This window comes from Polypterus senegalus, chromosome 8 (assembly GCF_016835505.1).
Source record: "Polypterus senegalus isolate Bchr_013 chromosome 8, ASM1683550v1, whole genome shotgun sequence".
Taxonomy (NCBI): domain Eukaryota; kingdom Metazoa; phylum Chordata; class Cladistia; order Polypteriformes; family Polypteridae; genus Polypterus; species Polypterus senegalus.
Window position 1 is genome coordinate 130,386,711 of NC_053161.1, and position 103,641 is coordinate 130,490,351.

General features: G+C 37.5%; 1 protein-coding gene across 1 annotated transcript; it reads left to right on the forward strand.

Moving 5' to 3' along the window:
* The first annotated feature begins 22,548 nt into the window (after positions 1-22,548).
* On the forward strand, positions 22,549-102,555 carry nts (neurotensin). Its single transcript, XM_039761772.1, has 4 exons — positions 22,549-22,704; positions 58,017-58,078; positions 91,141-91,350; positions 98,081-102,555. The coding sequence occupies exons 1-4, from the start codon at positions 22,644-22,646 to the stop codon at positions 98,234-98,236; spliced, it is 489 nt and encodes a 162-aa protein (XP_039617706.1). The 5' UTR covers positions 22,549-22,643; the 3' UTR covers positions 98,237-102,555.
* Positions 102,556-103,641: the final 1,086 nt, after the last annotated feature.

Sequence of the window (103,641 nt, forward strand, 5' to 3'; positions counted from 1 at the left end):
CGCTAATTCTAAGTTAGAGGTTTTATTGATTGCCTGTTAGATCAGCAAATCAAATTAATAAAGTTTACCACAAGCAGCTGAAGGTTATAGCAGTCTACCGAATTAGTGTAAGGTCTTTTTTGTTTAATTTCTTTTGTTTGTATTATTACAGTAATAACATTCAACACATTCGTATTTAAATTGACATACTTAATCAGTTTTACATTTTCATGGCATTGCTTGGAATTACAAATTTTTTAAATCAGTTGAACTGTGGTGCATTGGTTAGCACTGATGCCTCACCCATGCAGTATTGCGGGTTTCAATGTTGTACCCACTTGGTGTATATGTGGAATTTTCATGACCTCTTGTCTGGGTTTTTCTTTCATGAATTCAAATTTTTTCCCCCCACATTCCAATGATGTGTGCATTAGGTTAATTTGTGAACGTAAATTGATCTTGTTGGGTAGCAGGCCCTATGATCTCGTGATGACTCATTCAGGGTTGGATCTTGCCTTACACCTGATGCCTCTGGGACATGCTGTCGAAGCTGCTAACTCTAAAATTGCACTAACCACATTCAGTAAATGGACCTGTGAATCAGTGGAAGGAGAAACAGTTATCTTAAATATATATGTATTTCTACTTAGCTATTTTGTTTTGAGGATTTCATTTCTTTCTACTAATTACAAACGTTGAATTTGTTTTAATCTTATTTAACAGGACATGTTGGCCTCTCTGAGAAATCAGAGCATTGAAATGATTTGTGGTAGACATTTCTTTGATACTTACATTTACATTTATTTGCTTGGCAGACACATTTATCCAAAGCAACTTACAAAAGAGGTAAACATAATCGAGTAACATTAGGCTAAGACCTGTTTCTTCAGCAAGTGTAATACATACAGGTAACTTGAAATTGAAATTTAATGATGAATGAAATTTAAATTTAAATTATTTTAATCAAATTTAATTAAATTTATGTCTCCACCAAGTTTTTGAGGTTTTGCTGTTGTAGCAGTATTGATAGGTGTACAGAGACTCATAGCAGCTTGAATTCAGTCCTTCTGCAGTAAAATATTAACTGGGACTTGTTTATGGGAAGGCAGCTAAATAACACTTTTAAACAGCTTTAATAACATTGCACAGTGGACAGGACATATTAATTACATGTCTGAAATAAGTGACATTCAGACTGTGGGGCTGATTGCAGGGCAGTCAGTTAATAAAAACTCTCTAGCTTATGTTTATACTGGCCAGTTAAATAAAGGGATATGTAGCAAACATGAAATAACATTCAAAGGTCATTTCCTTGTGTTCATAATGTTTGTTTTCTACAGTTCTCTGTACAGAGTATGCATTTTGACACTAGAATTTGTGACATTTTGTGTCTTTAATGTAGGCATCCAGCAATATTCATGAGAGTTTGGCATATTTTAAGCAACTGTTAGATATACCTGCATATCCATGCATTATTGCTTAACTATAGACATTTCTGTTTAATCTGAGAGGGGGACAGAAGCAAGAGAAGGTTTTTATTTATGTATAGGGAGCTGCTGACAGAAAATCTATGAATGAAGCCATTTCCTCTTTTAATTAATGGAGGGCACATTGTGCTATATATCAATATTGTGTACAATAATTAAGGACAATACTGCATGCAAATGAAACTTGTGCCTATGATGGTAGTTTACAGTGACTGAGCGAGAATTAACTAAAAAGCACAGCACCACTAAAATATCATGTCACGGGAGTACAAAAACCTTATGTTGTGACATTGCTTCATTATAGAATTCGGCCTTCATTTTCACAAACACACTAGCAGTTCTGAAATAAACATCATAGCTACCATATAGATTTGTGAATTTACTAGATGTTTTAGCAGCAAGGCAAATTATGATTGGTTTCAAACTACAAATGCACTGGCCAGTCCCCACCAATAATAAAAAAAAAAGTCTTACTCTGATTGGTTCAGTGAATCCACAGGTGATTAAATTACCCAGAGATGTGCTAACGTCCCCAATTTATAGTGTGTGCTGGTGCTCCGTCTGTCAGTAGTTTCTACAAAAGTGTTTAAATACTTTTGATCGCTGGTACAGAGATTTCGATTTTTTGGGCACTTTATTATTATTATTATTATTATTATTTAGATGAAATATTATTTTAGCTTAGGGTTGATTTTTACCTTACACTTGATGTTAATGGATATTATGTACCCTCTGACAGCCCTTAAGATATTAAAGCTAGTTTTAGAATGCATTCAAGATTAGAAAACATTATTTCTAAAAAAAAACAACAAACAAACAAAATATGACTTACATTTCTGTCAAGTAGCTGTATTTATACAGTGTTGTGCAAATGTATTCAATCCCCTTGAAAGCGATCATAATTTTCTGCTTGACAAAAGGTTTGTACACATATTTATCCATTCAGTATAATGTGAACTCTTATCTTGTTAGAGTACTGTCCATTTGAGTGCAGTCCTTATGGATGCTGCCATAATGTTAGCAGAAACTACCCTGTTGCAAGCCACGATATGTGACCCATACTGTCATCAGTTTGTCTCTGTAAAAGACAGCATTGTACTTTACCTAATGTGGGAGTTTTTAGGATAAATAAATACATACATACATACATACTACAACATCTTCAAAATCTTTTTCGTTAGGGTTCAAGAGTCCCTAGTTTGGCAATGACCTTTTGCTACAAATCTTTTGATTATTTGCATTTATCTCTTTACAGTCTTTTTCATCCAGTTTGTGTTTTTGACCATATATTCCGTGTGCTCCTCAGAACAATGTTTCACCGCATGTTTGTTAAATATCTTTTTTATCTTTTGCCTTTAAAAGTTATTTCACTGCACCTTCACAAATTGCCCTCAACCTGCTGCTTAAATCAATACCAATTTGTTGTATTTTAGATCAGCTTTGAATTACCTTTATAACATTATTAATCCCCCATACTGTGATTACGATGAATCCATATGAAAGACTCCATTCAGGTGTAAAATGGTAGATCTTAGTTATTGATACTACTCTAGAGCTTACAAAATTCTTATTATGATGATAATGGCGCTCATAGATTTACCAAACCATTTCTCAGTTCATGAGAAAACCTTTTTGAGGAACATAATCTTGACAAATAAACAAAATGTGCTAGTAATGCTCCATTAAAAATAGCATTCACATTTTCTTCATACATAAGACAATTTAAACTGTCAGCATGTCAGCCTACGTTCCTTTCACCCATCCATTTTCTGAAACCATTTTTACCATTACAGGGTTATTGGAAACCATCACAGTAGATGAAATCAGTCCTTTTCAGCAACACAATCCCATCCATTTAATTTAGAGGTGCTAATTTAAACAAACATGTACATATTTGTGCACTTGGAGGACACAGAGAGTGACTTTGCAGGAATTAAACCTTGGTTGTTTTACGTTTTAGCCCCCTTGCCAACATTTCCACCAAGGTGCCAATCTGTGATACTTCTGGAGTAATTGTTAATCTGTAAACTCTTAGACCTAGGCTGTTAGCTATTTACCCTTCCCATTTCCTGTGACTTTGGCCATGATAAACCCAGAATAAAAATTAAACTTGCTTAGTGCAAAAGCCTTTTTTTAGAAGACTGGAGTGTAGTTGTCTTAGCCACATGCATTGTCATTTTCAGAAACACACCAAGTGTAATGTTAGGGTGAAGCTGACCTAGTTAGTGCCACCTCTAACTGGCATCATGGGCACTATTAGTTAATAGTACAGTCTATCAACACTTTAAAGATAACTGGGTAAAGAAGTGTAAAGCTCCTGCACAGCTATCAGGAATTCCCCAAGTTGTTAGACGTGGCTGTGAGCCAGGTGTATAGTGTGTGGGCTCCTCCTTGTCTGGAGCCCACTCGTACATTTATATGGTCTGAGAGTTTAAAATCACTGGAGGACACTTCTGAGGATTGGCACCGGATGTGATCTCTGCATACACTTATTTATTATTACTCTTGGGTCAAAACTTAAAGGGCTAGTTAGTGAGAACCTGAAGTTGGGTAGTGTCTTAGATGAGACCTGTGCAGGAGGAAGAAAGAATAGAGCAAGAGAAATAATAAACCCTGTTTATTAAGATAATTGGAAAGTGGGCTATTTAATGCATATGGTGGGTAAAAGGAATACTGGGCACCAAAACATATTGACTACTATGGCATAGAAACCCCATATGCTGTAGAATGTATTGGTTTTCACATTTTTCTGTTAAGCTGTGAATTCACTTATTTTTGGAACAATAAAACCCTCTGTTTTATTAGTAATGGCTTCTCTGGGTGTATGTTAGGGTTCAAGGGTCACTCAGGAAAATCCCCAAATTTCTTCAAGGCAGACACAAGTGTTGGATTTGGTGCCAGTTTATGTCACAACAGACTCACATGCTCACAATTATACAGTATACAGAAAACACTCACAAGCATGGGAACACTATGTAAACTACACAGAGGGAATGAAAAGTCAGGTAATTTAACTGGAGACTTGGCAGAGGAAGCATTGTTAATACCTGTGCAACGATCCTCTTAAAAATAATGGTTCTTTAAGGTCATTTTATGGTTCTTTACTGGGTTGTGTGGTTCCTCATGGAACCATTGCTTGATAAAACACCATTTCATTCTGGGAAGAGTTCTTTGCATATGGAGTTGGTTCTTTGCACTTTGGCTGAATTCCTAATACTGTAGATTCCGGAATATAAGCCGAAAACTTCGTCCTAGATTTTTGGCTTGGAGTTTGGGGGTAGGGTTATACAACGAGTATCGTTTCAGATTCAAGAGTTCCAGCGCAATGCCAGTTTTGCCGATGAATACGGAAGTAATTAATGATGAAACCACAGTGCCATCTTTCAGATGAAAAAGTAAGTTTGCATGCCAGTACTTTAAATTAAATAAAGAATTTATTCAAAAAAATGTTTTAGTTGTTGATTTTATTAATAAAATTTATAATAAATTATGGGGAAGTTTGAAATAAAAATTTTTGTTTAGATTTACGACCAACATCTTGCATTACGACCCAAATGCGGTCACGTGTATCCGCTTGCGCGACAACCGAGAGCGTTAGTAAGCGTCAGTTGAAGCCCAGATACATGTGTTTGTGGATGTAATTTCGGTCATTGCAGTGATTTACTTATATATATAATTCACTAACACCATGCAAGCAAGACACATAATTGCTAAGGAAGGAAGAGAAGGTAATGAAGGTAAAGAAATCGATCACAATCAAAACGAAGATGGAAATTGTGTGGAAATATGAGAGTGCTGTTCGTGTGACCGATCTCGCTAATATGTACAGTGTCGAAATCCACCATCTCGACAATTTTACAAAGAAAAGATTTGCATAAGGAGGCTCCTTCTAAACAATAACCACCTTCCGTTTCATTCTCCTCCTCCTCCCTTCCTGCAGCCCAAAGATGTCAAATGAAATGGTGAGTACAGTATGAAATTGTTGTTTCTAGAATAGAATAGAATATAATGCCTTTTATTGTCACCATATACATGTACAATGAGATTTAAAGCAGCTCCTTCAGTGCAGTCATATGTGTAGAACACAACAAGTAAATAAACAAATAAACAAATGGTGCGAAAAGATGCAAAGAAGTTGAAAAAAAAAGTTCTGTATAGGGCTTGTATGGTTGTTTCTTTAGCCTTAGCATAACGCCGGATCTGCGGCCCCGCTTCTGCTTTCTTTCCCTCCTCCGTCTGCGTCATCTCCTAGACCCGACAACAATCCACGGAGAGCCCGCTGGTCTCGCTATGTTGTCTGGGATGTTGTGCGTGTGATAAAAAACACTCGAAACAGATGTCTGGCTCTGGACACCGATGTCTATAAGGTTCTGATGGGTGTAGCGGATGTTCACCGAACCGATCGTGTACAAACAAGCAAAAAAAAAAAAAGTACAGAAACAACAAAAAAGTGCACTGAAAAGGAGAGCCCTGAGCCGCTGCGACCATGCGCACCACCATGCTCCTAGCTTAATCTAGCCTACTTCTGGTAGGCTAGGCACTTTTTATAACTATAAAATTATTGGTGTTTTGGTAAATTATGCACATTATACAACCCTTTTTTATTATGAAAAGGTTAAGTAAGTGTTGCAGTGGGATGTTCGGAACGCATTATGGGTATTTTCATTATTTCTTATGGGAAAAATAGTCTTGACTTACAACCAACTTGAGTTACAACCAGCCCTCGTGAACGAATTAAGTTTGTAAGTCAAGGGTCCACTGTATTGCGTATTTAAGTTAATCAAATTTATAACAAGTCTCCGGAAATCCACCCACCGATGTACCGTATTTGCATATATAGTTTCAACACAAAGGTTTCATTTTACCAAACTTCTCCGCAATCACTTCCTGGTTTCCATCAAAAATGCTGGCAGTCTCAAATTCTCGTCGACAAACATGATAAATATACCTGAATTTAGAAAATTTTGCTTGGAGAAAGGGGTCGGCTTAAATACTGGTCATCGGCAAATACATGTAATTTAGTAGGTAGAAAAGGGGGTCAGCTTATATACCGAGTTGGCTTATATTCCGGGATCTACGGTATATAGAAAAAAAAAACTGAAATCTTTAACGTATCTTATGCTACCTATCAGGACACAAGCAGATTAGGAAAACCTGAACACTCTGTGTTACTGTATGCTGCAAGAGTACTTTTAAAATCATGACCCATTCTTATTTCACAAATCTGTTAATATCTATTCATGGCTATTTACTGTATGGAGCCTTTTACAAATCTAAATAATTAAATTGTTCTTTTTTAAGCCTTTTTATGGATGGGCGTTATGGGGACCAAAAATGGTTCCTCTATGGCAGGGGTCTCCAACTCCAGTCCTGGAGAGCTACTGTGGTTGCAGGTTTTCATTCTAACACTTTTCTTAATTAGTGACCAGATTTTGCTGCTAATTAACTCTTTGCCTTAATTTTAATTGATGCAAATCTTAAGACTCAGGCCCTTTAAGTATTTCTTTTTTCCTTAATTAGCAACCAAACAATATTAAGTCACAAAATGTACCAACACATAAACAAAAACCTGCATCCATCACACAATAACTGAAAATAAAGAAAGGTGATGGCCTCAGTAATTTGTTGATCTGCTCAGGTCCACAAAACATTTTGACAGCGCTCTTAAAAAATCAACTGCTTTGGAAATGTCTGCCATGGTAGAATGAGTGCCACGGAATTAAATAATGGGTTTAATTACCAACAAGAATTAGCCTCAAATTAAGAAACTGAATGAAGTGAAGTTGGTTGGAGTTTGAGGCCCCAACTTAGTTCGTCATCAGTTGGCTCACATCACATCAAATTTATGTTTAGGTGCTGTTTAAGGAAAAAAGAATCAATTCAGCAGTCAGAATCTCAAGAAAAGTCTATTAAAATAAAGGGAAATAGTTAATTAGCAGCAAAAACTGGTCACTAATTAAGAAAAGAGTTAGAAAGAAAACTTGAAGCCACAGCAGCTCTCCAGGACTGGAGTTGGAGACCCCTGCTCTATGGCATCGCTTTGAAGAACAACTCAGGCATCTGTATTTTTAAGAGTCTATACAGCCCTTCTAATTAATAATGCTTGTAGTAAACTACTTTTGTCAAACTGAGTGTTAGTATTAACAAATATGTATGCTCAGCCCGTTGTTCTTCACCCTGCTGACCCACGACTGTGTACCAAGCTACAGTTCCAATTAAATTGTGAAGTTTGCAGACAATACAACCGTGGTTTCCTCATCACCAACAATGACGAAGCCAACTACAGGAACAAGGTGAGCCAACTGGTCCAGTGGTGTAAAGACTACAATCTCTTCCTGAACGTGGGAAAGACCAAAGAGATTGTGTTTGATTTCAGGAGAGGTCATTCACAGCACCCCCCAATGACCATCGATGGTGTAGCTGTGGATGACGGAGAGTAGCACCAAGTTCCTGGGGACGTACATCTCAGAGGACCTCTCCTGGTCAGATAACACCACATCACTGGCCAAAAAAGCTCAAACCCGCCTCTACTTTTTACGCAAACTGAGGAGAGCACAAGTTCCACCCCCCATCATGTGCTCTTTCTACCTGGGCACAATTCGACAGCATCCTCACTAACTGCATCTCTATGTGGTATGGAAGCTGCACTGCCTCCTGTAGGAAGTCAACTGCAACGCATAGTGGATGCAGCCAGTAAGATCATTGGTGCCCCACTGCCCTCCCTCAAGGACATTTTCCACACCCGTCTCACCAGTAGAGCCATCAGCATTGCTGGTGACTCCTCCCACCCCTTTCACTTCCTTTTTTGCACTTTGAGCTACTGTTTGTATGAAAATGTGCTATATAAATAAATGTTGTTGTTGTTGTTGTTGTTTTTAGCCTTCTCCCCTCAGGGAAAAGGTACCGGAGACTCCAGGCCCGCTCCACAAGACTGTCTAACAGCTTCTTTCACCAAGCTGTCAGTATAATGAACTCTGTCCACTACCTTCCCCTCTTGCCCCCTGCCCCTGGACCGTAACAAGAGTTACTATCTACCAAGTACCCTACCTCAGCTGGTATTATATAAGGACTCAATATTACATCTGCTGCTGTCTGTCTTTTTGTACATCTCATAAGCCACTCTATATTGCACCTTCTCATTTTTTTTTTACTGTAATTGACTTTTGCAATAATGACTATTGCACATTGTACACAAGTCTGCTTTACTAGTTCTAATGTTATTTATCTTATATGTTATATTTTATACATTTTATATTTTATTGTACTACGAAGTTGAGAAAGAAACAGTATTTCAATTCTCCTGTATGTTCTGTACATATAGCGAATTGACAATAAAAGACTATTTAATTTGATTTGATTTTATTTGTCTATGTCCAAGTTTATAGAGTATGTAATGTCAAGCTGGGACTTTGAAAATGATGCCGATATGCATTTGTAGCTTGGTGAAAATGATAACTAAATGGGCAAGGCTGAACCAAAATGAAATGCCGGAAACATAAGAAAATTGGTTGAACATGGAGACAGGAGACAAGTGAAGACTTCCTAATTGAGGACCCAATGTGTGTGTTTTTTGCAAGATGTTGTTAGACCTGAAGACTGCATGTTCAGTCATTTACTGTCTGATTCTCTTAGAACATTTTTTATGTTGTCATAGAAAACTGACACATGATTTAGAAGTTTTATACAGTATTTTCACCACAGAAACTATATAAAAAGGAAATATATAGAAAGAAATTTGCTGTCTAATTAAATAGGTAATGACTAATTTCATCCATTTATTAATGCCTAATGCCTAAGAATAACAATGGGTGCATGGCTAAACACACTCTGCACAGGGTGTTAGCCAACTGTCATAAATCTATATAATTGTTAGCCTTTAGCCTGAGGAAGGAAACTTTAATCTACAAATGAAACTCATGACGACACATGGATTACAAGAAAATATACACTCAAGAGAACCCAGCTAGAAATGGTTCCTGTGACTGGGTCCTGTTGTGATGTGCTGCTAATTCAATGGAAGATGTAGCGAAGAGCTGTTATATAATAGCAGAAAACTGCACATGCTATTACCATTTCATTTGCCCTCACTTATAGCTTATAACAATAATTTCAGAAAGCAGTGTTTTTCAGAAATTATGAGAACATTCCCGACTGTCAGTGTGAACTTGTAGGAACTTTTGAATGATGAAAAGTTAAAATTTCATTTGTTAATTATTAACATGTCCATAGGGAGAAATGGCATTTTCCACACAGAATGCTGAGGATTAATTGAAGTCAAGCTTTTTAGTTCATTGCTTAATGGATTTACTGATTGGTTCAGTTCCTTATTTATTTATTTAATTTATATTATGAAGCAAAACATAGAGAAAACAAGGTATAGAGTTGTAGTCCCAGTGGGAGAAATTCCTTTTTTGCAATGATTTTCTCCATTTAAGGTCATTTTATCCTGTGTAAGTATATATATCTTGTAGCCACAACTGCATGTTTCTTCTAAAAACTATGATTAGAGTCTGTCTCTTCATTCTGTGGAATAAACTGACAATGAGATGAGAACCACCTTTAGGTCACAACTCTGCTTCCAAGTCAGCGACTTCAGGGCTTTAGAGGAAAAAACAGATACTTTCCATTTCCATCCCTTTTCCTTTCACTTTGCTTTAGACAGATCATATCATTGTGCAAAAATCTTAGGCCACATGAGAAAATTATTTTTAAAGATATCTATCTGGGCAATATGTTTGCTTGTGAAAACTGAATAACAATAGAGTAACTATAAATAAACACTGACACAATAAAAAAGTAACAAGAATGCAATGAATTTTTAAAACAAGTCATTGGTTTGTATGGTCTTCCTCAACACATAACATTTCAAAACATCATTAATCCCACTCATTTTCACTCCATTACAGTGTAAAGTTACAGTGGAATTGGGCCAATTAAAACTTGTTAATTAACCTAAAATGCACTTCTCTGGGGACTGTGGGATGAAATTTGGGGTACCTAGAGAAAACATATGTAAGGGCTCCTTGGGGATCGCCTGGAACCACTAGAGGAGGCTTTATGCAAATGGCCAGAGGGTTTCTGCTTGGCATTCAGAACCCTAGAAGGGAAGCCTAGGGCTTGCCTCAGATTTTTGTGCTTGACTGACACTTAAAACCCCTTCTGGCCATTAGCCCTTTAAGTGTGGATTCTGAGGTGGCATTACTGGCTATTGCTCACTTGGTAGGAGGAAGTGAGACCAGGGTGTAAAGAAGGAGTATAACTGAAGAAGGTGGGCAGAGAGTGTTTGTGGAGTACACATAGGCAGCGTATAGCCATTTCAGATGGTAGTCAGAAACAATTACGTGCTCATGCAGTTCCATTTGCTTCCATGTTTCAATATCCATCATGTTTGTGTTTCACTCCTTTCTAAAACACTTTCTTTTTAATATTGCCTCTGTGGTAGTTATTTGACTTTAAGGATAGATGAAGATTATCTACAAGAGTCCACAAATATACTGATACTACATGCACAATTATTAGGCAAGTCAGTTTTCAGACCTTAATTATTCCCACACTATGTACTGTACATGTTCCAACTCTAAACCATATACCATACTCGAATGCTTTTTGGATGTACTCATTTTCCAGTGCTATGCAATTATTTAATGATGGAGGGTGTGGCTTAAAGTGATTAACACGTTATATTAATATAATGTTCAGTGTTCCCAAAGTCAGTCTCCATTGTTAGGATGTAGGTCTTGTCTGACCCCCACACTTCGTCTTGCAGGTGTTGAGCCCACAAGACAGCACATCACTGTTTTTGGCTGAACCCAGCCAGACCACCAGGTACTTGCTATAAAAACGCCACCTCTAGATCTCTCTCCAGAAGTGGTTCCCAAAAACCCTTTCCCGGGCAGGATACACTGGTTTTTAATTTGTACCTTCATGTGAGTCAATGTAAACTGTTATTTGTCTCACCCTTCATCCCAAACCTGTTCATCAAGGGAGACCCTAATAGGAGCACACATCTCCAGACAACCTATTTCTGTGGGTCACTCAGGGTGAGGACTATATTAAGGTGTACATAATTATTAGATAGCTTTGTTACTTCAGGTAAAATGGGCCAAAAAAGAAATTTTCACTGAAAAGTGAGAATTTTTAACATGCCCTTCAGACTGATGCAGCACTCTGGAAATTACTAAACAATTGAGGTGTGGCCACCAAAAAAAGTGCAAATTAACTGTGAAAGACTTGAGAAGAACTAAACTTGAAGCTACACATTAGTGTGTATAGTGTCACCATATTCCAGAACTGCAACTTAATTGGATTGTCCAGAGGTGCAAGGCATCAAGTGCTCAGAGACATGGCTAAGGCGAAGTAGGCTGAAACACGACCACCACTGAATAAGTTCATCAAAGTTATCAAGATTGGATCAGAAGATACCTGGATATTAATTTTTCAAAGATTTTATGGACAGATGAAATGAAAGTGACTCTTGATGGACCAGAAGGGTGGGCTTGTGGCTGGACTACTAATGGATATTCGCCACATATTTAAGTCCGGAGCCAGCAAGGTCAGGGAGGAGTAATCATGTAGGCTGCTATTATTTAGGATGAACTAGTGGACCTTTCTAGTTTGAAGAAGGGCTAAAAATCAACTTCCAAACCTATTGCCGGTTTCTGGAAGACATTTTCTTTAAGCAGTGGTACAGGAAGAAATCAAAGGCATTCAAGAAGGCAATGATATTTATGTAGGACATTGCTCCATTACTGTTATTCAGGTAATGCACTGCTTGACTGCCAGGAAAGGCATCAAAGAAGACCAAATAATGACTTGGTCCTCTTCCTCACCTAGCTTAAGTCTTATTGAGAACTCTTGGCCCTTCTCAAATGTGAGACTTACAATGAGGGAAGACAATACCTCTTTGAACAGCATTTGGGAGGTTGCTTTCAGCAAAGTTTCATGGTGAATAGATAAAGAAACTGAAAGACTCAAAGGATTGGGAATAACAGTTATTGAAAAGAAGGGTGCCTATGTTGGTCACTAAATATTGCTAAAAGGCCAAAAATGTAATTTGTTAACTGTTAAATACCATTTTATTTTACTTATTTGTTGCACTTACTATGAAATCTGACAATAACCAAGAGAGTGTTAAAAAAATATTTGTAAGTTAGCTGCCTAATAATAGTGCACACTGGTAGTTTCCTAATAATTGCATACACTTGCATTTAACCCTGAGAAAGATAAAAAAAAAATTAACCTTAGCTAAACATTCAGGGTTGATATAAAATAAATTCTGGATTGACTTAGGTTGAAGTTGTTAATCAATAATATTAATCCTTAGGAATACCATTTGTCTAATAATTGGGCACTGTATATATGAGGAGGGAAGCAAACATTCCCAGATTTTTTTTAAAAAGTCTTAATTATAAAACTTGTAGGCAATTCCCTTTAAATCACCTTCAAAATGTTCTTCTTGAGAAGTAATGCACTTGTCTCAGTTCTCCATTTCCTGAAAACATTTCCTGTACTCATCTATAATTCCTATATATAGAGCCTCCATCGTTTCTTCTTAGATTATTTTTTATGGCAGCAGCTTCCCTTCAGTCTAAGTTTTAGTTTTGAGAACAAAATGGAGACATGGGGAGTAAGATCTGGCAAACACTTGGGGTGCAAAGCAACCACCACATTGCTTTTGGTCAAAAAGTCTTTGACTGAGAAAGAGGTATGTGTAGGTGATTTGTGCAAAGTGCAGTTTTGGATGCACCACTTCTCTGGACTTTTTTCTTGATGCTTTGCCATAGACACCTCAGCAGTTTAATGTAATGTTCCTGAATAACACTATGCCCACGGGAAATAAATTGTCTGAACAAGTCTATGAATGATGAAAAAGGTGATACTCATTGTCTATTGAAAATCTGGCATCATGGCTTGGAGAAAAAAAAAATCACCCATATTACGTGCATAGTTGTAGAATAAATGCCAGAAATACACACTTGCTCATCTCAGCATGATGCTACTCTGTGGACTGATTAACCAGACTGTAGGCATATGATACCTAGCAGCATATTCAAGATATACATGTACACCGTGTCCTATTGACTGATTTCCAGGAATGTTTGGACTCCCCCTTGCATATGCATACTGTATTTATACAGTCAATTCTTGTTATCTGTAGATTCCTAAAAAAAAAACAGCGGATACAGGAAATGTGGATACTGAAGCATTGATCATATATGGCACTCTGCCAGAGAACTTTAGCGGCCGCAGCAGGCCCAATCTGAGAAACTCTTTAAACCATTGTGGGGAACAGCACGAACATAGACAGGCAGACGTGATGTTTTTACCATACACGTTTATTTTACACTATTATTTACAATTAGTGAGCACAAACCCAGTGCCGCAGCACCAATCACCCCTTTATGTCCTGGCCTTTTCACAATGCCTTTTCTTCTAACCGCCTTCACTCCTCTCCTCCGAATTCTGTCTGTCTCCTCTCCCGACTCCCACCATCCCACCATACATGCCCGGATGGGCTCCAGGTGCTTCCTGACACTCCTCCGCCAACACTCCCCTGTGTGGCGGAAGTGCCAGCTGCGCACCCGGAAGCACTTTGGGTGTCCCCGGTCCTCTTCCCCCACAGAATTTTCAGGTGTGGCTGAAGTGCTGAGGTGCAGGGCTCCAAGGGCACCGGGGCGCCCCCGGCGGTGACCATGGGCCCCTACAGGTTTGAGCTTCAAAGCTCTGTACCCGTGGTCCCCAAAGCAACCAGGATGGTCGCCCCCTCATGGTCTGGAGGAGGCACAAGTCCTGGGCGTGCCGGCTGGGCAGCAGCCCCAGCCATTCACCACATCATCCAAATGGTGGTAGCGAAAGGAGGTGTATACAAAGGCCAGGGACTTAATCAATACACTCTTATAACTCACTCTTACTAGGAATTCCTTGTTCATGGGGATTAATTAAGTGCCTTGGTCCCCAGTATGAATGACATTCAAAGTCCTGTTATTGCTCAATCTCCTATTTCACTGCTGCGGCATAGGCCTCTCATTAATTTTTTTCTACTGTGCTCAGCTGAGGATACAACTCCTGAAGTCAATCGCCACCGCAACCACTACAGCAAGAATTTTATCTGCAAATAGGTGCAATTAAATCATGGGTGTCACAAAATGAGCTACAGTTTTATAATAGCGATTAAGTGAATCCGAAAAGGAATGGAATCCACAGATTGAGAGAATTTATTATACAGTATACTCTAATGGAATAAGACACTGCAGGTTCTGACCGGAAAATGTTAGGGCACCAACCCAGTCACACTCGTTTAAAACACAAGAATGAAACAAAACAAGACACTGTGTACACCTCTGTAATATAACAACAACAAAACAAGGCAAATAAGCCAGTATTTTCAGGTAGTTGTCCCTAGGTTTTTCAGAGCTCTGTTCTATGGTTCAGTTGAATCAGAACTAAATGCCTCTTTCCAGCAGCAGTGGCTTTAAAGGCAGAAGACTGGACAGGCAGAGTCAATTTCTGTCACTGAGCGTCTTCTTATTGCTGTAGAGGGAAAAGAAGAGAAGAAGGCCTGGGATGGTAATATCTGCTTCAGATGAGCCCTGAGGGTGATCCACAGGTGTACATGCGTGACAATATACCATATATATAGATTGGTCCAGATCTAATTATGCAATTTTCATTACGCTATAACTTATTAAGTTTATTACATAAAAAATCACCCAAAAAATCACGGACCATCGAGAAGTGTGCAAACTGATGACATGAAGAATCATCTTTGCGCTGAACTGGAATCGTCCCTGCATCAATCAAAGTCATCCAGATGATCTGGATCTGCATAATTAGATCTGGACCACCCTGTACAATATAGCATAGGAGTCACACTCTTCTTTGTTTATTGGACCTAGGTCAAAAATATACTGACTTCCTGTGATGCAACAACACTGTCAACAGAGATAGGGGGTATTTTGAAGCTGTGGATTTAATGTTGTTTCTCAGGAGCATAGGCTGTGGAAGGTGCAACACAATGCTTATGAGTTGCTTTGAGTTTTCTCCCAGTTTGTGATAACAACAATTCATCCATTGTCTTAAACCTGCTAATACCCATGCATTTCTACTGGTCTCCCTGACATTTCAATTGTGTCTGTGCAATTACATTTGTGACTGGCTCTTAGTATTTTTAGTACTTTTTCATACACCTGTTAGTGTCTGCCTGAAAAAGTAATATAACATTACTATGCACGCAATCACATATAAATGTATGCATAAATACTGTAGGTATATATTTATGATAATAAATAAAATACAAATTGCTTCTAATTCCTGTCAAGAAGTGAAAATTATTTATAATCATGATTTTATTTTTGTCATTTCCATCTCTTTATTTCTTCCAATTTAATTTCTGCTCGGGGTACAGTGTAGTCAGAAGCTGGCGTCACTGAGCTCCTGTCACTTGCTATGTTGTTGTTGCTCCAAGCATTGCATGTGTCAGGTGCTGCTCAAGAGGTCCACAATGGAATAAAGAATTTAGGGAGCCTGGCAGGAAATTGCCCATAGCTTTTCCTTTTGTATTTCAATTGCAAAAAAATGCTTAGAAGTTTGTTGTTGTATTCTTTTTAATTTTAAAAGATCCCTCAGGTCTATGTTCATGCTTTATTTAAGGTATATTTCTTTATGTATTACAAACTTCACCTTTGCTTTTGCACATTTAAGCTCTGTAAAATTCACAAATGAAATCATAACAGTAAAAATACCACATTTTCATATGTTAAGCTATCGTAAGTAAATGACGAATTATAAAAAGACTTTCCTTTTATTTTAGTTAAAATGATCTTGGCTATACAGACAACATAAGAGATAATTAAGAAACTCATCTTAATACTATGCTCTGTATGCTCTGTATGCTTTGTATGCTCTGTATGCTTTCACGGTTTGCCTTACATCACCCTCATGAGGCTCGAAGGGTCACAAGGTAGGCAAATTGGGAAATCAGTAAGATCTTCAGATGCCTTAAGCTAGGTTCTACTTTCTCCTTTTGAGACACACCATTTAGGAAGGTCAGCTGGACTAAAAAGGAAAAGAACACATCTAATAAGGTCAAAAGGGGCCATACCAGCATCTAGATGAGAAGTTTATATTTTGTGCCTGGAATAAAGAGCCGTAAAAAAAGGTCTCTTCATGTAGACAAACCACAATGTCTGGTTGCTTCCATGACTACAGCCTATGATTGGAAAACATATCTATTAACGAATAGCAACAAAATTATCTGAATGTAATGTATATACAGTATTGTATGTTTACATCATTTGTGTATCAGTGAATATATCCCATGCATAATCCTGATCTTAAAGCAAAATAACATAACATTTTTAAACCATCTTATCCTAAATTCATTTTCAAGAAATGGCAGGAGCATATCCCGGCAGTACCATATGCTAGGAGCAGTGTGTGTGCATCACAGGTCCCACATGCAGGTTCATTTACAGCTTGACTGTAGGCTTTGACAGCCGCATGAGCAGCAACCAAAATAATCTTAATGTGCTTCTTACCATAATTGATAAACCATTTTAATCAAATTGTAAACATATTGCAAAAGCTGATGCATTGTGAGAGAAGACAGATGCAATAAGTGTTTCAGCTAAACATATAATTATGCTAGTTTGAGTAATGTTCCCTGTTAAATTTAAAATTGGTTCACTGAATTATTTACTAATGCTATCAGAACATAAACTGTAGAGAAAAGAAGCTTTCTCCTTCAGCTTGCATGCAACACAAAGTTTTTACTTAGACTTTGCTCACATGAGACACCTAGTGGGTATTATGTGTTCGACACCTAAATCACAAAAAGGACACCAAGACTTGCCCAAAATTCTTTCATGTAATGATTGCTGTTATCATTTTATTTGTCATGCACAAGTACATGTGTTTTTTTTTTTCTTTTATTAATTTACAAAACCTTTTAATAAAAAATATATTAAATGGCACAGTAAAAAATGTTACTTCAATTAATGAATGTGGGTGAGAATTGTAAGTCAATAAAATTCTCTTTGGAAAAAAAAATGAAAGTTTAGGTTTTTAACACCTTAAGGTAATATTTTGGTAATCTTTGTAGCTGCTCTAAGAGCTGCTTTAGCAGGTTGTAGGGCTACCTCTGTTTCATTTTCTAATTAATGATTTATAGTTTGACATTTCATATAATATTGCTTATTCTTGTTCTCTTTTTCTCCTCTGGCACTTGACATTCTTTTTTTTTTTTCTTTTTGAGCAACATATCTCTCCGAGCCTTGGAAAGGAGCCTTAGAATGGAGGTTATACAGCGTCATGTGGATGTAAGTTTATAGGGTCATTAGTGTGTCATATATTGAAGAAATGTAGAAAATGGCAGAACTGGTAAACTAGTCTCTTCTCTCTAAATGATGCTTATTAAGCATGTCCTGATTTCACCTATTGGATCATCTAATGATTAAAAACAGCAGACTAATAGAAACAAAATATGAGGGTTGGGGTTCCGGAGAATGTCCCATTTAATTTTAATATTTCATTTTATATTTAATATTATAATTTTAATATTTAAATATAAATATGTTTAAAATTATTGGAGGAACTGGAGTGTCCAAAGAAAAACCACTCAGACAATGTAATGTAATTAGTAAGCACCCTACAGAAGGTGCTTAGGGCAGGGTTTGATCCAAAATCTCTGGGACTGGGAGACAGTAGCTTCAACTTCTTCTTCATATTTTACACAATACCTATTTTGTTCAACTTATATTCCATTTTCAAATTGTAGGCACAGTGATTAGAGCATTTGCCTCACATCTGCAGGTGCCAAGGACAGTTTTGCCAATGCTTTGATAGCATTTGTGTGTTCTCTTCTTGTCGTGGTCATTTTTCCCAAGGTGATGATTTTTTCCTCCTTTTTTAAGAGATATTAAGAAAAGTAGCATCTCTAAACTGGCCTTCTGTGATTGGTGGTGAATGAACATGCCTTTTGAGGGATGGCTTCCTCTCCTATTCATTCTTGTCTTGTGCTGTAATAGGCTACACTTGGTTCAAAGACTTCCACACTCATAAATTAGAAAAAAGTTTGTTAAGAAATTCAATAGACTGGCATGACTCTGTGAAGCTCTCTGAATTTGTCACTGAGATGAGTGCTATAGAAAAATGAACTGATATGAAGTTTATTATCATTCCATATGGTGAAACTATCAAATATTCCATCTTCCTATCCATTTTTAATTTTATGTATTTACTTCATTATCTTTCACACTTTGTATCATACTTAAATATTTAATCATGTTTGCCAGTGACCTTGATCAATGAATATTTTGCTGAACAAAATCTAAGCTTTACAAAGCTACCATGACATCACAGAGCCATAGCAGCCATGCGCAGAACTGTCATACACGTATTCTGTAAGCGTACTCATACTATGTTGCTGCCTGATCTTCTTCACACATATGTGATGTCACTATTCCAGCTGGATTTGTGCTTTGCATGTGTTTAAAAAAAAGTATTTTCATTTGAAGGGTACATTAATTGACTATAATGAGAAAATTCTGAAAATATCTCTTGTTCTATATATATATTGTTATGTTGTGTCTGCACTGCTGGATTAAGCACGCTGTGCTCCTTGTCATGTAGAGCAGATCAGGGACTGACAGGCACAGCCTCCCAAGTATATAATGCTAATCACCTTACATCATAGTCTTTCTGGATGTACAGGTATGGAATGGTATGCATACATTTATCTGCCAGTAAACCTAAGCACAAACGGGAAAGTGCTGGTCCAGAGAAGAGCAAACCGATTTTTGAGTCCCCGTGATAGATTGAAGATAGCAATGCCTTGTAAATAGTAATAACTCTTTCATTATTATTATTATTTGTCACACTCTCATACATTTTCTGACGTTGGTGCATATCCATATCAGTTTGTGCAACCCAGTTTGTGGCACAGCCAATAAGACCCCCAAAGATTGGAGCTTTGTGAGCACAATGATAAATATATAGCTGGCACTTCAGTAACCCTCAGGGGTACATAAAGACTAATGCCCCATTATAATCTATGCAAAATGAATTCACGTCTTCCTTCCTCATTGACCTGAACACATTTCACATAGTTGGCAGTGTTCTTAAACATTCTCGTGATTTTACTTAACTCAGGGTGAACCAAAAACTGTGGGTTTCACTCATCACTAGTGGTTACCACAGCTGTCGCCCACCTTTAAGAGAATATGTTCCAACCCTGGTCAGGTCACTAATTATGTGGCGTTTGCATATCCCTGCCTGTGTTTCTTTCCAGGTTGATTCTGTGTGCACCTGGCACATTCTTCCTCATTTTCTTCCAGTATCTTAGACATTTATATTACAGATCAATGAGACTCAATCAAATTATTGGAGATGTTGACTCTGAGTCTCTTTTTCATTGCTTAACTTGAATGCTGATAAATAACGCACCATCAAATAATGTACCATCGAATACTATTAATAGTTAAGTGACCAGTAAGTGGGAATAGTAATTGGTACCTCTTCACATGAAAACCTTTCTGGGTGGAATTTGCGTGTTCTTCCTTTGTTTCCTTCAGTTCCCTCCACCTGTCTACAAAGAAGATGGAAAAATAGTTTGTGATTCTGAATGACCCTGTCACTCATTGTCATAGGTGGTCCATGGAGAAATAATATCTAATAAATGATTGTGCCTTGCAATCACTCTGGTTCCAATCACCATGGTTTCAATTGAGCATGGGTGGGTGCGCAAAATTTGCTCGCAAGTGTCACACCTGCATGGCAAAAGGGTGGTCGAGAAAAGAAAAGATGAAGGAAGGAATGGAGGTTAAAAGAGAAAGGGAGAAAGCACCAGGAAAGAGAGAGTCGGCTGAAGTGAATGAAAGACGGTGGTCAGGAGTGAGACTCAGACGCAGTGACTCAGAGCTGCAGGAGCCTGAGGCTGAGGAAGTGGCACTTCTATTGAGCGATTGCCTGGGGATAGCTGTTGGGTGTGCAGGTCATTGTGGCGCCCCCCAATGGGGACTCGAGCATGGATATAATGGTTTACTGCACCTGTAGGTTAGGCATCTCCTTGGTTGCTAGATTCCGTATGGATTAAGCTGAGGAGACTTCGGCTTGTAGAAGGCAGCTTTGGGGTTTGTGAGTTTTAAAAATCTGCCCCTTAGATTTTAACCTTGTTTTTCATGGATTACTAGGGGGCTTCGCCCACTGCTCGCTTTGCTCCCCAAGCAACCCCTCGGCGCTATGCACCAGCCACTTTGTGTCTGTGCTGCTCACGTTGTGAAGAGGGGGGCTGAACACACCCCAAAGAGACGTCGTCACTCCTCCGAAACCCCCTCTTAAATGGTGATATGATGGGAAACAAATATAGGGTTTTTTTACCTACTTTTTGCTCGATCAGCTGCTGGCTTGCTGCTGCTGCCATACCATGTGATCTGCATCTCTCGTGACATTTCGAACATTTAAAAGCCTACACAGCAGCTGTCCTTTTGTCTCACTGCCTTGTCTCACTTGTGCCCCAGACATTCTCTGCTCCTGTTGGGGGTCCCACCCCAGAGGCGAGACCCTATGAAGTGGAACATTTTCTATTCCCCTAATTGAGAGATGGAACTGTCCCCTCTGACTACACATGGAGCTCGATTCACTCCTGAAAGAGACTTATGTGTGTCTGAAGTGTTTGAATAAAGTTTCTGTCTCTAAAATCTCCTGTGTATCTGTGCAACTCTGTGACCCAAGTGTGACAGCGTATGTGTATTTCACTTTCACTAAACAACAAATCTTTTAATTCTCGCAGATACGCCTCTTCATTGGGAAGAAACACTACTTTTCCCTGGTGGCAACTCAAATTAGATGATCTATAAGTCTCCGACGAAAAGTTTAAATCCGAACAATATATTTGATCTCTTTTTGCTGTTCCGTTATTTCACCAAGTAATAATTTTGTTTGTTTGCTTTAATGCGATCTTTACTATAATTTTTTTGAGACTTTAGAATTTTTGTACTTCCATTATTTCTAACCTGCTCTGCATGTGTATCGCACCAACGTTTTTGAATTCTTTATGATGTTGTACTTTGTCATCTACTCTTTGTCGTTTATTTCCAGCCCTGAGCATGTTTAAATCTCATGGCACAAAGTCTCATCTCGCGGGACGTGAAAGTGTCTCATAGAGAAAGTCACATCTTATCTCTCTTCCAAAGATTTTTTTATTATAATGAAGAGATATATTGAATGGATTTTTAACCTGACACTGTTCATTTTTACTGGATTACTTATCTATTTATGGATGCATACACAGCACTTTTGGTTCACTCTTTGACTTTGCTTTAATAAAAGCACCATTTCTCTTACACACCTATCCCTTGCTATGTGAGTGTCCTTTTTTACCCGGCTTATCCTTGGTTACTTTATTGACAGTGGTGGGTTCAAGAGGCTCCCAAAGGTAAACTGCACCTTCACACTCCTGTAATAGATTAGTGCCCATTCTGGCACTACCTTCCTTTTATTGTTTCCTGTCTGTCTGCCTAAAAGATGTGGATGATTGGAGGACTGATTAGGCTTGTTTAATGATAAACTGTTAAAAATGATATGTCATCTTCATTAAATAAACTTATATTGCTAAAACACAACATACTTATTGTGTGCTTACATTATAAATTGTTTAGCTTAAAATAGGGCAGTTTGATTAAGGAAAAAAGTAATTAATTAATTGTAGCATTGTGCATCTGTTGTTACACAGTAAATATACAAGTATGCTCTTTTCATTATATCATGTTTGCAGATACTACAGTTTGCAGAAACCAGAATGCTACAATTTCAAAATGCAACAATGCAAACATTGTTTAGCTTTTTAATATGTCTCTTATATTTAACAGTCAGCCACTTAGTTACAGAGTCATTTGACAGGAGTGCAAGAGATCTTGGATCTGCGTAAGTGATGATGAACAGCATAATTAGAAGTGACATCATATTCTGTCGAAGCTTTGAAAGAAATTTGGAAGTGAGAGGAGGTGGAGACTTGTAATGATGTCGTTCTACTGCTTATAAACTCAGGGAATGGACAGATGTTCTCTTTATTCTGTACCCAGTCAGAAAGACTGTGATATAGGAAGCAGTGAAACTGTTTGGTTCTTTCTGCCTCTTTGTTTCCATATGGACTCAAGCATTTTCTAGACTGATAATTACAAGATGAGAATTCAGCTTATTTGCTTGGTGCTCCTTTTTGTGACCTATGATGGAGTACATTCAGGTAAGTCTTTTTATCTAACTGCATTAGCTTGAAGGCTACAATTCAAATGAGAGCACTGTGCCTGAGTTGTTAGAAGCAGCTTGGGCTGATTTAGGGACAGATCTGTGATCATGTTTAAATGTCTTAAAATACTGAAGTGATGTCTTTGCTGTATTGGATTCATTTAATTTAATGAATGAAATAGAATAATGTGTAATGAGTGTTTTCAATTTGTGTTTAACTGAAAAATATTATTCTTATTCTAAGGATGTAAGTTCTTTTTCCAACTATTTTTTTTTCTTCAGAATTGAACCAATTTTTATACTAAAAAAGACAATGTAATATAGTATCTTTCACTGTATACACTAAATTATTGTTATAATGTAACCCTACACAGTGTACACTAAATGAAGGTTTGCGGATATATTTGAATGTGCAGAACATATAGAGTAAACTGTATATGCATATTTGTTTTAGCAAGCTCACAAATTACTGTCTGTCTTGGGGATTTAATGAGCTAAAATGTTTTCACCACTTTCATTCCTTACTATTTTCTGTATAGTTTCATGCTATTACAGTAAATATACTTGTGAACTATTAATGAATGTCAGGATTCAGGTTTTAATTATATACTCTACATGTATAATGAAAAAAAGTTTATGTGAGGAGAAAAAGGGGAAATATTTTTTGGCCATCATATATGATACCAAATAATCATATTTAGGAATATCAGAGAAGTCAAATTTAAAAATACGGTAAAGCTCTATAAATGAAAATGTGTGGACAAAGAATAAATAGACATCTTGCATTAAGTTCAGAAACAAATTAGAATTGTGCTCTCGTTTTTTCAATGAACAGTATTGAAATGTTATCTATAGTATACTATTGTCATTTATATGAGCGTCTTTCTTAAGAACAAAGTAAAATTGTACTAAATTGGATTGATAGCAAGTCCCAATCTGAATTGTAAATACAGGTAATGCCATTTCCTTATACTTCTTTCTGTATACAGGAGATGTAGAGTATATAATTTACATATAGTTGTATTATATTCATATTTTTAATGTTGTTTGTTATATTTGTACATATATAGATAGCTATTAATATAGTATATATGAATGTGTTCAAGGTTGATTTTTTTAAATACAAATTATACTTATTTACTAATGTTAGCTAACCAGTATTAACTAACTAGTGTTAATCAATATTCTCTTTTGTGCTATTAAGCATATTACAATAGTATTTAGTCGTGCAATGTCATTTAGATATACTACTGCTTGTGACTTTTGTAGAAAGTAGCGATCAGAAGTCCATTTCATAGTCCTCTAGACCACACTGCTGTTGTTAGGTAACATGATGCTATGTCATGTCAGATGGCTGAGTGCGATGCTTCAGTTTATTTCTGCCCTGAACCATGTTTCATTTGAAGTTTTCGTCTGCATGAGGATGGTCACTCAGTGATCCAGTTTTTATTAATTCTATAGCGATGTTAGTGCGTATGTGTAAGTTAGTGTGCAATTTCTGTGAAATCCTAAGATTTGATTTCAGGTATATGCTAAAGTTTCACTAATATTGTTAGAAAATAGACATTTTCAATTCTGTATTGTACTAGACAGTAGTTTAATAATATCTATTTGTCCATCATGGAGCCTACCCCAGCAGCACTGGGTGTAAAACAAGTACCATCTCTGAACTGGATGTCGACCCTTGGGAAAAACAATTAATATGGTGTCTGTAAAGGACAACTTTATATTCAGTGAACTATGTAGATGATTATTTTTTTGGCACGTCATTCTCTAAAAATGCATATATTTCCTTTCCCTTTCAAAATTTTGATTTTTTTCTTATATCCCTAATGTAACCCCTTTGATTCACATCTTCATACATTTTTTGATTCTTGTAGACAAAGTATTGTTTGCTTTGCAAAGTGCTTTAAAGGCACTCATGATGAATGATGCTGTATGGCGCATTACAGGCTAATTGTAATTCAAATCAAGTCATTAAGGTTGATGTTATGGTTGTTTTTCTGCTCAGTGCTGCTGAGATGATCTCTGGCCCCCTGCAACTATATGAAGGAAAACGTGTTATACTGTAATTTTTCATCATTATAATCATAGTCAGTTCTTTTAGCCTCCTGTTTACCAAATCTCTCACCAGACATTCTCCTCTTCTTCTTCTACTATACTGAAAGTAAAATGATTATGATATGCTCAGGATAGAATGAAATTGCTACTGCTGCCTCACATTGCCGGCCCAAATGGTCTATGTCAACTTTCCAGCTATCCCTATATCTGCTTGTCAGTGGTTTCCACTCATATCTAAAAGACATGTGTTTAAACTCTTTCTAAAATTGGTGTGTATACATTAGTGCATCCTGTGATGGACTGATGTCCTGTTTAATTCCTAGATTCAGTCCCTCATCCTGTATAATCTGGTTTCAACTCCCTGCACTCTGAATTGGAGTAAATTGATTAAGAAATTCAATGTATAGATGGAGAATCATAACTCTTGGTTTCCACCACATTCCACTATTTTCACATTTCAGTCAAATGATAACATGATCTTTCTTCAATTAACAACTACGGTAAGTGTCTGCATCACACTATAGTCTCAATGATCTTCTTTTCAAGCTTGCTATTCATTCACTCAGTTTGCATATGCAATACTTTGGACAGAGCGATCCTAACCTTGATCACTTTCCGGGGCAAACTAATCCTTTAGCTAAATGAATATTAATGATAGGGAATGATGCTTTTTGAAAATGTTTTATGTACTTACTGCACCAATTAAAAGTTGAGAGTTAACATAATGCATGTGTGCCTTTCAGAAGGGGCTGGAGTGCCAATGAATGGACCAGTAGTTGAACTTGTGTGTGGAGATGCACGTGAGCAGTGCTCACTACAGGAACATACCATACATACTGCATAACATTTGGATACATAATATTAAATAGTTATTTGTCTCCTGGGATAACTGAGTTAGGGGACTCTTAGAATCCCACAATACTGGGGAAAACTACACAGAGAAGAGAGCAAGCATATCAACATTTCATTCTGAAAATATGTACATGCTAAAAACTGCCCTGCTATGTCCTGTATTATGAATTGACACAAGAGTTATTTAACAAGTTCCAAGTCTGTTTACTCTATATTTATGAGATAATAATATATTATGTAGAAAGTAAGAATTAAACAACTGTTTATCTGTATAGTGTTTATTTTGTTTAGGACAGCTAATAACAAAAATGAAACAAAAATCATATAATTTTGATTTGATATTAATAATGCGGAAGATAATTATTTATATGGCTGGCCTTTAAGAGAAATGTCACTAAGGATGTGATAGAATGTACAGATGTTAGGGAAAAGTAGACAGTTATGGATGACGGGGATTGAAACTTAAATGCAATTGTAAAAAGGCATCAGCATGGTTGCCATGCCCTCTATATGGTATACACTGGGTGTCTACTAACTGGGAGGAAAGCTTTTTTTTTCCACAGGAGACTAGAGAGTTAAAATTATATAACAGATGTCATTACAAGAATATTTCTAAATTTGGCAGGAGGTCAGAATCCCGGCAGGTTGATAGGTCAGGAGACATGAGATCAACTTTCCATTTTATGGGAAGTTCTCATGAGGACTCATGGTTCATTAAATCGAAGCAGACAGTTCTCTGTTGGAAGGAGTGAGCCAGTATTGCCTCTCTAAAACAGGAATCCAGAATTTACTTGAGACATTTGGACATTTTAAGGCTGCTGAATGCTTGGGGTCTAGGGACATCAGGAGCCTCAAGATACAGTTCTAACCTGGTTCCTCAAAAGTAGAAAAGGAGCTGGTTTCATCCATTAAATTGACCAAAAGTTATCTTATAGCAGTGGCTCCCAACCTTTTATATTCCTTTCACCCCTAGAAAATGCCTGATTTATGTTTCCTCCCCTTACAAAAGTAATACCATATTTGAAGATAAAGAAGTCAAATTTCTAATTTTTGAACCATAAATTGAACCACTTATAGTACAGTGAGTGAACAAATTGAACTCAAAAAAATAAGCATTCAACTCAGTGCATAAAATTGAATATAAATTGAACAATTTGCCTTTATAAATCTCAATAATTTTGTAAATGTGTCCATCATGAAGATTAGACACTTGATTGATGATCCGGGGGTTGAATTATCAAGCTTCAATCGCTGTGAGAAAACCACACAAGATCAATAATCAAGATTTTGGGGAATTAGAGACCTCCATGAAGCAACAGGCGCAGGTGCAACTTTAAGCAATGAAACACAGTTGGCGAGGTTTGTCCCCTGATAACACCTGCATTGCATTTCAAAAACAGATGGGCCATACAGTTAAAATTGCTGGGCAACTGCCAGGACTGCCAGCAGGAGAGATGAGCGGAGTGTAAGAAACAAATTCATCCAATTCAGTCCCCCTTGTACCCCTGGCAAAAATGTCAATAAAACTTCAAAATCAGTATTGTTTCACAATCAGGGCTTGCACCAAAACCAATATTACACCTTGTCCTTCTCTATGGATCATTACAACGTTCAAGTTCCATTCTCTTTACAAATGCTCCATCCATACACAATGCTTGACTTTTTCATGTTAGAGAACAGGAGCACTATAAATCACCTCCAAATGACGACACATTGCAAGACACCAATTTTGGCAAATTGCAACACAAACTTCCTTTTTGTCACAATTCCTGAAAAGTCATCTCACACTCACTAGGGGTATGGGCACCATAGGTTGGGACCCCCATCTTACAGCACAGAGACTTTAAATCTAGGGTCTTGAAGGTTTAAGTAGACAAACTTTGGATAACAAATATTGTGCTAGGGGGAACAGGCAACTCACTGTTATGCCAACAACACATTGTCAGGGTCCTATGCAAATAATGGAATCATTATGCAGAGTATGTAGTTGCGTGCTTTGCTTGTTGAGATTATGAGTATGCAGTTATTGCTCTGCAATAAAATAAAGGTGCAGTGTGTGTAAATGGCAGAGAATAGCAATGAACACAGTTTTAGGTTTTTCAGTGTGGCTCAGTTTTAGCATGTGCAAAGTTTTAGTTATTTGTGTCAGTGCACACTATTAGATAGATAGATAGATAGATAGATAGATAGATAGATAGATAGATAGATAGATAGATAGATAGATAGATAGATAGATATTTATTTCCCAAAATTCTTCATCCATTCTTGTTTGTTTGAAGGCATCAGTTGAAAATGCTACAGAGCAATATTAAAACAGAGAATGACACCATAAAAAATTTGAACTTGAAAATCTGCATCTAAATTTCTTCACTAAGGTTATATTGTGAGAACGGCAATTGTACTAGTCAGAATTAAGATTCAAATAAAGCATTGATCTAAAGTCTCACTAATTTGCTATTTAAACAGCAGATTTATCTAAAAGAATTGGGTTGGATGAAGATTGTTGGTAAAATGTAGCAGGAGACAGCTAGTAGACACTTTGAAGTATTTCCTTACCTATTATGATTTTGAAAAGCAGAAGGGAAGTAACATAAACAAGAGAAAGATAGAATTTATACTTTTTAGTTTACTTATACTTGCATCCTGGATTCCATCCTTATGCTTTTGCTTGTTTCCATCAACTGGAAGAATTCTGTTGGTGTGAGTCACTAGGGGGCGTACCACCACCCTAACCCAGACACAGACAGGCAGGAGACAGGTTTTGCCATACTCCACACGTTAATTTACAGTTTTACCTACACAACGCAACACACCAACACCTTTCAGTCCCTTCTTGCCAGTCCTTCTCCCTCCACTCCTCTTCAAGCTTTGTCCTCTCCTTCCGGCTCTGGCCACTTATGGGGTGAGGCGGCTGTTATTTATAAGGGACATGGATGAACTCCAGGTGCCTAACAAGCTTCTTCCGGCCACACTTCTTGGTGTGGCGGAAGCATGACCAAATAAGGCCCTGGAAAGGTCCATGCGCCCCCTGGCAGTGGCCACAGGTTCCAACAGGGTTGAACCTCCATGCTCATAACCCGTGGCTCCACTGAAAACTAAGGGGGCTGCCCTCTATTCCGACAATCCTCTTTTTGGGCGTCCTGGCCGGGCAAGAGCCCCAGCCTTCCACCACATTGGATTTAACACTGCTGATACCATCATGAATTTTGGGAAAAAAAGGGCTCCTGAGTCTTATGTGCTTTTCTGTTCATTGGAATAAATTGCTTTATCACATCCTTCCATTAACTGATGAAGAGAGATGTGACCAACACTAAACTACAATTTTAACCCAATACTTTAACTGTAACCTTGACACTAATGAATATACGACTAGACTTTAAAGTACAAGCACATTCCATCTTTGGAATTAGTAGGTGATCCTGTATGTAAACAACTGTGGTGCACTCCTGGGTAAAGGCGTCTACCAGGTTAAAATTAATAATTGTGTTTATTGCCTCAAGCATTGGTACATAGTGTCACTTGCTGTGAAACCTTAGAACCTGTTATGTTATAATTTGATTTAATGATTTTTATTTTTATTACCTATATACAAAGTTAACCATTTGTTTAATTCAAGTCACATTTCCAAGTAATCACATTTCCAAGTAATTGGCCTTTTTGAACTTTAGTAGTTAAACTGTAGTTAAATTCAATGTGCATGATAAGGCAGCTGGCTATTAAATAAAAACAACAACAACAACAACAACATTTATTTATATAGCACATTTTCATACAAACAGGAGCTCAAAGTGCTTTACATATTAAAGAATAGAAAAATGAAAGACACAATTATAAAACAAAATAAATCAACATTAATTAACATCGAATAAGAGTAAGGTTCAATGGCCAGGGGGGACAGAAAAAAAAAAACTCCAGACGGCTGGAGAAAAATAAAATCTGTAGGGATTCCAGACCATGAGACCGCCCAGTCCCCTCTGGGCATTCTACCTAACATAAATGAAACAGTCCTCTTTGGATTCAGGGGTCTCACGGAAGGGCTTGATGATGATGATGGTCACGTAGAGTTCTGCCTTTTAATCCGTCCATCATTGTTGGAGCATCATGAAGCTTTAAAGTAGGTAGTGGTGGCGCAGGCCACCACCACAAAGAAACCGGAAAAAGAAACAGAAAAAGAGAGTAGGGGTCAGTACCGATTTTAGAGCCACCATGAATAGTTGAGGAAATTGAACATATAGAGTATCAGGATTAAGTTAAATTAAGATTAAAATGAAGTTATAAAAAGGCCATGTTAAAGTAATGTGTTTTCAGCAGTGTTTTAAAGTGCTCTACTGTATCAGCCTGGCGAATTCCTATTGGCAGGCTATTCCAGATTTTAGGTGCATAGCAGCAGAAGGCCGCCTCACCACTTCTTTTAAGTTTTGTTCTTGGAATTCTAAGGAGACACTCATTTGAGGATCTGAGGTTACGATTTGGAATATAAGGTGTCAGACATTCCGATATATAAGATGAGGCGAGATTATTTAAGGCTTTATAAACCATAAGCAGAATTTTAAAGTCAATTCTGAATGACACAGGTAACCAGTGTAGTGACATTAAAACTGGAGAAATGTGTTTGGATTTTCTTTTCCTAGTTAGGATTCTAGCAGCTGCATTCTGCACTAGTTGCAAACGATTTATATCTTTTTTGGGTAGTCCTGAGAGGAGTGCATTACAGTAATCTAGTCGACTGAAAACAAATGCATGAACTAATTTCTCAGCATCTTTCAGTGATATAAGCGGTCTAACTTTACTTATGTTTCTTAAGTGAAAAAATGCTGTCCTAATGATCTGATTAATATGTGATTTAAAATTCAGATTACAGTCAACAATCATCCCTAAGCTTTTTACCTCCGTCTTGACTTTTAATCCTAATGTATCCAGTTTATTTCTAATAGCCTCATTGTATCCATTATTGCTGATCACTAAGATTTCAGTTTTCTCTTTATTTAACTTGAGAAAATTACTATTCATCCATTCTGAGATACTAGTCAGATATTGTGTTAGTGAATCAATAGAATCAGGGTCATCAGGAGCTATTGATAAGTACAGCTGTTTGTCATCAGCATAGCTGTGGTAGCTCACGTTGTGCCCTGAGATAATCTGACCTAACGGAAGCATGTAACACTTTAACACTATCACTATTTTCTTGAATCTCATAGCCTGATATTTAACTGTTAACATGAATTTGTGCTAAATGAATTACAGCACCACCCACAATTTGGCTCCATGTCCCAGTGAGCCCTGACTTTGTGCATCTAAGTTCTGCTGTTCTTCAGCTAGCCGATTATGAGATACTTAGAAGTTGCTTAAAATTGTGACAATTCTACCCTCTTTTGCCACATCAGTTGACAGCAGTTATTCTTCTTCTTTATTCGGCTAGCTAAACCTTCCTCTTTTCCTTTGACCTGGCAGCTCTATCCTTAACATCCTTTTCCCAATATACTCAGCATCTCTCCTCTGCACATAACCAATCCAACATAATCTCGCCTCTAATAATAATACATTTTATTTATATATAGCGCCTTTCCCATGCTCAAGGCATTTCACAGAGTCTTAGAAAAAAACAGCAGGGTATATGTAACATTGGAGACAAATGTTTTCCTGAATAGAATAATGAAACAGATGACAAAGAATTAAATAGAATAAAGGACAATAAACCCAAGTACAATACTAAATTCAATATTAAAAGAAAAACCTAACAAATAACCTAATTTATGATGTAACAGACACACAAATTATCCTGAGCACCTGGACAGTGAGGTAAACTGAAAGAAAGGGCAGAATGTTAAGTTAAAAACCTTCCTAAATAGATGAGTTTTAAATTGTTTTTAAAAGAATGAATGGAGTCAGCTGATCTAATTAATTTTGGGATGTCATTCCAAAGTCTGGGTGCTATGGATCTGAAGGTCTTGTCACCCATAGAGTGCAGGTTAGTGTGAGGCACAACAAGATTACCAGAATCAGAGGGCTTTAGTAGGCGCAGGAGCATAGTGATTTAGAAGGTCACTGATGTAGTCCCGTGCAAGGTCATTTAAAGCTTTGTAGTTTATTAATAGAATATTATATTCATTCCTGTAAGACACAGGGAGCCAGTGAAGGCAAAGCAGGATGAGTGTGATGTGCTCACTGTTGTTGGTTGAGTAAGGGCTCTTGCAGCAGAGTTTTGAATCAGCTGAAGCTGTGATAGAAGATTAGAAGGGGCACCTGCCAGCAGCAAGTTACAATAATCAATGCAGGATGTGATAAAAGCATGGACAAGTTTCTTAGCACTGGAAAAGGAAAGGAATGAGTGAACACAGGATATGTTCCAGAGGTGAAAGTAAGAAAGTTTTTTAATGTGGTTTATGTGGGTGGAATAAGAAAGGGAGGAATCAAAAATGACACCAAGAGTCCTTGCATCAGAAGAAGGTCTGATGATCAAGACTGAGAAGTAGCTCATTTTCTTAAGTAGCGCTTTAGTGCCAATTTGCAGGAGTTCAGTTTTGTTGCAATTTAATTTTAAAGAGTTCTGCGCCATCCAGGTTTTAATTTCACCGAGGCAATTTGTGAGCTACTGAAATAGAGTTGAGTATCGTCTGCATAAAAATGATAACCCAGTCCATAGCTACGAATAATATGGCCAAGGGGAAGCATATGAATACAGAAGAGAAGAAGGTCGAGGACAGAGCCCTGAGGAACTCCTTGTGTGACTGGCGGGTGAGCTGGATCTGCTTTTGCCAAGACTAACAAACTCTTGCCTATCAGTCAGATAGGACTTGAACCACTGGAGGGCAGTGCCAGAGATATCCAGCATCTCTGACTTTGTCGCCCAACCGTCCAACTTGAGCTGACCCTCTAATGTACTCATTTCTAATCCTATCCATCCTCATCACACCCAGTGCAAATCTTTGCCTTTCAGTAATCTGTAGTACTTGATTTTCTTTGTGTGTCCAACAGCCTTAAACATGTTGCTGTTCCATGGCACCTACTCTGCATATGAGTACATAACAATACTATTACTTAGTAAAACATCTATGGTTTATATCAGTCCTTAAGCTTGCCACTTTTATTCTGCAACATGCATGTATATCTTTCTTAGGCCAATGATTTCCTCATTTGAGGTCTATGATTATTATGTATTGATGCTAAAGTTCCAAGAACATATATCATATAGCTCTTGTTTAAAGCAATTGATCTTTATAAATTGCATTGTACTTTTCTTGTGTAAATACATACAATGCTTTCTTTTATATATGGAGCTTCTTTGGTAGTTAGCTTTGCAAATGGGTCTGCCTCCCTGTCATTTTCTGTCTGACTTCATTGGCAGTCCCAGTCTCAGTGAGACATTATGTAGGCGTATTGCACTTGGTATAAAGGAGCCCCTGTAGTGTTTCTTGACACACTTCTGCTGAATTATTCGTTGGCTGAAAGTCCTTAGTGTTAGTGTGTCAGAGAGAAGATGTGCAGTTTTGTTCATAATGGCACTCAGTTTTGTTTTAATTCTCTCCTTTGCTGCTACTGTCCAGAGTTTATCTTATAATGGAGCTTGCCCTTTTAATCATCTTGTTGATTAATTTCATTTCATTTGACAGAGGCAGGCAGCTTACCATAATTTCTACGGTGTTGTATGTGGTTTTTATTCATCGACAGAAGAGACTTCTTATCTGGGAGGAATACTCTAATTAGGAATGGATTTGACTTTTTCTAATTTGAATCAGTCAGTTTTAAAATGACAAAGAGCAAAAAAAAAATGAAGCAGAAGTACATTTTTCTATTATAAAAGAAAATCTTCAGACAAGACTATTGGCAAGAAATTTTTTGAAGTCCCGCAAGATGACACTATTTCCAAGAGATTTTTTCAAGTCCCGCCCTCCTCTCGACCATTTTCAACCATGCCTACAGTCCTCTCACGTCTCATTTGTGTGAATGCTTTTGTCAGACACAGTTCCTGCGCTCTCAACTCTTATAAATTTTTACGTTTTCCTCACTTTAACTTCTCAATAAAAGAAGACTTATTATGTCCAAACCTTATTGAAGAATTTCATCCTGAAGGGTTATTAACAGAAGAAATGAGTACACAGGCAATCCTAGCACCGTGAAATGATTAAGTCAAATGAATTAACACGAAAACCGTCGATGGGTTACACAGCAGATTGGTTAAATGCATATCAATAGAATATGCTGAAACAGTTGGTGGTGATGGTGCAAAAGATAAAAACATCTACTTACAATATACTGTAGAATATTTACAGCTGTTTACACTGTCCGGTCTTCCACCGGCCGAATTACTGTTGAAAGAAGGATGTATCGTAATGTTATTCTGTAATTTATGTCTGAGAGTTGGGCTATACAATAGGACAAGATTAGTTGTATTCAAAATTGGTGGAACAATTTCCAGTTAGACTAGCTTTTGCTATGACAGGTAACAAATCACAGGGACAAACCTTTGAAAATGTTAGTTTATTTATTAGAGAGAAAGAAATGATATTCACTCATGGGCAGTTATACATTGCATTGTCACAATGTAAGTCCAAAAACGGAATCAAAATTCAATGAAATATTGAAGAAAAGTTAAAAAAATTGTTTTTACTGAAGTTTTACAGTAAAAGTGCAAGTTTAAAAAGTATTTGCGTGTTGATTTCAAAGCCAAACAAAAACATATTACGCAATGAATACCTTTAATGCAACATGAAACATGATTTTCTTTCAATTTATTACGTTTTACTATTTTTTACTAAGGTTAATTACTCACTGTAATGTAAAATAGTTAGTTCTATTATGCATATGTAACAATTCCCATGAAAATAGCAATCTGTTTAAATTGTACATCCACTTCCCCAAATGCGAGTGGCAGATCCGTGAAGTGGCTAGTATGTAGCCCCCTAGTCAACTTAAATATAATATGCGTTTAATTACAGTAATATGTCATATGCAATCAAAAAAATTACAAAATCCACTGGTTATAATGAAGCATTTGCAAGAAGTTCATACAGTATATACTGTTTTTTGTATATTTAAAGTTGCCAAATTTTTATACAAACTGTTTTGGTTAAGAATAACATTTTCTATAATTATACTTTTGAAACATTACTGCATTGTTGACATATTGAAGAAAATTGTGAAAATAATCATAGTGCAAAGTGCAACAAGAAAATCTATCATGACTGAAAAGTTTAGGATATTATGTATTCCATTAAATTGATCCATTCTTTGTCTATCTTTCTATGCAGTATATATACATACTGTATCTCCTTCTTCTTCCTCTTCATCTTTTCTCAGCTCTATGTAGGGTCAATGTGCTTGATCAATCTTCTCCTTACAGCTCAGTCCTGCACATCTTCACCAGTCAGGCTATACTGTATATATTCCATGTATACAGAAATATGTAAAAACAATGCCAAAAATGTGCATGCGTATATAAATATGTACAAAGTATATATGTATAGAATCTGTTGAAAGACATCCACGTTCTTGAAGGCCTGCCACAAGCAGAACACCTGAGAATGTTGAATGTGTACGGGCTGCAATCAACAAAGATTAGTGACTTGACAGTGCGAGTCTGTCTCAAACATCAGGTGACTCAGGCCCGCTACAGCCTAGATTTGGCACCCAGCGACTTCTGGCTTTTCCCAAAACTAAAATCACCATTGAAAGGGAAGAGATTTCAGTCTGTCAATGAGATTCAGGAAACTACAACGAGGCAGCTGATGGCGATTCCAACAAAGGATTATACAGAGTGTTTTGAATAGTGAAGAGACATTGAGAGAACTAAGTGCGGTCCAAAGGTGTCTACATTGAAGGGGACTGAGGCGTCATTGTCCTATGTAAAATGTTTCTTGTATCTTCTTCAATAAATGTATCTCTTTTCCAAATTACATGGCTGGATACTTTCTGGACAGATCTTGCATATATATATATATATATATATATATGTATATATGTATAAAAGCAAATGTCTGTGATACGATTTGCATATACATTGCTAGAAATCCACAAAGGGAGAAAAAAAATGAATCACATATCTCAAACTAGTCTTTTATTCCTGAGCTTTCATCACCTACTACCTATTGCCATCATTAGAGGAGACTGTTATGACATACAGGAATCGAAGGCAATATATACAGTAGCAAATGGGGTGGATAAGTGGATGAAAGAGGGGTGGATTAGTAAGGTGGGGTTCAGAGGGTGTTGGTCTTAAAGTATTTTTCATTATTTGGATGTTCTGCCTTTTAAGCCTGCATATGCTGGTTTCATGTCCAAATGTCTGTTAATAGCATTTTCATTCGATAGTCATGATCCAGCCAGCTCTCTAGCACTCTTAGTATTTGCCCTAAATCTTACTTGCACCATGTCCAAATTAAACACGTGCCCAGTTGAATTGGTATTTGAGTATATCAGAGACTGTGGGATCTTCCTTCTGACAACATTGCAATGTTCTTGTGACCTTTGTCCCACATATACAGTTGGGCACACATTGTATGGTATACTGTATACTGTATTTCATGTTTCTGATCCAGATTTCTTGTATTTGGCATTAAAAGAACTGCAACAGAGTGTTTCGTGGTTTATGTGTTATTTTAATGCCTGATCTGGAGAGGATGCACACAATAGTTATCACGGTGATAAGGAAGACTACCAGGTAGAATAGGCGATCAGGTTGGTGCCAACTGTTTGCTGAGATCTGTCTTCTTTTTATTCATTGTTTGATTGTTGTCGTGGAGTAGCTGTTTGATGTAAATAGATGGAAAAGATAACGTCTTTCATTCTTTTTGGAATCCTCTGTATTACAATGGGAGTATATCCTTTTGAACAATGTCTTAACATAACTCTGTTTATGTGATAAGGGGTGATTGCTACCAAAGTGTAATATTTTGTCAGTGATATAATCAAAGGAGACAGTGAGAGTGTTGATGCACATGTAGGCAAACCCTGTATAATTGAAATAGATTTCATCAAAAATAAAGTGTGTGAAAACACAAAACAGAGTCTTCTCAGAATGGAATCCTATGCAGACTGTCCAAGATGGTGGCGGTTCTTCCAGTCATATGGTAGCCAAGCAAGAAGAGGTGGGTCCAGGTGGGTGGACACCAGAAGTAACATTGTTGGAGGGAGTTGTCAGTCTCGTGGTCTGCAGGGGGAGATAAAGAGAAAGCGTTATCACATAGCACCATTCCCTGGACTGGTGGAGAAATACCATCACCTGATATATATTGTGAATGGAAGGACGGAACACTTATTGATTTTTACAAAGTGTCACGTGGGTCACCCATTTTGTTCGAGTTGTAAACAAAGTAAAAGGAGTTTGATGACGCTGCAATAAACGTAAATTGCATCTATGGTTATTGCTATTATTGCTTTCTTCAAAAAGTCTGGAGAACTCCATCCTTCTAAGATGTTCAAATCCAAATGAGAAGCCGATATTCGGGGCATGTCCCTTCTTTACCAGTTCCATCGGAAGGGGAGTGGTCAAATGTCTTCTGGGGGCATCTTCAGTGGACTGAAGAAGAAGCAAAGAGAGACAAGCCTATTAGCAGCAGTGCATCTACTCTTCACAGTGGGATGATGAGTCTTTGAGTTGTCCTAAAGATGTGCATGCATGACACCATATACTGTGCGCATATGTATCTGATATATATACATATATACATAACATGTTTCCAACATACTCAGCCTGTACTTCTTTAGGGTTAGCTGCAAACTGTCAAGCACCGCCTGGATACGGATGAGATGAGATTCCCAGTAATTACTGAAAATGACAACATCGTCAAGATAGGTAACCATGAACGTGGAATGGTAACACAGGATCTGGTCCATCATCTGCTGAAAGGTCAATGGTGGGCCATGGAGACCAAAAAGGAGATCGGTAAATTTAAATAGCCTGTTGAGAGTGGCAAACGTGGTCTTCTCACAGCTGGACTCCTCCAAGGGTACTTGCCAATAGCCCTTCGTGAAGTCTAGGGTGGAAATATATGAGGCCTGCCCAAGCTTCTCCAGCAGCTCATCTATACACGACTTCGATGATGCATCAAACTTTTAAATCTTATTTAAATGCCTAAAATCAATACAGAACCAGAGGTAATCTCGATCACTAACAGCAGTTCTATTTTCTGAGTGTCAGTTAAATCCTCACCTATAGTGATTTCCGTTTGAGGGACCACTTCGGATGTGACCATGACCTCACACGGTTCATGCCACTTCTTTAGCAGGTTAATAAGCAAAACCTGTACAGGCTTCTGCCGCCCCGGAATCCTAACTTTAAAATACACAGCGGATATGCACTCTTCAATGGCTGCCGGACCCAACCACTCAGCCCAGAATTTATGCAGATCCGACAGAATCAACACCAATATCCGATCCCCCTTCTTAAACTCACAAAGTTTACTTTTCTTGTCGTAATCACGTTTCACATTCATGCTGAAGATGTTCCACAGCAACAGTCCACAACTTGGTCGGCAAACCTGCCCCCTCGAGGTGTCCGACGAGTCCCTGTCCACTCTTCTCGAAAAATGTCTAACATACCACACGGTCGGCAGCCAAAGAGTAGCTTGAAAGGGCTCTGCCCCGTAGATGCCCGTAGAGATTCCCTAACAGAAAACAGTAGGAAGGGCACTACTATATCCCATGAGGTCGACTCTTTGAATCCCATGTGCGACTCTTTGAATCATTTTATTAAATCGTTCAGTCAGGCCCTTGGTCTGTGGATGATACACCATGGAGTGTAACTGCTTAATTGCAAAGCTTTCGCATAGCTGCTTCATGATGCAAGACATAAAGGGTGTGCCCTGATCAGTCAAAATCTCGTGAGGGATACCAATATGTGTGACACTTGTGGGAAGAGGGCATTCCAATTTCCTATTAAGAGTGGCCAGGGTGATATGGCAGTCCAAACCTTAAAGTTCTTCTCTTTAAATTTCAGGAGGAGTAATATATTCTCATATGTTTTAATGTCCCCATGGACGCAGCAGATGTTCACTTTGTCTGTGGTCTTATAAGGGGTCTGCCGGAGCAAGTCACAGCAGACTACACAGAGGTTGATACCAGAGTCCAACAGTGCCGAGAATTCCCATCCGGTCAGCGTAATAGAGACCTTAATATTGTCGTCCTTTAAAATCTTGGGGGAAACTTGCAAGCCGCATACCTGGGCCAGACTGATTGTTTGCGCAGGTAGGAGGTAGCACTCCCAAGCCAGATGTTCCGGGTTGATCACAGTGAAAGCAGCTGCTTTCAGTCCGCATTATGGTGTTCCCACTATGGCCTGGAAGTCTGTACTAGCTGGATCATAAATCAGGGTCAAGCTTGGGTAGCCACCCACTAGTCTAAGGGTCAGATCCGGCAGTGAGTGGACATCGTTCCGTAGCATTTCATCACAAATGCTCTTGTCTCTGCGGATCCAAGTCATAATCATCGAGTCTTTCAGGAGGGAGGTTTTGCATGACCTGTAGGGTCTCCCCAGTTGAAAACGGGGCCACGATAGCTGTCCAGGTTCCCATGTACCAGCACATCAATGTTGCCGTATGTTCGAAGCATAGCAGGAAACACTCTTGGTCATCCAAGAGAGCCATCTTCACCAGCACATCCCTGGGGAGTGCAAAGACCGGAGTGGCCACTGGAGCCTCATTTGGCTCCACTGATCTATAGTTGGACATCATATGCCTCTTGGGGTTCCATTGGTGCAAGACCTCATTCCTGGTACCATGTGACGCAGAATTGTTAAAAATATTTTCAGAAAACAATATTGTCTATATTGTATTTTAATTCAACTTCAGCTAGTTTTTGTCACTCCAGTTTTTATCCTTACTCTGTTTATCAAAGCAATTGTTGAGCTGTGGGGTCTATCCCAGTAGTAAAGGCAGGCAAAAACTCTGGACAAGAAAGGACGCCAGTGCATCACAAGCCACACTATCATATACCAGCGCTGGGCCACATTAGAGTCACCAATCATTCTAATTACATTTTTCTGTGACTCAAGCAAACATGGTGAGAATATGTAGACTGCATCAGGACTTAGAATTGAACTATTTCTCTGGAGCAATGATGGAGCTTCATAATACACTGTGCCTCAATACTGCCTTATCAAAGATCCATTATTTAAGGTTTAGATTTTTAAAGGATATCTTATACTGTATATATATATATATATATTATTTTATATAGGTTAACTAATATGGTGGCGCATGTTTACATCTCAGGTGCACTATCACCTTTCCTGACATTTTCTCTAGAAGCATTCAAACCTAAGCGACACGGCACAGAAAAAAATGTGTTTTTAGTTTTAAAAATGCATTTTCACTTAAGAGGTTTCTAGTGAAGTATAAACACATATGTATTTTTGTAGAGGCCACTCCTGTGGTATTTCAGTGCTGCTATGAGTTCAAATGAGAGTCGTCTTTAATCAGAACAGCCCTGGGGGGAGCTAGGTGTCTACTGAGCAATAACCCTGACTACAATAGTCTCTGGCAGAATAGCTAAAGGTAACAGAACAGTCATTCTTCTCAAGAGGTTAAAAGTGGTGCCTCAAAGAGTAGATTACTTTTCAATTCCCGATGTCTGCCCACAGTTTCTGCAGTTAGCTGATTTGGTCTCAATATTTCCAAGATATTGAGCTGCAGTCAGGTGTGATTCCTTGCCTCCTCTGTCAAGCTCATTCACAGTAGAAATTGCTGTGGGTAAAGATGTTAACAGACTTACATTTGAACTTGCAGCCATGTTTTGCTGTAAAGTAATGACCCATTTATTATTGTTTTTCAAATTAAAATATGTATGTAAAGAATAATGAAATATACAAAAACTATTATCGAGCATTAATATTAGGTAATTATCATATCCAGAGTTGGCTTCATCTTTATCCATCCAGGAATATCTTCCTGCCCCTTGTGTCTCAGTAGTGTAAAGAAGAGAAGAAACGTTTTCTCTGTTTGGCACAGAAAAATTTCATGACTCTCATAACAAAAGTGTTACTGTTCACAGGGAATATGTTTGGAAAATAAAAATAGTTGGAGTTTTGTGGAGTTTTCCTTAATTGGTCAGGCCTAAGATATATTATCAGCCCCTTTAAGCATTGTAACCACCAGGGGATGCCACTAAGCCCCAAACCTCAGACACAGTAATGCCCAACATGATAGTGGGATAAAATACAAGATAATTATTCACCCAAGACACCCTTTAACAATCACCCATGCAAAGGATCAATTAACAAACCACAATACAAATAAATCCTTCCACCTTCTGTCCTCCAGTTGAATGTTGCCTGCTGTCTCCCGACTCTGACTCCCTGAGGTGAGGTGGCAGGCTCCTTTTCAAGCTGGATCTGGGAATGCCACAATGTGTGCAGGTTATATGGAAATTAGGGAGGTTCCCCCAGACAGCGCCCTCTGCCGCCACCCAGGGAACCTGACAGGGTTGAACTTCCAGACTCCAACTCCAAAGCACCCCTGCAGGTCTCTCAACTGGACCACCACAAGAGAACTACTGTCACCTGCAGTATAAGGAATGGAACTGCTCCCAACTTCCAGCTTTCACTGGTCTAGCCATCATATTATTCCAGCTGGGCAAAATGTTGTTTCTTGGTCCAGCTGGCCAACCTGTCTGTCCTTTTGCTCTGGCCTCTCCTCCAGGTAAGAAACTATCCTCTTTAACAGCCAGCATGCCTGTTCTCCTTCTCAGACATCCACAACCTACGTTATCAAACCAGATTAATCCAGTTTAGAATCAGAGAGGGCTGGAGCCAATCCTGGCAACACTAAGTGCAAAGTGGGAAACCACTTAGGATTGTGTGTCAATCCATTGCAGGTCCCATGAACATACACTGTATATACTTAGGATTCAGAAAGTATTCAGACCCTTTCAGTTTATTTTTTACATTTTGCTATGTTGCAGCCTGGTGCCAAAAATAAGGAAAAATGAATTGAAATGGTGCAACACAGCAAAATATGCAAAATGTGAAGGGTGAGAATACTTTCTAAATCCACTGTATACTTAAAGTTATGCATAATGAAAAACAAATTAGAGCCTCCAATTAACCTAACCTGTACATCTTTTGCAAATGAGAGATTAAAAATATGCAGACACAGAGAGGATTTAACACTGACAACAATCAGATAATGAATTTCAACTCACAATTCTAGATGCTTGACATAACAGAGTTAAACATGGTGCCACCATAGGCAATAATATTCAAATTATTTATTTTGTTTTAAACACGCAAGAACAATTAAATCACTAAGTAAACTAAAAAATATCCTATGATTAAGCCCACTAGAACATAAAATTAATGTATTGAGTCCTGCTGTTTGCAAATGAATTTGAAGCTAACCCTGTCCACTCCAAAAGTGGAAGCTGGAAGAAATGCATACTTTCACATTTTTTGGAAAGAGTAATTTCATTTTAAAGATATCTAGTTTGCTGATTTAAAGCAAGTCAGGTAATCGGAAAATCACCAATATGGCTTCCAGCCAGAGATATTTATCAGCAGTCAGAGATTAGGATGCTTCTAAAGCACCCACAGAATGACTATATCACCTTTCAGATTTCTAGTTAATCCAATCTAAAAACTCTCAAGGACTGATACAGCAGGCACAGATTCATCACTTCAACTGAGCTATTTTGCTCTTTAGTGCACTTCTCGGAAAACTTTATCTGGCCTTTTTTAAAAAGTTCATTCTTTTGAAGTGATTTTTTTCCACGTTTGCAGTGTATTGGAGATTTATCTGTTTTATCATCCACCTTCAGTACACACCACTGTAGAGAGATTTTTAATTTTTCTGTGACCTTCTTAGCTTTCATCTTATACATCACATTTCCAAGTATTTGAAATAGTTTGACATATAACATGCTTATTGCCAATCTGTTCTATAAGCATCCATTTGTTCATTAACTCTATCCTAATTTCTACGAGGGGGAGTCGAGCTAAAGTTAGAAAATGGGTTTTATTAGAAAATGGAATGAACCTTAACAAAACTGTCATTTCTCAATGTAGTCTCCACCCTTCTCAATGCACTTGCGCCACCTGTCTGGAAGTGCCTGGATTCCAGCAGAATAAAATGTTTTGTCTTTTCAGACATGGTTACCATTTTCTGCTTCATTCACTAACAGCAGACTATGGTTTTTTGAACTTGCAAAATCTTCCTTTAAGATTGTCAAGATTATACACTCATTTGGCATGACAGCACGTTGGATAAACACAGACTTTGGGGAGGGAAGGGCAAAGTGCAGTCACAAGGCCATGTGGGAGTGGAATTAAACATTTAGATGCTAGAAGATCGGGGCTCTCATGCACCACTCTGCTGTGAAATTGTCTTGTCTCTGTGGGTCTCCGTTAGGCATAGTGTTTAAGTTATACCTTGAAACCTTTGTGTTCCTTGCATACTGGATCTGGTATGTTTGTGTTTAATTATTTTAAACCGAACTTCAGTACCTACTACACTGATGCTGACTTTAAACACGTTGTCTATCATCTCTTACAAACAGGCATTGTATAATAACAGGTAATTATTTTATATTTTAATCTGAAACTAAGATATCTACAGTCTTCTTACAGTCACCTTATTTTTCTTTCATGTGACCTAACTTGCCTTTAATCTTTTTGTCTAGTTTTGCTTTGCATTATTTTTTTTATGAAATCATAAAAAACATATTTATATGCACCATTACAATTAATGTTGCTCCTCAAAGTAGAGTTGTGAATTGTCGACGTGTACTTCAAGCAAACCTTACCAAAATTGACAAACCAATGCATGGCCATCTCAAGTAACTGTTTGTACATTATATTAATTTTCTAATTGATGGCTACTACAAAACTAACAATAATTCTTTAGTGATAGGCATTTCTCATTGTTTGCAACCTTGTTGTACTTAAGAGTCTATTACTATAATCACTGTGGACCACCAGGCTGGCACCGCCACCTGAACCCAACACAGTGGGACACAAGTTCAAGGCACACACAATTTTTATTTTTAATTTTTTACCTTGTGGAAACGCCTTCCCCCGTTTCCCAGATGCTTATCACAGTTCCCAGCACAATGCACAATACTATTTCTTCTCTTTCTCTCTCCTCCACTCCTCTGGTCAAGCTTCGTCTTCCTCCTCCCGACTCTGGCTCCTCGAGTAGTGGGTGCTGGCTCCTTTTATACCGCACCCGGAAGTGCTCCAAGTGCTTGTCGACCTTGTTTCCAGCAGCACTTCCGGGTGCGGTGGATGAACTGTCCAAAAGGGCTCAGCAGATCCTACTACAGCACCCCCTGGTGGCACCCACGGATCCCAAACGGGCTGCACCAAATTCCAACTCCCATGAAGTCCTGCAGGAGTCTGAGACACTGCTACAACTCGGGTTACGGGCTGCCATCTAGCATCCCAGGGGAGGTAACTCTCTGGCCATGCTTGCTCCCTCGGTCCTCACAGCGTGGAGGCATCCTAGCTAGACAAAGGCCCTGGCCGGAAAATATATCATATACTTAATTACTGCCAAAATGAACCCTGAGTTGTCAGTACTTTAAATTTGTTAAAGATGATAACTTCACCCGTCAATAGTTCTGTAGAAATAGTCAACTTAAGAGCAGAGTGTACCTAATGTATACAATTTAGGCACCAATTTGGTCATCCAAAGTTTACCTTCCTATATTAATCAATGCTGTTATTGTTTGTTGGGATTGGTTGTGTCCAGGGAATATCGAGAACTTGCAACTCCTGTGGCAGAAGAATATCAATTAAACTCACCCTAGAGTGTTAATTAAACAGAAGCACTTCTGCATCAATTTCAGGATGAGCTGGTCTTGTAACACAGAGGAACTACATAAGAAAGGGCAGAGCAGACTCTTTTTCTGCACTCTGTTAATATGGGTAATGATATCCTTTACATGTTCTACAATTCCGTGATGGCCACTTTGATTTCCTACACTAAGCTGATAACATCACTTAAAGAGAGCCACACCAAATCAACAAGCGGATTTATTGAAGAGCTACAATGCACTTTTTGCACCCTGTTTGGATTGTTTGAAATTAAAAGCTCTAAGGACATTTGCAACAATCTTGTTGATTTGTGTTCTTATTTGCCCAATTCCATCTCAGCCAATGACTATCGATGAACCGGGTTCAAGTTTGTTGCTTGACAAAATCTATCAATTAAAACACATGACACCAAAGAAAAATGAATGAGAAGATTTACTGATATAGACTGTAACTTTCAAGAAAAATGGAATAGCACAATTCTGATTTCAGACTTTTAAAAGGTCCAGATTCCAAATAAGGGGTACTTGATTCAAGGACCCAATCCACCTTTTCACATCTTGGACTTAAGGATCTTTCTTTACACAAATTTGATGTGTAAGCCCAGCTCAGGAGTAGTTATTCAAGGCTAACCAAATGTTGGACAGTCATGTGACTTAGATAGATAGATAGATAGATAGATAGATAGATAGATAGATAGATAGATAGATAGATAGATAGATAGATAGATAGATAGATACTTTATTAATCCCAAGGGGAAATTCACATAATCCAGCAGCAGTTGTCAGTCTGCTTAAACCTTGCCTTCATTCAAAGCACAACAGAGTGTCTTAATCTGCCTGCCTGCAGAATGTTAATGGCCTTCTCCCTTAATTGTAATGACAATCAAGAAAACTACAGTATGTGTTGCCCATGTCATATTGTGAGTTAAGTTTTGAATGAAGGCCTTTGTAATGGTGAACCGATCAGGCATTGGTACACCTTTATCTCATTGATCAAGGATTTACCTAATGAATTTTGTATGTTTGACAAGTTGCAATGCCGCACTACATAAGATCTTGCTCTTCACAGGGCTAAAATTAATTGAGAACCTTTATGAAAGTACACAAACTACTGTATATCTTTCTTATTTCCAAAAATGCTGTTCTTTTTCTTCATCAATGTACGGTACTTTATCCCTGTGCAGTTTAATTTTATGATTGTACTATGGATAAGTCAGAAGAGAAAATAGTGAGCCCATGTAACAGTTTTAAAGGTAATGAGAATGAAAGATACCACATAAAATACAGATCTGTTGAATGTTACACCCAACAAGTGGGTCCAGGAAAGGAATGTTTAACTCTGTTTTCATCATTTGAGTTTTGGGCAGTGGTTAGCATAGCTGCCTTCCAGACCTAGAATTCTGGATTTGAATCCTAACTCCACTGATTGTCTGAGTGGAAATGGTACATTCTCCCTATTAGAGGTACAGTAGTTCCTGCCAGCACATGGGTAGTATAGACAAATGCCAATATGATGTGTGAAAGCCCCAATCCCCTTGTAATGTGTCCCTATGTCCTCAATTCTCATCTAAACTGTGCTCATGTTGGTGGCCTTAGCCAGTTGCCCCACTACTGCTGCTGTCTGTTCACCAGAACAGAGTTTAAAAAGTAGAACTTTGGCAGCTGTCAAGGAGAATCATTGTGAAACTCTCATCGTACAGATCTGTGAAATGACATCTATCAAAATGCTTGAATGCCCCACCTTCTGTTATATTTAAATGCACAACAGCTCATGGAACAAGTACCTCAGCAACTGATAGAAAACACAAAGTCAGACGTTGTGCCATTATAATTGTTGGAAAAAACATTAAAATGAAGTGTTGCTGAGGACAGTGATAGCAGTGCTTTCTGACAGGGCAGAGATAAGAAACTTCCATTCACAGATGTAGTCTTCCTCTACACGCATACATGATGGCTGAGACTATTAGGCTCAGACCCAGAGGTACCCAAGTTTTTGTTTTTGAAGTGGAACCCAGTTGTGGTGATACTCATTTTGGGCCCTCACCCACAGTTGTCTTTTCTACTGTATTATGACATGGTGATAGATATTAGTCTTTATTGTTTGAGTTAGTTAAGTGACCTGTGGGTGTGACATTCTTATTAAGATTTGTGCCAATGTGAAAAAGCTGAGCTGATTACGCTTTCACACAATATAAGCAATCAGCTCAAACTTCATACCAAACACCCCATGATGGTATGCACCCACAGAGCCCGGAATGTGCGGTTTTTCTTTACTAAAATCTGTACTACCAAAGACCCCCAATGTGCAGAACCACATAAACTTTCTATGAAAATCCCAAATTAGGGTGGCTATTTCAAGTTCAGCTCTTTAAACATTGACAATATTGATGACTACAACATTATTGAAGGCAGCATTACATAGTTGACAGGTACACTTTACTGTCAATTGTAGCACTGAATATTTAGAGTGCAGCAGTTATGAGTTGTACATCAGCAAAATCCAGTGTTGTATACTAATAACCGTGATTTTTGCAATAACTTGTAGGGAAGGGAGACAGCCAAATGATGATTGTGTTGTTTCCAAATTTGTTCTATTGCTGGATTGGAATGTATTTAATTTAATAATGAATGCAAAGCATGTGTGGACTATTGTTTCTTCCTCAATCTGCACTTCTTTGGGTAAAGCACACTAATTCAAACAGAAATTATTGCTATGTATATGTGCTATCTACTCAATATAATAAAGTTTTGTGTTTGATGTCCAATAAACATTGTCGTTTTGGTTGAATAACATAATGTTGCCTGACATGTCAGTATGTTGGTTCTGGCTGAAGTGGCAGATGTCTTGCTAGGGCCCAAGGACTTGGGATCCATTCTTGTCTTTAGGCAATTGTTGTTAAGCAGGTCTGCCACAGTGCCAAAGTCTTGCTGTTGCAAATATTGCCCAAAAGTGAATGCTTAAAGGTACCAAAAGTACATATAAAAGCAGTGCAGTAAGAATATGGTTTTATTTTAATCCTGAAAAATGCATATGCATATGATGCCTGTAATTAGTAAGATTTATTATGCTGAGACCAAGCATACGATTCAATTTGATGACAGGTGTTTTTCTGAAAAACCAGATGGTAACTTTCAAGACAATGTAATTTTTCACTTTTTCATAGATGAAGGCTTGTGCACATTCTATGTGTGTCTAGCAGCTGTGTATTTAAGGCATCAATCAGGAACTTAGCTGTTAGTTGAAGATATCTTATTGAAGTGTCCTTGTTTTGTTTCCAGCATTGTTTGATCCACATCAGCAGCCTCATAGTATAGGATGGTAGAGTATACAGTAGGATAGGATAATCGTGTTGAACCACCTTTTCAATTCAATACAGACTATTGCAGGAGGATGGGTCTTATCACATCAATGTAGTGTGCCCTGTGGGAACCAATTCTGCCCCAATGTGAAATCTTTGGTAAATTTTTAGTGCAATATAAACTATACATAGATACAATAGGAAAGATTCGTATCCAGGGAGTAGATGTGGAGGTGGTGCACCCCTACAAGTATCCATCCACCCATCCATTTTCCAACCTGCTGAATCTGAACACAGGGTCATGGGGGTCTGCTGGAGCCAGTCCCAGCCAACACAGGGCAGGACACCAACCCACCGCAGGACACACACAAAGGTCAATTTAGAATCACCAATCCACCTAACCTGCATGTCTTTGGACTGTGGGAGGAAACCAGAGCACCCGGAGGAAACCCAAGCAGACATGGAAACTCCTCGGAGGGAGGACCCAGGAAGCGAACCCAGGTCTCCTAACTGCGAGGCAGCAGCGCTACCACTGCGCCACCGTGCCGCCCACCCCTACAAGTACTTTGGTGTAAACATCAGTGACAGGTTGGACTGGTCTCATAACACAGAGGACCTATATATGAAAGGGAAGAATAGGCTATTTCTTTCTTAGGAGACTTTGTTACTTTAATATGGGAAGTGACATCCTTCACATGGCCAGTGTGAATTACTGTTCTGTACTGTGCTAGACTGGTAACTTCACTTCCAGAGAGGCCCAACAAATCAACATGCTAATTTAAACGGGCAGCTTCTCCCATCTTAGTAGAGGGCTTTTGAAGCTTTGTCAGAGTGACCATCTCCCTGACCAAGACTCATCTTGCCCGTTTACTCAGTTTGGCCAGACGGACAACTCCAGGAAGAAACCTAGTGGTGCCAAACCTATTCCATTTCACAATTATTGACGTCACTGTCCTACTGGGAACATAGAAATGGTTTCATACCCATGCGTTGATCTATGACTAACCAAAATATGATCACAGAGGTCTACAGAGAGCTCCTTGGAGTTTGTGGTTTGGGTTTTGTCCCGACATGTGGTGTGAATTGTGGGACCATCTATACACAGATGTGTGGCTTTCTAAATGATGTCCAATCAATTCAGATTGCCACAGGTGGACTCAAATCAAATTCATGACACATCTCAAGGATAATTAATGCAAACAGGACGCACTGGACCACAATCTGGAGTGCCACAGCAAAGCGTCTGAATACTTACATAAACGAGAGATTTCAGTGTTTTATTTTAAATAAATCTGCAAACCTTTATGAAAACATGCTTTTACTTTGACATTATGGGTTACTGATTGTAGATTGATGGGAAAAAGAGGCAAATTTATTAATTTAAAATTAAATCTGCAACACAATAAGTTGTGCCGAAAGTGAAGCAGATGAATACTTTCTGAATACACTGTATATTTAGATACATTGGATTGATTAGAGCACTGTCACATGCACTCATGTAAACACAAAGTCATACTTAAGAATAAAATACAGTACTTTTAAAACAAGTAAAAATTTAAACTAGTCTATGACCTAAAAATATGACACAGTACATGCATGATTTGTTTACATGCATTTTACAATGTTTGATTGTGCTGAAGTGTTTTGATTTTGTTAAATGTTACTTTGTATTATAATTATAGTAAATTTATAAATGTTTACAACACTGTGAGCTTTTCAGTTGGAAGTGCACAATATAAAAATAATTTTGTACTAATTGCAGTTTTGAGGAAAATATGTGTTTATTCCTGCTTTAAATAATCATATACTAATCACAACACTGACACATCCACTTGATTTTGTGTTCATTACTCCAGAAAGAAGAGCCATCCTTGATTACTAAACAGGCTTTTTTTACACACATCTACTGTTATCTCCTGTTGCTGCTTGACCGGTCTCCTTTATGTGCTTTGTTTTCATGCTTTTATATTTCTTGAAATTATGCAGTATGGAAGTTATTTGAATAACATCTCTACCCATGCACCACCACAGTATAACATAAACTGACAACATTTACATTCTTAACCCCATTTATGCAAGGGAGGAGGGGCACCATTGCCAGACAGCATAGGGCACAAAGCAGGGACCAGCCTTGAAAGGGGTTTCCATTCAATTGTATGCCCACTATTACATATGCCCTCAGTCCAATTAAATCGGAGACATGATGGAATTAACCTAAAACACAAATAAGCAATAAAAAAACAAAATACATACTTGGGAAGATCATACAGACTCCACCTAGATATACACATACTTTTGGAAGGTACTGACCACTGCAACACCACACCATTCTTAAAACTGATAACAAAGCTGATATCTGCACTAGGTAAAGTTAGAATGTCATTGCAATGGCACTTGAAATAAATGTGCTCAGAGTTCTGTACATTAGTACTTTAATAACATTAATGATTCTGATAAAATTATACAAAGTCATCTGCTTTATGCTTCTACAATGAATGAAAATAAATCCAAAGGACAAACATTGTTTTATTTATTTCATTTACATTTGTAGAGTATTTTCTCAGATAATTCCAAGAATTTTCAACATTTTAAATATCTTCATGTTTTATATATTCTGCTACTTCTGGACCCCCAGTATCACTTGTTTTGATATGCTAACATTCAAAGGTGTTTTGTTCCAGTTACATACAGAAGATGAATTCAATATAATTCAAAACAGTTATTACTTGTCCAAACCAAAATGCATCAATGTCATCCCTCATTAAACACACCAGCGGCAATTAAGGATCGCAAATGCACCTATCCTGCATGTCTTTGGACTGTGGGAGGAAACCAGAGTACCCAGAGGAAACCCACGCAGACATGGGAGAACATGCAAACTCCATGCGGGGAGGACCCAGGAAGCGAACCTGGGTCTCCTAACTGTGAGGCAGCAGCGCCACCCCGCATAAACATTCATTTCAGCATTAATACAAGACTTATATATTCATACATTATTGGATTTATAGTATTCAGTGTACAGACTATTGACTCTAGTTTGAAGAAATATATATATATACGTACATAACAATTCAAAGAATTATAAATTCTGTTGTGCTGGTCTGATAGTAATATTAAAAAGGACGTGAACTAGAAAATTAGTGGTAACACAACTAATCAATTTGTGTAATCCTTAGAAGTGTGGTGTGTGGTGTGATGTGTTAGTTCAGGTATTAATAAACATAGGTTTGTTATAAAAACATGTATGTAAATATTTGTAATGTTTTCTACTGATGAAAATTGCCCAGCAAGATATGCATGAGCCTTATATGCAATAATCATCCAAAGGGTGATATGTGTAGAGCATGTTTTCATTCAATAGATTTGTTAAAATGATCAAAGAACAAAGCGAGAATAGCTGAACCATTTTTCTTATAATTGTTTCCTTGTTGACATTGCTCGACCAACCTGTAAACCCTTCGCCGATTGACTTCTGTTACAAATTTCGTGTCTCTTATGCAGGTAAAAAAAAAACCTTCCAGCAAAACAGATTTGACATTTGCCTTGAGGATAGCTAAAGCTACCCAGGGGTGGACTTCTGTGCTGTCATTTACCTCACCCTCATTCTTTTCTCTGATGTGTCACAGTAAAAATGACACCAAGTGAAAAATAAGTTATTTAGCTACACGTGGGTGACAGTATGTGAAAAATGATCAAAGAAGTCAGAAGCTATGTGTGGCAGCAAAAAGAAGAATGAACTCTGGTCTTACAGAACAGATCTGCAAAATAATGACTAGTCTGGTAAGCACCATGTATGAAGGATCCTTATATACAGGATTAAATATTTTATAAGACTCTTTAAAAACGCTACTCAAATTAAGATTAAAGGACCATAAAATACTTTTCAATCTACACTGTGAAAAGAAAAAAAGGCTAAAAATATTCTAACCACTGATCCTCTTGAAATGTCCTTAAATACTGTATATCCATTTCATGTGGGAAGTGTGGTATTGTTTTCTCTGGTTGTGAATTTTCTGTTTCTTCTTTTTCTTAGCAGAAACAGTTTAAGTAAATTATTTTGCAAGTAAAGTAAAGCATTTTCTTAAAGGGAATCACGAAAGTTAAATTTAAAATGAAAATGGATTTTCAGAACATGCAACCTTTTATAAATTACTGGAAACCACAGAGTCCACTAAGCTCACTTATCTAAGGACAATAGCTCAGCCAGCAACATTTTAAAAGCTGTCAGTTTCCTACAACTCTTCTAGTTTCTCTCTTGAATACACTTCCCCTTTATTTTTGCTGGTTTCCTAAAATATGTGTTTCCTATTTAAGATAGGAGAAAAAATGTTCCGGAATAAATTATTCTAACTCTGGTGTAACATTATAGTGAAAAAATACAACATGTGACCAGTGTACAGACAGGCTCCTAGGCCATTTTCTAAAAAATATTATAATCTATTAAAGAGAATTTTTTTCAAAATGAATTTTGTAAATCATTTTACACAAAACAAAGAATTATTCTTAGGAATAATAGGAAATGAAAAAGTGGTTGTGTATTACAAAACTAGCATGTGCCACCTTAGAACTTCATCTATACGATAAAACTAAAAGGCACAATCATTGTCATTGTGCATCTGGTAAATGCTTATATTCAAGGTGACTCACTATTCAACATCCAGATATAGTTTAATGGCCTATATACTCTGCATTTTTCCCAATTATGATACAGGATGGTTTATAGACTTAATCAGGGTGATACAGTAAATCAGAAGCAATTATTGAATTGTTAACATTGTGGCTTAAAGTTCAGTGCTTTCGCCGATATAGCTCACTGTACAAATTACACAACAAACTGTCACTAATGTGACAAAAATGTAATGAAGGATGTATCACAGTGGAATTTACAGATCAAACTAAGGACACTTGTATTTCTCCCTCATGTAGTCCTGAACTACTACACTTTCTGTTGTAGGATACAGTGATGTCCTCTTCTTCTTTCCTCAATGGCTGTCCCTACTCTTTATTATAGTTCTGTCCCTTTCTTCTGCTTGTTCTCTAACCTTGCATTAGATCATTCCATATTTCTCTCCGTTCTCCCCACAAGACAAGGGACTACATACCAAGCAACTCCTTTTTATGGAAATATTTGCTTGAATGGCAAGAAAGATAATAAAAGAAACATTTTTTTTAACTTTTAAACTTGTATTTAAAATACTAAATACATGCATGATTGTATTTCCAGTTGTACAACCAAAAAATCTGCTATAACGAAAATGTACCTTCATAAAATGACAAGTGTCTTTGTATGTGTGTCCATCCGGTTGCTATGTCTCTGCCATTCCAACAGATTTCACATCACAAACATTTGTAGTAATTAAATTCATAGCATTGGTCATTCCAACAGATGGCACAGTACTAACATTAACACTGCTTTTATGAGTCCCAAAATCATATGTAGAGCATTTGTCATTCATACAGATGGTGTTTCAGAAACATTTGTAGTAATGCATTTTATTACTAAACAGTTTTGTAACACATCATTTTTAGATTGATTACAAAACATGTTCCAATAGATGGTGCACTACAAACGCTAAAGCTGAGGTCTACGTTGATTACTTAGATTTCAACCTATCTTAGAAACCCAGTATTTTGTGTACTGCACTTTCGTACTGTTGTACGGGTAGAACCGTACAGATGTTTTTCAAGTTTGCTTAATGAATCCTAAGTTCAAATCATGATACATTTGATAATTAAGTTAATTCTCATGACAATGTAGATGTAATAACTCATGTTAAAAGTATAGGTTTTCCACTCTGTTCTCTCTTTCTTCTTTCTGATTTACATGGCAAAAACTAACTCTTGAAACCATGCTGCAATAAACAGAAAAGGAAATATGATTTTTTTGTACTGATAGAAATGTATATATGTGAGTAGTGGTTCATGTTATTCCTAATGATGCTCAGGCCTTCAAGTGACTTGAGGGGCAACTAAACTGCTGATCCTAAAAAGTCACATTATAAAGACAGACCTTCCTCTGCCAAGGGCTTTAACCACAAGTTAGAAAGAGCTTATCTGAATGAACCTAGTTGAAATTTTCCTATTGTATTTCCATGGGAAAACCCAAGCACTGCATTCTTGGGTGCACAGACTACCAACAAAAGGAGAGAATGTTTGAGGAGGGTGCAGAGATCGTCCAGCCTATAGTATTTTCCATTGTTTCGCCTGCCTAAACAACACTTATGAAAGCATAAAGTTCTTATGATATCATAATCAGGCCCTGTTCACACAATGGCATTGTCCTTATTTGGGACTCTCCATAAACCTCAAAAGCAAATGAGCCCTCCCCTAATATTTACCACACAGGTCTCTTTAAATTTAAGGAAAGAAATATTAAGTAAGAATTGCAGAGAGAGAGGTTTACATGTATTATAAAAAACATATTTTAGTCACAATGGTAAGGTATGTTTGTGAGTTCTAAGTGAGTGATAGACAATGCCATGCAAACGCCTTATCTAGTTCAGAGTTGTGGAGAGTTGTTTGGAAAGCATTAGTGGCAAGGCAGGAAACATACTTGAACTGGAACTGGAAATGAAAGGACTTCAGTTCATTGCAGAGTCCACTCATTAATAGAGACGCCACCAACAACCACATGGTGCCAATTAAACTAACACATACTGTATATGTTTGAAGATATGGAAGAGAACTAGAGTTCCTGGGGAGAAACCCAGAAATATGGGGAGAACCCACAGATCACACATTCAATGAAATGGTCCAATATTCTAAACCAGGATGCTGGATTCATGAAGGCAGCAGAGTTAACTACTATGACACAGTGCTGTCCATATGAGGAGGTTAGGAGCACACACTGATACAGTGCATTGCCGCACCCACCACACGACAAACCAACTTACGATCCAGATTCAGACCCGAGGCAGTCATGCAATGGAACAGTGCAAGGTTATTTATGGTGGCTGGAGTGCCAGTTCTACCACCAACCCCCAAGTTTTTCCAGGCTGAACAAATATATACCAAAACATAGCATTCATAATCCTGCTTAATCCAATTCTACTGTATTGGCATCAGACACAATGTTGAAACAGGGCACTGATGCATGGTAGTGCACACTTGCCTACAGACAGAATATTTGAAACTGACCATTAATCCAGTATGTCTTTGAAACTATAGAAGGAAGCTGGACTCCCAGAGAAAAGTGGAAAATGTGACAACACACCGACAACAACCAGGCAGAGAAAAAAATCATTTGAAAAAAATGATGCAGCAATCCTAGTCATGCCACACATTATACTAAACATTTTAATCACTGTACTCTTCAACTTATTTTTTTGCTTTTCTATGTTATTTAATTATAAAAAGGTAATAAATAATTGTCACTAGTATTTCAATTACATCTATCAATCTATTCAACGAATCCCTAACATATTGTGTGATGCTAACTTTTGGTTTCTTAAATGTTTTTTTCTGGACATGGGATAGCTTCATCTTCTTCCATTTACAAATATTGAATGTTTCTTTTTAATATCTAATATTTTTTTTAATTAATTTGAGATTAGTAAAATGATTGTGCTTAGAAATGTAGATTATAATGTGTACCTTGCTGTTCTCCATATACAATTTTTTAAAATTTACAGCACCATTTTAGAAAATATGCTCAAAAGCCTAAAATGGTGCTCTGCCTAGCTTAATTATTGAAAGCAAGCAAGGTTCTAATAATTATCATATTTTTAAATTACATCCAAATACTCAGAAATTCAAATTGTGTTATGGTTGTATGTTTCTCATTATTATATTTAATTATTTACTTTTTCATGGTTTCTAGACAAGCCTGTAACAACTTTAGTTTAGGTACTGCCAAAATGCATCTATTACTCATTTACTCTTATGTGACAAGTCCTTAATAAACAGTTCTTTGGATCTTCATAACACTTACATAGCATCAGTAAAGTGTTTACTCATCTCTGCAATGTGATCGACTAACAGAACTTCACTTTGGAGTGGTCTGAGGTAGCTTAACTGAGACAGATTTCTCTTGATATTACATATTTAGTATAAGACCTGTGAATCCTTCATATTAACAAGCAATTTTATCATCATGTCAATATACCATGCTGCATAGAGATGAATAACTTACCTACTGATGTTTTATAAATGTAATGAAGACCAAAAGAAGCCTTTGTTAAGGTCTTGTTACGTACGAGTAAACAAATCTTATCCAAGTCTTTGTTGGGTACTAATGCTGATATATCTTATCAGTTTTTTTCAGACACAGGGTTACAAATAAAGGAAGACGTGAGACATGCATAAGATTTTTCTACACATTTCTCAGCTGGTTGATTTAAAAAATACTTGTGAGAGATAAACGGCAAAGAGACAATCTCATGTCGGTGTAGTAAACTGACACCCACCACAAAAAGTTAGAAGTATCATTTCCCAAAACAATGAATAACAAGATCTCAAACTAAAGGAAAAAATGGAATGAAAATAACCAGGGTTTTAGCAATATACAGTAAATGCCTAAACATAAAAAGAAAGAAATGGCACATGAAAAGATATATTTAATGTATATGGCCGACTACCATCGGCAGAATTAAATAAAAATTCCTAAATAGAACTATACAATATATATTGTAGCAGCAATTGAATACCTAGAGATATCGGTCAAGCAACAAATTAAAGAAATACAGCTGACACAAGCTCTTCTTACCAATCATGTAGTGCAATATAAAAAGTCAATCATTTGCTTTAAGTGCTGTTTATCCTTGTTAGATATCTGTATGCAGACTGTACCTCATGTGTTTCGAAGAGAAGATTTAAATCATTATATTTAAGATATCCCCAAGTATTTCTTGTTAACAGTAATATTCACGTGATAGTACAAATATTATTTGATGACTTTCAATGCATTTACAATGTGTATGTATATTTTTGTAAAGAAGTATTACTTTGTTTTTATAAATTAACTTAATTTTCGAAAATGTTGCCAAAATCTCACATACAGTTTGGTTACTTGATTAAAAAAAGCTAATGGACTTTTGTTATTTACAGTACAAAGCTTCTGAATAATACCATAAATCACATTTTAGATATCTGAAGTTCTAAAGAAGTTCCCAAACAAGTTTCCCTGAGAATGCCAAAAGCTCCCATTACATTCAACAGCCTTACCTTTGTGCTCAGGACAGTCCTGCTCTTAAAATCTATTGTAAACTGTAAGGGGAGAAGCTGTTCTGTCTAACTTCCCTTAAGGGCTGCTACAGATTAACTAGGGATAAATGTTACAAAGACCTGGTAAAAGAGCAGTGATGTGTGAATGGCACCAGAAACCAGAAATGCTGAAAGATTGCATTATTATTGGCAACAGAAAAATGACAAGCTTTTGTTTCTTTTTATATGGTACTGTATATGAACTTCAGTGTTCACTACTCTATTAGTTTTATATGAGGCAAAAGCCTACAAAGTGAGGTGAACTAAGAGGTAATGTGTAAAATGCACAACGTTGTAATTGCACAACTTTGGCAATAAATCTTTTAATGAGTCCATGTATGTGCAGTGAGGCATGATGACAGGTTCAAAGCTCCAAGTCATTCTTTTGAACAAACAGCTCTTTCATCAACTAAAATACTCGAGTGGTTTACAAAAACTGAACACCAATTACAGGTGCCGAATTAACCTGGTAATAGGCTCCAACTCAATATGTCTCATCCCCCAATGAATTAAAAGGGCAAAGAACAGCAGGATCATTTGGATTGTGTTGGCAGGAAGCTTTTCACAATTTGTGATATCTAGGGCATGGGAAATATAATATCAAATAATGTTTAGTTAATATAGACACTAAAATGAATAAAGCCTTTATGAAGTTTTGTTTTGATATATGTTGCTAATGTGTCTAGTATTAAAGCCTCATTTTTGTAATATGTATAAATACAGTACTATCTGTAATATAATACTGCCACATACAGCAGTATGTATGTGCTTATTGTCTACCTACACATCCACTGCTAACTGCCTTTATTCATTACTGTACGTTCCAAGTGTATTTTATGAAATATATTATGTAGTAGTGACGTTAATAAAGAAAATCACTGTACTAAAATACAAAAAATGTTATTGAAAGCTAACGAATAAAAACCAAGTGGTGTTTGTACTAAGTTTTTATGTTAATTTGACAATGTTTATGCACATACCTTATTTTCTAAAGATAAAACTCTAACCTACCTCAAAGTAAGAGAGCTGTGGGGTGTCATTGTAATACCACCTGCTAATCTGCACAAGATCATTATGAATTCTAAAATATTCTTTTCATTAGATTGGCATAGTCTGTAAGGAGATGTTTCAAATTATTGTTTTGCTCCTTTTGCAGATCCTAATCAGGAAATGAATGCATTAGAAGCAGATTTACTGAACAGCTTTTACACATCAAAGGTATGTATTTTCTAATGGTGGGATTGAAGTACAAAGTAAACCCTGTCATGTCAACTGCCTTTTCAGATTTATGAAGATTTTTTTTCAAGTGAATTTAGAATAAATGCGGGGAAAAAATCATTGTATTTACTAAAGCACTACAATTAAGCAATACATTACAGAAGTGTCACATCAACACAGCAGCAAGCCATCCAGAAAATGTCTATCTATCCTTTTATCCATGTAACTCTTTCCATAATAATATAGGAGTCTTATCCCAGCAACAACATGCATAATTCAATTCAGTATAATTTACTGTATTATGCAGATTTAGAGATATTAAACAGTAACTGAAAAGTGAAATTTCATGAAACATATATAAAAATTAGCACACGTAATTATTAAAATAGACAGTAATGTTGAAATCCCACCAAAAGTCATGTGGAGGTATGGTAGAGATGCTTCAGAGATCTTTAGAGCTAGGTTGTCTAGAGTAATGTGCCCTTTATAAGATAGCCCATGGCAAATGTATAAGGTTTGACAATAAACAATCCAAATATTTGACTCTTATTGTAGTTTAAACAAATATAAGTGAACCTCAAATGAGAAAAACACACTGGGACCCACTCATTGAGTCTAACTAGGCTACGTGGGTCAACCAGCCACTAGGTGATCTTGAGGAAGGAGCTGTATGGGTTCATATGTTCGAAGTTTCATCTCCACTGTAGTGTATTTTTAAGTGTGAGAAATTAGGAGATGTGTTTCTGCTGTTTGTGATTGATGATGCTCTCTTCCTTCATCTGAATATTGTCTCCAGTGTGTAACAACTGAGTGCAAAATTGCAGGAATGAGAATTAGCATTTCCACATGTGAGGTAAAAAGTGGCTTCCTCCCAGGATATAAGTATATAAGCTCAAGTACCTTGGAGGGTTGGTTGTAAGGAAGGGTAGAGGCGATCTTAAGAATGACCAAGTTATTGGTGCAGCAGCAGTTTTGTGGACACTGTTTCATAATTTAGTAAAGTGAAAGCTAAGATTTCTGATAAAGCTTTTGATTCATTGGGCAGTCAACTTTTCCTTCCTCACCAATGGTCTCAATCACAGGGTAGAAATGAAACAATAAGACCATGAGTATGAGCAGCAGAAATGAGGATCCTAAGCAGGGAGGTTAAACTCATTTTTATAGAGAAGCTCAGAAATACAGGAGGTCCCTGATTTGAACCGCCACTTCCATGAACCAGTACAAGCCTACTAAGGTGTTTTGGGTATGTAGTTAGTTCATAGGCATCTTTCACATGGACACAGAAGACCCAGAAATAGAGTGGGGCAAGATGGAGCAACTGAGATTTATCCAAGAGGAGCTACAGAATGAATTAACTGCAGGCTAGAAATAAAACCAATTTAGCATATTGTAAGTAAAGCTTAGCAACAGTCATTTCTGCCTAAAATATTACGTCTGTGTGCTAATAATACAGTATAGGTCAATGTCAAAGAGAACACTTAAATTACAGTTATCATTATTAAGTCTAATATGATGCCTTCTAAATTTACAGGTGATTGTATCTTGTTACTCTAAGTAGCTTTTCCACCCTTTGATAGAATGTCTATATTTCTCCCTTCTCATGTTTAAGTAGCAATGTCATCCTGTGTTTAAATTACTAAAAAAGTTAATTAATGACACAGAAAAACCTCATTGTGTTTGAATAAGTGCAGCAGCATAAAATAGAATACTATAGTATGTTTTCAAATGAAATATGCTAATGATATTTTCTATTGGAAGCACATAGAAAGAAAATATTTCCAAACAATAATATAAAAGGATAGTCAGTGAAGTATTTTACGATATTTAGAAAATTATTTATAGCAATTGAGAAAGGCACGTTTCACATTCATTATAATGTATAAGGTGATACTGAAGTTGCAGAGAGATCGAATGGGCCTTGTTCAAAGTCTCCATTGTGGAAGCAGCTGCAAAGAGGTGGCAACCCAAGGACCTAATGATGGACACCAGAGGTGAATGATGGCATCATGCCGAAAAAGGAGGCCTTCCATATATAGTTAGAGTAGGAGACTCCTGAAGCATTAGAGAGGTCCAAAAAGGGCTTCAGCCTTGGCAGTTATGGAACCAAAAACCCAGGTGTGGCAGGAGTTTAGAGAGACCATAGAAAGCGACTATCATTTGGGTTCAAAGAGGTTCTGGCAAACCATCAGGTGACTTAGAAAGGAAAGGCAGAGATGCGCCCAAGCTGTTCTCAGCAAGAGAAGAGAAGTGCTGACCCAGACTGAGGATATTGTCTGGTGGTGGAAAGAACACTTTGAGGAGCTCCAGAAGCTAATGGACACGCCCTTTGTGGAGGAGGCAGAGCCAAAAGCTGATGGGGGATAAATGCCCATTTTTCTTAGGGAGGTCACTGAGGTAGTTAAGCAACTCCACAGTGGCAAGTTCCCTTTGGGTGGATGAGATCCATCCAGAAATTTTGAAGGTTTTGAACAATGTTGGGCTGTCATGGCTGACATGCCTTTTAAGTGTTGGTGGTCATTGGGAGCTGTGTCTCTGAAGTGGCAGAACAGGGCAGTGGTCCCCACTTTTAAAAAGGTGGACACGAAAGATGTGCTCCAGCTATCAGGGATCACACTCTCCAGCATGCCAGGATACTAGAAAGGATACTCCATCCAGTCGTGAAAACTCAGATCCAGGAGGAGCAACGTGGATTCTACCCAGGTCAAGGAATGATGGACTAGCTCTCCACCCTCATGAGGATTGATGAGGGAGTATGGGAGTACACCCAATCGGTGTACATCTGCTTTGTGGACTTCAAAAAAGTGTATGACCATGTTGCTGGGAGAGTATGGGTTTACAAGGCCCCTAACGAGGGCTATTTGGTCCCTGTAAAATCAAAGTGAGAGCTATAACTGAATACGGAAAACCATCAGCATCGTTTCCAGTGGATGTGGGACTCTGCCAGGACTGTGCTTTGTTTCTTGTCCTGTTTGTGACTTTCATAGACAGGATATCAAGCTGTAGCCATGAAGTGAAGGGAGACCAATTTGGTGGCCTTAGAATTGTGTCACTGCTTTTTGCAGATGACATTCTTCTGTTGGGTTAATTGGGCTGTGAACTCTAGTATATATTGGTACAGTTTGCAACCAGTTATGAAGAGGCAGGGATGAGGATCAGCACAACCAAATCTGAGGTCATGGTCCTTAGTAAGAAAAACATGGACTGTCCTCTCTGAGTGGGAGGTGAGTTACAGCCTCATGTGGATGAGTTTAAGTACCTTGAGGTGTTGTTCACAAGGGAGGGTAAAAGGAATGGTGAGATCAACAGACATATTGGGGCAGTGAGTCAAGTCAGAAGGCAAAGCACTCAATTTACTGGTCGATCTACATCCCTACCCTCACTTATGGTCATCAGCTTTGGATAATGACCAATAGAATGAGATTGTGGGTACAAGCGCATGAAATGAGTTTTCTCCAAAGGGTAACTTGGCTCTCCTTTAGGGAAGCATATGAAGTGCAGACACCTGGGAGAGGCTTGGAGTACAGCCATTGACCATCTGCATCGAAAGGAGCCAGTTGAGGTGGTTTGGGCATCTGATATAGATACCTCCTGGACGCCTACCCATAAAGGTTTAATGGGTACGACCAGCTGGTAGTAGAACCGTCTGGGAGGAGATGGGCTGGGAATGTCTTGGGATCCCATAATATGAAAAGGATGTATGCGCCTCAATGCTAGGACTGTTGCTCCCATGACTCGGCTTCAGTAAACTGATTGAAAATGAATGAATGATGAACTTGAATACTTGCTTTTTTTTTCTAGGATTTTATGAAGACAAATTTTCTAGTTACTAAGTAAATTGAGGTCCATCCCACAAATATGGTCTACTTTAAAGAATCAAAAAATCTTATCCCTTTTGAATAAACATACTGTAATAATATTACATATAGGCATATTAAATTACGTTTCGCTATCTTTGGAACTTCCTTTTGATGATAACAGTCAACTTCATGTAGAAAATATATAATACAATCCAAAATCAAAAACTCTGTGATAGAGTTCCTTGTTCCCTTTTATGTTAGTAAAAGGTAGTGCATACAAGGACTAATATAGATTATTGACTTTTTGGAATGGATTTTTCAACCTGTAGTCTTAGGCTATTCAGTAAACTGCTTTAAAAGAAAGAAAATCTGATACAAATATATTAAGAGGAATTTTATTTCTGATTTCTTACTTATCATTTAGTCATTCTTCTAAATGCAGAAAATCCCTATCCACCTTAATAAAAGGATAAGAGTCTCTGTGTCTGTCTGTGAGTCTATCTAGTTGCTATGTCTCTTATATTCCAGAACCTGATTCATAAAAAAACATTTTTAGTAATAAAATGCATTACATTTGTCATTCCAATAGATAGCACATCACAAACATTAACACTGCTTTCACAAATCCCATACCAATAGGATATAACAGAGACGTATGCATAGCATAGCACACTGCAAAATGTTGACACTGAGGTCAGCATTGATTACCTAGATTTCAACCAATCTTAAACAGGTTGTACAGTTGTTATATATTGTGAACTTTGACCCAGACACAGACAGACGGACATCATATTGTCACCACACACTGTTTATTTACAACTATTATGTACAATAATTACGTGCACCACAAACCCCAGTACCTCTTGCACCGATTCCCCAATTGTCCAGGCTCACAGTCCTTTGTGCCTTTCCTTCCTGGCCGCCTCCAGTCCCCTCTCCAGCTCTGTCCACTTCCACCTGACATCCACTAATGACTGGAGGGAGGCGGCCCCTTTTATAGGAACTCGGATGGGCTCCAGCTGCTTCCCGGCAATCTCCCGCGGATACACCCCCGTGTGGCGGAAGTGCCGTCTGCGCACCCGGAAGCCGTCTGGGTGTCCCCTATCGTCTTCCCCCCAGTGCCGGGCTCCCGGGATAATCAGGCACTGGGGCGCCGCCTGGTGGTGGCCATGGGTCCCTACAGGGCTGGGCTTCCAAGCCCTGTACCCAAGGCCCCCAACATAACCAGGACGGACGCCCCGTTGCGGTCTGGAGGAGGCACAAGCCCTCCTCTCGTCCTCGTGGGCGTCCCAGCCGGGCTCCAGCCCCAGCCAGGGACCACAATATATATATATATGTAAGCTTAGAACTCTGATTCTTCAAAACTTTTTGGAAACATTGAAATATCTTCATAGTACATGTTTAATTATTCTATCCAACTATCCTTTCAGTGTCATGCAAGCCCCAGCAAGAATATAGTGCGAGGCAGGAACAATCCCTGAATGAGGCACCAGCTCCTTGCTAGTGCTGTGACACCGTGTCCACACGTGTTTACTTAATAAAAATACAGACTATTTAAATGATGTTAACATTTTATCTGTATAATGTTATAAACATATTTTGCTGCATTTCATCTTACAAATGATACCGTCATCATATGTAAATATGCGCTTTATAAAGTGGCTCAGGTTGTGCAATATTAACTGTATCACAAGTTTACAGTGAGGTAATTGTACTTATAAGTACAAACAGTTCTACAAGGAGCACTTGATGGACTGATTGATTGCGTTTATAGTTCTTGCGATGAAACTGTTTCTGAAACGCAAGTTCAGTACAGGAAAGGCTCTGAAGAGATTGCCGCATGAGAGCAGTTCAATAGACAGCATGGCTGAGGCAGTGTGTGCTTGATGCTGTATACTGATAATTCTTTTTCCGATCAGCTGCTGTAGAGCTGTGACTTCATACTCAAATACAGCGATATAAATACTCCGAGTGGTGCGTTGAGAGTAATATGGAAGAAGATGATCCGCTGTGGCAACCCCTAATGGGAGCAGCTGAAAGAAGATGAAGAAGGTGCAGTGAGAGTAACAACGCTAAAGCTGTTATGGTATTTGGAATAGTTTGGCCATTCCGTAGACAATTATATTGTTACAGGTTAATTACAATCAGATGCCTTAAACTAATAAACAATATGAAGTTAATTTCAGTGTATATGATAAAGCCACGTCAGGGATGTGGATCTAAAAAAGAAAGGGAAACCACACTTGAACAAAAGCACTGCTTTAACACTGGGAGCCACCAGTTTGCAAAACCAAGCGGAGAACTTGCATACGCCAGGGATTCAGCTACTGTGAAAATGTGCGTGACTTTACGTCAAGTTTAGGTTTTATACATCGCAATTTGAGCGTGGAAACGGGAGTATGCAACATTTTTGTGCATATACACCATTTATACATGAGGCCCTTGATCTGTATTATCTATGATATATACTGTAAATTGATTTGGATTGAGTGTGTGTAATCAAGATACACTTTCTGGTTTTAACCCATGCAACTAGTGGCAAAGAAGGAAAACGTCAAATAGAAGTGCTAATTTAAAAACACAAGAATATGAACACTGTAAAAACTACAGCTAACCTAAGATGTCAAGTGTATGTAGTACACAAAAAGGAAACAGGTACTGTTATTTCAACTGTTTTTGTCAAAATAGTAACATTTAGCTAAAGGGAGAAAATATTTAGTTTCAGATAGCTACATGTAATAGCAGGTTCTTTTTTCTCACTCATCTTTGCATTCAGAAGAACCTGGTATTTTAAAGTGGATATTTCTACACAGTATTTGTGCAAATTGCTTCTGATTTCCAGTATATTAGATTACAGTATTGTAGTCTCTTGGCTTCAGGCAGATATTAGGTTTTATTTGAGATTTTATTTAAAAGAATTACATTTTTATAAATGCAATAATGTACTTCAATGACAGTTGCCATGCAGGGTCATATGTTATTGAATGAATTCAATGAACATAAATTACTAAAAAAATAAAAATGGTCTATTTCCATTGTCTACCTTTGTAAATAAACACTTGTGGGCAGGTAATTTTTAATTCAGAAATGAGAAAGATATAATATAATTAAGCATGAAGTTAATTGAAAATCATAAATAAGTCAGTGATTAAAAATTATGATATGACATGATACTCTCAGACCTACTTAATCCAATTTACTGTGCAATTTAGTTTTATAGAGTGATTACCTCTACAATGAAACTTTCATGACTAAACTTAATATAGTTCCACTAGGTGACAGATGACTAAGGCAACATATGTTGTTCTTTTATTTTATTGTTTTTCCTGCTTTGGGATACTTCAAATCTCTTCTGAAGTCTCCTAAAGTCGTTTTCTTTCACTATTTTAATCCATTTTGTTTTTTATGTCTTTTACACTGCAACATTTTAAGTTTTTTTTGGGTTAGGCTTTGTTATGTTTTTTCTAAGTTTGATTCTCAATCTCAGTTTGCCTTTTGTGTGGCTGTGAACTGTCAGATAGGGACATGCTGACCAAAGTCCTCTGCATAGTTAGGAATAATCCTAGTGCATCATCCATTTACCACCAAATTTACTACTTGAAATACTGATATACTGTAACAGATCCTGGGATGGTTGGTAGTACAAAACCATGAACTTCGAAACAGGCCCACTTAAAAGTAAAATAAATGTTCTTTATTTAAACACATCTTTAATCTAAAAATATGGCAAAAAATAGGCTGAAGATAATATGTCTGAGATCAGAACATTAACAAATGGCATTGCACATAGTTCATGATCCAAAATTAAGGCCATGTCAAAAACACAAAATGTAAGGAAATTCCAAAATACATAATGGAAACAGTATGTGGTGTTTGTAGGAATACAAAAGTTACACAACTTACACCCCATAGAAACACCACAATCTAAGCTCTTCCTTTTTAAGTACTCAGTTTTAATAAGTGTTATATAGTAAAAGACACATGGAATAGGGGCCAGAGGCAAATTGTATGCAAAATGAATTTTATCACCTTGAGCACTTTTATTTTATGCTCTTTTTGTAATTTCCATTTACAGAACTCTGCTGTTTATCTTTGCTCATTAGGAGATAGTTAATGTTTCAACACTTATATTCAAACACACAGTGACAGACAAGTTGCCTTGGCGGACATGACGATAAGGTGTTTTTTACTGTTTTTTGAGCTTTTAAGATAATCTGTAAGATCTTTTAAACATCACATTCTATTTTCATTTATTTCTGCTAATAGATAATCAAGCTTAACTAAATAAACCTGTATTCCAGAAATGCCAGTGATCACTGTTTTCTGTTAATTATACTTATGTACATTATTTTACTAGTAAAAGGGAAAGATACATTTTTTAGCAGGATTGAGAGATGGTAAAGGCCATTTTCAAGGAACAAGCATAGGTCAATAGCCAAAAAAACACTGAACTAAATTAATGCAGCCAAAATAAAACCCAAAATCAAACTAAAAAGCAAAACATGAAAAGTCATTATCCCTAATTCCAAATCAGTAAGAATTTTTTAGAATTATAATGTACTAGCAAAATACCCGCGCTTCGCAGCGGAGAAGTAGTGTGTTAAAGAAGCAATGAAAAAGAAAAGGAAACATTTTGAAAATAATGTAACATGATTGTCAATGTAATTGTTTTGTCACTGTTGTGAGTGATGAATGTTGCTGATATATATATATATATATACACACACACATATAACATATATATATACATATCCATACATATATACATATACACATATACACATACATATATACACACACACATACATCCACATATATATAAAAATATATATAAATACATATCTACATATCTACATATACAAACACACATATATAAACATATATATATATACATACATACAGTATCTACGTATATACATATACACACAAACATATATATATATATATATATATATATATTATGGGTGCCAAACAGGCAAATACATTGATTTTCTGAATATATAAAGTCAAAACTTGAATATATAAAGTCAGCGTTGGAATATATAAAATCAGCGTCGGAATATATAAAGTCAAAAGCTTGAATATATAAAGTCAGCGTCAGAATATATAAAGTCAGCGCTGGAATATATAAAGTCAAAACTTGAATATATAAAGTCAGCGTTGGAATATATAAAATCAGCGTCGGAATATATAAAATCAAAACTTGAATATATAAAGTCAGCATCGGTATATATAAAGTCAAAACTTGTTTCTGAATATATAAAGTCAAAACTTGAATATATAAAGTCAAAGCTTGAATATATAAAGTCCTCGCTGGAATATATAAAGTCAAAACTTGAATATATAAAGTCAGCGTCAGAATATATAAAGTCAGCGCTGGAATATATAAAGTCAAAACTTGAATATATAAAGTCAGCGTCAGAATATATAAAGTCAGCGTTGGAATATTTAAAGTCAAAACTTGAATATACAAAGTCACTGTCGGAATATATATGTCAAAACTTGAATATATAAAGTCAGCGTCAGTATATATAAAGTCAAAACTTTTTTCTGAATATATAAAGTCAAAACTTGAATATAAAGTCAGCGCTGGAATATCCATCCATTTCCCAACACGTTGAATCCGACCACAGGGTCACGGGGGTCTGCTGGAGCCAATCCCAGCCAACACTGGGCGCAAGGCAGGAACCAATCCTGGGCAGGGCACATGCATCATTTTCAAAACATTAACCAAACTGTGTTTTTTTAATTTATTTTTCTGAATACGTTTTTGTTAACTTATTTCAGTTTTTTTAGTTTACTAAAAATGTGCCTGAGTCGTTTCAATCAATATATTTTGACTTTGACTTTATATATTCAGGAATGACTTTATATACTCTGATGTTGACTTTATATAATCAGGAATGACTTTATATATTCTGACGCTGACTTTATATATTCAAGTTTTGACTTTATATATTCAGAAACAAGTTTTGACTTTATATATACTGACGCTGACTTTATATATTCAAGTTTTGACTTATATATTCCGACAGTGACTTTGTATATTCAAGTTTTGACTTTAAATATTCCAACGCTGACTTTATATATTCAAGTTTTGACTTTATATATTCAGAAAATCAATGTATTTGCCTGTCTGGCACCCCATAATATATATATATATACAGTCTTTGGGGTGCGAGCAACTGTTGCTGGGGGTGCCAGAATCCATTAAGGAAGAAAAATGAAAAACATTATTTGTACAAAATCCTAATTTATTTATCCATTCTTAAATAATTAAATGGGCAGGCTATTTCGTATCAGTGCAATACGCTGCTTGTTAAAACGGATGACTCCCGCTCTTACGTGCAAGTCTGCCTGGATATTATGAACTATCGTATCTGTTCAAGTTCTATTTAAATTTTAAATAGAAGGAATTTTTATTTAGTCGACAGAATATTATTCCGGAATAAATCAACTCAAACCTTAAATAACTTATAATATTTTGCTCTCCATAAAAATATATCCTGTCTAAATTATACAAGTTAGAAATAAAGTAAACGTTAAAAGAATAAACATTCAAATTTCTTTACTCTTATGTAATTTTATATAAAAATAAACTTAAATTTTAAATATCCCAAAAGATTTTGCTCTCCATAAAAATATATCCTGTCAAAATTATACAAATTCAAATATGAACATGGTGCATAACAAACCCTGGAAATATAAATAAAATGTGTTCTTTTCAGCAATAACAAATCAAATCATTCAGTTGTCTTTGCTCTTATGTCATTTTATCAGAGCTGGACGCCTGGCATCTTTTTTTGGCAACAAGTTCGTTTCTGTTTGGTGTGAGGTTCTGTGTTGTGGAGATTCTCAGGATGGACTGCAGGTGCTCATCAGTGAGGCGACTCCTGTGTGCTGTTTTGTTAGTCTTCATGACTGAGAAGAGCTTCTCACACAGATATGTGCTACCAAACATGCACAAGGTTCGAGCCGCATGTAGACGGAGCTGGAGCATTTCTGGGAATGGAGTGAATAAACTGTGCGGGCCCTGCAGTATCGTACTTTGCCTTCAGTGTGCCATTACACTGCAGCTCAATCACCTCCATCTGAATCTGCACAGGTGCAGTTTCCACATCAACGGCAAATGGGTTGCGAAACAACTCAAAATTCTTTTTTTGTTCTTCAAAGCCACCAAAGCACCGTGCGAACTCAGTGTGCAGTTCGCTCAGTTTATCAGCCAAGTGCGTATTTGGGAACACCGTAGTGCCGACTTGGTTCAACATTACTTGGCAACAGGGAAAGTGGGGCAAGTTGCACTGGTGCATTTGTGTCTCCCATAAAAGTAGCTTCACTTGAAATCACTTTGTGATTTTGCACGGTAAAACGTCTGCTGAAGTGTCAGATTCTTCTTTAACTCTTCTGCTTTCTGTATCTTGTGCATTGCATTCAGGTCTTTCAGGTTATCTTGATGTTTTGTCTCATAGTGCCGTCTTAGATTAAATTCTGTAATTACAGCCACATTAGCTCCACAAATGAGACTCACGGGTTTACCGGCAATGTCAGTAAACATATACTCAGCCTCCCATCGGTTTTTAAAGGCTCTATGTTCAGAATCACCTTTTTTCTTCGGCATCGTGTGGTCTAGCTTCGCAATAACTTGCAGCATCATAAGCTAGACTTGATTAACGTGGTAAGTGTTCGGCAAGGCAGCTGAAGCGCTGCATTATGGGATCTGTAGTTTATTGTGTTACCAGTGCTTCATATCCCCGGGCCATTAATAACAATAATATATAAAATGATCTCGCAGGCCGGATATAATTACACGCCAGGCCGGATGTGGCCTGCGGCCTTGAGTTTGACACATATGGACTAAATAGAACTTGAAAAGATATATTTTTCAAATGTGATCGCAATTCAGATCGAGTTGATCGCACTACAGTACATCGAGCCCGCGTGCTATTGTGGTTTTGCCTGCGTGCCTCAATAAGTTACCCTCCCCTCGCTCTTACTTTTTTACCGTTCATCTAATGAATACACTGAGTATGGCTTTACCAAAACAATCATTGATCGCGAATAAAGTATCCATTATTCATAAAGCTTCAATTGGTGATCTGTCTTTCTGTGTTAACCGCATATTTTTTCATGCGTCTCAAACCAAGGGGATGCGAGGCTAAAATAAATCGTCAAGCGCGTGTACATACTCAGTGCATCCCCTCTCGGGAATTGAACCTCGGATGCCGCCGCTAGCATTGCGCCACGGCGTGTGGTTTGTCTATTTGAGCGTAGCAGTGTAATTCGGTTTTTGTTCAGCACTCTTTGGAACTGTTGCTTTTTGTCTGCGCACTGCGTCAGTTCACGTGAGCCGCTGAATATGGTTTTATATGTCACTCGCTCGCTTCTAATTGTTTCGCTGCCTTCTTAATAATATAATGTATGTTTTCATTAGAGGTTTTTGGAGCTCTTCCTGGTTTTCTACGTGCTGCGTGATTACGTGGGGGGCGTGATGATGTCACACGAAACTCTGCCCCCCACGGCTTTTGAGCTCAACTTTATTACAGTATATGCAGAAAAATAGCTTCCAGTTATGACCATTACGGGTAGAATTTCGAAATGAAACCTGCCCAACTTTTGTAAGGAAGCTGTAAGGAATGAGCCTGCCAAATTTCAGCCTTCTACCTACACGGGAAGTTGGAGAATTAGTGATGAGTCAGTGAGTCAGTCAGTCAGTCAGTCAGTCAGTCAGTCAGTCAGTCAGTGAGGGCTTTGCCTTTTATTAGTATAGATTGAGAATCCAGAATCTTGAATGGTTACCTTCTGTATGAACGCCTACAGCAGTTGAATATTCAGGCAACATGGACTGAGAATAAGGGACCGAAAGTTGAAACCATAGTCCTTAAACGAGCCTAGAGTCAAAACCAGAAAATCAATAACACAGGGATATCAGAATTAAATCACCAAATCAAATATCAGAGCTAGAACTCCAGAGCTAGACAACTAATCACAAGAACACAGATTAAGGTTTATTATTCACAATCTTGGACATCTTCTGTTGAGAAACACTGGCTTAAATACTGGCCTGTGTGACATAATCATGGTGTGACATCCTTGTAACAATACAACATAGTATTCTAACAACCTACATTACATTCAGATTAGCAGTGTGCAACATGGTGATAAAATAACTTTTATAAAAAGAAAAATGAAATATAATAACAATAATAATAATACAAAGTAATACAACTTCTTTATTCTTCTAAGCCTTTAAAGAATACTAAAGCCCAGGAAAAGTTTTCTAAAGCTCTGAAAAAATATTTTAAAGCAAGGCATGATAGAAAACTTCATAACTACTATTGACTGTGTTTAGTTCTTGATTCTCTCTTCATTTCTTTGTTCCCATTTGGATTTTCTCATTTTGATCCTTTGCTCTTGGATAAGGTACTGGCTTTGCATTTTGTGTGGATTTGTTAACTTACAACCTACTTCTGATCTGTTTTTCCTTGTTTTTCTTGTCGTGTCTTTGTACTCCTTTTAGATTAATAAATTATTTGACTATGAAGTCCTTTTCAGTTTTGTGGATTTGAGGTTTCAAAGTTTTCTCTGCTCCGTTTTTTCTGGCATTCTGGTTTCAATAGCCTCAGCCCTATTTCTGGGCCTGCCTGTTGAACAGAGGTTGAATTGTTTAAGGTGAGGCCTAATCTAGACGCCCAGGCCTCTATTAAGGGTAGGTTGAACCATTTATGTGTGTTTTTGGAGGCTTCCTCCTCTTTTATGTACACCAAGTATTTCATCGCAGTCTGGTGCGACTTTTCATAACTGCCCCTTAGTGACCCCATTATTGCTTCATGGCAACCACTACACAAAATGGCAATGAACACTCTGATTCAAAATGGCATACCTGGATAAAGTGCTAAATAACAAGTAAGGAATAATAACTGCCAAGATACAGCAAATAACCATGAAATCAAAGTGAAGCTATAAACTCTATAATCCATCCAACTAACTATATCCTAACACAGGGGTCTGCTAGAGCCAATCCCAGACAAGACAGGAACAAACCCCAGCCCACCGCAGATCATGCACACACAAAGCACATATTAGGGACAATTTTGGATCGTCAATGCACCTAACCTGCATGTCTTTGGACTGTGGAAGGAAACCAGAGCACCCAGAGGAAACCCACACAGACACAGGGAGAACATGCAAACTCCACACAGAGAGGACCCGGGAAGCAAACCCAGGTCTCCTTACTGTGAGGCAGCAGCACTACCACTGCGCCACCGTGCTGCCCATATTCAGATTACTATGTGCAAAATCGTACATTCGTTTTACAAAACAACAATCTGTTACAGGGCTATGACTGCACTGAGCACAAAGTAGGAACCAACAATGGAGTACTTGGGGAAAATGGAGAAAACCAAGGTGCAGATCCATGAGAGGAAACTCCAAATACAGTGTTTTGACCTCTAATACAGCATCGCTAACCACAGTGTCACATATCCAATCAAACTGAATAAATTACGAGAATCTACATGCAATTTGAAGTATTCAATATTTTTATTCTTATTGCAAGCTTTCACACTTCTGTAAGACCAAAGCTGATAAATCTCGGTCTTATTTCAACTACACTCCTGTCTTGCTATCAGCAGATGCACTGAATACACATTGTTCCATAATTTTAGGTAAACTTTTAACCTCTATGGCTATTTGCAAAAGAATTTAAATTCCAAGAGACAAAATTTTACCTATCAAAGCAGCATGATTCCACAAAATCAGAAGTACTATGTATGGACTGTGTCATCACTAGGCCTCAGGCATCATATTAAGCCAGTTTCAAGCTGAAACAACAATTCTCTGGTTTGGTTATGAATCTTAGATTAAAAATGCATCAAATACTGAAGATAAAGTAGATGTGCATTGTGAATACAAAGAAAAATATAAAAAGTTAAAGGACATATGGAGATAGCTTTTTCAAAATTAAGGAGAAGGCATTTGGTAAGGGAAATCCTTTCATGACTAAAATGTTATAACCAGGGGTGCTAATTTTTGCAGCACCTCTTTCTTTAAAGAATTGTGAGAGTCAAAGCCAACAGCATTGGGCAAATAGAAAGAACAAATCTAGATGCAGCCCAGTGACACAGTATAATCATAAATAAGTAACATATAAGGGATCCTAATTAGATTTCAGATACACTTTTTTCTAACGTGGAAGAAACTGAAATACCTCCTAAAAATCTAATTGGACATAAGGTGAATGTGTAAAGTGGACGCAATAACTTAGCTGGAAACCAAACCCAAATCTCTAAAGTTAGTACTGAGGCAGCACTGTGCCATCCTTGCCTTCTATTTTAAAAGATATTTTCAGACTTATATTAAAAAGATATATCTTCTCTTTTATTTTAGCTAGAGGTTATTTAAGAACTTGCTTTTCTGGTTTTTCAAAAGAAAAAAAAGCAATGTTCTTTAACAGCTGAACGTATCCTTCACCTACTTATCCCTGTGCTACAGAAATAAACTTCAAGTTATTCAATTTGCCATTGGCAAAATCCATAATAATTTCATACAGAACAAACATATTCCAAATGAAAAACTACCCTTTCTATACAGCGCAATTAAAATGATATGCCATATGATCACATTTCAGTAAAGGAATGTTATCAGGGTTGATTACCATTCTTAAATTTCCACTTTAAGGTAGAACTGCCTTAGACATATTTTCTGTTTTAGAGAATATGGACTAGCAATGTCTTCAGTACTAGTTTGTGTTAGCAATCTTGGCATAATATCATATATCAAAGATATTTTCCAAAAATAAACATTCGTTTTTTACTAAAAGATGGCACCCTGAAACAACTAGTAGCATTACTGAAACACGCCACTTAAACTAGTAGGAATTTTAAATGGCATTTCCATGTTTTCCATGTGTTTTCACAGTTTCTTACATAGACTTAATTTTTTTGTAAGGTGGTTTCATGAATGTGCTCTACAGTGTACAAGGTACTAGCACCTTGCTCACTTTTATTCATCCTGGCACCCATTGACATTAATTACCTGGCTGTTTATTTAATTCAGTATTATTATGGAGTAGCATAGCATGCAGTCCCCAGTTGGTTTGCACCATGTAGCTGACAGTAAAGCAAATCTGGGTTGGCACTTGGAATTCACAAACTGATACTTGGGCAAAGTGGAATAAAAAATGTAAAACTAGATTACATCCAAATTCGGCAGACTATCCAGTGTGAGTTTAGAGACTGTTGTATCTTGGTTGTTACTGGGACATGGCTTTGCGATAACGTACTGGACACCACAGTTCAGCTGTCAATAGAAAGGTTGCTCAGTGCGGTAAGGGTCACGTTGGCAGTGGTGTTTGTGTTTACATCAACAAAGAATGGTGCAAGAACTCTGTGTTAGTGTCTAGCTACTACTCACTACTGGTGGAGTTTGTGACTGTTAGATGCAGATCTTTTTATTTACCACAGGAATTTACTACTGTGGTTATATATAGAGCTTATATTTCCCAATCACAAACGCTAAGGAAGTGCTCTGTGAACTATATAGTACTATCAGCAATCAGCAAAATGCTCCCCAAGACAGACTGTTTTTTGTTGCTGGAGATTTCAAACACGTAAATTTCAAGTCAGTGCTTCCTAAATTCCATCGCTATGTGGACTTAGTAACAAGATAGGTGAATGTGCCAATCTTGTTTACATAAACGTTCCTGATGTGTACTGGGCGGAACCCCATCTTCACCTGGGCTATTCAGACCACCTGTCTGTTACGTTAATTCCAGCATACAGACCAGTCGTCAAGCAATCCAAACCAGCTCTGAGGCAGGTGTAAATCTGGCCAGCTGGAATCATTTCTGCTCTTCGAGATTGTTTTAAGCACACTGACTTGGGACATGTTTAGAGATTCTGCAACCAATGGTGCCTGCACTACCTTGGAGGAGTACACGGCATCAGTGACAACCTATATCAAGAAGTGCATTGATGACGTCACTATCCACAAGTTCATCACCATACATTCCAATAAGAAGCCATGGATTGGTGCAGAGGTGCATTTGCTACTGAGGACCCGGGATTCCACTTTACGAGCAGGTAACAAGGCAGCACTGAAAACAGCAAGGGCCAAACTATGCCAGGATATCAAAGCAGCAAAGCATGCACATGCCCAAAGAACTGCAGCCACTTCCAGGACAGTGTTGATGCATGTGGCATGTGGCAAGGCATCCAGGCTATCACCAGCTACAGAACAACATCACCGACTGGTGACAGTGATGGGTGATGCCTCCCTTCCAGATGTGCTGAACAACTTCTACACACGGTTTGAAGCACAGATTGATGTGGAGGCGAGACTACACCTCCTTCCAATAAGCAAGTACTGTGTCTGACCACAGCCAAGAAGAAAACACTATGTCATCACTTCAAGAAGGGAACTTCAGCACCATAATTCTTGTGCCAGAAAGAGTAATACATTTTCCTGTGAAGTTGCAGATGGCACAGAAAAGGGCCTTACTGAGGAAAGCACTGCACACCAAAAACAAAGGATCATGTAGTAAAGAGTAAGAGCACACTCCAATTCAAGAATGGGAGTTCAATTCACTTGAACCTGGAGGAACAATAAAGCAACAACTCTACACACAACATCAGATATTACCTTTAAAGAGTTTGTATCATTAAACTATTTATCTGTGCCAAGATATATTAGAATTTTAAATAGCAAGTAAACAGCCATCCTCTCTGTGTTATATGTTTGACTGTCCAATATTTATGCATCCTATCTATCTATCTATCTATCTATCTATCTATCTATCTATCTATCTATCTATCTATCTATCTATCTATCTATACATGTATCATATTTCCATCATCCCTGTGGTTATCTATGCATTTATTATTATGTGGGCTGAGGATCCCCCTCCTATAACAGAGAAAGTTAAGGTAAATAAAGTAAGAGCCTTGCCAAATTATTTAGTCAGTTACTAGCACTGCTAAGGGCAAGACAGATAATTGATTAACAAAATTAAATGTCTCCTCCTTCCACCCTTATTATAACTGTCCGTGGGTGGGCAAATTAAAATTCCTCTCCGCATTTCCTACACTACAGTCAGCTAAATTAATGATTTAAATGCTGAGACTGATTAAGTCTGTTTAATACAGTTAGAATGATCTTTCCAGAGCTTGGTTTTGGGTTGCTGTACTTCTCAGCCTCTGACATTAGTTTTAATTATCCTAATTATTTGCATCTATGAAAGCAGTGTACTCTCAGCAATAAAGGTACAACACATTTTATATAGGTAAGATTACCAAGTCATTTGTGACTATATATAGTGTTTTAATAAAGAAGGTCATCAGACATTCTGGGTTGGCACCATGCACCTGTTTGCGTTCTTGGGGCATATTGTAACCAGATCATTAATACCATAAACGAAAACAAAATCAAATTTTCCAGATTAAAGTGCAGTGCTCCATCCATTATATTTTAATATTCCAAACAAAACAAATTCCAATCCAGTAAATATTCCATTAAAAGCAAGGCTAAAACATAAGCAGGTATCATCTCTTAAAAATGCAGTCCCCTCAGCTTACCCCCAAAAGGGACCTTGCAGTTAAGGAGATTCCTAAATGACAGTTCAGCCAACCTTCTGTGCCAAGTTCAGGTCCCTGCAGCCCATGGCTCCTAGCATGGTGCCACGGCAAACCACATTGTTCCTAGGCTCAGGTCCCTGCTGCCCTCTGTAACCCCGGTAGGTCATCATGCCAACCTCTGACTATCGCTGCCAGCCTCGCATCACTGCAGATCATGGATTCCCCACTAGACACCACACTGAACTTTCCGTTACCTCTGCAGCATGCGCTGCCTCTATTTGGACTAATTTGAGCACCGTGTCACTCCAGCTCCTTGAGCCACTCATCTGGGGTGACCCTCAGCAGTCCCGAGTGTCAGCCTCACACCCCTAAGGGACTTTCCTCCCGGCTACCTGCCTTCTCTCTCTCTCTCTCTCTCTTTCTCTCTCACCAGCTCCATCCCCTTCCTGCCTCCTTCTCTGCTTCCTTTAATCTCCATCTTCATCTTTCTACCAGTCATTCATCTGAAGGCTCCTGTTATCTCCCTTTTCCAATTGGGCTTCGTCCGAAGCACAACAGAGTTGCTGACTGATCTGCCCACCTCCACACATGTATGTGGTACAATCATCAAGCACCTCAATTAACTGCGGAGCGAAACACATTAACTCACACCCACACTCAATTGGAGCCTGCTTTTTTTGGGGAGCGATTATTTATTTAAAATTTGGCCAACACCACGGACCCCCGTGACATGTTAAAAATCGCTTTGAGTCTTATGACTGACGTAATTCTAGTTGTAATTATCTGCTGAACAGTATTACACATATTACCACCAATAAAGTGGTACAATAGTCAATTCTGCTTGATACAAATTAAGAAAATATTCCAAATAATGAATGAAGGGGAATGCCAGTAGGCTAGTTGTTCATCTTATTTGAATATCTAAAAAATACAAAACAGTGGATAATTATATCAACATTCTCTATTGTGGGGAGTGTAAGATGCTTTTTGCAGTAGATTTTTTTCCTTGAATCAAATGGGTTAAGTTAAACAAATTTATATTTAAACAACTACTCACTGCAAACAGTAGCCAATAAATAATAAATTAATAAAAGGTAGAAAGTTGTAACTGCACAGTAATATGAATCATAACAGAAGTGCAATCAATTATCAAAAAAAACACATGATGGAGGTGCATGAAGAGGATCCATCTTAGAAAGCCAGCATCTTCACTCTTATAGTAGTTTTAATGCAGATCTCTCTTAAGTGGCCATGTTCTCAAAACGCACAGAACCTGGGCTTGCATGGAGTACTGGTGGCACAAATGCGCATGCATTTTTTACTACTTTTGCTAGCTAGGGAAGTTTAATGTTGCACCTAGTACCTCTTCCTGTAAATATTTCACAAGTTCATTGGTTTTACGCACACTTAATGGCGGTGCAGATGAAGCCTGGGTTACAGTTCCTACCAGATGTGCCCTGAGAGACTTCAGTTTGGGAGGACTTGGAATTGTCACAGCAGATACGGACAGCTCCATGATTTTCTAAACATTTATCGGTAATAATAAAAGCATAAGCACAAAATTGGAAATATCCTGTATATTCAATAGAAATTGCCTGTACAAAGGCAATATTTTTGTCCAATTTTTAAGGCGGTATGAATTCATACTGCATATTCTATCCAGTATCACAAACAGTAGCAGATATTCTGGTCTAAATTTGCCTTGTTATTAATAACCATTTATTGTATTTATGAATCAGAGACAAAAATTCACAATATAACTTCACATTTTGTTACAGAGAATATGCATTTACTTATTCTTTAATATTAAGTGTATAATTTTTTATTATGTTTAATGCGATATATAAGATGTCAACATACAGTCCACCAGGCTTGGTTACTTTGGTGCAATGTGCAGTACACCTTTAAATATGCAAAATGCTAGCAATTTCAATAACAGATTTTAAAATATAGATTTAGCATGCACTATTTACAAAAATATGTTTACTCTTTGCTGCTCCAGTTATTTCTCATTTGTGCTAAACATCTCTTCGTTAATTCTGTCAGCATGTCATTTATCTATTGGGCTGGAAAAACAACATGCCAGCTTCAATAAGGATGGCCATTTCTACAATATGGTAACTGGCAAGTCTTACATTTTACCTTTCAAACTTTTTAAGTTTTTTAAGAGTGTCATGAATATTTAAGCTCATGGTTTGCCTGTTTGTATTAAGCATTTGCATTTTTATGTTATTCCCATGCCTTGATATGAAATCAATAAATAAGGGAGCATGAAAATACAAAGAAAAACTGTAAACTTGTGCTACAATTGAATGAGTGGTGAGAAGGCCAAGGAAACAGATAGTGACTCTATTATTTCATCAAATGCAATAACACGTTCACATTAATATAAATCATTTAAATGAAGAGAGCAATTCACATTTTCTCCAGTGTACACAGTTGGTAGGGTAACAGAGTCAACTTGGAAACCTACTGTTAAAATTATAATAACTGAAGAAACTTTCATGTAAGTTAGAAACAAATATTAGAAAATGAAAAAAAAAATGTACAGCTACATAAGACATTATAAATTATGCCTTCCAGTGCTGACTCAATGCCATGCCTTATGGGTCTTTTTACGACCCAAATCTAACACCCCTTTTGAAGTGCTCTGAATGCCAGATGTTTTATCCCAATCTTATTTTATATTGAGTGATCATCTTAACCACCAATGATCCTAAAATCATTGTATTGTAAAATGTATAGCAGCATTATAAGAATGAGACATTTGGAAACTCTGCTCTTTAGAAGCTGTACAAATTATGGGATGTTTTACATTTTTTACTGTTTGATAGTTATAGTAAATGTAGGAAAAATCATAAAATTTCATGCTAAACAGATTACATTTAGGGTGCTTTTACCAATTCCAAACACCAAACCAGGTGAAAGCTGACCCAAAGATGTTGTAAAGGATATAGTACAAGTACTGTACATTATTACAAGGTGTTGACTCTCATCATGAACATCATAAATTGCAAAAGTATTTTACAAAATTAAATCCATTGAGACAAAAGAATGCAGTAAGGAAGTATAACATTGTGGTTAAATAAACCAAAACTATAAACACCTTAATCCCTGGGCAACATGGTGGCACAGTGGTAGTGCTACTGCCTTGCAGTAAGAAGACCTGGGTTCATTTCCCGAGTCCTCCCTGGATGAAGTTTGCATGTTCTCCCCGTGTCTGTGTGGGTTTCCTACCACAGTCCAAAGACATGCAGCTTAGGTTCACTGGTGATCCTAAATTGTGCTTTGTGTGTGTGTGCCCTGCAGTGAGCTGGCGCCCAGCCTGGCATTTGTTCCTGCCTTGCACCCTGTGCTGGCTGGGATTGGCTCCATCAGATTCCCGTGACTCCGTGTTAGGATATAGCGAGTTGGAAAATGACTGACTAACCTTTATCCCTTGTAATACATGAGACTTCCTATCCTATGGAATATCTTTTATACTTAGGAGAAAACTGGTCGGTACTAATCATTATGACTTTCTTCTTTCTTCTCAACAACTTGCCTGTCAGCAAAGGAATGTTTCATTCAGACATGGATGTTAAGAGATTACTTATTCTTTATGTTTTGGCCCCTAGCTTGTCATCCATTTCACTTGATGACATTTTCTTTTTCAGTTCAAAAGTTGCCTATGCCCAGAAAATGTCCAAAACTCCTCATGAGCCACCACTGACTCAACACTGACACTTCTGGTCTGCTTGATAACTCCCAAATGTTATTGAACACCATTCTCACACATACTCTTCAGTCCCTGGGAACTAATACACTTCCAAACTACTGTTTTCAACTTCCTTCTGCATCAAAGTAAATCTCCCGCAGAGACCATGAAAGCTTATGCGATTCCCAGTTTAAAAATGCTTTATTTTGACTTGACTGCTCATGGAGTCCACTGTAACTTCTGACATCATGAAAACAATAAAGTTCATACATTTTAGACAGCAACCTGTAGGTTTCTGCATAAATGAGTCTGTGACTTATATTTTCAGTAGTGTGGTGTTGTGGGTCCACAGTTCGTTTAGCAAAGGCCAATTTTTAAATAAATAATCACCGCTCTCGAGGCAGCTTCATGAGGGGGCGTAGTGGTTGTAGCAAGTCGTGAGATCTGCGATGTGGGCATTTCTCACCGTGTGCACAGGTGAGGAACTGCCCACATCCATGATTGTTCCAGTGGCTAATGTGCTGCAGCTGCTATGGCCCCTCTCAATATAAGAAGCGCGAGTCGGTTGGAGAGGAGATCGAAAAAAAACAAAACGGAAAGAATGAGAGAAGGAAACGGAGGTTGAAGCAGGAAACAGTGAGGAGAGAGAGAGAGAGCAAATCGGTGCAGTTGGAAGCGAGCAAGCACTTGCTGGCAGCTGAAGGCAGCCTGGGTGTTTGGCCAACAAGTTGTGGTCGCTCCCACAGAGTTTATTTTGAAGGGCGGGAGTGACCGGGAAGGTGCAGTACTCTCCGCGAAAGGTAGCGGGAGTCGGGACTTGGGACGTGGTGCCCCCAACGTGAGAGCCTTGGCCGTTAGGGGATTCTCAAGTCACTGTCAGGGGGAGCCAACCGGAGCCAAGGATCGAAAAGGCGACTGACAGTAGCAGGAGGAGTAGGCAGAAGGTCAGCTGCAGAGAGAACGTCTCACTTGTTGCGAGGCTCAGATGGGTGAAGCAGGTGAGACGCAAACACTAACAGAAAAGAAGCACCAGGCTTGTTGTTGTTGTTTTTAAAAAAACTGCTTCCTAAGAAACATTTTAACCTCTGGTTTTAAGGATTGTTTTTTCTATTTATTGATTTTTTAACCTCCACATTTCTTTTAAGGATTATTTATTTATGGAACTATTTTTGAAGCACTGCACTTGTTGAACACTTTGTTTTGTTGACTATTTTAATAAAAGCACTTTTTTACCATCCCCTTACTTAATTGTTATTGCCTCCACTGACTAGCTCATCGGTGACATTACCGATGGTTTTGGGTTGAAGGGCTCCTGAATAGCAGATGGGAGCATGGAGCAGAACCCACATCGTCACAAGTAGTAAATGCTTTTTTTAACTGTTTGCTTCTCCACTGTGATTACCCTACTCGGCATAATAAACTGTTCTCTCTATAAATATCGAGTCATAGTGTTTGCAGTAAATTATTTCAATCCAATGTTTTTTTAAACATTCCTTTTGTGTCTAAGAACTTTTCATCCTCTGTATAGGTGTACCTCTACACCATTTGTGGTAATTACTTTTTTATCTCCTTACATTCCTTCTATAAACACTCTTTTCCCTCCTCAAAGTTTCTTTTACCATCTTGGTCCAGATGTTCCTTTTACTTACTACCCTTATTCAATCCACAAATTTCAAAGCAAATCCGCAGCTGCTGTTCTTCCATCTCTTGCCATTTTACTTTGACAACTGAAGGGAATTAAACTTCTTTAGGTGTTGAATTGAAAAAAGCTATGTAGGGGCCTAAGAAAGATCTTATTCTCAAATGTATAAATACAGTGGCTCCAACCCAACAGAATTCTTTCATTTAAATATTGAATTGGGTTCTCAAAGATGTCAATGTAAAATAATATGTCAAAGCCATTAAATCAGCAACATCTCCTAGCCTGTTTTGGCAGGATGGATTAGTGATACTCTGTCTGTACTTGTTCTGCTGCAAAAAAATCAGACATATAGTAAATCAAAGAAAAAGAATATATATTCTTACTTTTTTTAACTCAGAACACATATTTCTCTAGTTCTGACAAAGTGACTAATCTTTTCATCTTATGCTTTACATTCTCTGGTGACCTATTTTCAATACCACTCCATTACCTCCTTCTTTGTCCATTTTTTCTTCCCTTTACCAAATTTTCTCTCACACACGTCTTGTTTGCATTTTCAACTTTGTCTTTCTTTCTTTTTTATATCATTCAAATGAAAAAAAACTCTAACGTTACTTTTTAAAATGGTATTCATGTAACTATTAGAAAAGAGTTGTAATATAAAGCTATAAATTTTACAAAAAACCCCAACTCAGCTTTAATTCTATCCAGTTTTTACCAGTATCAAATGTTTTAAGAACCAGACCTGAAATCTATTAAAGTACACATGAGCTGATATTTTACTTGTAACATGCTGTTGTATTTGTAAATCTTTGTAGTGCTCTGACCTTGTACAATGAGAAGTCCAAAAGGTTTGAATAAAAACCTCCAAAGAATCTACTAGCAATTAAAAAAATACATATTTGTGTTTTTCCAAAAAAACAGGCTATAATATGTTGGTTGCCTTGTTCTTAATTATGGTAAAGTATAATAAAGTTAATTGATATTGGAGTAAAGAGGCCAAAACTGATGTTATTAAACATCCTGAAAATAAAACAAATATCTGGTAGGATAAGTCAAAGTTAGGTTAGCTAATTGTTTCCCACATTCTATGATCATATTCTGCAGTTTATGATCCAACTCACGTACTGCAGTTAATAAAAGTCAGCCGATTTCACCGGCTGCTTGTTGTTCCTTTTTTCCCCTGCGCTCTAGCCTGAGTGCCAAGACTGCCTGTTGGACATTTGAAGGAGTCACTTCTCCCTCTAACTTAGGCCATGCAATTGGGGATATATAATTATTAAATAACTCAGCCACGAATGTCCATGACTGTGCGCGCGACCATCCAGGAAGGCTGAGCCCACCTCTTCCGCTATTATCCAAAGCATATGTTTTAAAAATATTATTCATCATAAAATTATGATTTATGAATATTAATTTTGGTTATTAAATATCGCTACAACCCTGCTCGCAGCGCCAATTATGTTTCCGATGGGAGTGTTAGCTCCGTGGAAATATGTTCTTTTATATTGCAGCGTTTTAATAAACCTTTCTTTAAATAATTATAAATTATAACGGCGATATCCCTCTTTTCGGCGATAGGCGGCGACAAAGTCACAGAAAAGACAGAATATACTTAGCCTGTTTAATGCGGCTTACGTTGCTATAAAAACAGGGAAGACCAGCCGATTTCATCTGTAAACCTTGGGGATTCGGTCATGTAGAAATTGTTTTTTTCTGTCACAACGGAGGTGGCTTGGAGTCTATGGCTTCCACTCCCTCAGGTCCTCAAAGCATGGCAAGGTTCCAGCGTTTTTTATATTGTGTCCACACGACCAAATCCCCCAGTACATTGCCAAACAAGGTAGACAAACTTGAGCTAAGCATCAGACAGTCAGATCATATAACACTTAGGCCTTTTAGGGCTGACAACAGCTGTTCTTGTCTGTCTTTATGCTTTGCTTGGCCCAGCAATTCTGAAAGCTGACACTCTGTGCTAAAGCTGGCTCAGCTCTTCATGGCATGTTACACAGAAAAAAAATGAAAAAAACATTTAAAAAGATCTAAAACAGATACAGTGACACAATTCTTAATATTATAACAAACCTATTATAACACTAATATAGTCCCAATAAAAGTAATGAAAGTAATCTGCCAAGTTGTGCCGAGTGAAACAGCAGAGTTTGTTTTGCATACAATTTTGCAAAATTGCCCCAAAAAGTAGTTTTGCAATCAATATCGTAGTTGCATCTGTGAAACTCAGTAAAATGAGATATAATGAGATTTGGAAGACAAGAAAAATTTATCCTCAATTATTATTCCACTGCCAAAACCAATGCATTTTTTCTCCGCCACCCTCCAATGCCACCCTGTAGTTCCATGGCTCCTTCCACACAGCTCTACTCTCATCTGGCTGGCAGACTGCCTGCTTGTTCATTCACATAACCAGTTATGCCTTGCACTGCTTTATTTGTGTTAGAGATAACACCATCTGTCCTCTCTTCCCCGACTCTATAAGCCAATCCAACTTGCCACCAGCCACATATTCAGAACCATGGATTTTAGCAATGAAGAAGTGCTTGCAGGTTGGTGCTCTGTAGCAGCATTCTCATGGCCAATTATGTATAGCATGTTCAACAGTAAGTAGCAACAGTGAACTAATATTATTATTGCTTATCAAAGGACTGATACTTTTATCCAAGGTGATTTACAACATTTAGATTACAATTGGTTACATTTTTTTTTTATTTTTCTTATTGGAACATAGGCAGGTGAAGCAACACACTGCCTGCCAAAAATATTAGTCTTTGGTTAAAAAAAAATATATATACAAATATTCTGATACATCCGATTAACTGATAACATTACAAATGAGGCCAATTGTCTTATGACATATCCTGGCATGATGCTTGGTAATACATCTAATTGTAGTATAATTGTTAACAGGGTGTAAACTCTACAGAGGTGTATTTTCCCACTGATAATATTTAACCATTACATTTTATAATAATTCTTTGTGAAATTTTTATATATTCCATCCTTTGTAAGTAGAAACTATAACGTTGTTAGACTGTAATTTGTCTGTTTCACGTCATTGCAATGTTGGGTTCTAAAATATCGCATGCTTTACGACACATTTATCACATTTTTTATTTATATCACCACTTCAAAAATATTCCATGTTAGTAAGAAAAATAGTGAAACATGGAAAGTGTTACATTCCATATATTAAGACTGGTCAGGGTCTAAACGCAAAGGGTTAATTCAAGATGCGTTAGTAGATATAATCAAAAATACATATTTACTAATATATGCAAATTATTAATAATAACAGAAGTTAGTAATAAATCCAAAAGTGTGAGGTATAAAATACAATTGAATGTTAACATAATTAGCGTAGATGTTGATACTGGTGGGACATCATAAACAAATGCTGGAAGACAGACTGAGAGAGTGGGATGTGAAAAACACTTACTCATAGCTGAGTAAACAGGCCACAGCATAGTAAGGAGCCTGATGTAATGGCTTTATTTGAAGTAAGCAGACTAGGCACATATTTAAGGGTGTTCCATTTAATAATTATGTTAATTATCTCAATATGTACAAAAAATGACAGCATTCTTGTTTTCTTTAGCATCATTGGCAAGGACACTTTACTGCCACTGTACTCCATGAGTGGAACCAGGTGCTCTACTTGAAGAGCATTTGACTCAGGAGGAAGCTTCACAGTTTCTTTCTTTGACAAAGAGCTAACCAAAAGGAACTTTACGTCTGAAACAGCTGACATTTTTAGATTGTCACATTAAAGCATAAAGAGTTTACTTGTATGCAATAACTCAGATATACTATGGTTTTTGCAAAAACTTATGAGGAGTATGCTTTCTGATTTATCTAGTAATCACTGACATCAAAAAGTGAATAAATAAAAACATTACAAAAATAAAGGGTGTACTTTTAGGTTTATATGGGCTTGCTGGACAGAAAGCATGAACTAATCCTAGATAGGGCATCTGATTATCCTGGTGTAAATTTATGTACACTACCACAGCTGCCAATGAATGTGACACACACATGTCTTTGCACTGAGGGAATCTAATGCAACATTTGTTTGTCCTGAGGGAATCTAATTCTATACAAAAACAGGACAACGTGCAAACCACACACAGTGACCAATCCTTCTATATAAAAGCGGTCGGGATTGTCCTTCCGTCCCATGAGTGCTACACAGGCGCGGAGTTTCACACACACCCCATCCATTTTGCAATGCACGATGGGATTTGTAGTTTCGTTTTTCCAGGTAAAAGATGATTTTCTGCTCCAGACTGTGCAAAATCTTCTTCTTCTTTCTTACTATATAAAAGCGGTCGGGATTGTCCTTCCATCCCGTGAGTGGAAAGCGTAGCGGTATTCCGCTTATCACAGACATACTACTTGCAGCTTGCGGTACGAAGCGACATGATGTCAGCAGAGTTCTGGTGCTCCCATCAATCTCTTGCTTTTGTGCGCTATGCACTGGAAAAATAGACAAAATTATGTCTCTGGAAATAATTAATGTTGATGGAGTACAAATGCCTCACCGTGTACTAAATATCAGGGGGGTTTAAAAGGGCGACCTCAATATAGAAAAAAAGTTTACATTTCATCACAAAAATAACAGAAACTACGAGTATTAAAGTAATACCGCTCAAATGCAATATAACCAAATTAATGAGTTTGTATAAAATATCAAATTGATCTACATATTGAATTGCCTTAAGAATTGGTCAACTTAAAAGTCGGTCGCTTAAAAGGCGGATCAGCTTCGTAGTAGCAAATACTGTGCAAGCATATTATCTAATTATTGTATTCTTGCAACATGAATAAAATTGAAATGTTTTCATTATTGTTCAACAGTCCAGCTTACTTCTAGCCTTGTGTGCTACTCTGCTCCTATGTCCTGTGACACTTTAAGTGAATGTATTGACTTATTCGATCAGAAACCTCCAATTCTAAAAATGGTGGGCCTCAGAAACAGAATGATTGTTTCTCAGTAATGTCAAAAGAATATTGTGGAAGTGACATAGAAGGTCTTGCTGGGTCTACTAGTCCACTGAGTTCCCGTTTTCACATATGTGTAATATTTTAACAAAACAAATACAAAATATAACTTTGCATATCTATTTTGACAGCTCCATAAACCCTTAAATTATAAAAATCACAGTAATTTTATAGAGCAGTTCTGTCTCTCTAAAAGGACAAAGTGATTCAGTGACAGCAAATTTTGAAGCATTATAAATTACTATCACATTTTTCTTAGAACAGATAAGGTACAGTATGTTATACAGATAATTATAATCAAATACATTTTGAAAGAAATACATGTTAATTAATAAGATAGAATATTCTTAGCTCTGAAGTTAGTCATCAATGATGTAGAGGTATGTTATCATTTTATATGATTGAACTGATGTGAGTTACTTAGAAATGTTCTCAGCCTTCTGTAATAATATAATGAGTAAAAATAACAGTTTAAAAAAGTATCATTCTCATGCTGATGTTATAGTAAATCTACATAAAAAGTTTCTCTCTTATTAATGTCACATATGTCATTTTCACTGTTAAGTTTTTACAACTATTCTAATAGCAAAGAAAATTAATGACAAAAAACTAGTTTCATCCAAGGATGGCATCTACTTCCTTTTCTCTAGTCCATCACCTTTGGCTTTAATTAACATTTTAATAACCACATTCAATCATTGGGGTTCCTAATTGGGCAAAATATTTAAGCTGGAATGCCTGATAATTTGTGATGAGTGTTATGTAAAGTCACCAGAGGGAGTGATTTAATTTGATTAAAAACACAAATTATTAAATTAAGTAGGAGACTTTGAAGGTGGAGCACTACATTAAAAGATAACCTCTGTTGAATTTTACAAATATTTTTTGCTTTGGATTTTAACAGTAGTATCCTACAGTCTACTTAACTATAAGGCATTACATTTTTCTTGGATACTGTGGAAACAGGGAAGTTTAACTTGAGCTAAGCCTTTATTTGGAAAGACTAAGAAAAATACAATAATTGATTGAGAATATATGGGATTTAATTACTACTGTTCAAGGTTTTCAAGGTTTCAAATTGAAAAACTGCTGTACAGAAGTGGCAAAAGATTTTGTCAAGTTAAAGCATCAGAAGCGCCAGAAACAATAATGCAGAAAAAAGTAACAAACACAACACCCATAATCCATCTGCAGCCTAAGCATGTTTGGGCCCATCTGGTACTTGGATGGGAGACCATGTAGAAAAAGCTTGGGTTGCTGCTGGAAGTGGTGTTGGTGAGGCCATTGGTGGGGTCAAAGTTGTTCCTCACTGTCTGTGCAAAGTGTGTTGAATAGGTTAGAAAACACTGCTACTAACACCCTAATGTCATTAATAAATTAATATTATTTAAAAATAAGCCAAAATGTTTTTCACTCAGAGTTTAAACATATTTAATCAAGAAGAACAGTATAAATTAGTTGAGGAATCACAGTTTACCCTATTTAAGTTGCCATTGTCAAATCAAATTTAAAAGAAATAGGAAAGAATAAGTGTGGCAATAATGAAGCAGTTTTCTCAAATATCACCCAATGCCTAATGCCATCTTAAAGGATGAACAGGTGGAAATAAGTCGAGGTTAATGGTCTTCATCTATGTTCTTATCTTAAAGACTGAGAGTGGAATAAAAAACTTCATTATGGCATTTTAAGATTTTTTTTTACATCTTTATTGTAACCTCACAATGTATCTTTATTTTTGTTAATACATGAACCATTTTAATTTAAATAATTCCACAGTAGCCAAAGCACATTAGGTAAGATGATGGTTGTAGATTAGTCCAGTTGAGAACCTCAGCAATAAGAATGAGCAACTATAGATATAATTTTGTGAAGATGTAGTGACTAATTCAATGAATGTTATGGTCAAAGTGTAAATAGTAAATTGTTTCCTATATACAGTAAGGTGCATAAGTATTTGGTCAGTGACACAATTTTCATAATTTTGCCTCTGTACACCACCACAATAGAATTGAAATAAAGACAATCATCATGTGATTGAACTTTCAGCTTTAAATTAAGGGGTTTACCAAAAATATTGTGTGAGCCATGGCTCATCGTGCATGGCTACGAATGTTTATTGATGATATGACTGCTGGCAGAAGTAGCAGGATGAAATCTGAAATGTATAGAGCTATACTATCTGCTCAGATTCAGCCAAATGCTACACAACTCATAGGAACAATGCTTTACAGTAGAGATAGACAATGAGCCAAAACATGCTGTGAAAGCAAACCATGTGCTTTTCAATGCAAAGTAGTGGAAGATTCTTCAATGGCCAAATCAATCAACTGACCTCAACCCAATTGGACATGCATTTCACTTACTGAAGACAAAACTGATGGCAGAAAATCAAGCAAACAAGCAGCACCTGAAGACAGCTACAGTAAAGGCCTGGCAAAGTATTACTAGGATGAAAACTCGGCACTTGGAGATGGCCATGTGTTCCAGACTTCAGGCAGTCATTGACTGTAAAGAATTTTCAACCAAATATTAATAATGACCATTATGTTTATGATAATGTTAGTTTGAGTCCCTGAAAATAAGGGGGCCATGTCTGTCTTTTCTAAACAGCTCATACAAAATTTTATTAAACCCCTTAATTAAATTAAAGCTAAAAGGCCACACTTCAATCACATCTTGTTTGCTTTGTTTCAAATCCATTGTGGTGATGTACAGAGGCAAAATTATGAAATTGTGTCACTGTCCAAATATGTATAGACTTGACTGTAAAAAACATGTGTTAATGGTTAATTCTAGCAATGCATAAGCATATATAATTATCTTAAAAAATGAAGATGCCCATTTTTGGAATAAATTATAAAATTAAGGCAAATAATACACATTTAGATAGATGCAGGTATAAAAGACAATAACTTTGTATAATGTTAACGTTTGCCACCCGGGTGGAATTGAAGAGTCGCATAGTGAGGGGGAGGAACGATCTCCTCAGTCTGTCAGTGGAGCAGGACAGTGACAGCAGTCTGTAGCTGAAGCTGTTCCTCTATCTGGAGATGATCCTATTCAGTGGACGCAGTGGATTCTCCATTATTGACAGGAGCCTGCTCAGCGCCTGTCGCTCTGCCACGGATGTCAGACTGTCCTGCTTCATGCCTATAATAGAGCCTGCCTTCCTCACCAGTTTGTCCAGGCATGAGGCGTCCCTCTTCTTTATGCTGCCTCCCCAGCACACCACTGCATAGAAGAGGTCACTCGCCACAACTGTCTGATAAAACATCTGCAGCATCTTATTGCAGATTTTGAAGGATGCCAGCCTTCTAAGGAAGTATAGTCGGCTCTGTCCTCTCTTGCACAGGGCATCAGTATTGGTAGTCCAGTCCAATTTATCATCCAGCTGCACTCCCAGGTATTTATAGGTCTGCACCCTCTGCCCACAGTCACCTCTGATGATCACGGCATCCATGAGGGGCCTAGGCCTCCTAAAATCCACCATCAGCTCCTTGGTTTTGCTGGTGTTCAGTTGTAGGTGGTTTGAGTCACACAATTTAACAAAGTCCTTGATTAGGTTTCTATACTCCTCCTCCTGCCCACTCCTGATGCAGTCCACAATAGCAGTGTCATCAGTGAACTTTTGCACGTGGCAGGACTCCGAGTTATATTGGAAGTCCGATGTATATAGGCTGAACACGACTGGAGAAAGTACAGTCCCCTGCGGCGCTCCTGTGTTACTGACCACAATGTCAGACCTGCAGTTCCCGAGACGCACATACTGAGGTCTGTCTGTAAGATAGTCCATGATCCATGCCACCAGGTATGAATCTACTCCCATCTCTGTCAGCTTGTAAGAAGCAGAGGTTGGGTAGTGTTGAAGGCGCTAGAGAAGTCCAGAAACATAATTCTTACAGCACCACTGCCTCTGTCCAAGTGTGAGAGGGATCGGTGTAGCATATAGATGATGGCATCCACCGCTCCCACCTTCTCCTGGTATGCGAACTGCAGAGGGTCGAAGCCATGGTGGACCTCTGACCTCAGGTGGTGAAGCAGCAGCCACTCCATGGTCTTCATCACATGTGTTGTCAGAGCGACAGGCCGGAAGTTGTTGAGCTCACTAGGACGTGATACATTTGGGACTGGGGTGATGCAAGATGTTTTCCAAAGCCTCAGGACTCTCCCCTGTTCCAGGCTGTTGTTGAAGATGCATTAAACCAAAAAAAAAAATCTAATTTGTATATTTGATTTTTACTGTTTTTTTTTTATGTGATTAAGATACATTCATCATTTAATCAATATATGCAGCTTGTTAACTTAATATCTAACTCAAATTATCTCATTTGCAACTACAGGTAAATAATGAAGGAATACCATACTGGAAGCTGACATTACTTATCATGTGTAGACTTATACATAACCAAGGAGAAGATGCGTGGAACAGCGGTGAAGAAGGGTTCACATCCAGCGAACATGCTTCAACATTTCCAGATAACTTGGACACCAAGGATACAGCTTATCAACTACAAAAAATCTGTAGTGGTAGAGCATTGCAGACGAGGGAGGTAAGAAACTGGTATTTTTGATAAGAAGTAATATTCCTCAGTATAGGATCAAAGTCTGATTCTTTGTACATGTATGATAGGTTCTTATTTACTGTTTTTTATGGACCTGTATGTTCCCCCATGAATTTCAGTTTCCTATATTTTCTGAAGACATTATTGGCAATGAAACATTTGTGTTATCTATCAGAGTTAATAATTCGGAATCTTAGCACTTTGTACACATCCGTGAATTATTATGGTAGTAATCTCATAGTGAATTACTTTTTATATTGTGCATGAAGTGAGTCACAAGGACTCTATAGACTGAAGATCTGACAGAAATAACTCATAAGTGAGTCAAGGGAATTAATATTTTTGATAAAGAAGAGCTGAGATCCCTGTTACAAATAAATAGCTCCATCTGCTGGACATCCTTTATTACAATAAGCTTGATAGAGCCTGCCATGTTAATTAGTCAGTTTACCATGACAAGATTGAGAAATATAAAAAAGAAATGATTTTAAGTAATTTAGGTTGATTTGCATAACACACTCATTTGCACCAATGTTAACAGTTAAATAGTATAATCTTTTAGCACACCTATATCTTTTGTACATCTAAAGGTCTCAAAATAGTGAAGCAGATTAAAAGTCTTAGAAAAATATGTATATCTAAAATGGCACTTCTTATACAAGATAAATTAAGAAGTTTTAATAATTATCTGATCATTCTCTTGCTAAGTGTTAAGCTACCAATGATACATAATGTATTAATGAAACAGGCAGGCATGGATAAAAGCAGGTTCACATAGAAATAATAAAACACACAGGGATACATTTTGTTTTTCTGCTACAATCTTTGTAAAAACTTGGTCAATTTCAAATGCTTATGTCTGCAAAAGTAATTTAGCAAACACAAAAAACAGTGCATCAATTAACTCAGGCCAGTGCATCAGTGCAAGTGCAGTGCAAGTTGCACATTATCTTTATGTATACCGCTAGTTAACACTGCCCATATCTAGTATGTATTCATATTTTGGCCCGTTACTATATAGCCGGGGTACTCAATAGGCGGACTCCGGTCCGCATCCGGACCCAAATACGGTTAAATCTGGACCGACGCCAAAACAAACATGCAAATTTAATCATAATCCAAATGAGTTTTCAATAAAGTGCGCAATTGTGATTCCGCGCGATATATCTTTGAGGTTTCTACTCGGTTTGGCTGCTTCATCTATGTCCAATCACAGCAGCTGTAATAGTATCATTATAGCAATGTTCCCACTACTCCCCGCCTCCCCCCCAATACTCGCTCGCTCGCTCATTCACGGCAGCCAGATTTATGTACCGGTCACGTGCTCTGGGTCAGGCCGGTGAACAGGCAGTCTCATCACTCGCGGGCAGTGCAAATTTCGATAACTGAATTTTTTTTTTGCTGACTGAAAGTGAAGATGGCTGGCTCGAGACAGTACATTGATAAGAAAAGAAAAGTTGATTTTGAAAACCGTGAATTTAAGAGTGAGTGGACAGAAAAATATGCGTTCGTGCTCCCCGTGGGAAGCAGAAAACCAATGTGTTTAATCTGCAACGATACGGTAGCAATAATCAAAAGTGGTAATGTGAAACGCCATTATGAAACCAAGCATGCACATTTCGAACAAAATTACCCTCAGAACTCAGAGGTAAGGACCATAAAAATAAAGCAGCTGAAATCATCATATGAAGCTACAAGCAGTGTAATAATTAGATCAGCCACACAACAGGAGCGGGCAACAGAAGCCTCACTAAGAGTAGCATGGGTCCTGGGAAAAAACAAGAAACCCTTCTCTGATGCTGAAGTAGTCAAAGAGTGTATGAGTGAAGTGGTGACTGCTCTGTTTGAAGGGACTCAAAAGGATGAAATAATCCAGAAAATAAACCAAATACCCTGTTCTGATTCCACTGCTGCAAGACGAACTGAAATACTCGCTGATGATTTGCTTGAACAACTTAGTTCTGCTATAAAAAAAGCCAAATTCATTTCATTGGCTGTGGATGAATCCACAGACATCACGGACAATGCACAACTCATGGTCTTTGTCAGATTTTTTGATGAAGAAAAGGGAGAATTTCATGAAGATGTTTTGGGTCTCACAAACCTCCATGGACACACAAAGGGGGATGATATCTATGAAGCAGTGACACAGATGCTTAGAGACAGAGCGATAGACCTGAAGCATGTTGTTTCCATTGCTACTGATGGCGCACCATGTATGATTGGGAAAGAGTAGGGATTAGTGTCACGCTTGAGAACTCACCACCCTGACCTCATGGCATACCACTGCATAATTCACCAGATGGTTTTGTGTGCCAGCCTTGGAGAAAGGTACTCAGAAGTCATGACAACAGTCATGAAACTAGTCAATTATCTGAGAGCATCCTCTGCTTTGCAGCATCGTTTATTGCGCTTATTTCTAATAGAGGTGAATGCAACATTTGATGATTTGCTCCTTCACAACAATGTCCGTGGCTTAGTAAAGGCAAGGTACTGGAGCGTTTTGGGCACTGCGGAAAGAGCTGGAGACATTTCTGTTGGATCAGAAGAGTGCAAAAGCCAAACCGTTTGCGGATTTCATGAAGAATGACGAGAAAATGGAAATTGTTGCTTTTCTAACTGACATTACTTCCCATCTTAATGACCTTAATATGAAGCTCCAAGGCAAAAACAGCACAGTGTGTGACCTCATGTTAGCTGTCCGTGCTTTCCAGAGGAAGCTGGAGGTGTTCAAATGTGACTTACAGCAGGACCTGCTTCACTTCCCAAGACTTTTGGATCAGACTGCAGGAAAACATCACCATCACAATTATGCTGAATTCCTGGACAAGCTGATTAAAAATTTCCAAACTCGCTTTGAAGATTTCCCTTTGGGAAAACAAGTCTTGCTGTGCATCGAAAATCCATTTCTTGTCAAAAATATTGCAGAATTCTCAAATGAAGCCACAAAAGTCTTCCAATGGGCCAGTGCTGCTTCTCTGCAAACAGAGTTAATTGAGCTACAAGAAAATCTAGCACTGCAGGAATCTCACTGTGACCTTGTCACCTTCTGGACAAAGATGGTTACTGCGGCAGGTGTTCCTCTCCTGCAGAAGATGGCCCTTCAAATTCTTACAATGTTTCCCTCAACGTACTGCTGTGAATCTGCCTTTTCCACTATGAACATGGTGAAAAACACATACCGCCACACCCTCACCAATGAACATTTACATCAGTGCCTCCGCCTTGCACTCACACCTTTTATGCCCAAGTTCAAACAACTGGTGGCACAAAGAAGGTGTCACCTTTCACACTAAAAGGCCTACCATGTCATTTTTTTGTGTATAGTTCTAAAGTTTGGGGATTGCCTTTTTTTGGAGTTCTCTATTTGGAATTTGACCGTCACTTTTCCGGACCTCAGACTGAATGGAAATTTAGTAAGTGGACCTTTCAAATTTATATTTGAGTAGCCCTGCTATATAGTATATTAGTATTTACCAATGCAGTGTGTTCTGAAATGCGTTCTTTAAAATGATGAATTGTATTTGGTAGTGGTAAAGTTTTAGAGGATGCATTCTTTCTGAATTGAATTTTCATTTGCAGTTACAATTTTGTGACATATGTGAATTTTGCATTCAAATGAATAATATCTGTTGCTTTATGTTGTCCCAATCTCCAAAATATTTAAAAATAGTATTATACTATTAGAGTATCAACAGAGGTGCAAAGGAGGTCTTTCATTTTTATTGGATTACCTCATTGTGCAAACTATTGAGTTAAACAGGACATACAGCAGCTTAACAACACATATTATGTCACACAAAGCATTTCGAAATAATAGTTGTATTCACAGAACATTATCAAATAATCATTGAATCTTATAATACATACAGTAATACATTACATGTTTCAGGCTAAATTCTCCAAAAAATATCCCCTACATCACATTCCATCTAAGCCAGGGGTGTCCATCTCTGATCCAGGAGGGCTACAATGGCAGCACATTTTCCTTTCTGACACTTTTTAATCAGTGACCAATTTCTGCTATTGACTTCTTTAACTTCATTTTAATTGCCTTGTTTTTAAGACTCAGTCTTCTGAATTGACTCTTTATATCTTAAATGACTGTCAAGCAAAAATGAGATGTGACAGTGAAGTGAGCCGACAGCTCGTCAGTTAAGTCATGACATTAAGCAGCAACCAATTTCACTCCAACTAGTTTTTTGAAGCTGATTCATGTGTTAATCAAACCCTTTATTTGATTCCATGGCATGTTGGTACTGCAGCAGACATTTTAGAAACTGTAGATTTTCTTTTTTCTAAGAGCAATGGCAAAACGTTTTGTGGACCTGAGCAGATCAACATTACTGAGACCTTTACTTTTCTTTATTTTATACTGTATATATACTGTATATTGTATGATGGTCACCGATTAGATGATACGTATGTATTGGCTTGTGTTGTGTCCCATTTTTATTTGACAACTAAATAAGGAACATGAAACAAGGTTAAGGTTAAGTTTTAAATAGCAAGTCAATTAAATTCAAGACAAAAGAAATTCCATCCTGACTTTTTTTTACTGAACAGTCAACATGGGCTCAGAAAACAGAGGTCATGTTTTACCAACATGCTGGAATTTCTTTTGTCTTGAATAATATGAAGAAGAATATGTTCAAGGTGCAGCATATTATATTATTTATTTTAACTTTCAGAAAGAATTTGATAAGATGCCACATGAGAGGTTGGGTATCAAACTAAAAGAACTTATGATTTGGGAGCCATAATGGACTCAATACTAACAACTGCCAGATAGTGTTCAGAAACCATTAAAAAGGCTAACAGATTGTTGGGTTATATGTTACGATGTATAGAGTACAAGTCCAATGAGATTATGCTTAAGCTTTATAACAACAACAACAACAACATTTATTTATATAGCACATTTTCATACAAACAGTAGCTCAAAATGCTCTACATAATAAAGAATAGAAAAAAGACACAATAAGAAAACAAAATAAATCAACATTAATTAACATCGAATAAGAGTAAGGTTCAATGGCCAGGGGGGACAGAAAAAACAAAAAAACCCCAGACGGCTGGAGAAAAAATAAAATCTGTAGGGATTCCAGACCATGAGACCGCCCAGTCCCCTCTGGGCATTCTACCTAACATAAATGAAACAGTCCTCTTTGGATTTAGGGTTCTCACGGACTGGTAACGCACTGGTGAGGCCTCATCTGGAGAGTCGTGCACAGTTTTGGTCTCCATGCTGCAAAAAGGACATAGAAAAAGTCTAGAGGAGAGTGACTCGGCTAATTCCAGGGCTACAGGGGATGAATTATGAGTAAAGATTAAATGATCTCAGCCTTTTCAGTTTAAGCAAAAGAAGATTAAGAGGTGACATGACTGAAGTGTTCAAAACTATGAGAATTGGTACAATGGATCAAAGCTGTTATTTTAAAATTAGTTCATTTGGAAACTTGGTATACTTCGCACAAACTTTAGGACTTTTTTTTTTTACACAGAGAATCATAGACAGTAGGACTTTAGGGACTTGGAAAACTTAGAAGAATTAAGTTGATAGGACTGTTGAGATTTGTTGGGCTGAATGGTCTGTTCTCGTCGGGATTGCTCTAATGTTCTAATGGTCTAAAGCTAATTAACAACAAAAAAAATGAATACAATTAAAACCTGCAGCCACTGCTGCCCTTCAGGATTGGAGCTAGACACTCTGATCTAAACAGTGTTATTGGTTATAATGTTTTGTTGTGATCATGCCTAGTTGTCAACAAATAAACCTTGCATTAATTCATTTCTTAGTTAAATAATTTTCTTTTTAATGTATCTAGTCAAAAAGGATCTTGATGTGGTCATTTTTATTTAATTTAGTTTGGTTTGTTAAGATGAAGGTACAACTTTTTAGGACAAATTCTGAAGGACTATTTTCAAATTGAACAGAATGTTGATTTAAGCTTTGCATTATACAGTTGAGTTTAGCTAAGTGGTTTGGTCAGAGTTTGTAGTAGTTTTGCATATTGCCTTCATATCCAGTATCTGAGGATTTTCTCTGTTTTTCTTTTTCGAAAAGATGTGCATGTTACTTATACATGGTGTTATATGGATATGCCCAGCAATGGATTGATAGACTGTTTCAGGGTTCTTTCCTCTACCTTGCAGCAGTCTGTTGGAATGATAGACTCTGCATATATGTAATGCTGAAAAATGTCCATATTTTACCTAAAAGAACATGTGAGTGAGCATTTTAAAGCTGCCTATTAAGTATGTTATACCTGTGTCTTTGGGAGATTTCTCTATGTACTCTTATATCCTTTAACATTCCAAATACACTTGAGTTACTGTACGTTAGTTAGTGACGGTTAAATCGGACCTGTATGAATTCAATGACCGTGTTTACCTTATCTGCATGAGCATGACATGTGAAAACTGGTGTCCTATCTGTGATTGGCTAGTATCATCACTGGATGAGTGATTAAAATAAGCTAATTTCCAATATACCACTTTTATCTACAGTCAATTTCTTCTAAGTCGTACTTTTAATAAAAGCTGTATGAAGAATTGTGTCAATAAGATCATTTTTAGTTAAATGTATAAATATGTCGTTTTTAAAAGTTTGGTTTATTTCATCTTCAGTTATTGCTTAATTTTCAAAAACAGATTTTGCATAGTTTAGTATATAAAGTATATTCTATTATGGCAGTATCTTCTGTTTTATTTGCAGTTGATCCAGAAAACCCAGGAATTCCTGGATGAGGATAATTCCATTTACAAGAATGAAGGATACCTGAAGAGAAAATCACCATTCATTTTAAAAAGACAGCTACATGTGAACAAACCAAGAAGGCCTTACATTCTCAAGCGAAGTACACTCTATTGAGCCTATTCTACTGGATGGAGAGAAAGAGAGGGACATTATACATTTTGTGAATATGTGGCTGTATCGTTTTTGTCTGTGGTACATATCATTTGTTTTGTGTTTGCTGGAGCACTTATAAAAAAAACATGTAATCATTTAACCTCCAATATTGTTTTTCTAAATAAACCTCTTGGCATTAATTATATCTTGTTATCATTATTAGGATAAAAAAATAATGATTTTTCATTTACATTCTTGGTATGAAATGTGAAGTGTATGACTGTCATTAAACTGAAATTATTGGTAATCCGTTCCCATTATGCTGCAGCTCAATTAAAAGATTACGTGTGGATATTTTGAAATTATGCAGCTGGCTAGTCATACCACAAATTTCGTTATAATGAGATGAGCTATGGGTCCTTATCTGATATAATTACATTTTAAGGGATCCCTCAAACCCACATTGTCTAGCAATAGTTTTATTTTATTAAAAGTGTGTGTATATACTAAAACTTGTCATTAATCTGTCTAAATTTAATGATTAAGGAAAGCAAACACTTTTGTAAATCACATTACATAAATCAACAAATCTTAATATCAAACTCATCTAAAATCATATTTTTAATACCTATATGCAGCATATGTTCAGCATAAATTGTTTTTCAGTTTTTATTCTGTGCTCTGAAACAACCCTAGGAGCTTGATAACTTTTCCAATTTGATGGAGCAGATCTCAATCTATTGTTTAGTGAAAAACCCCACTGCCATATTGCACCTTTGAGTTTGTGCTGCAGTGCTCCCCTTTAAATGCTCAGCAGAAAAGACAGAGAGAGAAGAACATGTGGTTTTGCTGAGGATCGCTGAAAAATACAGTGTGTACACTATTTATGACTTGGTTTTAAAGTGATGTGATTTTATTTATTCAAAAATATAGTACATAATAAACATTTGATGGTTAAATCACTGATTGTTTGCTGCTCTAGCCATGAAAGATATGATTTGTTGAAGTTTCATTTTGGTAATGGCCTAGAAATTTAAATTCACATTTAAATATCCACACAACATATTCACCGCAATACATGTGTTTCCAGTCCAGATTCTTGTTTTTTAGGAAAGTCTGCACATTCTGAATTAGCCAAAGATAAGCATAAGTGGAACATGGAACTTACATATAGTCATTATTGCGACTGCACAAACAGAACTTGTCTTTATTAGAAAGTAGTAATCCAAATGTCATCTTTTATTTGCTGTTCTTAAATAAATGAAAAAAACTAGTTAAATATACATTCTTCAATGTACACAATTAATGAATTTAGTGTTGTTCAGATAGTAAAATATGTACATGTATGTATAATATTCTGAAATTAACGTGCAGAAGGACATTGGCTAGTGCCCCGTTCATACTCTGTGGAGTTCTCTTTAAGCTTGTGTGATTTTATTTCTTTTAATCCTGTTTTCACTCACATCCAAATGACTATGCATGTTACTTTTATTATTAACTCCAACTCCACAACAGCTCTGTCTGAGTAAATGTTGCTTACCATGGAATGGCATGCCATCTGTAGTTTTCAATGCAGTAGGGCAAATATTTTAATGGAAAAGGCATATTCACCTTTCACAAACCCATTACATAAAATGGTACTTTAAAATGTGTGCCTTTTCATGCAGATGAATGGACACACAGGAAAAATTCAAAGGCTTTTGTCTACTCATGACATTCTAGATAGTAAGGATTTTTAGGAGCTGAGTGGTGGTACACAAGTTAGTTCTGTTCCCTTGCACCTCCAGAGCCTTGGAAGTACTATCTGTATGGACTTCATACATTCTGCTGTGCATCTGTGGATTTTCTACAGGGTACAATGATTTCCACATGTACTCAAAATGTGTATATTCAATGGATGAGTGATTTGGTATCTGGGTGTGTACATGAGTATATGTCTTGTAATGGGCTGACCACCCTTGCAGTGTTGGTTCCTGTCTTGTACCCAATCATGACAGAATTGGTTCTGGCTCTCAGTTTGCCTATATTAGTCTAATCTGCTTCAAAAAAATGCTGTTTATATGCCACCATTCAGTTCACCATGAACTTTCTTAATCCACTTGTGAAACTGAGCTGAAGCCTATTCTGGCAACATCAAACAAAAGACAGAGAGCAGTTTTTCAGAAAGCGATGAAAGAAAAAAATGATATAATACCTCAAAGGTAAAGTAACCATGCAAGATGTGCACGAATAAACTTGCTCATTTTATAACTAAACAACAGAGGTCAGGATTGCTGAATAAAATGTAATTGATGTCATATTCACATATTCATTGTGTGATCATTGTTGATTACTCGCAATGGTTCCACTCTACAGTACTTTTCTATTTGCATAACATCACACGTCATCAATTTCAGTTTAACTGTCTGTTCCTCTTAGATAAAGGTTTCTCTAGTACTGGGGTGTTGTACCATGTTAGCCATTATGGATGTAGTGACAAGTTAAGCAAAAGCTTGCATATTGGAATCTTTCTAGTTAGCCAATAAAAGGTGTCATTTTGCTTAACTTCTCACAACAAAGGTTTCGAAACAGGAGAGTGCACTATAAACCATTAAAACTCAGCTATTCTGCATCTTGTGTAACCCTCTCAGCTCAGTGTGTGCATTGCTAACTTTGTCCTAAACTTCCTTTACAACCTAGCTAGCAACAATCTCCTTGACATGGAGAAAGAGATAATTTAGGATAACATTATAATAAGCGAAACTGTAACCATTGCTTTTTTCAAGAAGGATGTTTCTGACAAATAAATACCCTTCTTGTCATATTATTTCTTTAATTTGTAATGACAGAATTATGAAGTTTTGGCCAGTCATATAAAAGATCTTCCTCCATACGTTGGTTGACTAATTTGCCATATGTTATATACTTAAAAACAATATTTTATAACCTTGCAGTTTCTTTCAAGCACCATTATTGTCAGGTCAGCCCCACAATAGTATGACCCCTAGTGAATTACTTTATCTACAAGTGCAACAGTTGTAAAAAATATTAGGCAATCAATTGCCATGATCTTTAAAGGTAACTAGCGACAGTGATCTCTATATAAAAATAGCTCTTTATAAAAAAAAAGGTTGTTTAGTTGAATTAAGAAACCGTTGTTAACTAATTAACTGGGGATAGGTCAAGATTGTCTAAAATATTGTGACAACAGTTTGTAAAGGTGAAAAATTCTGCATATAGATCATTAAATAAATTGCCCAGGAATGAGGACAAACTCTGTAGTGGTGGCTAATAAGGAAAACATGTTTGTGTTTCAACTATGTAGAGGATAGTGTGATGCTCAGTATTGCGTATGAAATTTGGAATAAACACAGAAATTGAACATGTATATCATGACCAGTTTGACATCAGTACCTTAAACAGCATTTTTACTTGCTTGTTTAACTCTTTGTATTATCTGCTTACATGTCCTGATCACGTCTGGTTAGTATGCCCTTATGCAAATGGGTGCAAAACGTTTAACACCGCTAAGAAAATTTCATGATGAATATCAATCTTTCTTGTGAAGTCCAATGGTATTTTCACCTGTTCATCCATTTTCTTATCCTATTATCGGATGCTAGAGCAGCATTAATCACAAGGCACATACCAGTCTTTACATCCATCACAAGCAGTAGCCCCATCAACCGCTGTGGCCCTGCATACTATTTTCACAAAGGTACATTTTTCTAGAAATTGGGGTACATGAACTATAATTTAATCAAGTTCCGTAGAGTTACACACCAGAGTAGATACGGGAACTAAAATTCGCACAACCACGGTACTCTGCAACAAGACCATGTTGACATGCCACTATGGTAAACAAGTGCTGGGCTAAACCAAAAATGTCTTTAACATTAAAGAGAACCTTCCTACATATGAGAAAATTTAGACTGTGACTTTTTGTGATTTATGGGTTAAATCTTTATCTCTATACAGGAAACACATGTACTGTATTAACCCTGATGAAACACTGAATTAGCTTAACTGATCGTTTTCAAAGTACTATACACACTATATATGTTAATGTCATTACTTTGTATGTAATATATTATTTCATATTATTAAATTTGGAATTTAATACACACACTACTGGTTGATGGACACTAGCTGTTGTCACTGCATATGATTTCTTTCTTTATGCTTCTGATATTAAAAACAATGTGAGATCTGTTGAAAGACTGGTATATTATCGCTGCAGATGATACTGAATAAAAAATATCAAATGTACTCTGTGTAAAATATACTATTGTGTTTTGATTACATGTCTAAGGCTGTGATGTTGAAATGTTTTTGAATAAAACACATACATGCTGATTAAGGCAATGACTGACCGATCCTTTAAAACAGTAATGCTGGCATTTTTATACTTAGTTTAATTGTCTTGCCAAACTCAAGTCAAACAGTAGGTGCTCATTATAAAATTTTTCTGTGTCTATTCCTTCGTTTATGAAACACTTTATAGCTTTATTTCTAAGTATAGAAAGCTATAAAACTCAGTAAAGAAATATATTTTTATAATCATTCATCTTGCTTTCATCCTGCCTAGAGCAGCAGTAGCAACATGCTGAGCTGGCCTAAATAGACCTTTCTACCCTCAAAAACTATTTCCAACATCTCCTAGGAAATGGCAGGTGCTTCTAGGCAAGCTGATAAATATAATCTACCCAGCATCCCTGGGGTATGGCCTTGGATCTTCTACCAATGGGCTTTGTTTTGTATATTGTTGGGGCAGAACAATGGAGCATCAAACTACATGTTGTGGCATCCGGCCGTGGCTGGAGCCCGGCCGGGACGCCCAGGAGGACCGGAGGAGGGCTTGTAGGTGCGCAGCTGGCACTTCCGCCACACTGGGGCGTGTCTGCGGAAGAGTGCCGGGAAGCAGCTGGAGCCCATCCGGGTTCCTATTTAAGGGGCCACCTCCTTTCAGTCAGTAGCGGAAGTCGGGTGGAAGAGAGACGGAGCTAAAGCGAGGACTAGAGGCAGCCAGGCGAAAGGTATTTGACTGTGTGCCCTGGACATTGGGGGAACGGTGCAGGAGGCACTGGGAAGTGCCCTGACTAAACTGTAAATATTGTGTCAATAAAGCGTGTGTTGGGTGAACTTAAGATGTCCATCTGTGTGTGTCCGCGCCAGTTTCCACAGTGGCGTAGCCGGCAGGATGCTCCACCTGGGTCGAAGTCGGGAATTGTGTTCAAAACAAATTATTCTGTGGACGGCCCGGCGCAGCAGCGGACCCCACACACTCGCCACGGGAGCGGCACGTGCACAACCCCGCGGGAGCGGTTTACCCCACGGACCGCAGCCGGACCACAGACTGGCCATGTTCCCCGGGTGCGGAGGAAGGAGAACGGGCATCCCCAGAGTGCAGCAGGCTCCGAGAGTTGCGCTGTCTGGAAGGACGGCCA

Coding starts and splice junctions, on each gene's coding strand:
- nts (XM_039761772.1), top strand. CDS start 22,644: ATGAGAATTCAGCTTATTTGCTTGGTGCTCCTTTTTGTGACCTATGAT. Junction 58,079..91,140: donor ACAGCTTTTACACATCAAAG/GTATGTATTTTC, acceptor TTGCAACTACAG/GTAAATAATGAAGGAATACC. Junction 91,351..98,080: donor GAGCATTGCAGACGAGGGAG/GTAAGAAACTGG, acceptor TTTTATTTGCAG/TTGATCCAGAAAACCCAGGA.